This window comes from Abramis brama, assembly GCF_963993115.1.
Source record: "Abramis brama genome assembly, chromosome: 15".
In the NCBI taxonomy this organism is placed as follows: domain Eukaryota; kingdom Metazoa; phylum Chordata; class Actinopteri; order Cypriniformes; family Leuciscidae; genus Abramis; species Abramis brama.
Genome location: NC_139977.1, coordinates 1,032,545 through 1,154,832, shown reverse-complemented (window position 1 = coordinate 1,154,832; position 122,288 = coordinate 1,032,545). Strand labels below are relative to the sequence as shown.

The 122,288-nt window shown below is 41.9% G+C and overlaps 1 protein-coding gene across 3 annotated transcripts; it reads left to right on the top strand.

Moving 5' to 3' along the window:
- Window positions 1-6,206: 6,206 nt before the first annotated feature.
- Window positions 6,207-105,969, top strand: LOC311097864 (NACHT, LRR and PYD domains-containing protein 3-like). 3 transcript variants are annotated; one of them, XM_084137814.1, is made up of 14 exons: window positions 6,207-6,415; window positions 7,332-7,417; window positions 7,703-7,819; window positions 8,032-8,148; window positions 63,265-63,396; window positions 63,780-63,896; window positions 64,919-65,035; window positions 65,461-67,254; window positions 67,655-67,828; window positions 84,111-84,284; window positions 88,767-88,940; window positions 90,373-90,546; window positions 97,112-97,285; window positions 104,390-105,969. In XM_084137814.1, exons 2-14 carry the CDS (start codon window positions 7,368-7,370, stop codon window positions 104,409-104,411), a joined length of 3,336 nt encoding a protein of 1,111 aa, XP_083993940.1. In that variant the 5' UTR covers window positions 6,207-6,415; window positions 7,332-7,367; the 3' UTR covers window positions 104,412-105,969. The 3 variants fall into 3 exon arrangements, with proteins under 3 accessions (XP_083993940.1, XP_083993941.1, XP_083993942.1); XM_084137815.1 differs by lacking the exon at window positions 7,703-7,819 and having other exon boundaries at window positions 6,233-6,415; window positions 104,390-105,963; XM_084137816.1 differs by lacking the exons at window positions 6,207-6,415; window positions 7,332-7,417; window positions 7,703-7,819; window positions 8,032-8,148 and adding an exon at window positions 21,487-21,940 and having other exon boundaries at window positions 104,390-105,963.
- The last annotated feature ends 16,319 nt before the right edge of the window (window positions 105,970-122,288 follow it).

The following is a 122,288-nucleotide window of genomic DNA, read 5'->3' as shown; positions in this document are numbered from 1 at the left end:
CCACACTCATACTTGTATTGTTATTTGACGTTGGTTCACTTATAAAATGCGATTGCCTATCTTCCCTGTATCTCTTCTTCTTTTCTTATTGCTAGATACTTTGCCCAACTTGACGCAGAAGTAAAGTTCAGCCTTTTTTTTTTATTTGTTCTAAATCCAGTGAATGTTTTATAAAACTTAAAATAAGCATAAAAATCTAAATGGCAAAAGTGAAAAGCCTTTGAGATCATGAACAGTGTGTCATACAAATGTGAATTACTGTCAGAAATAATACCCAATGTATTTACAAAAATGTGTTTTAATTTAATGTGGACCTGCTAAATGTTGGGGAGATGCATGTCATGTTTCCAGGTCTTCGTCTCATGACCACCTAATGTGGTTTTGGCAGCTCCTTGAAACATCTCTGCAATTCATGGTGCGAGTGACCAAATCAAGAGCTTCAAACAGTGATTATCTCACATAACCATACATCATTTATTTCACAGATATATTCTATTTTATATTTTGTTGTAGAAATGTAGTTAATGTAAGAATATTTTATAACATATGTCATACATAATTACAGCCAATAGATGAACTGTTCCTGAACTTTTTTGTTCTGCATTCCTGACTCACAATGAATTTGGATGTCCCAAAACAAAATGAATGGGTCCTTGCCAGCAGAGTTCAAGACTACCCAGACACCGCCATAATCCTGGACTGCATATGAGCTCAGGTGTTAAACACCTTCCTCTCCTGTACTCCAGAGCAAGGTGTATTCAAACTACAAGTTCCACTGTACCCTGAAGCGAATGATTGGTGCTGTAATACTGCTAGTGACAAGCAGATCCTTGTAGAGTCAGGAATACTTACTCCGGTTATGACCCATTGACACGCATATAAAGCACGCGTCTATACCCATAACTCCCATCTGTTATGCATTTAGGCTACTGGTTTTATATTGTGAAATATTTATGTAATAATAATACCTTTTTTGAAAGGAATGTAGCTGCATCACTCTCATCTTCACCCTTCAACTCGCACTAAGAGGGCACGTTGCAACACAATCGAAAATCAGAAAGAATAAGTACATATTTACCCATTAGTTTACAGATGTTAGTTCAATTTTGTTTTTATACTTAGTGATAATACAAAGTGTATATGTGCCTGTGTGGCTTTACAAAAAAAATGTTGCTGTTGTTTTTATGCATGCACAACATTTGAATTAGTGATTGATAATGTTAATATAATATATATTAGTTTTTGTTGTTATTATCCATCCATCCATCTTCTTCCGCTTATCCGGGGCCGGGTCACGGGGGCAGCAGTCTAAGCAGGAATGTCCAGACTTCCCTCTCCCTAGACACTTCCTCCAGCTCTTCCGGGGGGACACCGAGGCGTTCCCAGGCCAGCCGGGAGACATAGTCTCTCCAGCGTGTCCTAGGTCTTCCCCGGGGTCTCCTCCCAGTGGGACGCGCCCGGAACACCTTCCCGGGAAGGCATCCAGGAGGCATCCGGAAAAGATGCCCGAGCCACCTTAGCTGACCTCTCTCGATGTGGAGGAGCAGCGGCTCTATTCTGAGCTCCTCCCGAGTGACCGAGCTTCTCATCCTATCTCTAAGGGATCGCCCAGCCACCCTGCGGAGAAAGCTCATTTCGGCTGCCTGTATGGTCATGTCCATAGGTGAGAGTAAGAACGTAGATTGACCGGTAAATCGAGAGCTTCGCCTTACGGCTCAGCTCTTTCTTCACCACGACAGACCGGTACATCGACCGCATTACTGCTGAAAGTGCACCGATCCGTCTGTCAATCTCCCGTTCCATCCTTCCCTCACTCGTGAACAAAACCCCAAGATACTTAAACTTCTCCACTTGAGGCAGGAACTCTCCACCAACCTGAAGTGGGCAAGCCACCCTTTTCCGACTGAGGACCATGGCCTCGGATTTGGAGGTGCTGATTTTCATCCCAGCCGTTTCACACTCGGCTGCAAACCGTCCCAGTGCATGCTGAAGGTCCTAGTTTGATGAGGCCAACACGACAACATCATCCGCAAAGAGCAGAGACGAAATCGCTTTTTCACCAAACCTTACACCCTCCGGCCCCTGGCTGCGCCTAGAAATTCTGTCCATAAAAATTATGAACAGAACCGGCGACAAAGGGCAGCCCTGCCAAAGTCCAACATGCACCTGGAACAAATCTGACTTACTGCCGGCAATGCGAACCAAGCTCCTGCTTCGGTCGTACAGGGACCGGACAGCCCTTAGCAAAGGACCCCGTACTCCATACTCCCGGAGCACCCTCCACAGGCCGCTGCGAGGGACACAGTCGAATGCCTTCTCCAAATCCACAAAGCACATGTGGATTGGTTGGGCAAACTCCCATGAACCCTCCAGCACCCTGTAGAGGGTATAGAGCCGGTCCAGTGTTCCACAGCCTGGACGAAAACCACACTGTCTTCTTAAAAAGAGGGACCACCACCCCAGTCTGCCATCCCAGAGGCACTGTCCCCAACCGCCACGCGATGCTGCAGAGGCGTGTCAGACAAGACAGCCCCACAGCATCCAGAGACTTGAGGTACTCAGGGTGGATCTCATCCACCCCGGTGCCTTGCCACCGAGGAGTTTCTTGACTACCTCGGTGACTTCAGCTTGGGTGATGGACGAGTCCACCTCTGAGCTCTCAGCCTCTGCTTCCTCAATGGAAGACGTGACGACGGGATTGAGGAGATCCTCGAAGTATTCCTTCCACCGTCCAACGACATCCCCAGTTGAGGTCAACAGCTCCCCACCTCTACTGTAAACAGCATTGGTAGGGCACTGCTTCCCCCTCCTGAGGCGCCGGACAGTTTGCCAGAATCTCTTCGAGGCCAGCCGATAGTCCTTCTCCATGGCCTCACCGAACTCCTCCCAGGCCCGAGTTTTTGCCTTCACAACCACCCGGGCTGCAGTTCGCTTGGCCTGCCGGTACCTGTCAGCTGTCTCAGGAGTCCCAAAAGCCAACCAGGCCCGATAGGACTCCTTTTTCAGCTTGAGGGCATCCCCTACTTCCGGTGTCCACCACCGGGTTCGGGGATTGCCGTCTCGACAGGCATCGGAGACCTTAGTCTTTTTTCGGTACCAGAAAATATCTGCTGTATAGGCCCCCTTCGCTCTGAGCTTGAGATAAAGGCTCTATGGCCCCTTTGCTCAACAGTTTCGCTATTTCGGCTCAAAGTAGATGTGCTACTTCCTTTTCCACCGTAGTTTCGACTCGCGCTGCGTAACAGTGGGGGCGTCGAGTGAACTGTAGCGAATAGCCTCTTTTTATAATGTTCAGCACCCATTCTGATACCCCGGGGAGCTTTGCCCATGCACTCGCATGAATAGCTAGAGGATGAATGAGATCTGGACTCTGGCCGTGACATGGTGGTGACCGGAGAGCATCTGTATGCTGTAACATAGACGCCGTGCTTGCAGCGTTCGAGGCGGGGGGCGCGCTGATCACAGTGGGCAGCCTGCCCACGCTCGACTCTCCTATGGTGGTTTGCTGAGAGAGAGCGAGCGGGGCGAACCCTGTAGGGCTTGTCATGTCTGTGAGTGAATGTGGGTGCGGGACAGCGGGCACATTTACTACACTGAAAACACCGTCTGCTTGAGCAGACTGTATGTGCGTTGGTTTCGTTTTTACAGAAACCGTGAGACATGCAGTGTGTAGTGTTTGTGGGCACAGGGTCGTGGGCTCATTCACTACATTTAATGCACAATCGACATGAGTCGATTTTATGTGTGTGAGCCCTGTGTGGCGGGCTGTGCTTGTGTGTAGGAATGAGCACTGGGCTGTGGGCATTTTTACTACACTCATCGGCCGTGGCCGGAATACCAGAAAATACACTCTTTATGAGATTTATCTGTGTCGCCATAAAAACGGCGTTTGTGTGCAGGCAAACGGGCTGTGGTACAGTTTTGTTTTCTGCTAAATAAACTGGAACAGTTGCATTTTCTGGAACTGAACGAGCGAGAAGTTTTGGTGGAAGTCTGGCCGCAGCGGGACTTGAACACCGTCGTTTTCCTAGGCGGGCTAGGAAGACTTTGAGGCCTCTGGCTTTATCTCGATCTTAGGCCGGGGCCCACGCGGAAGGGGGCGGCGGCCAGCAGAGCGAGAGCGCGATCTGGGGTCCCGGGCCTGTTGACTCTGCGAAGAGGCGGTGGTGGGCTGCGGCTGCAGCTGGGAGCTTCGAGCAGACGGCTGTCTAGAGCGGCCTGCTGCGGAACTGGAGCGCTTAGGCAGAAAATGTTTCATGGCCTATGACGTTTTCTGCACCTCAGCAAATCTATCCGCAAAATCCTTGACGGATGATCCAAAGAGGCCGGCAGAGGAGATGGGGGCGTCGAGGAATGCAGTGTGCTCCGAGTCCGACATCTCGGATAATGTAAGCCACAAGTGTCTCTCAGCTACAGTGAGAGAGGCCATCCTCCGCCCTATGGCCTGTGCAGTGGACTTAGTAGCGCGAAGAGCAAGATCCGTAGTGCTCCTCAGGTCCGGCACGCTGATAGCTACGGTCCTTCCAGTTTACGGAGAAGGTTGGCCTGGAAGATCTGCAGGATGGCCATAGAGTGTAACGCAGATACAGCCTGTCCAGCGGCGGTGTAAGCGCGACCGTGCATAGCTGAAGTCGTGCGGCAGGCTTTTGATGGTAGCGCTGTCTTAGCACGTGGTACAGCAGAGGGCGGGCTAAGATGGGCCGCTACAGCTTCTTCAGTCCTCACTGCCCGACACCAGGAGAGAGCAGCTGTCATCCTCCACACACACGGCTTCTTCGTCGTCATTCATGACGGAAGCGGCGGCAGACGCGGCCGCTGTCCGGCAGTAAGAGATACTCGGGCGAAGCAGGCGGCGAAGCTGGCGGGCGAACCGGCGAGCTTTTGCGGGTTGGAGGAGGTTCCGGGACCCGCTGAGCACGGCGTTTTTTTAACGCCGCGGCACCGCAGCGGGCGGAGGTACAGACTTAGCGAAAGATGCCAGGTGAGTCCTCAGAGTCACCATGGGCATCAGCTCGCAGTGAGGGCAGCCGCCGTCAGCAAGCGCGAAAGCTGCGTGATCCTCACCCAGGCAGGAAACGCAAATGACATGGCAGTCCCCGTCATCGAGTGAGGCTCGACACGAGCCACAGGTGGTACGAGACATCTTAAAAAAGACGCTCGGCTCTTTTAGGCAGAGAGTGTGAGTCGCAGCGGCGAACACACACTAGCAGAGAAAAGGATATGGATGCCGGATAGCGTAGCAGGAACGGCGACTGAAGGCGGCAAGTTGTCGGCCAGCGGCTTCAGGTGCAAAGGCTCGTCCCGCAGAAGGCTTTCTCAGATGGAAAACCAGATTCTCCAGCCTGTCAAGCTATAATTATAGGCCCAAGCCACGCCCGTTTCGCCCCTCATTGGCCCGCCGAAATTGGATTTCTATGAGGCCTTCATTGGATTTGAGGGCAGCCAATGGGCACGCAAGCCATCTCGCCTATGTCTGTATGCTGCCGCAACGCGTTTTACATTATTACAAAATTAAGGATAATTTTTGGCTTCAATATCTCGCGGAAAAGAGTTTTTCCCCTAGCGTAAGCTATTACGCAGTACTAGAGACCTCTCGTAAGAGAACTGCGCCGTATCACAAAATTCAAACAAATATCTAGCTGCTCTCTCTCTCTCTGTAGCTATTTCTCTCTGTCTCACAGTTGAAGTAACTATGGCAACAGATAATGAAATGCAATGCGGAGAGAAATGGGTGAAAAGCTTAATTTTTTTACATTTTCATAACAGTTTATTATGATTTAATTGGTTTGTTTGTTTTGACTGAAGGTAATAGGCATTCAGGTCATGTAACATTTGGATACAGCAAATTACATTTTAAAGAGGTGCACCTTTAAATGGTTGTTTGTGAATGTTTTTGACAAGTGCTTTTAATTTTTTTCCAATGTGCTGCTGTGTTTATAACAGATACTAGTGATGAACAAAACAACATATAATGATAATAATATTCCCATGAGTTATCATCTTCAAGCATAAATCCATCTTCATAAATTAAAAATTCTCTGGGATGTAAAGACTGTCCCTGTTCTGCTTAGTTTGGGTGACTATTTTTCTATCCAACACATATCTAACATGAGTTTCTATTACCATCATTTTCAGATATTTTCACATGTCTCCACAAAAAGTTCAGCGTGGAATTATTGCTGATGGAAGGAAATGAAAGTGAAAGTAGATGTTCAGTGTTACATGCGCCATTTTACGAAGATTTGGATCGGAAAAAAGGCATCTAATGCTAATGTAGCAATGTTTAATAATATTGTTTTTCGTTGTTTATGTATGAAATTAAATGCTCTTAAAAAAACATGAACGTTTTGAGAAGCTGAGTCGAGTTGCATTTCGATCAAGTGCTCAAGATTGGCGCATGAAAGTTCTAGTTAACGTAAGTAACCACATATGAACTTAAAGATGATCTAAATCTTATTATTGTGTCTTAACTGTTGTTGGACATAGAGGCCCTATTTGTTATGTAGGCTTAATTTTCGTTATCTACACATAAGGGAACACTACTCTAAATGTGTAACGTTCTAGAAACCAAACGCTTTTCGATTTTCCGTTTGTAGTGTTTTGATATAATATAATCAAAAGTTAATGTCGATTACAAAGAGTGCTGTTGTTACAACCTACATATAATTAGTAAACCATTTTTATTTTTAACAGCAAACAAGTTGGAATAAATATTGAACACATATTTGTGCATGTGAGTCACTTTTACAGATGTACTAAATGTTGGCATATACAATGACCACAGTGTGTTTGTGGGTCCAGTCGAAGCATTTATTTACAATCATCCCCATCAGCTCAGCTATAATACTTATATATATTTTTAATACTTGTGTGAATGTTCTATATCAAACTGCACAAGAGAACCTGTTGATTCCGATGATACCAGGTTATCATTTGATTCCAAATCAAATTATAAAACTTAAAGTGTAGATTAACTGTTAATTCTTTTTTTTGTCTAGTATATACTTATATATTTTATACTAATACATGTCATTATTTTATGTAATCTATTTTCACAGTGTTGCAGAAACATTATCACATTATCACATTTTAACAGCATTACTGCTGTTGTTACTGTAGTTTAAAGTAGTACTTTAAGTAATGTGTTTACAAATGACATAATGGGGAAAAGGGAGAGAAATATGGTGAATGTGAAACTTCTGTGTTTGCGTCAACTTCTCAAAGACACACAGGACTTCTGTGTCATAAATCTGCTCCTCTGTCCTCATATATTACATATGAAGGTGAAATACTTTGTCAGTGTGTCTGAATCAGTGTTTCTGACTCTTCAGGCTTACCTGTGACGCTCCATGAAGACTGAATGAATCATGGAGGACAGAGAAACATTCAGAGATGGAGATGTTTCTCCAGCACTCAGGTGCTTCACAATCTTCATATGACCTTAATGTAATGGATAATACAGTGCATGTCACATAACAGGGTGTTCTGCATGTTTGCCATGATTGGGAAGGTGTTCTGAGAGCTAGTCTGGTGCCGTGAATGGAATACAGAGATGACTGGATTTATCCTTGTGCAATGTCTTCACTCTTCAACTTTTGTGAAGCTTCTCTTGGATAGACTTAGATAGATTCCCTATATGAGGTTTATCTACATGTAAAATAAGCTAAATTAAAATTAATTTCTGTCTCCTATTCTGATAAAGTCAATTCCATTTGGAGAAATCAAACTCACTGGAGTCCAGCTGTGTGTCCATGAAGAGTGACCAGTCTATGGGAATACCACCAGAATTTAAGGGAGAACACACACCAACTGATCTGAGGTACAACATTTCTGTCTTGATGAATAGATTTATAGATGATGCTATTATTATATAAGTTGTCGTATCATATATGTAATTTTTGTTTATTCTGTTGTCTCTATTATGTGAAAATACAAAACATAATTTTGGATGTATGGAAAACATTATCATGGTACAATGTAAAATCGTCATGTTAACTACATTAATTCTTCTTATCACTATTGTTTTTAAAGTCAATCACACAGTCAGAGATCAAACTCACCGGAGTCTAGCTGTGTGTCCATGAAGAGTGACTGGTCTATGGACAAACCACCAGTATTTAAGGGAGAACACACATCAACTGATCTGAGGTACAGCATTTCTGTCTAGATACAGTGCATCCGGAAAGTATTCACAGCGCTTCACCTTTATCACATTTTGTTACAGCCTTATTGCGAAATGGATTAAATGTATTATTTTCCTCAAAATTCTACAAACAATACCCCATAATGACAACGTGAAAGAAGATTGTTTGAAATCTTTCACATGTACAAAAAAAAAAAAAAAAAAAATCACATGTACATAAGTATTCACAGCCTTTGCCATGACACAGTTTCCACTGATCATCCTTGAGATGTTTCTACAACTGGATTGGACTCCACCTGTGGTAAATTCAGTTGATTGGACATGTTTGGAAAGGCACACACCTGTCTATATAAGGTCCCACAGTTAACAGTGCATGTCAGAGGCAGATAGACAGTCGTTAATTAACATCTATAGGGCATGCCTGAGGTCATCAATAGATTATGGTTGTGTAGTTTATGGAGCAGCGGCAAAAACAATATTGGAAAAAAATAATAGATTACAGTATATATTACGTGTATGAATCGGAGCTGTTGAGACAACCCCCATTAATGCAATACTCATAGAAGCAGGAGAGATACCACTGGAGTTAAGAAGAGAGAAATTAGCGTTGGCGTATTGGATCAGATTAAAAGGAAGTGGGAAAGAAAACCCAACAAAAGAAACAATACAGGAATGTTGGGAGTATTCCAAGTTTCATGTGCTTGGGTTTGGATGGACAAGGGAAAAAAGAGTGAGGGAATATGAAATGGAAGCCTTAGATTTCACCACGGCCAATCCAGTTAGTAATGTTTCACCATGGCTTTTTCCAGAAGTAAAGGCCGATATTAATATCCTGGAAAAGAAAAGAGAATGGAGAACGGAGGAAGTGGGAGTTAAAACAAGCATTTACATGAGAAACAGTTATTATAATTATTTAAAGATTTACACAGACGGATTGTTACTACTGGCTCTCAAATAGTAACAAAAGAGCAGGAGAGAGTTCGACAAACAAATGTCTAAAGATTTATTATTTAACACAAAAGTTTACATAACTGAGATTCAACTTAAAGCAACAATTGAAACACAAAGCAAAGCCGCTCTCTCCCGCCCGCCACGCCATAACCAAGCCCTCTTTATGCCGTCAGGCTGGGACACGCCTCGCGCACCGGCACATCCCATCAATTAAGCACTGGACCAGACCTAGAATAGCAACAAGACACGGAAATACAGAACAGGAGAAATACATACATTGCTGGATGTAACACCCCCCACCATAAAAAACGGGTCTTGGAGGCTATGCTACACCACAACCATAATGTAAATAACACTATAGAAATCTTGGTACACCAACAGTAAAAAATTTGTGCAAAAAATGTGCAAAACATTCAAAAATATTTACAAAACACACCATACTACAGAAAAAAAACTTTAACCCCTTTTTCCACACGCATCTCCCAACTGTCACAACTTCTGTAATCCGGGCCCTGGAAAACATAAAAGACAGAAAGAAAGACACAGGGTAATAAACAGCAAAACATCAACCAGAGGGAGCACGAGACAAAGCATCTGCAATCAGGGGCATAAATTTCATCTGAATGTTGGGGGGGACAATTAACATAACTTTCCTCAAGAGCAATTTTTGAAGGGGACACCAATAATACAGGCAAAATTGTACTTTCTATGGATATGTAGTACACAGAGGAAAGCCTTACTACTATTATTAGTGTAGCTAGCATGGAGATTGTCCGTGCCATTATCCTTCTTCTCAAAGTTTCTCTCTGGTTCATTGAAAAAGCTGACTAAATTGACCAAAATATTCTTCATTGCTGTGCGAAATTGACAAAAAATTATCTCTATATTTTCAGGGATTTTATCGATAACAATAATTAGACAATATTTTGCTGAGTGTGTTATTGTGCTGGTAACTTGGTATGTTTAGGACTGCCGTGGACAGCCGACTCCTACAGTTTTTGATATTCTTCATATTCTGTGTGGCGGTCAGTTCACAGCAGTGACAGAAATCATTTTTCCAATAAGTTTCAATAGATTTTTACCTTCATTAGCATTTTTCCCTTTATAAATGTATTTTTAAACCTAATTATATGCATGCATCATCTTTTGTGTCAATTTCATACATTTAATTAAATTTAATTATAATAATAAGACACAATACGGCTGTTACCAATTAAATTAAATAAGTATCAACAAATTTTTTGCAATGGAGAGGAAACACAGAAGCTGCATTTGAAATGGCATTTAGATACTTTTACACAGACATAATGTTTTGTTTAAAACATAAAACGTTGATTATTGATATATAAAATGATTTAAAACATGAAAAGATAATTTAAATGTGAAATTAAAACCGCCAGTAGGTGGCAGCAATTCATTGTTAATGCGTTCAAAAAGCTGATTCATAAGTCAGTAAGGAAACACCTTGTGTGTTTCTCAGAGATGCAAATACAGTGCTGGCTTAGTTTTCAACTATTTTCGTTGGCGAAATAGAGTTAAAACAGGCAATATGGTGTCTAAAAGAAAACTTTTCATTTATCAATTTATTAAATCACATTTATTATCATGTTAATATCTGGAGAAAAACTGCACTATTTGTGTGATATTATATTAGATTAACTTTATTAAATGATATAAACTGACTAAATCACACAGTGAAAGCGTGAAAATCTAAATGCGCACCTGCACTTAACAGTTAATCTACAATTCCGCCTATGTCTGCAATCACATTATCTTTGCCTTTAATGTGGCGTATATCCAAATGGTATGGTTAAAGAGCCCAATGCATTATGCACTGATTTGGATTTTAAAGGGAGTGCAAGAAAGTTAACGGGTTATGGTCACAGAAGACTACCAAAGAAATGGCACCAGCTACATAGACATCAAAATGATGAAGCGCCCAAATTAATGCCAACGCTTCTTTCTCAATAACAGAATAATTTGCCTGATAAGAAGCAAACTTTCGAGAGAAGAAAGAAACTGGACGATCAACACCCTGTTCATCTTCCTGGAGCAAAACAGCTCCAGCTCCTACCTGACTAGCATCAACTTGCAGCTTGAATGGCTGGTTCAACTGCGGCGCTGCAAGGACAGGAGAGGAGGTTAAAAGAGCTTTAATAGTCTCAAAGCAAGTCTGGCAATCAGGTGTCCAGCTATACTTGACACCGGACTTCAATAGGTCAGTTAACGGAGCAACAACTGAAGAGGAATTTGGGCAGAAACAACGATAAAAACCCACCATACCTAAGAACCTCATCAACTCCTTTTTATTTGTGACGAATACTGATCTATGGCCAAAGTCTTAGCCCGTATAGGACACACTTGTCCTTGGCCTACCACCTTTCCCAGGTAGGTCACCGTCGCCCTCGCAAACTCACACTTTGCGAGATTGATAGTTAAATGAGCCTGGGCAAGGCGCTGAAACAGAGCTCTAATAGAGTCCAAGTGTCCACCCCAAGTATCACTAAAGACCACCACATCGTCTAAATACACTGCACAACCGTCTAGACCAGCGACCACGGTGTTCATCAGTCGCTGGAACATGGCAGGAGAGTTTCGTAACCCAAAACTCATTACTTTATAGGAGAACAACCCCTGTGAAGTGATAAAAGTGGACACCTCTCTGGCACGGTCAGTCAAAGGCACTTGCCAGTAGCCCTTGAGAAGATCGAATTTGCTAACAAATGTCGCGGCACCAACCTGGTCTACACAGTCCTCTATACGAGGCAACGGAAAACTATCTGATTTTGTGACAGCATTAAGTTTCCGATAGTCAGTGCAAAACCTAAAGGTACCATCTGGCTTATTAACCAGAAGGCATGGTGATGCCCAGGCTGATGCAGAAGGTTCAGCCAGACCATTGTCGAGAAGGTACTCCACTTCTGTATCAATGTGCTTCCGCTTCTCTTGAGAAACACGATAAAACTGCTGCCTGATTGGGGAAGCATGACCAACATCTATATCATGTTCTAAGAGATGCGTCTGAGTCGGAGTATCTGAGAAAAGAGTGGAAAAGTCATTAATTAAATTAATTAACTCAGCACACTTGTCCACAGACAAGTGTTGCAGCAACTGTGGAAGTTGCTTCAATGTCTCAGAATTGTGCAAATGCGCATGCAAAACCCCATCATCAGGAGCTCTGATCTCCTCTTGCTCCTGCGCTGCCACCGGAGCAACAAGAGAAAAAACAGGAGACAGACTAGCGTCACTCAGAGCTACAGGCTGTACAGCAGTTTTACACTCGAATGCATCTGAACTTTCGTGATATGGATTAAGCATGTTAAGGTGACACAACTGGGTACTTTTCCTCCTGTCCGGAGTGGCAATTACATAATTTACATCTGAAACCTTCCTGACAACAGTGTATGGGCCAGAAAACTTCGCCTGCAAAGGAGATGACAAAACTGGCAGAAGAGCCAGCACTTTATCACCCACTGCCAAAACACGACGCTGAGTTCGCTTATCATACCGCTCCTTTATTTTAGACTGAGTGTTTGTTAACTTTTCACGGGCCAACCTCCCCGCCTCATAAAGACGTCTCCTAAAACCATTTACATAATCACACAAGGCTTTTGGTGACTCCTTGAGGTCCAAACCATCCTTTAGGACAGCCAAAGGTCCACGTACAGAGTGGCCAAAAACTAAATCATTAGGGCTAAACCCTGTACTTTCTTGAACCACCTCCCTAGAGGCAAGCAACAGCCATGGCAAACCTTCCTCCCAGTCACGTCCCAACTCCATACAATAAGCACGGAGAAGGGACTTCAGTGTCTGGTGGAAACGTTCAAAAACAACTTGGCTCTGAGGGTGGTAAGCAGAGGATTTGTTGTGTTTAATGTGAAGCTGTTGTAAAACCTGAGCAAAGACACGAGACATAAAATTGTAGCCTTGGTCAGTCTGGACAAACTTTGGTATGCCAAATATAGAAAAAAACTGAGAAAGAGCCCTTACAATGGACCTAGTAGTAATAGAGCATAGCAGGTAGGCAGCAGGATAACGGGTTACCTGACACATTATGGTCAGCAAATACCTAGACCCACCTTTAGCACCAACTAATGGCCCTACACAGTCCAACTGTAAATATTCAAAAGGACCAGCCACAACAGGTATTGGATGCAAAGGTGCAGGCTTTATAACCTGATTGGGCTTTCCAGTCATCTGGCATATGCGGCAGGTTTTAATATAGGCCGCAACATCTTTCTTTAATTTAGGCCAATAGAAATTATGCATAATTCGATCATATGTCTTTCTCACCCCCAAATGCCCCAACATGTCGTGAGCAGTCTTCAGCACCAGCTGTCAAATGATGGTAGGCACAACAACCTGAAACCATGGTTCCCCCAGTGAAATGTTAGTTGAGGGTGTCCATTTTCTCACTAGCAAACCATCTAGAACAGAATAACCATGAGCCACACTCTCAAAACAGTCAGCAGGAACAGCTCGCTCAAACAACGAAGACAGAGATTGATCTGCATGCTGTTCCTTAACTAGGTCTTCTTGAGAAAGAGTCAAGGGAAAATCTGGTAAAGCAAACCTAGTCTTTTCTGCAGCAGCCTTAACTTCCAGGGCCTCCTTCCCAGCACGACTAGCAGCGGGAGTTTTAGCACAAGCAGCAAACACCTGAGGTAACTCTTTAAAACAGTCATCAGATTCATTCCTCAACTGAGGAGAATCAGTCACCACAGGAATAGGATTACTCTGCCAAACACGCCCGCCAGCCAGATTATTCCCTAATATAACAGACACCCCATCAACAGGGAGGGCAGGGTGTACTCCCAATTTAACCTCCCCCTCTACGAACTCAGAGTAGAGCACAACCTTATGTAAAGGGACTTCTAAAGTATTAAGATCAATACCTCTCACCAAAAGAGATCTCCCAGACCTTGAGGAAGAAGAAAACAGCAAAATAGACTCCAAAATAAAGGACTCTGATGCTCCTGTATCACGCAAGATTTTTACAGGAAACTTCTCCTCATTGCCAATTAGTTAAACAAATCCATCTGAAATAAATGGAAAGTAATTAGGCTTCAGTTTGTTAAGAAGTACAACATCTGAATTAACAGGCGACACAGCCAAAGCAGCAGGTTTCACAAACGAAAAACGAGCTTTGTTCTTTGACTTCAGCACTGGACAGTTCCCTTTCCAATGACCTTTCCCTTGGCAATAACGGCAAACTTGTTCTGCATCAGATGTAACACCTGACCGGTCTTGACTAACTGGTAGAGAATTAACGTTTGGAGCTTTATTACGAAAAGAAAACACGTCTCTTTGTCCATTTGCTGAATGCAGACGTTTGCCAAAATGAGCTTTATGCGTTAGTTCGTATTCATCAAGTCTGTCATGTTTAGGGTTGGGAACCGAAAACCGGTTCTTATCCAGAACCGGTAGTGTTTTTTGAAAAATACCGGAACCGTGCGAAATTCCTAAGTTTCGGTTCCAAAAACGGTTCTGGGCCGATGTGTGGGCGAAGTACTGGGAGCTTATCTTCAGCGACGTCTCACACTCACCTCATGAATATTAAAATAGTAATGAAAGCACTCGCGCTACTCATATACGTTTTGAGAGAGCGAGAGAGAGAGACGATCTCGATTCAAACACTCACGCGATCTTATTCCTAAATGACAAAAACTTCACACTGGAACATTCAAATCTGTTTGCGCTGTCGCTGAGAGAGCAGTTGTCAATATGAAACAGCTTTACTTTCACAATCTTTTCAACAACACAGTATCGGTATTTCGGTGTTACAAATATTCAAATGATCACAGAAGTACTGAAATAAAAGTTTATAGTTTATAAACACTGATATCTACGGTAGCAACTGAGTAAATCACCTTTTGAAAGTCGCTTCAAATAGCGAAAATACGCTTCAGAATTTAAATGTATATAATGAGCGAGTACATCATGAATGCCTTTTTTCAAACCGTGTTTTTGTCTTATCCTGAATCACTACAGCAAGCCTGTAATAAGCGTTTATACTCGGACTACTTTACACCGGCACCGCTGCGGAGTAGCACAGTGCCTGAGTGACTCACCCGCGTCATAGAAATAAACAGAGAAGTAGCTCCGGCTACAATGTTCTTCCGCAAAACGTTCTGTTTATTTAACTGCTAGAGCGCTGATTCATCCAGTAATGAAGTGAAGTCTTTATGAATCAATCATTCAAATCGAAATATTATGTTTCACCTGTCTAGATCTTACATGTGTGTTCAATCATATTCTACCCCTTCTGAGAGGGTATTCTCCACTGCTGGAGATACAATAAGGCTTAAGCTATAGGAGAGGTCCCAAATTATCCTAGAGAATGCAGAAATATTTATTTTCCTTCAGAAAAATTAATTATTTTTGCAAAAATTGCTAAATAATATGTTGAATTTGTTGACATTACCAGTCTGTTAAACTCATTTGACAAGTATAAGAAATAAACACAAAAAGGATTTTTGCCTTACTACTATTTTTTTCATATGGCTTGCCTATTAATAACATCGACGTCTGTGATGCCACTTTCTCTGATCATTTGCCTGTCCTATTTGAGATATGTACTTCTCGTGACTCTAAAGTGACTGCTCCAAAACGTCGTTGCCGGATGATAAATCCCTCAACTTCTCATTTATTTTCGGAGGCTTTTAATTTAATTGAGTTGGACTATTGGATGCCATCATGTGGGCTAACTACTGAAGAATTAACTTCATCGTTCTTTTCAACTTGCAATAGCATTTTGGACATTGTTGCCCCTTTCAGGACGATTCGAGATAAATGTAGAGTTCAACCGTGGCTGAACACTACAACTAGAGCTATAAGGCTGGAATGCAGAAGGGCTGAACGCCGCTGGAAGAAGGATAAGTTGCAGATCTCACTTGATATACTACGCTATAATTTGTCTAAATATCAAAAGTGTGTGAGACTGGAGAAATCAAAGTACTTATCGAATATAATTAGTAGTAACTCTCTTAAGCCAGCTGTACTGTTTAGTACCATTAATGTGGTTTTGAACACTCCCCAAGCTGCTTGTTTAGAACATTCTGCCGAACTGTGTGAACAATTTAAAAAAAAATTATTGACAAGATTGATGCTGTTAGATCGAATATATCATCTTCTCTGATTTTCCAACCTATTAATTTTGAGCGTTCTACTGTCTTAAATCAGTTCGAGCCGGTGTCCCTTGTCTCATTGAGGAAGACTTTTGTCAAAATGAAATTTTCTGCATGTCACACTGACATTGTTCCTCCACGACTCTTAAAGGATGCATTTGATGCCATTAGCTCTTCGGTTCTTGCTATTATTAACAGTAGCCTGGCTACGGGAGTTGTACCCAAATCTTTTAAACATGCAGTGGTGGAACCGGTTATTAAGAAAAGTAATCTGGATCCATCAGTCTTTGCTAATTTTAGACCTATCTCTAGACTTTCGTTCTTGTCTAAATTACTCGAAAAGGTTGTATTTGAACAGTTGAATGTATTTTTATGTTTAAATGGTATCCACAAAGTGTTTCAGTCTGGTTTTAAGTCTTTGCATAGTACAGAAACTGCATTGTTGAGGGTTTCAAATGATTTGTTACTCACCACTGACTCAGGGAATTGTGCGATTTTATTATTATTGGACCTTTCAGCTGCATTCGATACCTTAGACCATAGGACTTTAATTTCATGTTTAGAAGAATGTGTTGGTGTTGAGGGTATTGCGTTGGCATGGTTTAAGTCGTATTTGTCCGAAATAACTTTTGCTGTTCGCCTCGGAAAATTTGTCTCCTCTACGGCTTCTCTCACGTCTGGGGTCCCCCAGGGCTCCATTTTGGGGCCTATGTTGTTTAGGAAATTTGGAATTTCGTTTCATGTCTATGCAGATGATACCCAAATTGATCTGCCTTTGAAAAGAGAAGACTCTTGCACCTTACTCCAGTGTCTCGAGGAAATTAAAGCTTGGATGGCACAGAACTTTTTGTTTTAATGAAAACAAAACAGAGGTTATGCTTTTTACTTCCGGTGGTACTTATGAATCAAAAAATGTTGATCTTGGTGAGTTGAATCCACTAGTGAAACCTTACGTCAAAAATCTAGGTTTCACTATGGATTGTGATTTTAAATTGGATAAACAGATTAACTTGGTAGTTAAATCGAGCTTTTTCCAGTTGAGACAACTCACCAAGGTGAAATCATTTTTGTCTTCTAGAGACTTTGAAAGACTTCTTCACATTTTTATTTCATCGCGTCTAGATTATTGTAATGGCCTCTATATAGGCATTAGTCAGGCCTCTCTCTCTAGACTGCAGAGGGTTCAGAATGCTGCAGCTCTCTTGTTGACTGGGACACGAAAGCGCGAACATATTACACCTGTTCTTTCCTCTCTTCACTGGTTGCCAATCTATTTTAGAATTAATTTCAAAATTATGATGTTTGTTTTTAAATCGCTTCATGGCCTTGCTCCCAAGTATATGTCAGAATTGATTAGGCAATACGCTCCGTCAAGAGCGCTTAGGTCTGCTGACCATTTGCTGTTGGTTGTCCCTCGGGTGAAACTAAAAAGCAGAGGTGAAAGAGCATTTGCAGTAGCAGGACCGAAGCTCTGGAATAGTTTGCCCCTGCACATCAGACAGGCTCAAACCCTGCCTATTTTTAAATCGAATCTCAAAACTCACTACTACAGTTTGGCATTTCATGCTATGTAAGAGTATTGTTTTTTTGTTTTTTTGTTTTTTTTTATTCTTTTTTTTAAGTCATGTTGGTTGATTGCATTATTGATAAAGGATATGTGTGTACAGCACTTTGTTAAACACTTGTTGTTTTTAAAAAGTGCTTTATAAATAAACTTTGAAACTTTGATTAAGCACTGGACCTGACCTAGAATAGCAACAAGACACGGAAATACAGAACAGGAGAAATACATACATTGCTGGATGTAATACGGATCCAAGAACAAACAGGAATGTGAGGGAGTTGGAGTTCATATCCCAGAATTTAAAATAAATCTCTCCAAAAGACTACCTGACCGGTTATCTGTATATACAGCAGAAATAGTGGCAGTCATTATTGCATTACAGTGGGTTGAAGAGGTCAGACCTGATAGGGTGGTACTATGCACAGACTCTTTAGCTATCATAAAAAGCATACAGTCAATGACATCGGTCAGAGAAGAGCTACTAATAGAACTTTATCACAGTTTGATAAGATTACATTGGGGTGGCATGTGAGCACATGAGGGGGTTAAAGGGAACGAGATTGCAGACAAACTGGCTAAAGAGGCATTGCTAAAGGTAATAACAGTTACAATTCCACTAGGGACAGGCGAAGGAAAAGCGGTGGTTAAGAAGAAAGGACTTGAAATATGGCAGAAATGGTGGGAGGAAGACAGGAAAGGAAGGAGATATTATAAAATACAAAAATTAGTCAGTATAAAGAGTTACATGGAAAGGTCCAGGAGAGAGGAAATTGTAATGGCTAGACTCAGGGTGGATCACAGAGGGCTGAATGGCACACTGTTTTTAATGGGGAAAAGGAATAGTGAGAACTGTGAAAACTGTGGGGTTAAAGAAAATGTTGAACATTAAATATTGTACTGCACATTGAATGAGGTGGAAAGATGGGTGTTTAAAGATAAGGTTCAGGAGGCAGGGAGGGAGTGGAATCTGGTAGGGATACTGGGATCAGAAGGAGAGTGAGAGGAGATAAGAATCACCAGGAAGATTTACGCAGACACAGACTATTTAAATTTTTAAAAGACACAGGGTTGTGGAGTAGAATTTAAATAATTGTTAAAAGACATGATGATACACACTCCAGTACAGTAGGTGGTGGTATGCAACTAAAAGTTGTTTGCAATCCGCCATTAAATAAGAGAAGAAGAAGTGCATGTCAGAGCACAAACCAAGCCATGAAGTCCAAGGAGTTGTCTGTAGACCTCTGAGACTGGACTGGACTGGATTGTATTGAGACACAGATCTGAGGAAGGGTACAGAAAAGTTTCTGTAGCATTGAAGGTCCCAATGAGCACAGTGGCCTCAGTGGCCTCCATCTTCTGTAAATGGAAGAAGTTTGGAACCACCAGAACTCTTCCTAGAGCAATCCGCCCGGCCAAACTGAGTGATCGAGGGAGAAGGGCCTTAGTCAGGGAGGAGACCAAGAACCCGATGGTCACTCTGGCAGAGCTGCAGCGTTTCTCTGTGGAGAGAGGAGGACTTTTCAGAAGAACAACCATCTCTGCAGATCTCCACCAATAAGACAGAAGCCACCCCTCATTAACCCTCTGAGGTCTGAGCTGTTTTCTGGGCCCTGGAGGTGTTCTGACATGCTCTGACATTTCTGGTTATTTCTGTTACTTGTGACATTTTCATGGCTAAAGTCTAATTACACTGTATTCAGCACAAACTCTGCTACGATAATATATCAGCAGCATGTATGTAAAAGTTTGTAGTTTTGAGATAATGACATTTATGCATGGTTTGTGAAAATACAAAAAAAAATTCTCACTGAAATAAGGCCATGAAACCCATACTGATTATTTCTTCACAAGACTTTTGAAAATTGTATCACGTAGCCTAGAATATTTGCTCTAAAACTATGTGAAAATCACCCTGACTGCTCATTCAGATAAGACAATATATTGATTTAAAAAATTTACGACGTGTTTTGTGTGAAAAAGCTTTATGCGGAGGTCATTAATATGTATTGTTTTCACACCTGAGAAAGACAAAGACCCTCCCCTAACGGCCCTATTAGGAGCTATCAGGCCCTGTCATTCTGAGCAACCTTGCACAATACTGTAAATGAGGAGATTTAAAAAAGAATGGCTTTTAAATTGTTTGGATTTATTTACAACACAACATAGTCCAAAGATACACACAACAAATGCCAAAAAGCACTTATTGAAAACAGTGATCCAAAGACAGAGACCTTTGTGCCATTCCTAAAAACATTGTACATACCTTTCATTTCCAAGGTGTTTGATTTTCACTTTACCATGTTCATGTTCACTAAAGTCCTCAGTGGCATCTGGGCCCTGAAAAAAAAAAGTGAACATACTGATATCAAGAGAAAGGCCTGCACGATTTTGGGAATAAATTTTAGATTTTTCTGGTTAAAATTGCTTTTTAAAATTCACAGAATACACACACACACACACACACACACACACACACACAAATGTTTCCAACAATATATAATATAATGAACACCAGGTTTGTTGTGCCTTGTAGGCATAAGCTATGCACAGTGCTGGATAAAATAAAAATAACCTTATAGCAGTATAAATCTTCCAAAAGATTTCAATAACAACTAAGCTAGAGAAAAATATATTGATTATCATGTTACTTCAAATGTTTCCATTCGTTATGATGATATGAAATGAGATAATAGTAAAAACATGAAGCCGTTTGCTTTTCAAACGCGATCGCACTGCAAAAAATTATACATTCAAACGCGATCGCGCTGCAAAATATGATACATTCAAATGCGATCGCGCTGCAAAATATGATACATTCAAACGCGATCGCGCTCAAATATAAAACATTATGGTTACCATATACATATCTACGTTTGAGCAGATATCCACAAACACAGTAACAGTAGACACGGGTCTAAATATTATAATATTCACCATATATCTAGCAACAGTTCAACTGCAATGTGAAATTTATGCAACAATAGCAAACTAATATGTAAGAATTTCTTACCTTACATCTTTCTTGTCTTCAAATCCCGTTCTTCTTCTTCTGATGTAAATCCAATGTAAGTTTAGGCGCGTCTAAAAGCAGAGACTTGTAAAGTGTTTTGGTGTTTTGTTTTTGAGGTAGCCTAATGAGCGCGATCGCGTTCCATGTGGAGATTTGCATGTGAATATCTTTTGCGCGAGTGGGTGTGGTAAGTTAAAAAAATAATGAGCAAGTGTTTGAGAAGCTGGACATCTTGTTGGTTTTATACAAATTACTTAAACAGAGAATATTTGTTTTCAGTTTGAATCCGATCATTTAAAAGTACACACTTAAATGTTTATAAAGGTATATGGCTCATAAATGTGTGACAAGTATTCGCTGAGTTTTGTTTCAGTTTATAGACGTGCTCAAGAAAAAAAGTTCACAGCGACGGAGAGGCAGAACGCACACCCTGTTTATTTTCTTTATTTTACAAAAGCACAATATTTTGATTTGATTGTAAGTGGACACATACAAAAGTAGAAATATCACAGATTCTTTTTTTTATATTTCTTTTTTCTGTATGACCATAAATGAAGGAGTAATTTAAGTTTATAGTGCTACAATGTGGAGAAAATCCAGCAAAACGCGCCCGCGCGTTTGTCGACCTCAGAGTGTTAAAGGCACATGACAGCCCGCCTGGTGTTTGCCTAAAGGCACCTGAAGGACTCTCAGGCCATGAGAAACAAAGATTGAACTCTTTGGCCAGAATGGCAAGCGTCATGTCTGGAGGAAACCAGGCTCATCACCTGGCCAGTACCATCCCTACAGTGAAGCAGCATTAGCTTTGGGGGTGTTATTCAGCGGCAGGGACTGGGAGACTCGTCAGGGTCGAGGGAAAGATGAATGTACAGAGACGTCCTTGATGAGAGCTTTGGACCTCAGACTGGGACGACGGTTCATCTTCCAACAGGGCAACGACCCGAAGCACACAGCCAAGATAACATAGGAGTGGCTCCGGGACAACTCTGTGAATGTCCTTGAGTGGCTCACCAGAGCCCAGACTCGAACCCGATTGAACATCTCTGGAGAGATCTGAACATGGATGTGCATCAACGCTCCCCATCCAACCTGATGGAGCTTGAGAGGTTCTGCAAAGAAGAATGGGAGAAACTGCCCAAAAACAGGTGTGCCAAGCTTATAGCATCATATTAAAAAAGACTTGAGGCTGTAATTGGTGCCAAAGGTGCTTCAACAAGGTATTGAGCAAAGGCTGTGAATACCAATGTACATGTGATTTTTTATTTTTTTTATTTTTTTTTATTTAAACAAACTTCTTTCACATTGTCATTATGGAGTATTGTTGTTCCGTTTTATTCCCACGGAAAGGGCAACCCAGTGTACAAAGAGGATATTACTCGGTATTCCACATTTGTTTGTTTATTTATTTTTTGGTTCACAAAAGATAACCAGGTAATAAACCTGAAATAACAAGAAATGCAACGTTTCAATTTCCATGTGCATACTACAACCAGTCCCAGTTCTTTACCTTAACAGCCCAATAACAATAAGCAACAACTAGATTAAAAAGTTCGTCGAGACAAACTTTAAGTTGGCTTGAGAAAGTTTGTACCGGAAAGTTTGAAGTTTAAAGTAGTTTGAAGATTAAAGTAGTTTGAAGTTTAATTTAGTTTAAAGTTTAAAGAAGTTTGAAGTTTAATTTAGTTTAAAGTTTAAAGAAGTTTAAAGTTTAAAGTAGTTTGAAGTTTATAGTTTAAAGTTTAAATTAGTTTGAAGTTTAAATTAGTTTAAATTAGTTTAAATTAGTTTAAAGTAGTTTAAAGTTAAAAAGTTGTTGGGGGTTTTCTAGTGGGTTGCTAACGTGTTCTGGGTGGTTGCTATGGTGTTGCTAGGGTGTTCTGGGTGGTTGCTATGGTGTTGCTAGGTGGTTGCTAGGGTATTCTGGTTGGTTGCTAGGTGGTTGCTAGGCGGTTGCTAGGGTGTTCTGGGTGGTTGCTATGGTGTTGCTAGGTGGTTGCTAGGGTGTTCTGGGTGGTTGCTATGATGTTGCTAGGCGGTTGCTAGGGTGTTCTGGGTGGTTGCTATGGTGTTGCTAGGCGGTTGCTAGGGTGTTCTGGGTGGTTGCTATGCTGTTGCTAGGTGGTTGCTAGGGTATTCTAGGGTGGTTGCTATGCGGTTGCTAGGGTGTTCTGGGTGGTTGCTAGGGTGTTGCTAGGTGGTTGCTAGGGTGTTCTGGGTGGTTGCTATGATGTTGCTAGGCGGTTGCTAGGGTGTTTTGATGGTTGCTATGGTGTTGCAAGGCGGTTGCTAGGGTGTTCTGGGTGGTTGCTATGATGTTGCTAGACGGTTGCTAGGGTGTTTTGGTGGTTGCTATGGTGTTGCTAGGCGGTTGCTAGGGTATTCTGGGTGGTTGCTAGGGTGTTGCTAGGGTATTCTAGGTGGTTGCTAGGATGTTTTGGTGGTTGCTAGGGTGTTGCTAGGCGGTTGCTAGGGTGTTTTGGTGGTTGCTATGGTGTTGCTAGGTGGTTGCTAGGGTGTTCTGGGTGGTTGCTATGATGTTGCTAGGCGGTTGCTAGGGTGTTCTGGGTGGTTGCTATGGTGTTGCTAGGCGGTTGCTAGGGTGTTCTGGGTGGTTGCTATGCTGTTGCTAGGTGGTTGCTAGGGTATTCTAGGGTGGTTGCTATGCGGTTGCTAGGGTGTTCTGGGTGGTTGCTAGGGTGTTGCTAGGTGGTTGCTAGGGTGTTCTGGGTGGTTGCTATGATGTTGCTAGGCGGTTGCTAGGGTGTTTTGATGGTTGCTATGGTGTTGCTAGGGTGTTCTGGGTGGTTGCTATGATGTTGCTAGACGGTTGCTAGGGTGTTTTGGTGGTTGCTATGGTGTTGCTAGGCGGTTGCTAGGGTATTCTGGGTGGTTGTTAGGGTGTTGCTAGGGTATTCTAGGTGGTTGCTAGGATGTTTTGGTGGTTGCCAGGGTGTTGCTAGGCGGTTGCTAGGGTGTTTTGGTGGTTGCTATGGTGTTGCTAGGTGGTTGCTAGGGTGTTCTGGGTGGTTGCTATGATGTTGCTAGGTGGTTGCTAGGGTGTTTTGGTGGTTGCTATGGTGTTGCTAGGATATTCTGGGTGGTTGCTAGGGTGTTGCTAGGTGGTTGCTAGGGTGTTATGGGTGGTTGCTATGGTTTTACTAGGTGGTTGGTAGTTGTCAGATGGTTACTATGGAGTTTTTATAGTTCTTAGCATGATCTTGGCATGATTTAGCACTTAACTAATCGCTATTAGCATGTAGCTATTCACTGCTAGCATATGTAGCATGTTGGAAGTGCTGTTTGCTAGCATGAGTCAAAAGAGCCAAACCTCATCTCTATACGATGTTCTGATACAGAGATATAGGTCTTGCAAAACGGTTGCTAGGGTACTCAGGTTTGGTTGCTATGGAGTTGCTTGGGAGCTGGAAGCTTTAAACTTAAGAAGTTTAAAGTGGTTTGAAGTTTAAAGTAGTTTACGAGTTTTTGAGTTTTGAGTTTATAAGTTTAAATGAGTTTAGAGTGTGTGTGTGTGTGTGTGTGTGTGTGTGTGTGTGTGTGTGTGTGTGTGTTCACACACACACACACACACTCAGAGTTTATGAGTTTAGAGTTTATAAGTGTATAAATTGATGAGTTTATAAGTGTAAGAGTTTTTGAGTTTAGAGTTTATAAGTTTTAAATGAGTTTAGAGTTTATAAGTTTTAATGAGTTTAGAGTTTATAAGTTTTAATGAGTTTAAGAGTTCAGAGTTTATTAATTTATGAGTTTAAGAGTTCATAAGTCTATGAATTCATGAGTTTATAAGTTAATTAGTTTATAAGTGTATGAGTTTAGAGTTCATTAGTTTAAATGAGTCTCATTGGCTAATATAGTATATAGAATGGCAGTTTGGTTTAGTCTTCAAGGTATTTTGATTTGAATTTTCGTCGGTTGGTGAGTTTGAATCTGGATTTGAATTTTTTAGAACTCCCCAATGTAAGTCAATGGGAGTTTTTCCGAGTTTTGATCGTCATTTTTAGGAAAACCGTAAGTCCGATCAGTCTGAAAAGATATAGCAACTCGAGTCAGATTAGTTTGAGTGTCTGAGCCGAGTTTGGAGTATGTAGAGTTAAAGCTCTAGGAGGAGATCCATTTAGTTTTTTAGTCTCAGAAGAATAATAATAACTAGATTAAAAAGTTCGTCGAGACAAACTTTAAGTTGGCTTGAGAAAGTTTGTACCGGAAAGTTTGAAGTTTAAAGTAGTTTGAAGATTAAAGTAGTTTGAAGTTTAATTTAGTTTAAAGTTTAAAGAAGTTTGAAGTTTAATTTAGTTTAAAGTTTAAAGTAGTTTGAAGTTTATAGTTTAAAGTTTAAATTAGTTTGAAGTTTAAATTAGTTTAAATTAGTTTAAAGTTTAAAGTAGTTTAAAGTTAAAAAGTTGTTGGGGGTTTTCTAGTGGGTTGCTAAGGTGTTCTGGGTGGTTGCTAGGCAGTTGCTAGGGTGTTCTGGGTGGTTGCTATGGTGTTGCTAGGTGGTTGCTAGGGTATTCTGGTTGGTTGCTAGGCGGTTGCTAGGGTGTTCTGGGTGGTTGCTATGGTGTTGCTAGGTGGTTGCTAGGGTGTTCTGGGTGGTTGCTATGATGTTGCTAGGCGGTTGCTAGGGTGTTCTGGGTGGTTGCTATGCTGTTGCTAGGTGGTTGCTAGGGTATTCTGGGTGGTTGCTATGCGGTTGCTAGGGTGTTCTGGGTGGTTGCTAGGGTGTTGCTAGGTGGTTGCTAGGGTGTTCTGGGTGGTTGCTATGATGTTGCTAGGCGGTTGCTAGGGTGTTTTGATGGTTGCTATGGTGTTGCTAGGCGGTTGCTAGGGTGTTCTGGGTGGTTGCTATGATGTTGCTAGACGGTTGCTAGGGTGTTTTGGTGGTTGCTATGGTGTTGCTAGGCGGTTGCTAGGGTATTCTGGGTGGTTGCTAGGCTGTTGCTAGGGTATTCTAGGTGGTTGCTAGGATGTTTTGGTGGTTGCTAGGGTGTTGCTAGGCGGTTGCTAGGGTGTTTTGGTGGTTGCTATGGTGTTGCTAGGCGGTTGCTAGGGTGTTCTGGGTGGTTGCTATGATGTTGCTAGGTGGTTGCTAGGGTGTTTTGGTGGTTGCTATGGTGTTGCTAGGATATTCTGGGTGGTTGCTAGGGTGTTGCTAGGTGGTTGCTAGGGTGTTATGGGTGGTTGCTATGGTTTTACTAGGTGGTTGGTAGTTGTCACAGATGGTTACTATGGAGTTTTTATAGTTCTTAGCATGATCTTGGCATGATTTAGCACTTAACTAATCGCTATTAGCATGTAGCTATTCACTGCTAGCATGTGTAGCATGTTGGAAGTGCTGTTTGCTAGCATGAGTCAAAAGAGCCAAACCTCATCTCTATACGATGTTCTGATACAGAGATATAGGTCTTGCAAAACGGTTGCTAGGGTACTCAGGTTTGGTTGCTATGGAGTTGCTTGGGAGCTGGAAGCTTTAAACTTAAGAAGTTTAAAGTGGTTTGAAGTTTAAAGTAGTTTACGAGTTTTTGAGTTTTGAGTTTATAAGTTTAAATGAGTTTAGAGTGTGTGTGTGTGTGTGTGTGTGTGTGTGTGTGTTCACACACACACACACACACACACTCAGAGTTTATGAGTTTAGAGTTTATAAGTGTATAAATTGATGAGTTTATAAGTGTAAGAGTTTTTGAGTTTAGAGTTTATAAGTTTTAAATGAGTTTAGAGTTTATAAGTTTTAATGAGTTTAGAGTTTATAAGTTTAAATGAGTTTAAGAGTTCAGAGTTTATTAATTTATGAGTTTAAGAGTTCATAAGTCTATGAATTCATGAGTTTATAAGTTAATTAGTTTATAAGTGTATGAGTTTAGAGTTCATTAGTTTAAATGAGTCTCATTGGCTAATATAGTATATAGAACGGCAGTTTGGTTTAGTCTTCAAGGTATTTTGATTTGAATTTTCGTCGGTTGGTGAGTTTGAATCTGGATTTGAATTTTTTAGAACTCCCCAATGTAAGTCAATGGGAGTTTTTCCGAGTTTTGATCGTCATTTTTAGGAAAACCGTAAGTCCGATCAGTCTGAAAAGATATAGCAACTCGAGTCAGATTAGTTTGAGTGTCTGAGCCGAGTTTGGAGTATGTAGAGTTAAAGCTCTAGGAGGAGATCCATTTAGTTTTTTAGTCTCAGAAGAATAATAATAACTAGATGCGAAAGTTCGTCGAGACAAACTTTAAGTTGGCTTGAGAAAGTTTGGACCAGAAAGTTTTTTGCTAGGCGGTTGCTAGGGTATTCTGAGTGGTTGCTAGGCGGTTGCTAGGATATTTCTGGTGGTTGCTAGGGTCTTTTGGGTGGTTGCTAGGCGGTTGCTAGGGTATTTTGGGTGGTTGCTAGGGTGTTCTGGGTGGTTGCTAGGCGGTTGCTAGGGTGTTCTGGGTGGTTACTAGGGTGTTCTGGGTGGTTGCTAGGCGGTTGCTAGGATATTTTGGGTGGTTGCTATGGTCTTTTAGGTGGTTGCTAGGGTATTCTGGGTGGTTGCTAGGCGGTTGCTAGGGTATTTTGGGTGGTTGCTAGGGTCTTTTGGGTAGTTGCTAGGCGGTTTCTAAGATATTTTCGGTGGTTGCTAGGGTCTTTTGGGTGGTTGCTAGGGTGTTCTGGGTGATTGCTATGCGGTTGCTAGGGTGTTCTGGGTGGTTAATAGGGTGTTCTGGGTGGTTGCTAGGCGGTTGCTAGGATATTTTGGGTGGTTGCTAGGGTCTTTTGGGTGGTTGCTAGGCGGTTGCTAGGGTATTTTGGGTGGTTGCTAGGGTGTTCTGGGTGGTTGCTATGGTGTTCTAAGGTATTTTGGGTGGTTGATAGGGTGTTCTGAGTGGTTGCTATGGTGTTGCTAGGGTGTTCTAAGGTATTTTGGGTGGTTGCTAGGGTGTTCTGGGTGGTTGTTAGGCAGTTGCTAGGGTGTTCTGAGTGGTTGCTATGGTGTTGCTAGGCGGTTGCTAAGGTATTCTGGGTGGTTGCTAGGCGGTTGCTAGGGTGTTCTGGGTGGTTGCTATGGTGTTGTTAGGCGGTTGCTAGGGTGTTCTGGGTGGTTGCTATGGTGTTGCTAGGTGGTTGCTAGGGTGTTCTGGGTGGTTGCTAGGCGGTTGCTAGGGTGTTCTGGGTGGTTGCTATGGTGTTGCTAGGCAGTTGTTAGGGTGTTCTGGGTTGTTGCTAGGCAGTTGCTAGGATATTTCTGGTGGTTGCTAGGGTCTTTTGGGTGGTTGCTAGGCGGTTGCTAGGGTATTTTGGGTGGTTGCTAGGGTGTTCTGGGTGGTTGCTAGGCGGTTGCTAGGGTGTTCTGGGTGGTTACTAGGGTGTTCTGGGTGGTTGCTAGGCGGTTGCTAGGATATTTTGGGTGGTTGCTAGGGTCTTTTAGGTGGTTGATAGGCGGTTGCTAGGGTATTTTAGGTGGTTGCTAGGGTATTTTAGGTGGTTGCTAGGGTATTCTGGGTGGTTGCTAGGCGGTTGCTAGGGTATTTTGGGTGGTTGCTAGGGTCTTTTGGGTAGTTGCTAGGCGGTTTCTAAGATATTTTCGGTGGTTGCTAGGGTGTTCTGGGTGGTTGCTAGGCGGTTGCTAGGGTATTTTGGGTGGTTGCTAGGGTGTTCTGGGTGGTTGCTAGGTGGTTGCTAGGGTGTTCTGGGTGGTTGCTAGGCAGTTGCTAGGATATTTTCGGTGGTTGCTAGGGTGTTCTGGGTGGTTGCTAGGCGGTTGCTAGGGTATTTTGGGTGGTTGCTAGGGTGTTCTGGGTGGTTGCTAGGTGGTTGCTAGGGTGTTCTGGGTGGTTACTAGGGTGTTCTGGGTGGTTGCTAGGCGGTTGCTAGGATATTTTGGATGGTTGCTAGGGTATTTTGGGTGGTTGCTAGGCGGTTGCTAGGGTATTTTGGGTGGTTGCTAGGGTGTTCTGGGTGGTTGCTATGGTGTTCTAAGGTATTTTGGGTGGTTGATAGGGTGTTCTGAGTGGTTGCTATGGTGTTGCTAGGGTGTTCTAAGGTATTTTGGGTGGTTGCTAGGGTGTTCTGGGTGGTTGTTAGGCAGTTGCTAGGGTGTTCTGAGTGGTTGCTATGGTGTTGCTAGGTGGTTGCTAGGGTATTCTGGGTGGTTGCTATGGTGTTGCTAGGCGGTTGGTAGTTGTCAAAGATGGTTTATATGGAGTTAATAACGAGTGCCTTCAGTACGGCACTCGGCCTGCGGCCTCGTGCCTATGGCCGAATAGGCACAAGCATGGAGCGATATCGCAAGGCCATGAGTAAAATTGCTTTAAAAAATAAAAAAATAATAAAAAAATGTTTTTTTTTGGTTTAGGGTGGTTGCTAGGGAGCTCTTAGTGGTTGCTAGGGTGCTGAAACTGGTTGCTAGGCTGTGGCTATGAAGATTTTAGGCCATTACTTATTGGTTGCTTGATAATATAAATCCTCTGAGGGAGAGAGAGAGGGAGAGACGCAGGGCTGTCAGGCCCTTTGGAGTCTGTGTGTGTGAAAACGGCAGTTTGGATTCAAATGTTTTTAGAACTCCCCAATGTAAGTCAATGGGAGTTTTTCCGAGTTTTGATCGTCATTTTTAGGAAAACCGTAAGTCCGATCAGTCTGAAAAGATATAGCAACGCGAGTCAGATCAGTTTGAGTGTCTGAGCCGAGTTTGGAGTATGTAGAGTTAAAGCTCTAGGAGGAGTTTCATATAGAAATTTTAGTCTCGGAATAATAATAATAACTAGATGCGAAAGTTCGTCGAGACAAACTTTAAGTTGGCTTGAGAAAGTTTGGACCAGAAAGTTTTTTGCTAAGCGGTTGCTAGGGTATTCTGAGTGGTTGCTAGGCGGTTGCTAGGATATTTCTGGTGGTTGCTAGGGTCTTTTGGGTGGTTGCTAGGCGGTTGCTAGGGTGTTTTGGGTGGTTGCTAAGGTGTTCTGGGTGGTTGCTAGGCGGTTGCTAGGGTGTTCTGGGTGGTTACTAGGGTGTTCTGGGTGGTTGCTAGGCGGTTGCTAGGATATTTTGGGTGGTTGCTAGGCGGTTGCTAGGGTATTTTGGGTGGTTGCTAGGGTGTTCTGGGTGGTTGCTAGGCGGTTGCTAGGGTGTTCTGGGTGGTTACTAGGGTGTTCTGGGTGGTTGCTAGGCGGTTGCTAGGATATTTTGGGTGGTTGCTAGGGTCTTTTGGGTGGTTGATAGGCGGTTGCTAGGGTATTTTAGGTGGTTGCTAGGGTATTTTAGGTGGTTGATAGGGTATTCTGGGTGGTTGCTAGGCGGTTGCTAGGGCATTTTGGGTGGTTGCTAGGGTCTTTTGGGTAGTTGCTAGGCGGTTTCTAAGATATTTTCGGTGGTTGCTAGGGTCTTTTGGGTGGTTGCTAGGCGGTTGCTAGGGTATTTTGGGTGGTTGCTAGGGTGTTCTGGGTGGTTGCTAGGGTGTTCTGGGTGGTTGCTAGGCGGTTGTAGGGTGTTCTGGGTGGTTGCTAGGCGGTTGCTAGGATATTTTGGGTGGTTGCTAGGGTGTTCTGGGTGGTTGTTAGGCAGTTGCTAGGGTGTTCTGAGTGGTTGCTATGGTGTTGCTAGGCGGTTGCTAAGGTATTCTGGGTGGTTGCTAGGCGGTTGCTAGGGTGTTCTGGGTGGTTGCTATGGTGTTGCTAGGCGGTTGCTAAGGTATTCTGGGTGGTTGCTAGGCGGTTGCTAGGGTGTTCTGGGTGGTTGCTATGGTGTTGCTAGGCGGTTGCTAGGGTGTTCTGGGTTGTTGCTAGGCAGTTGCTAGGTGTTCTGGGTGGTTGCTAGGCAGTTGCTAGGGTGTTCTGGCTGTTTGCTAGGTGTTCTGGGTGGTTGCTAGGCAGTTGCTAGGTGTTCTGGGGGGTTGCTAGGCAGTTGCTAGGGTGTTCTGGGTGGTTGCTAGGGTATATTTGGTGGTTACTAGAGCATTTCTAGATGTTGCTAGGGTGTTCAAGATGGTTGCTAAGGTATTTTTGGTAGTTGCTATGGTGTTACTAGGTGGTTGGTAGTTGTCAAAGATGGTTACTATGGAGTTTTTATAGAGTTCTTAAAATCTTTAATAACGAGTGCCTTCAGTACGGTACTATGGCCGAATAGGCACAAGCATGGAGCAATATCGCAAGGCCACGAGTGTAATATTGCGTTAAAAAATACAAAAAAATGTAAAAAAAATTTTTTTTTGGTTTAGGGTGGTTGCTAGGGAGCTCTTAGTGGTTGCTAGGGTGCTGAAACTGGTTGCTATGGTGTGGCTATGAAGATTTTAGGCCATTACTTATTGGTTGCTTGATAATATAAATCCTCTGAGGGAGAGAGAGAGGGAGAGACGCAGGGCTGTCAGGCCCTTTGGAGTCTGTGTGTGTGAAAACGGCAGTTTGGATTCAAATGTTTTTAGAACTCCCCAATGTAAGTCAATGGGAGTTTTTCCGAGTTTTGATCGTCATTTTTAGGAAAACCGTAAGTCCGATCAGTCTGAAAAGATATAGCAACGCGAGTCAGATCAGTTTGAGTGTCTGAGCCGAGTTTGGAGTATGTAGAGTTAAAGCTCTAGGAGGAGTTTCATATAGAAATTTTAGTCTCGGAATAATAATAATAATAATAATAAGTTTAAATAGGATTTCAATATGTTGGCTTTCTCAAGCCAACTTAATAATAATAACTAGATGCGAAAGTTCGTCGAGACAAACTTTAAGTTGGCTTGAGAAAGTTTGGACCAGAAAGTTTTTTGCTAGGCGGTTGCTAGGGTATTCTGAGTGGTTGCTAGGCGGTTGCTAGGATATTTCTGGTGGTTGCTAGGGTCTTTTGGGTGGTTGCTAGGCGGTTGCTAGGGTGTTTTGGGTGGTTGCTAGGGTGTTCTGGGTGGTTGCTAGGCGGTTGCTAGGGTGTTCTGGGTGGTTACTAGGGTGTTCTGGGTGGTTGCTAGGCGGTTGCTAGGATATTTTGGGTGGTTGCTAGGGTCTTTTGGGTGGTTTATAGGCGGTTGCTAGGGTATTTTAGGTGGTTGCTAGGGTATTTTAGGTGGTTGCTAGGGTATTCTGGGTGGTTGCTAGGCGGTTGCTAGGGTATTTTGGGTGGTTGCTAGGGTCTTTTGGGTAGTTGCTAGGCGGTTTCTAAGATATTTTCGGTGGTTGCTAGGGTCTTTTGGGTGGTTGCTAGGCGGTTGCTAGGGTATTTTGGGTGGTTGCTAGGGTGTTCTGGGTGGTTGCTAGGCGGTTGCTAGGGTGTTCTGGGTGGTTACTAGGGTGTTCTGGGTGGTTGCTAGGCGGTTGCTAGGATATTTTGGGTGGTTGCTAGGGTCTTTTGGGTGGTTGATATGCGGTTGCTAGGGTATTTTAGGTGGTTGCTAGGGTATTTTAGGTGGTTGATAGGGTATTCTGGGTGGTTGCTAGGCGGTTGCTAGGGCATTTTGGGTGGTTGCTAGGGTCTTTTGGGTAGTTGCTAGGCGGTTTCTAAGATATTTTCGGTGGTTGCTAGGGTCTTTTGGGTGGTTGCTAGGCGGTTGCTAGGGTATTTTGGGTGGTTGCTAGGGTGTTCTGGGTGGTTGCTAGGCGGTTGTAGGGTGTTCTGGGTGGTTACTAGGGTGTTCTGGGTGGTTGCTAGGCGGTTGCTAGGATATTTTGGGTGGTTGCTAGGGTCTTTTGGGTGGTTGATAGGCGGTTGCTAGGGTATTTTAGGTGGTTGCTAGGGTATTTTAGGTGGTTGATAGGGTATTCTGGGTGGTTGCTAGGCGGTTGCTAGGGTGTTCTGGGTGGTTGCTATGGTGTTGCTAGGCGGTTGCTAGGGTATTTTGGGTGGTTGTTAGGCGGTTGCTAGGGTGTTCTGGGTGGTTGCTATGGTGTTGCTAGGCGGTTGCTAAGGTATTCTGGGTGGTTGCTAGGCGGTTGCTAGGGTGTTCTGGGTGGTTGCTATGGTGTTGCTAGGCGGTTGCTAGGGTGTTCTGGGTTGTTGCTAGGCAGTTGCTAGGTGTTCTGGGTGGTTGCTAGGCAGTTGCTAGGGTGTTCTGGCTGTTTGCTAGGTGTTCTGGGTGGTTGCTAGGCAGTTGCTAGGTGTTCTGGGGGGTTGCTAGGCAGTTGCTAGGGTGTTCTGGGTGGTTGCTAGGGTATATTTGGTGGTTACTAGAGCATTTCTAGATGTTGCTAGGGTGTTCAAGATGGTTGCTAAGGTATTTTTGGTAGTTGCTATGGTGTTACTAGGTGGTTGGTAGTTGTCAAAGATGGTTACTATGGAGTTTTTATAGAGTTCTTAAAATCTTTAATAACGAGTGCCTTCAGTACGGCACTCGGCCTGCGGCCTCGTGCCTATGGCCGAATAGGCACAAGCATGGAGCAATATCGCAAGGCCACGAGTGTAATATTGCGTTAAAAAATACAAAAAAATGTAAAAAAAAAATTTTTTTGGTTTAGGGTGGTTGCTAGGGAGCTCTTAGTGGTTGCTAGGGTGCTGAAACTGGTTGCTATGGTGTGGCTATGAAGATTTTAGGCCATTACTTATTGGTTGCTTGATAATATAAATCCTCTGAGGGAGAGAGAGAGGGAGAGACGCAGGGCTGTCAGGCCCTTTGGAGTCTGTGTGTGTGAAAACGGCAGTTTGGATTCAAATGTTTTTAGAACTCCCCAATGTAAGTCAATGGGAGTTTTTCCGAGTTTTGATCGTCATTTTTAGGAAAACCGTAAGTCCGATCAGTCTGAAAAGATATAGCAACTAACTTCAGATCAGTTTGAGTGTCTGAGCCGAGTTTGGAGTATGTAGAGTTAAAGCTCTAGGACGAGTTTGAGTCAACAGTTTTTAACAGAAGAATAATAATAATAACTAGATGCGAAAGTTCGTCGAGACAAACTTTAAGTTGGCTTGAGAAAGTTTGGACCAGAAAGTTTTTTGCTAGGCGGTTGCTAGGGTATTCTGAGTGGTTGCTAGGCGGTTGCTAGGATATTTCTGGTGGTTGCTAGGGTCTTTTGGGTGGTTGCTAGGCGGTTGCTAGGGTGTTCTGGGTGGTTGCTAGGCGGTTGCTAGGGTGTTCTGGGTGGTTACTAGGGTGTTCTGGGTGGTTGCTAGGCGGTTGCTAGGATATTTTGGGTGGTTGCTAGGGTCTTTTGGGTGGTTTATAGGCGGTTGCTAGGGTATTTTAGGTGGTTGCTAGGGTATTTTAGGTGGTTGCTAGGGTATTCTGGGTGGTTGCTAGGCGGTTGCTAGGGTATTTTGGGTGGTTGCTAGGGTCTTTTGGGTAGTTGCTAGGCGGTTTCTAAGATATTTTCGGTGGTTGCTAGGGTCTTTTGGGTGGTTGCTAGGCGGTTGCTAGGGTATTTTGGGTGGTTGCTAGGGTGTTCTGGGTGGTTGCTAGGCGGTTGCTAGGGTGTTCTGGGTGGTTACTAGGGTGTTCTGGGTGGTTGCTAGGCGGTTGCTAGGATATTTTGGGTGGTTGCTAGGGTCTTTTGGGTGGTTGATAGGCGGTTGCTAGGGTATTTTAGGTGGTTGCTAGGGTATTTTAGGTGGTTGATAGGGTATTCTGGGTGGTTGCTAGGCGGTTGCTAGGGCATTTTGGGTGGTTGCTAGGGTCTTTTGGGTAGTTGCTAGGCGGTTTCTAAGATATTTTCGGTGGTTGCTAGGGTCTTTTGGGTGGTTGCTAGGCGGTTGCTAGGGTATTTTGGGTGGTTGCTAGGGTGTTCTGGGTGGTTGCTAGGCGGTTGTAGGGTGTTCTGGGTGGTTGCTAGGCGGTTGCTAGGATATTTTGGGTGGTTGCTAGGGTGTTCTGGGTGGTTGTTAGGCAGTTGCTAGGGTGTTCTGAGTGGTTGCTATGGTGTTGCTAGGCGGTTGCTAAGGTATTCTGGGTGGTTGCTAGGCGGTTGCTAGGGTGTTCTGGGTGGTTGCTATGGTGTTGCTAGGCGGTTGCTAGGGTATTTTGGGTGGTTGCTAGGCGGTTGCTAGGGTGTTCTGGGTGGTTGCTATGGTGTTGCTAGGCGGTTGCTAAGGTATTCTGGGTGGTTGCTAGGCGGTTGCTAGGGTGTTCTGGGTGGTTGCTATGGTGTTGCTAGGCGGTTGCTAGGGTGTTCTGGGTTGTTGCTAGGCAGTTGCTAGGTGTTCTGGGTGGTTGCTAGGCAGTTGCTAGGGTGTTCTGGCTGTTTGCTAGGTGTTCTGGGTGGTTGCTAGGCAGTTGCTAGGTGTTCTGGGGGGTTGCTAGGCAGTTGCTAGGGTGTTCTGGGTGGTTGCTAGGGTATATTTGGTGGTTACTAGAGCATTTCTAGATGTTGCTAGGGTGTTCAAGATGGTTGCTAAGGTATTTTTGGTAGTTGCTATGGTGTTACTAGGTGGTTGGTAGTTGTCAAAGATGGTTTATATGGAGTTAATAACGAGTGCCTTCAGTATAGCACTCGGCCGAATAGGCACAAGCATGGAGCAATATCGCAAGGCCACGAGTGTAATATTGCGTTAAAAAATACAAAAAAATGTAAAAACAATTTTTTTTTGGTTTAGGGTGGTTGCTAGGGAGCTCTTAGTGGTTGCTAGGGTGCTGAAACTGGTTGCTATGGTGTGGCTATGAAGATTTTAGGCCATTACTTATTGGTTGCTTGATAATATAAATCCTCTGAGGGAGAGAGAGAGGGAGAGACGCAGGGCTGTCAGGCCCTTTGGAGTCTGTGTGTGTGAAAACGGCAGTTTGGATTCAAATATTTTTAGAACTCCCCAATGTAAGTCAATGGGAGTTTTTCCGAGTTTTGATCGTCATTTTTAGGAAAACCGTAAGTCCGATCAGTCTGAAAAGATATAGCAACGCGAGTCAGATCAGTTTGAGTGTCTGAGCCGAGTTTGGAGTATGTAGAGTTAAAGCTCTAGGAGGAGTTTCATATAGAAATTTTAGTCTCGGAATAATAATAATAACTAGATGCGAAAGTTCGTCGAGACAAACTTTAAGTTGGCTTGAGAAAGTTTGGACCGGAAAGTTTTTTGCTAGGCGGTTGTTATGATGTTATGGGTGGTCGCTATGGTGTTGCTAGGCGGTTGCTAAGGTATTCTGGGTGGTTGCTAGGCGGTTGCTAGGGTGTTTTGGGTGGTTGCTAGGGTGTTTTGGGTGGTTGCTAGGGTCTTTTGTGTGGTTGCTAGGCGGTTGCTAGGTGGTTGCTAGGGTGTTCTGGGTGGTTGCTAGGATATTTTAGGTGGTTGCTAGGGTCTTTTGGGTGGTTGCTAGGCGGTTGCTAGGGTCTTTTGGGTGGTTGCTAGGCGGTTGCTAGGGTGTTTTGGGTGGTTGCTAGGATATTTTGGGTGGTTGCTAGAGTCTTTTGGGTGGTTGCTAGGCGGTTGCTAGGGTGTTATGGGTGGTTGCTATGGTGTTGCTAGGCGGTTGCTAAGGTATTTTGGGTGGTTGCTAGGGTGTTCTGGGTGGTTGCTAGGCAGTTGCAAGGGTGTTATGGGTGGTTGCTATGGTGTTGCTAGGCGTTGCTAAGGTATTCTGGGTGGTTGCTAGGTGGTGGCTAGGGTGTTCTGGGTGGTTGCTAGGCTGTTTTGGGTGGTTGCTAGGGTCTTTTGGGTGGTTGCTAGGCGGTTGCTAGGGTGTTTTGGGTGGTTGCTAGGATATTTTGGGTGGTTGCTAGGCGGTTGCTAGGGTCTTTTGGATGTTGCTAGGGTCTTTTGGGTGGTTGCTAGGCGGTTGCTAGGGTATTTTGGGTGGTTGCTAGGGTCTTTTGGGTGGTTGCTAGGGTGTTCTGGGTGGTTGCTAGGCGGTTGCTAGGGTCTTTTGGGTGGTTGCTAGGCGGTTGCTAGGGTGTTCTGGGTTGTTGCTAGGCTGTTTTGGGTGGTTGCTAGGATATTCTGGGTGGTTGCTAGGCGGTTGCTAGGATATTTCTGGTGGTTGCTAGGGTCTTTTGGGTGGTTGCTAGGCGGTTGCTAGGATATTTTGGGTGGTTGCTAGGGTCTTTTGGGTGGTTGCTAGGCGGTTGCTAGGGTCTTTTGGGTGGTTGCTAGGCGGTTGCTAGGGTGTTTTGGGTGGTTGCTAGGGTATTTTGGGTGGTTGCTACGGTGTTCTGGGTGGTTGCTAGGGTCTTTTGGGTGGTTGCTAGGCGGTTGCTAGGGTGTTCTGGGGGGTTGCTATGGTATTCAGGGCGGTTGATATGGTGTTACTAGGTGGTTGGTAGTTGTCACAGATGGTTACTATGGAGTTTTTATAGAGTTCTTAGCATGATCTTGGCATGATTTAACACTTAACTAATCGCTATTAGCATGTAGCTATTCACTGCTAGCATATGTAGCATGTTGGAAGTGCTGTTTGCTAGCACGAGTCAAAAGAGCCAAACCTCATCTCTATACGATGTTCTGATACAGAGATATAGGTCTTACAAAACGGTTGCTAGGGTACTCGAGTTTGGTTGCTATGGAGTTGCTTGGGAGCTGGAAGATTTAAACTTAAGAAGTTTATAGTGGTTTTAAGTTTACAGTAGTTTACAGTAGTTTGAAGTTTGAGAGATAGATAAATAAGTTAGACACACACACACACACACAAACAAACACACAAACACACAGACACACACACACACACACACACCCACTAACTCGCTCACACACTCACTCATAAACTCAGTGTGTGTGTCTGAGTTTAGAGTTTATAAGTGTATAAATTGATGAGTTAATAAGTGTATGAGTTCTTGAGTTTTGAGTTTATAAGTTTAAATCAGTTTAGAGTTTATAAGTTTAAATGAGATTAAGAGTTCAGAGTTTATTAATTTATGAGTTTAAGAGTTCATAAGTTTATGAATTCATGAGTTTATAAGTTAATTAGTTTATAAGTGTTTATAGTTTATAGTTTATTAGTTTAAATGAGTCTCATTGGCTAATATAGTATATAGAACGGCAGTTTGGTTTAGTCTTCAAGGTATTTTGATTTGAATTTTCGTCGGTTTGAATTTTTTAGAACTCCCAATGTAAGTCAATGGGAGTTTTTGAATGAGTTTTTTCGAGTTTTGATCGTCATTTTTAGGAAAACCGTAAGTCCGATCAGTCTGAAAAGATATAGCAACTCGAGTCAGATCAGTTTGAGTGTCTGAGCCGAGTTTGGAGTATGTAGAGTTAAAGCTCTAGGAGGAGTTTGATATAGATTTTTTTAGGGTCAGAAGAATAATAATAATAATAAGTTTAAATAGGATTTCAATATGTTGGCTCTCTCAAGCCAACTTAACTAGATGCGAAAGTTCGTCGAGACAAACTTTAAGTTGGCTTGAGAAAGTTTGGACCATAAAGTTTGAAAAAGTTTAAAGTAGTTTAAAGTTTAATTTAGTTTAAAGTGTAAATTAGTTGAAAGTTTAAAATAGTTTGAAGTTTAATTTAGTTTAAAGTTTAAATTAGTTGAAAGTTTAAAATAGTTTGAAGTTTAATTTAGTTTAAAGTTTAAAATAGTTGAAAGTTTAAAGTAGTTTGAAGTTTAATTTAGTTTAAAGTTTAAATTAGTTGAAAGTTTAAAATAGTTTGAAGTTTAATTTAGTTTAGTTTAGGGTGTTCTGGGTGCTTGCTATGGTGTTGCTAGGCGGTTGCTAGGGTATTCTGGGTGGTTGCTAGGGTGTTGCTAAGCGGTTGCTAGGGTATTTTGGGTGGTTGCTAGGGTGTTGCTAGGCGGTTGCTAAGGTATTTTGGGTGGTTGCTAGGGTGTTCTGGGTGGTTGCTAGGCGGTTGCTATGGTATTTTGGGTGGTTGCTAGGGTGTTGCTAGGGTGTTCTGGGTGGTTGCTATGGTGTTGCTAGACGGTTGCTAAGGTATTTTGGGTGGTTGCTAGGCGGTTGCTAGGGTGTTATGGGTGGTTGCTAGGGTATTCTGGTTGGTTGCTAGGGTGTTCTGGGTGGTTGCTAGGCGGTTGCTATGGTGTTTTGGGTGGTTGCTAGGGTGTTGTTAGGCGGTTGCTAAGGTATTTTGGGTGGTTGCTAGGCGGTTACTAGGGTGTTCTGGGTGGTTGCTAGGGTGTTCTGGGTGGTTGCTAGGCGGTTGCTAGGGTGTTTTAGTGGTTTCTATGGTGTTGCTAGGCGGTTGCTAGGGTGTTCTGGGTGGTTGCTATGGTGTTGCTAGGCAGTTGCTAAGGTATTCTGGGTGGTTGCTAGGCAGTTGCTAGGGTGTTCTGAGTGGTTGCTATGCTGTTGCTAAGGTGTTCTGGGTGGTTGCTAGGCGGTTGCTAGGGTGTTCTGGGTGGTTGCTATGGTGTTGCTAGGCGGTTGCTAGGGTATTCTGGGTGGTTGCTAGGCGGTTGCTAGGGTGTTCTGGGTGGTTGCTATGGTGTTGCTAGGCGGTTGCTAGGGTGTTCTGGGTGGTTGCTATGATGTTGCTAGGCGGTTGCTAAGGTATTCTGGGCGGTTGCTAGGCAGTTGCTAGGGTGTTCTGGGCGGTTGCTATGGTGTTGCTAGGTGGTTGGTAGTTGTCACAGATGGTTACTATGGAGTTTTTATAGAGTCCTTAGCATGATCTTGGTATGATTTAGCACTTAACTAATTGATATTAGCATGTAGCTATTCACTGCTAGCATGTGTAGCATGTTGGAAGTGAAAGCATGTAGCATGTGAAAGTGGTTTGAAGTTTAAAGTAGTTTACGAGTTTTGAGTTTACAAGTTTAAATGAGTTTAGAGTTTAAGTTTAAATGAGTTTAGTGTGTGTGTGTGTGTGTGTGTGTGTGTGTGTGTGTTCACACACACACACACACACTCAGAGTTTATGAGTTTAGAGTTTATAAGTGTATAAATTGATGAGTTTATAAGTGTAAGAGTTTTTGAGTTTAGAGTTTATAAGTTTTAAATGAGTTTAGAGTTTATAAGTTTAAATGAGTTTAGAGTTTATAAGTTTAAATGAGTTTAAGAGTTCAGAGTTTATTAATTTATGAGTTTAAGAGTTCATAAGTCTATGAATTCATGAGTTTATAAGTTAATTAGTTTATAAGTGTATGAGTTTAGAGTTCATTAGTTTAAATGAGTCTCATTGGCTAATATAGTATATAGAACGGCAGTTTGGTTTAGTCTTCAAGGTATTTTGATTTGAATTTTCGTCGGTTGGTGAGTTTGAATCTAAATTTGAATTTTTTAGAACTCCCCAATGCAAGTCAATGGGAGTTTTTCCGAGTTTTGATCGTCATTTTTAGGAAAACCGTAAGTCCGATCAGTCTGAAAAGATATAGCACACTCGGTCAGATCAGTTTGAGTGTCTGAGCCGAGTTTGGAGTATGTAGAGTTAAAGCTCTAGGACGAGTTTGAGTCAACAGTTTTTAACAGAAGAATAATAATAATAATAAGTTTAAATAGGATTTCAATATGTTGGCTCTCTCAAGCCAACTTAACTAGATGCGAAAGTTCGTCGAGACAAACTTTAAGTTGGCTTGAGAAAGTTTGGACCAGAAAGTTTTTTGCTAGGCGGTTGCTAGGGTATTCTGAGTGGTTGCTAGGCGGTTGCTAGGATATTTCTGGTGGTTGCTAGGGTCTTTTGGGTGGTTGCTAGGGTGTTCTGGGTGGTTGCTAGGCAGTTGCTAGGGCGTTTTGGGTGGTTGCTAAGATATTTTGGGTGGTTGCTAGGGTCTTTTGGGTGGTTGCTAGGGTCTTTTGGGTGGTTGCTAGGCGGTTGCTAGGGTATTTTGGGTGGTTGCTAGGGTGTTCTGGGTGGTTGCTAGGCTGTTTTGGGTGGTTGCTAGGGTGGTCTGGGTGATTGCTAGGCGGTTGCTAGGCGGTTGCTAGGGTATTTTGGGTGGTTGCTAGAGTGTTCTGGGTGGTTGTTAGGCAGTTGCTACGGTGTTCTGAGTGGTTGCTATGGTGTTGCTAGGGTGTCCTAAGGTATTTTGGGTGGTTTCTAGGGTGTTCTGGGTGGTTGCTATGGTGTTGCTAGGGTGTTCTAAGGTATTTTGGGTGGTTGCTAGGGTGTTCTGGGTGGTTGCTATGGTGTAGCTAGGGTGTTCTAAGGTATTTTGGGTGGTTGCTAGGGTGTTCTGAGTGGTTGCTATGGTGTTGCTAGGGTGTTCTAAGGTATTTTGGGTGGTTGCTAGGGTGTTCTGAGTGGTTGCTATGGTGTTGCTAGGGTGTTCTAAGGTATTTTGGGTGGTTGCTAGGGTGTTCTGAGTGGTTGCTATGGTGTTGCTATGGTGTTCTAAGGTATTTTGGGTGGTTGCTAGGGGGTTCTGGGTGGTTGCTATGGTGTTGCTAGGGTGTTCTAAGGTATTTTGGGTGGTTGCTAGGGTGTTCTGGGTGGTTGTTAGGCAGTTGCTAGGGTGTTCTGAGTGGTTGCTATGGTGTTGCTAGGGTGTTCTAAGGTATTTTGGGTGGTTGCTAGGGTGTTCTGGGTGGTTGCTAGGCGGTTGCTAGGGTGTTCTGGGTGGTTGCTATGGTATTGAGGGCGGTTGATATGGTGTTACTAGGTGGTTGGTAGTTGTCACAGATGGTTACTATGGAGTTTTTATAGAGTCCTTAGCATGATCTTGGTATGATTTAGCACTTAACTAATTGATATTAGCATGTAGCTATTCACTGCTAGCATGTGTAGCATGTTGGAAGTGCTGTTTGCTAGCATGAGTCAAAAGAGCCAAACCTCATCTCTATACGATGTTCTGATACAGAGATATAGGTCTTGCAAAACGGTTGCTAGGGTACTCAAGTTTGGTTGCTATGGAGTTGCTTGGGAGCTTGAAGCTTTAAACTTAAAACGTTTAAAGTGGTTTGAAGTTTAAAGTAGTTTACGAGTTTTGAGTTTACAAGTTTAAATGAGTTTAGAGTTTAAGTTTAAATGAGTTTAGTGTGTGTGTGTGTGTGTGTGTTCACACACACACACACACACTCAGAGTTTATGAGTTTAGAGTTTTTAAGTGTATAAATTGATGAGTTTATAAGTGTTAGAGTTTTTGAGTTTAGAGTTTATAAGTTTTAAATGAGTTTAGAGTTTATAAGTTTTAATGAGTTTAGAGTTTATAAGTTTAAATGAGTTTAAGAGTTCAGAGTTTATTAATTTATGAGTTTAAGAGTTCATAAGTCTATGAATTCATGAGTTTATAAGTTAATTAGTTTATAAGTGTATGAGTTTAGAGTTCATTAGTTTAAATGAGTCTCATTGGCTAATATAGTATATAGAACGGCAGTTTGGTTTAGTCTTCAAGGTATTTTGATTTGAATTTTCGTCGGTTGGTGAGTTTGAATCTGGATTTGAATTTTTTAGAACTCCCCAATGTAAGTCAATGGGAGTTTTTCCGAGTTTTGATCGTCATTTTTAGGAAAACCGTAAGTCCGATCAGTCTGAAAAGATATAGCACACTAAGTCAGAACAGTTTGAGTGTCTGAGCCAAGTTTGGAGTATGTAGAGTTAAAGCTCTAGGAGGAGTTTGAGTCAGATTTTTTTCCGCTCAGAAGAATAATAATAATAATAAGTTTAAGTACAATATCAGTATGTTGGCTCTCTCAAGCCAACTTAATAAGTTTAAATAGGATTTCAATATGTTGGCTCTCTCAAGCCAACTTAACTAGATTAAAAAGTTCGTCGAGACAAACTTTAAGTTGGCTTGAGAAAGCTGGACCAGAAAGTTTGAAGAAGTTTAAAGCAGTTTGGAGTTTAAAGTAGTTTGAAGTTTAAATTAGTTTAAAGTTCAAATTAGTTAGAAGTTTAAAATAGTTTAAAGTCTAAATTAGTTTGAAGCTTAAATTAGTTTAAAGTTTAAATTAGTCTAAAGTTTAAATTAGTTTAAAGTTTAAATTAGTTTCAAGTTTAAAGTAGTTTAAATTTTAAATTACTTTAAAGTTTAAATTAGTTTGAAGTTTAAATTAGTTTGAAGTTTAAATTAGTTTAAAGTTTAAATTAGTCTAACGTTTAAATTAGTTTAAAGTTTAAATCAGTTTGAAGTTTAAAGTAGTTTACAGTTAAAAAGTTGTTGGGGGTTTTCTAGTGGGTTGCTAGGGTGTTTTGGGTGGTTGTTATGGTGTTGCTAGGTGGTTGCTAGGGTATTCTTGGTGGTTGCTAGGCGGTTGCTAGGGTGTTCTGGGTGGTTGCTAGGTGGTTGCTAGGGTGTTCTGGGTGGTTGCTATGGTGTTGCTAGGCAGTTGCTAGGGTATTCTGGGTGGTTGCTAGGCGGTTGCTTGGGTGTTCTTGGTGGTTGCTAGGCGGTTGCTAGGGTGTTCTGGGTGGTTGCTATGGTGTTGCTAGGCGGTTGCTAAGGTATTCTGGGTGGTTGCTAGGGTGTTCTGGGTTGTTGCTATGGTGTTGCTAGGCAGTTGCTAGGGTATTCTGGGTGGTTGCTAGGGTGTTCTGGGTGGTTGTTATGGTGTTGCTAGGCGGTTACTAAGGTATTCTGGGCGGTTGCTATGGTGTTACTAGGTGGTTGGTAGTTGTTACAGATGGTTACTATGGAGTTTTTATAGAGTTCTTAGCATGATCTTGGCATGATTTAGCACTTAACTAATTGCTATTAGCATGTAGCTATTCACTGCTAGCATGTGTAGCATGTTGGAAGTGCTGTTTGCTAGCATGAGTCAAAAGAGCCAAACCTCATCTCTATACGAAGTTCTGATGCAGAGATATAGGTCTTGTAAAACGGTTGCTAGGGTACTCAAGTTTGGTTGCTATGGAGTTGCTTGGGAGCTGGGAGCTTTAAACTTAAGAAGTTTAAAGTGGTTTGAAGTTTAAAGTAGTTTACTAGTTTTTGAGTTTTGCGTTTATAAGTTTAAATGCAAGTTGTTTAAATGAGTTTAGAGTGTGTGTGTGTGTGTGTTTACACACACACACACACTCAGAGTTTATGAGTTTAGAGTTTATAAGTGTACAAGTTTTTGAGTTTAGTTTATAAGTTTAAATGAGTTTTGAGTTTATAAGTTTAAATTAGTTTACAGTTTATAAGTTTAAATGAGTTTACAGTTTATAAGTTTAAATGAGTTAAAGCTTAAGTTTGAAGTTTAAAGTAGTTTAAAGTTTATATTAGTTTGAAGTTTAATTTAGTTTGAAGTTTAAAGTAGTTTAAAGTTTAAAATAGTTTGAAGTAGATAGATAGATGAGTTTATTAGTTTAATTGAGTCTCAATGGCTTATATTGTATATAGAACGGCAGTTTGAATAAGTCTTCAAGGTGTTTAGATTTAAATTTTTGTCGGTTGGTCAGTTTGAATCTAGATTTGAATTTTTTAGAACTCCCCAATGCAAGTCAATGGGAGTTTTTCCGAGTTTTGATCGGCATTTTTAGGAAAACTGTAAGTCCGATCAGTCTGAAAAGATAAAGCAACTCGAGTCAGAATAGTCTGAAGGTCTGAGCCGAGTTTGGAGTATGTAGAGTTAAAGCTCTAGGAGGAGATAGGGGATAAATTTTTAGTAAGAAGAATAATAATAATAACTAGATGCGAAAGTTCGTCGAGACAAACTTTAAGTTGGCTTGAGAAAGTTTGGACCAGAAAGTTTTTTGCTAGGCGGTTGCTAGGGTATTCTGAGTGGTTGCTAGGCGGTTGCTAGGATATTTCTGGTGGTTGCTAGGGTCTTTTGGGTGGTTGCTAGGCGGTTGCTAGGGTGTTTTGGGTGGTTGCTAGGGTGTTCTGGGTGGTTGCTAGGCGGTTGCTAGGGTGTTATGGGTGGTTACTAGGGTGTTCTGGGTGGTTGCTAGGCGGTTGCTAGGATATTTTGGGTGGTTGCTAGGGTCTTTTGGGTGGTTTATAGGCGGTTGCTAGGGTATTTTAGGTGGTTGCTAGGGTATTTTAGGTGGTTGCTAGGGTATTCTGGGTGGTTGCTAGGCGGTTGCTAGGGTATTTTGGGTGGTTGATAGGGTATTCTGGGTGGTTGCTAGGCGGTTGCTAGGGCATTTTGGGTGGTTGCTAGGGTCTTTTGGGTAGTTGCTAGGCGGTTTCTAAGATATTTTCGGTGGTTGCTAGGGTCTTTTGGGTGGTTGCTAGGCGGTTGCTAGGGTATTTTGGGTGGTTGCTAGGGTGTTCTGGGTGGTTGCTAGGCGGTTGTAGGGTGTTCTGGGTGGTTGCTAGGCGGTTGCTAGGATATTTTGGGTGGTTGCTAGGGTGTTCTGGGTGGTTGTTAGGCAGTTGCTAGGGTGTTCTGAGTGGTTGCTATGGTGTTGCTAGGCGGTTGCTAAGGTATTCTGGGTGGTTGCTAGGCGGTTGCTAGGGTGTTCTGGGTGGTTGCTATGGTGTTGCTAGGCGGTTGCTAGGGTATTTTGGGTGGTTGCTAGGCGGTTGCTAGGGTGTTCTGGGTGGTTGCTATGGTGTTGCTAGGCGGTTGCTAAGGTATTCTGGGTGGTTGCTAGGCGGTTGCTAGGGTGTTCTGGGTGGTTGCTATGGTGTTGCTAGGCGGTTGCTAGGGTATTCTGGGTTGTTGCTAGGCAGTTGCTAGGTGTTCTGGGTGGTTGCTAGGCAGTTGCTAGGGTGTTCTGGCTGTTTGCTAGGTGTTCTGGGTGGTTGCTAGGCAGTTGCTAGGTGTTCTGGGGGGTTGCTAGGCAGTTGCTAGGGTGTTCTGGGTGGTTGCTAGGGTATATTTGGTGGTTACTAGAGCATTTCTAGATGTTGCTAGGGTGTTCAAGATGGTTGCTAAGGTATTTTTGGTAGTTGCTATGGTGTTACTAGGTGGTTGGTAGTTGTCAAAGATGGTTACTATGGAGTTTTTATAGAGTTCTTAAAATCTTTAATAACGAGTGCCTTCAGTACGGCACTCGGCCTGCGGCCTCGTGCCTATTGCCGAATAGGCACAAGAATGGAGCAATATCGCAAGGCCACGAGTGTAATATTGCGTTAAAAAATACAAAAAAATGTAAAAAAAAATTTTTTTTGGTTTAGGGTGGTTGCTAGGGAGCTCTTAGTGGTTGCTAGGGTGCTGAAACTGGTTGCTATGGTGTGGCTATGAAGATTTTAGGCCATTACTTATTGGTTGCTTGATAATATAAATCCTCTGAGGGAGAGAGAGAGGGAGAGACGCAGGGCTGTCAGGCCCTTTGGAGTCTGTGTGTGTGAAAACGGCAGTTTGGATTCAAATGTTTTTAGAACTCCCCAATGTAAGTCAATGGGAGTTTTTCCGAGTTTTGATCGTCATTTTTAGGAAAACCGTAAGTCCGATCAGTCTGAAAAGATATAGCAACGCGAGTCAGATCAGTTTGAGTGTCTGAGCCGAGTTTGGAGTATGTAGAGTTAAAGCTCTAGGAGGAGTTTCATATAGAAATTTTAGTCTCGGAATAATAATAATAACTAGATGCGAAAGTTCGTCGAGACAAACTTTAAGTTGGCTTGAGAAAAGTTTGGAGCAGAACGTTTTTTGCTAGGCAGTTGCTAGGATGTTATGGGTGGTTGCTATGGTGTTGCTATGGTATTTTGGGCGGTTGCTAGGGTGTTCTGGGTGGTTGCTAGGGTATTTTGGGTGGTTGCTAGGGTATTCTGGGTGGTTGCTAGGCGGTTGCTAGGGTTTTCTGGGTGGTTGCTAGGCTGTTTTGGGTGGTTGCTAGGGTATTCTGGGTGGTTGCTAGGCGGTTGCTAGGATATTTCTGATGGTTGCTAGGGTCTTTTGGGTGGTTGCTAGGCGGTTGCTAGGATATTTTAGGTGGTTGCTAGGGACTTTTGGGTGGTTGCTAGGTGGTTGCTAGGGTCTTTTGGGTGGTTGCTAGGTGGTTGCTAGGATGTTTTGGGTGGTTGCTAGGGTCTTTTGGGTGGTTGCTAGGCGGTTGCTAGGGTGGTTTGGGTGGTTGCTAGGATATTTTGGGTGGTTGCTAGGGTCTTTTGGGTGGTTGCTAGGCGGTTGCTAGGGTGTTTTGGGTGGTTGCTAGGGTCTTTTGGGTGGTTGCTAGGGTATTTTGGGTGGTTGCTAGGGTGTTCTCGGTGGTTGCTAGGGTCTTTTGGGTGGTTGCTAGGCGTTGCTAGGGTGTTTTGGGTGGTTGCTAGGGTCTTTTGGGTGGTTGCTAGGGTGTTCTGGGTGGTTGCTAGGGTGTTCTGGGTGGTTGCTAGGGTCTTTTGGGTAGTTGCTAGGCAGTTGCTAGGATATTTTGGGTAGTTGCTAGGGTCTTTTGGATGGTTGCTAGGCAGTTGCTAGGATATTTCGGTGGTTGCTAGGGTCTTTTGGGTGGTTGCTAGGCGGTTGCTAGGGTATTTTGGGTGGTTGCTAGGGTCTTTTGGGTGGTTGCTAGGCGGTTGCTAGGGTCTTTTGGGTGGTTGCTAGGGTGGTTGCTAGGTGGTTGCTAGGGTGTTATGGGTGGTTGCTAGGCTGTTCTGGGTGGTTGCTAGGCGGTTGCTAAGGTATTCAGGGCGGTTGATATGGTGTTACTAGGTGGCTGGTAGTTGTCACAGATGGTTACTATGGAGTTTTTATAGAGTTCTTAGCATGATCTTGGCATGATTTAACACTTAACTAATCACTACTAGCATGTAGCTATTCACTGCTAGCATGTGTAGTATGTTGGAAGTGCTGTTTGCTAGCATGAGTCAAAAGAGCCAAACCTCATCTCTATACGATGTTCTGATACAGAGATATAGGTCTTACAAAACGGTTGCTAGGGTACTCGAGTTTGGTTGCTATGGAGTTGCTTGGGAGCTGGAAGATTTAAACTTAAGAAGTTTATAGTGGTTTGAAGTTTACAGTAGTTTACAGTAGTTTGAAGTTTGACAGATAGATAAATAAGTTAGATAGACACACACACACACACACACACACACACACTCTAACTCGCTCACACACTCACTCATAAACTCAGTGTGTGTGTCTGAGTTTAGAGTTTATAAGTGTATAAATTGATGAGTTTATAAGTGTATGAGTTCTTGAGTTTTGAGTTTATAAGTTTAAATCAGTTTAGAGTTTATAAGTTTAAATGAGATTAAGAGTTCAGAGTTTATTAATTTTATGAGTTTGAGTTCATAAGTTTATGAATTCATGAGTTTATAAGTTAATTAGTTTATAAGTGTTTATAGTTTAGAGTTTTTTAGTTTAAATTAGTCTCAATGGCTCATATAGTATATAGAACGGCAGTTTGGTTTAGTCTTCAAGGTGTTTAGATTTAAATTTTTGTCGGTTTGAATTTTTTAGAACTCCCCAATGTAAGTCAATGGAGTTTTTGAATGAGTTTTTTCGAGTTTTGATCGTCATTTTTAGGAAAACCGTAAGTCCGATCAGTCTGAAAAGATATAGCATACCGAGTCAGATCAGTCTGAGTGTCCGAGCCGAGTTTGGAGTATGTAGAGTTAAAGCTCTAGGAGGAGTTTGATATAGATTTTTTTAGGGTCAGAAGAATAATAATAATAAGTTTAAATAGGATTTCAATATGTTGGCTTTCTCAAGCCAACTTAACTAGAATGTACATTTCCTGAAGAAAATGTGAAGTGGTGCTTGCAGTGGCAAAACTCGCCACTCGGTTGCTAGGGTGTTATACATGATTGCATACGAGCCAACAACCATGTCTGTACGATGTTCTGGTGCTGAGATATGGCTTATTCATGTTGTTCTGGGTGGTTGCTATGGTGTTGCTAGGCGGTTGCTAGGGTATTCTGGGTGGTTGCTAGGCGGTTGCTAGGGTATTCTGGGTGGTTGCTAGGCGGTTGCTAGGGTGTTCTGGGTGGTTGCTATGGTGTTGCTAGGCGGTTGCTAGGGTATTCTGGGTGGTTGCTATGATGTTGCTAGGCGGTTGCTAGGGTATTATGGGTGGTTGCTAGGCGGTTGCTAGGGTATTCTTGGTGGTTGCTAGGCAGTTGCTAGGGTGTTCTGGGTGGTTGCTATGGTGTTGCTAGGCGGGTGCTAGGGTATTCTGGGTGGTTGCTACGGCGTTGCTAGGCAGTTGCTAGGGTGTTCTGGGTGGTTGCTATGGTGTTGCTAGGCGGTTGCTAGGGTATTCTGGGTGGTTGCTAGGGCGTTGCTAGGCAGTTGCTAGGGTATTCTGGGTGGTTGCTAGGCGGTTGCTAGGGTATTATTGGTGGTTGCTAGGGCGTTGCTAGGCAGTTGCTAGGGTGTTCTGGGTGGTTGCTATGGTGTTGCTAGGCGGTTGCTAGGGTATTCTGGGTTGTTGCTAGGGCGTTGCTAGGCAGTTGCTAGGGTGTTCTGGGTGGTTGTTATGGTGTTGCTAGGCGGTTGCTAGGGTATTCTGGGTGTTTGCTAGGGCGTTGCTAGGCAGTTGCTAGGGTATTCTGGGTGGTTGCTATGGTGTTGCTAGGCGGTTGCTAGGGTATTCTGGGTGGTTGCTATGGTGTTGCTAGGTGGTTGCTAGGGTGTTCTGGGTGGTTGCTAGGCAGTTGCTAGGGTATTCTTGGTGGTTGCTAGGCAGTTGCTAGGGTGTTCTGGGTGGTTGCTAGGTCGTTGCTAGGCAGTTGCTAGGGTGTTCTGGGTGGTTGCTATGGTGTTGCTAGGCAGTTGCTATGGTATTCTGGGTGGATGCTAGGGCGTTGCTAGGGTGTTCTGGGTGGTTGCTAGGGCGTTGCTAGGGTGTTCTGGGTGGTTACTAGGCAGTTGATAGGTGTTCTGGGTGGTTGCTAGGCAGTTGCTAGGATGTTCTGGGTGGTTGCTAGAGTTTTTTGGTGGTTACTAGAGCATTTCTAGACGTTGCTAGGGTGTTCAGGGTGGTTGCTAAGGTATTTTTGTTAGTTGCTATGGTGTTACTAGGTGGTTGGTAGTTGTCAAATATGGTTACTATGGAGTTTTTATAGAGTTGTTAAAATCTTGAATAACGAGTGCCTTCAGTACGGCACTCGGCCTGCGGCCTCGTGCCTATGGCCGAATAGGCACAAGCATGGAGCGATATCGCAAGGCCACGAGAGTAAAATTGCTTTAAAAAATAAAAAAAATGTAAAAAAATGTTTTTTTTTGGTTTAGGGTGGTTGCTAGGGAGCTCTTAGTGGTTGCTAGGGTGCTGAAACTGGTTGCTAGGGTGTGGCTATGAAGATTTTAGGCCATTACTTATTGTCTGCTTGATAATATAAATCCTCTGAGGGAGAGAGAGAGGGAGAGACGCAGGGCTGTCAGGCCCTTTGGAGTCTGTGTGTGTGAAAACGTCGGTTGGGATTCAAATATTTTTAGAACTCCCAATGTAAAGTCAATGGGACTTTTTTGGCCGCTTTTTCGTCCGCTGTGCGAACATCGTACACCCGATCGCTTAGAAAAGTCATAGCACACCTCTCCTCAATGAGCCGCTCGATTTGACGCCTCACTCAGGGGTCTGTGACAAACGGTGCGGGGCGAGTTTCGCGCCAAACTTTTGTCCAGAATAATAAAAAGAAGTAGAATAATAACTAGAATGTACATTTCCTGAAGAAAATGTGAGTGGTGCTTGCAGTGGCAAAACTCGCCACTCGGTTGCTAGAGTGTTATACATGATTGCATATGAGCCTACAACCATGTCTGTCCGATGTTCTGGTGCTGAGATATGGCTTATTCATGTTGTTCAGGTGGTTGCTAGGGTGTTCTGTGTGGTTGCTAGGGCTTTGCTAGGTGGTTGCTAGGGTGTTCTGGGTGGTTGCTATGGTGTTCTGGGTGGTTGCTATGGTGTTGCTAGGCGGTTGCTAGGGTATTCTGGGTGGTTGCTAGGCGGTTGCTAGGGTATTCTGGGTGGTTGCTAGACAGTTGCTAGGGTGTTCTGGGTGGTTGCTATGAAGTTGCTAGGCGGTTGCTAGGGTATTCTGGGTGGTTGCTATGGTGTTGCTAGGCGGTTGCTAGGGTATTCTGGGTGGTTGCTAGGCGGTTGCTAGGGTATTATTGGTGGTTGCTAGGGCGTTGCTAGGCAGTTGCTAGGGTGTTCTGGGTGGTTGCTATGGTGTTGCTAGGTGGTTGCTAGGATATTCTGGGTGGTTGCTAGGGCGTTGCTAGGCAGTTGCTAGGGTATTCTGGGTGGTTGCTATGATGTTGCTAGGCGGTTGCTAGGGTATTCTGGATGGTTGCTAGGGCGTTGCTAGGCAGTTGCTAGGGTGTTCTGGGTGGTTGCTATGGTGTTGCTAGGCGGTTGCTAGGGTATTCTGGGTGGTTGCTAGGGTGTTGCTATGCAGTTGCTAGGGTATTCTGGGTGGTTGCTATGATGTTGCTAGGCGGTTGCTAGGGTATTCTGGATGGTTGCTAGGGTGTTGCTAGGGTGTTCTGGGTGGTTGTTATGGTGTTGCTAGGCGGTTGCTAGGGTATTCTGGGTGGTTGCTATGGTGTTGCTAGGCGGTTGCTAGGGTATTCTGGGTGGTTGCTAGGGTATTATTGGTGGTTGCTAGGGCGTTGCTAGGCAGTTGCTAGGGTGTTCTGGGTGGTTGCTAGGGCGTTGCTAGGCAGTTGCTAGGGTATTCTGGATGGTTGCTAGGGCGTTGCTAGGCGGTTACTAGGGTATTCTTGGTGGTTGCTAGGGCGTTGCTAGGTGGTTGCTAGGGTGTTCTGGGTGGTTGCTATGGTGTTGCTAGGCAGTTGCTATGGTATTCTGGGTGGATGCTAGGGCATTGCTAGGCAGTTGCTAGGGTGTTCTGGGTGGCTGCTAGGTGTTCTGGGTGGTTGCTAGGCAGTTGCTAGGTGTTCTAGGTGGTTGCTAGGCAGTTGCTAGGGTGTTCTGGGTGCTTGCTAGAGTTTTTTGTGGTTACTAGAGCATTTCTAGACGTTGCTAGGGTGTTCAGGGTGGTTGCTAAGGTGTTTTTGTTAGTTGCTATGGTGTTACTAGGTGGTTGGTAGTTGTCAAATATGGTTACTATGGAGTTTTTATAGAGTTCTTAAAATCTTTAATAACAAGTGACTTCTGTACGGCACTCGGCCTGCGGCCCCGTGCCTATGGCCGAATAGGCACCAGCATGGAGCGATATCGCAAGGCCACGAGAGTAAAATTGCTTTAAAAAATAAAAAAAAATTAAAAAATGTTTTTTTTTTTGTTTAGGGTGGTTGCTATGGAGCTCTTAGTGGTTGCTAGGGTGCTGAAACTGGTTGCTAGGGTGTGGCTATGAAGATTTTAGGCCATTACTTATTGGCTGCTTGATAATATAAATCCTCTGAGGGAGAGAGAGAGGGAGAGATGCAGGGGTGTCAGGCCCTTTGGAGTGGTGTGTGTGTGAAAACGTCGGTTGGGATTCAAATATTTTTAGAACTCCCAATGTAAAGTCAATGGGACTTTTTTGGCCGCTTTTTCGTCCGCTGTGCGAACATCGTACACCTGATCGCTTAGAAAAGTCATAGCACACCTCTCCTCAATGAGCCGGTCGATTTGACACCTCACTCAGGGGTCTGTGACAAATGGTGCGGGGCGAGTTACGCGCCAAACTTTTGTCCAGAATAATAAAAAGAATAATAATAAGTATGAGCAATAACAATAGTGATGCTTTCAAAAAAGCACCACTAATAACTAGAATGTACATTTCCTGAAGAAAATGTGAAGTGGTGCTTGCAGTGGCAAAATTCGCCACTGGGCAGATGCTAACACAATTTTCATGTTGTGATACCATGATATACCACATTTTAGCATTATTTACCACGATTTACCATGTTTCTAAGATGATGTACTACGATTTACCACATTCCAGCATGATTTACTATGATTAACATGTTGTTAGAATGATGCTAGCAGGATTAGAATGTTGTTAGCATGATTAGCATGTTAGTTGGATGATGCTAGCATGATAAGCATGTTGCTAACATGCTTTTAACAAGATGCTAGCATGATTAGCATGTTTTTAGCATGCTTTTAACAAGATGCTAGCATGATTAGCATGTTGCTAGCATGCTTTTAACAAGATGCTAGCATGATTAGCATTTTGCTAGCATGTTTTTAGCTAGATGCTAACACGATTAGCATGTTGTTAGCATTATGCTAGCTTGATTAGCATGTTGCTAGCATGATGCTAGCTTGATTAGCATTTTGCTAGCATGTTTTTAACTAGATGCTAACACGATTAGCATGTTGTTAGCATTATGCTAGCTTGATTAGCATGTTGCTAGCATGATGCTAGCTTGATTAGCATTTTGCTAGCATAATGCTAGCATGATGCTAGCATTATGCTAGCTTGATTAGCATGTTGTTAGCATGATGCTAGCTTTATTAGCATGTTGGTAGCACAATGCTAGCATGATTAGCATGTTGCTAACATGATGCTAGCTTGATTAGCATGATGCTAGCTTGATTAGCATGTTGCTAGCATGATTCTAGCATGATTAGCATGTTGCTAGCATGATGCTAGCTTGATTAGCATGTTGCCAGCATGTTTTTAGCAAGATGCTGTTGCCAGGTGGTTGCTAGGGTGTTCTGGGTGGTTGCTATGGTGTTGCTAGGCAGTTGCTAAGGTGTTCCGGGTGGTTGCTAGGCAGTTGCTAGGGTATTCTTGGTGTTTGCTAGGGCGTTGCTAGGTGGTTGCTAGGGTGTTCTGGGTGGTTGCTATGGTGTTGCTAGGCAGTTGCTATGGTATTCTGGGTGGATGCTAGGGCATTGCTAGGCAATTGCTAGGGTGTTCTGGGTGGTTGCTATGGTGTTGCTAGGCAGTTGCTAAGGTGTTCTGGGTGGTTGCTAGGCAGTTGCTAGGGTATTCTTGGTGGTTGCTAGGGCGTTGCTAGGTGGTTGCTAGGGTGTTCTGGGTGGTTGCTGTGGTGTTGCTAGGCAGTTGCTGTGGTATTCTAGGTGGATGCTAGGGCATTGCTAGGCAGTTGCTAGGGTGTTCTGGGTGGTTGCTAGGCAGTTGCTAGGTGTTCTAGGTGGTTGTTAGGCAGTTGCTAGGGTGTTCTGGGTGCTTGCTAGAGTTTTTGTGGTTACTAGAGCATTTCTAGACGTTGCTAGGGTGTTCAGGGTGGTTGCTAAGGTGTTTTTGTTAGTTGCTATGGTGTTACTAGGTGGTTGGTAGTTGTCAAATATGGTTACTATGGAGTTTTTATAGAGTTCTTAAAATCTTTAATAACGAGTGCCTTCTGTACGGCACTCGGCCTACGGCCTCGTGCCTATGGCCGAATAGGCACCAGCATGGAGCGATATCGCAAGGCCACGAGAGTAAAACTGCTTTAAAAAATAAAAAAAAATAAAAAAATGTTTTTTTTTTTGTTTAGGGTGGTTGCTATGGAGCTCTTAGTGGTTGCTAGCGTGCTGAAACTGGTTGCTAGGGTGTGGCTATGAAGATTTTAGGCCATTACTTATTGGTTGCTTGATAATATAAATCCTCTGAGGGAGAGAGAGAGGGAGAGACGCAGGGGTGTCAGGCCCTTTGGAGTCTGTGTGTGTGAAAACGTCGGTTGGGATTCAAATATTTTTAGAACTCCCAATGTAAAGTCAATGGGACTTTTTTGGCCGCTTTTTCGTCCGCTGTGCGAACATCGTACACCCGATCGCTTAGAAAAGTCATAGCACACCTCTCCTCAATGAGCCGGTCGATTTGACACCTCACTCAGGGGTCTGTGACAAACGGTGCGGGGCGAGTTACGCGCCAAACTTTTGTCCAGAATAATAAAAAGAATAATAATAAGTATGAGCAATAACAATAGTGATGCTTTCAAAAAAGCACCACTAATAAGTATGAGCAATAACAATAGTGATGCTTTTAAAAAAGCACCACTAATAATAATAATAATAATAAGTTTAAATAGGATTTCAATATGTTGGCTCTCTCAAGCCAACTTAATAATAATAAGTTTAAATAGGATTTCAATATGTTGGCTCTCTCAAGCCAACTTAATAAGTTTAAGTACAATATCAGTAAGTTGGCTCTCTCAAGCCAACTTAATAAGTTTAAGTACAATATCAGTAAGTTGGCTCTCTCAAGCCAACTTAATAAATAACATTAATCAAAATACAAATATAAATAATATTAATATACTATAATAATAATAATAATAATAGTTTCATAATTTAAATGTACACAATTCACACTTCAAACATTATGCATCATACTCAAGTCCCACCACAACTCTATGCAAAATGCATGCAATCGTTTCTATAAGCAGCAAACTACAGCTCCCAAAATGCCCCGCGGCATACCAGGAAGTCCGTGATTCCTACTTCATTAAACATTATAAAACTAAATAAAGTAAATACAAATGTACACGTATAGTATAGTAATGTTATGAATCTAAATGTTAATCCCACGGCTTCGCCACCTCGTCAATTTATAACTCATACAGCGCATAGCGTGATCTCTATCAGTAAACTAAACTGCTTTGATCTACCGGAGAATAGCGGAAATAGCGTTATCTTTAACGTGCAACGGACATAAACACAGTACAACAACATAGCATGGCGACAGCAGATAACATAAAGCATACATCATTAAAGTAGACAAGAAAACATTTGAATTTATGAGAGCTTACCAAGTGGCTGCACACCGGGTTGAAAGTTATTACAAACTGAATGAATCTCACGCTTCCTTTTCACGTAGTAAATACCGGTCACATGTGCTCACAGCACACTCCTCTCTTAAAGAGGCACTACACTATTGAGCTGCTAAAGTGTAACTTGCAACATTGGTAGCTCTAGTTTAAAGTAAATTTAAACATTAAACATTTAATTAAACATGTAAATAACAAAACTTCACAAATGACAAAACTTCACAGAAAACACAACACCTCCCACTTAAGTTCCTGATCTTATAATCCAGGGAACTTACCAAAATCACTCAAATGACCCCTCTTAATGACACCCTCTTTATTTTTCCCTTTCCACAAATCATACGTTTATACGCATATATATATATATATATATTTTTTTTTTTTTTTTTTTTTTTTAAACCACAGCTTTGCACAATGTCTATATATAAGTGTCTGATGAAGGCACGACCAATGGAAGAGCAGCAGCTTAGTCCAATGTCCAAATCAATCACATCCCTATGGCAGGTGTGTGGTGTACTGCCCGGGTATGCGAGGTATGGGATGTGCATGCTCTAACTTCTTCATGTATGTGCAAAGTGATGGGCATGGTGGCAGCGCTAGGCTTGCACCAACCAGCCAACAAGGGTTAGGGCGGTGACAAGGTGAAAGGGGTTTGGACAGTAAATGAGATGGGTTTGGGCCAGGGGGATAGGGCAGTGTGCAAAATGAGAGGGGTTCAGGAAGAGGCGGGTGTCAAGGTGGCTGGGGTGGATGAGTTTCATCCACCGGGAGAAGGACCACCAGTCTTCTCACGTCTCTTCTAATAACTGTCATGGGCAGTGAAGAACTCCTCTTCTTTCGGCCATCCACCAAGGAAACAGGAAGGCCAGTACATGTTACAATGTCAGCATCCCTGACAATTCCTTTACTGTCAGGATAAACTGTCAAAATCCGGCCCAGACGAAACTGACCTCTCAAAGCATTTGGGTCAGCAATCCAGACAAGGTCGCCGACTTTGACGTTCCTCTCTGTCCGGTGCCACTTATGTCGAATGAACAGATTTGGACCAGCTAGTTCCCTCCACTTTGCCCAGAACCGGTCAACTCCGATTTGAATAGCCCTTAGACGACGCCAGGGATGGGTCTCTAGGTCAAGCCCGCTGGTGTCTCCTCCAAGCGATGCTCGACCCAGTATGAGGGAGTTGGGTGTTAAGTACTCGACCGAATCCTCCTGTTCTTGAGCTCTGGCATCGATTGGGCGTTCGTTTGTCAGGTTGGCTGCCTGATAGAACAGAGTTTGGAGCTCCCCCCATGTGAGAGATCCTGTAGCTCCTCCAAGGCTCATGAGCGCCCTCTTCAAAAGCTTCACAGCAGCCTCCGCAGCTCCATTCCTGTGGGGTGCATCTGCTGGGTGAAAATTCCATTTCCACTCAGTCCCGTTCTTAGCGGCTACATCTTCTATGGACGCAGCCTGCAGGCAAGCCAGATGTTTATGCAGCTCACACAGAGCCAACTTAGCACCAACAAAGTTGGTGCCTCTGTCAGACCATAGTTTCCTTGGATGCCCCCTCAGAACAACAAAGCGGGAGTATGCTTGAAGGAAGCTTTCTGCCGACTGGTCATCGGTGAGGTCCGCATGGACGGCTCTCGAGGACATACAACAGAAAACAATGCCCCAGACCTTCTTGCTTGTCCTTCTTTTAACAGCGTCCTTCACCTCAAAGGGACCAAAAAGGTTGAGGGTTGTATACTCGAATGGGCTTGCTCTTTTGGTACGCTCTTGAGGGAGATCACTCATTACTTGCTGGCACATCTTGGCTCTTTGCTTTCTGCAGGTGACACAGTTGTTCACCACCTTCTTAACGATTCTTCGTCCCTGTATGATCCAGGCTTTCCCTCTTGTCCGTAGAAGGGTAGAGGCAACACCTTCATGGTTTTCTTCATGTGCCTCCCTGGCCAGTAGGGTTGCGAGCCACGACTGGCATGGGATTAGCGGTACAGCCACTCTATCCTCATTCCAGCATTGGATTCTCCCTCCGCAGAACAAAAGTCCTGTCTTTTCCTCTTTCTGAACAACCAGGCGATCCAGGGTTGTGTCCCGGAATTCGACACCATCTTGAGCTGCAAGAGCTAGATCTTTGAAAGCTGTTGCTCTTTCTTCCACAGACAGGTATGGTCTTGCCTCCCACTTTGACCGAACTGGGGCCTGGCTGTTGCCCAGCCAGATTTCTACTGCTTGTCTCATCCAGGCGATGGTCCCGCATAACCGTGCCAGTGAACTGAACCTTTGAGGGTCCACTAAGCGCACAAGCGCAACACTGGTTGGGCCTGACCATTTCCTGGGCTGGGCTCCTACTGTGACCAGTGCCGAGAACGCCTTCCTCCGAAGTCCCCCTATCTCTTCAACAACAGAGGGATTGATCTCTCTGGCAGTTTTCACAGGCCAATCTGATTCAGGCAACTTCAAAAATTCTGGGCCTTCCTGCCAGACTGATCCTTCAGCAAGCTCCTCAGGGGATGCCCCCCTTGTGATGAGGTCAGCGACATTCTGTCTTCCTTCAACCCACCTCCAGCTATCTACTGATCCAGCCTTTTGGATTTCTCCAATCCGGTTTGCAAAAAATGTCTGATAGCCATAGCTATCCTTTTGGATAGCTCCCAGGATTGTCTGACTATCGACAAAATGGATCCACTGATCAATCTTGATGTAACAGTGCTTCTCGAAGTATGTCTTCAGGCGGGATGCAAAGACAGCCCCGCACAGCTCTGCTTTAATGACATCACCTTTCTGGTCTAGAGGGGTGAGCTTGGCCTTAGACTCAACCAGCTTCACTACGACTCCATCTTCTGTCTGCCACCGTAGGTAAAGAACGGCTCCGTAGGAAGCTTCACTACCATCAGAAAACGTAATCCCCATCGGGTGACCTATGGCTCCAAGGGGTGTGAGACTTCTGTCAAATCTGAGTTGGCCAAGCTTCACATATTGCTCAAAGAGTTTTATTGCAGCCTCTCGAAGACGTGGTGAAAGAGGATCGTCCCAGGTATCCTTGGAGGAATGGTCTTTTCCTGCTTCCTGAAAGGACTCTCTTATAAGCATCGCTCCTCGTTGCTTGGCAGGTGAGGCCAGGCCAATGGGGTCATAGAACCCTGCGATCTGACTCAGCAGCATGCGTCGGGTGAGAGGGTCGGGAGTGCTGCCTCTGATCTCATCCTCTCGTAGATCCAGACCTGTCCTCATCTTTCCTCGCCTCCTTGAGAAGTTCACCGACGTCAGCACACGGAGTTTGTCAGATTCGGGTTCATATCCCATTCCCAATGCCTTATTCTCCTCGTCCCGCATCTGGTTGGGGAGTATCAGGGTCTTGGGTTCTGTTGACCTGACGTTGATGGGGTCAGTGGGTTTTCCACTCCTCCCACTTTGGCCTGTCAGGATCCAGGGCTTGAGAGAGAAGCCACCTGCTTTTAGGATCTCTTCTACTCCTTCGGTCATCCTGATCAGAGTTTGGAGATCATCATGCGATGTCAAGATGTCATCCACATAGCAATCCTCTGTCAGGATCCGGCGCTCTTCAACTATAGATGTAAACTGAGGCAGGTTTGCCGTCTCTCTCATGGCAACCTGAGCGATGCATCCGGCAGGCTTGTCGCCGATGTTGACCCTGACGACGGCAAACACACCGATTTCATCTTCGGGGTTATCCCTCCAAAGGAATCGATGGAGGTGGACCTCCTCGTCTTTCAGCCACACTGAATTATACATTTTTTTAACATCGCCAAGGGCAGCATACAATCTCGTTCTGAATCTCAGCAAAACACCTCGGATTGGGTTGAGGACATCAGGGCCTTTGTGCAGGAGGTTGTTTAGGCTCAACCCTTTAAACTCCTGGCTACTGTTCCAGACTATCCTCACTGGCGTTGAGCTAGAATGAGGATTTGGGGCAACCAAATGGCTGATGTACCAGATTGGGCCGTTCCAGCCCTTGATCTTTTCCTTCGTGAACTCGATGGCTGCTCCTCTTGATACCATCTCGCGGATCTGCTCTCCATATGCCGCTTTCCACACAGGGTCTCTAGCCAGCCGAGCCTCGGTGTTCAGGAAGGTTGCTTCCACTGCTCGGCGGTTATCTGGCAGAATCGCTGGGCTTACTTTCCATGGGTAGGCCGCATCCCAGTGTGGGGCGTCGCTGTGTTTGTCCGCTAGCACATAAAAGAGGCAGTCCTTTATCTTTTCTAAGTCCCTTTCTTCTCCAAGGGTCATCTCTTTGCCTCCCGGAGGACACTTGCTGCACTTGCAGCTCCCGCATTTCGGGTCACACGCTGCTCCAATACTATCCCACTTGAACCAATCAAACACCTCCTTATTCGTAGCAATGGTGCTGCTGAGGGTCACTTCTTCCATCCTCATTGGGTTCTCACTCAGGTCTTTGGTGTCTACAACAACCTCCTTATACACCCTTGAGGATGTTCTCATAGACCTTGCAAAGTGAGTTTCAGACTGATGCAGCGTTAGGTCGACTACCTCGAAGAGGTCAGGGTGAGTACCACCAACAGTTTTGCCCAATGGGCCGTCCCAGAGGACTAGATCTCCCTCCAACTTGAACGGCTGTGGAACTAGACGACCTTCCCTGTGGCTGATCAAAAGATCGATGTTCTCAGGGCGGACCAGCTCTTCAATAGCGACGTCAGGAAAGATCTTTTGCAGTTGTTGCGGAGTGACAAGCTGACTTATCTCCGCAATACTCTCCAGACCGTAGCAGAGCAGTTTGTGTTCCATTACCGTCCCCTTGGTGGTCTTCACTCTTAGTCGCAGGGAGTACCTCTTGGTTGTGACTGTTGTTCTCATCCCTCCTATTCCATGGACAATTAACTTGATGCACTCACCAATCAGTCCAAGGCGCTGGGCAGCGTTGTTTGTTATGTAGTTGGTGTCAGAGGCAAGATCAATAAGAGTGCCTATCATCTGGCCTGAGTTAGTTGTCACTTCCAGTAACATCATTATAACTGGGTACTCTTTCAGTCCACCTCCAGCAGTGCAGACCGTGGTTGAGGCTTTGTTGGAAAATGCCTTCCTAAATTCTGCTCTTAATTCCGGAGTGACTTTCGCCAGGAGCTCTTCTTGCTTGCTGGTCAGTCCGAGGCCTTTTCTCTCCACCCTTTTGGTACCTTGCACCTCTCTGCCAGCGTCTTTCTCTTGAGCGATGGACTTGGAGCAGAGCAGATAGTGGTGAGGCTCTTCTTTGCGGCAGTCCATTTTACTGCAGAGGAACTTCGGGTTGCAACGGCCATCCTTTAGGTGGAGGCACAGACAACGATTGCAAATCCCATGGGTATTTAGATGGGTCTTTCTCCTCTGGAGATCCATCTCCCTAAAGGCTTTGCAAGCAAATAGCCTGCCAGCGTGAGTCTCATCAGCACAGGCAGTGCACGAGCCCAAGCGTAGCTTCGACTGAGTCTCTCTACGGCCTGAGGTAGCTTTGGAGAATGCTTTCTTGACTCCTCTTTCTGGTTTGTCTGCCAGGCCTTTCACTGAGGAGCTTCCCTCTTTAGGGCTTACCTCCAGCTGATCCAGCTCCTCCAGGATTGCCTCCTGCTTCTTCAGGAAGCGCAGTAAGCAGTCAAAATGATTATGTGGAGCAAAACCATTCACAGCCTCAGTCTTGTGTGCAATCCATTTCTCCTTCAGAGAGCTTGGTAGCTTGCTTTCAAGGGACTGCGCTACCCAACGGTTCTTTATAACATCTTCTTCTCCCAGGATCACAAGGTTACTAAGGGCCCGCTCCACTGCTTGGATCAGCTCAATTGCTTTCCTAGGGTTGTCACCCTTTACGGGGGGTAGGCCCTGAACCTCCTCAGATATCTTCAGGACGATTTTCGCCTTGTTCCCAAAACGGTTGTCGAGGCGCCTGAACATTTCATCCGCCCACGCACAGCTGGACAGAACCAAGTCTTTCTTAACCCTGTCGCTGAGACTTGCCAGGAGGTGGAACCTTGTAACACCAGCCGTTCTCTGTGGGTTTCCCAGCTGTTCCAGCTCTTCCCACTCAGCCTTCCACCGATAGTAGTCGGTCATGTCTCCCGAGAACGTGGGCAGGCGTGTTCTTTCAAGACTGATCTGTGGTCTGAAGCCGTATGCTCCGGGATGCAGGCCAGAGATGCTTTGTGGTGGTGCATATGGAAACGCAGCTGCTCCAGTACTGGATACAGGTGTTACACTGGGGATTTGAGGCTGCGTGCCAGCTCTAGTGGGCCCCTCTTCGGACTCGCTATGCTCTTCGTTAGCACCTGCTTCTTCAACCTCTTCTCCTCCGTCGACCTCTTCTGTCCGCTTCAACTTTTGCCAGCTCCGCACCCAGTCATGCAGTTTGTTGACCAGCTTGTATAGCTGCTGCTTATACACTGTTGTCTTGGCTCCAGGGACAAGACCTTCCCATTCAAGCACCTTCTGCTCAAGCATTTTGATTCTCTCCACCAGGCCCTCTCTCAGGACTTGAAAGTCTTCATCTGCCAACTCCTTCAGATCAGTGTTCTCCACTTCAGCACATTTCTCCTCTGCACCATCGGCGTACAATTTAAGGTCAACATAGGCGAATTTGGACCATAACGTCTCTTTAGCGAGCCGGAGCGTTTCTGTATAGGTGGCAAGGCACGTCGCCATTTTCTCCTCTACATGAGCCGCTTCTTTTTCTGCTTTTTCTTCCTCACTTTCCACTTCTCCTAGAGCATCAACATATTCGAGTCCAGTGTCGTGCAGCTTTCCAAAGTCCACACCAAGTGCTCTGATCTCGTCGATGAGCACCTTTTTTTCTAGGAGGTCTACAGTGAGGAACAGCTTTTTGGCTCTCTTGCTGAAAGAGCTCTGTGCTGTTGAGCGCTTTCCTTTTAGGGACACTAATTCTGCCAAATCCATCTTCCTTTCTCTGCACTGACCAAGGCGCTATTGACAGAGGGGTCTATTTGGCCTATTCCTCTTCCCTTGGTGCTCCTTCACTGGTCAATGCTGATATGGCAGTGGCAGACTTGGCTTAACGCTCTTGGGCCGTTGGTTTATTACTGTTCCGTTTTATTCCCACGGAAAGGGCAACCCAGTGTACAAAGAGGATATTACTCGGTATTCCACATTTGTTTGTTTATTTATTTTTTGGTTCACAAAAGATAACCAGGTAATAAACCTGAAATAACAAGAAATGCAACGTTTCAATTTCCATGTGCATACTACAACCAGTCCCAGTTCTTTACCTTAACAGCCCAATAACAATAAGCAACAATAAATAACATTAATCAAAATACAAATATAAATAATATTAATATACTATAATAATAATAATAATAATAGTTTCATAATTTAAATGTACACAATTCACACTTCAAACATTATGCATCATACTCAAGTCCCACCACAACTCTATGCAAAATGCATGCAATCGTTTCTATAAGCAGCAAACTACAGCTCCCAAAATGCCCCGCGGCATACCAGGAAGTCCGTGATTCCTACTTCATTAAACATTATAAAACTAAATAAAGTAAATACAAATGAACACGTATAGTATAGTAATGTTATGAATCTAAATGTTAATCCCACGGCTTCGCCACCTCGTCAATTTATAACTCATACAGCGCATAGCGTGATCTCTATCAGTAAACTAAACTGCTTTGATCTACCGGAGAATAGCGGAAATAGCGTTATCTTTAACGTGCAACGGACATAAACACAGTACAACAACATAGCATGGCGACAGCAGATAACATAAAGCATACATCATTAAAGTAGACAAGAAAACATTTGAATTTATGAGAGCTTACCAAGTGGCTGCACACCGGGTTGAAAGTTATTACAAACTGAATGAATCTCGCTTCCTTTTCACGTAGTAAATACCGGTCACATGTGCTCACAGCACACTCCTCTCTTAAAGAGGCACTACACTATTGAGCTGCTAAAGTGTAACTTGCAACATTGGTAGCTCTAGTTTAAAGTAAATTTAAACATTAAACATTTAATTAAACATGTAAATAACAAAACTTCACAAATGACAAAACTTCACAGAAAACACAACAATTGTTTTTAGAATTTTGAGGAAAATAATGAATTTAATCCATTTTGGAATAAGGCTGTAACATAACAAAATGTGACAAAAGTGAAGAGCTGTGAATACTTTCGGGATGGTCACATAAACGGGTGTTCTGCATGTTTGCCATGATTGGGAAGGTGTTCTGAGAGCTAGACTGGTGCTTGGATAGATTCACTATATGAGGTTTATCTACATGTAAAATAAGCTAAATTAAAATGAGTTTCTGTCTCCTATTCTGATAAAGTCAATTCCATTTGGAGAGATCAATCTCACCGGAGTCCAGCTGTGTGTCCATGAAGAGTGACCAGTCTATGGGAAAACCACCAGAATTTAAAGGAGAACTCTCACCAACTGCAGCAGCCACGAGTAACAGCAGGTAAGGCTAGCGGTTAAAGTTATCTATGCATAATTTGATTTGACAACAGTTACGAGACCGATTACTCGATCCAATCACGTTGATGGATAAAAATAAAATTTTAAAACAAGCATGTAACGAGTAACGACCACAAACAGAAGGAAAATAGCGGAGTAAAAGTACCGATACATCACTTTAAATGTAGGCTACTCAAGTAAAAGTAAAATTACACAATTTTTAAACTGCTCAAAAAAGTACAATTTCTGAAAAAAAAACTACTTAATTACAGTAACGTGACTATTAGTAATTTGTTACTTCTCACACCACTGTGGATATTATCGTGGTGCAATGTAAAATTGTCATGTTAACTACATTAATTATTCTTATCACTATTTCTTTTAAAGTCAATCACACAGTCAGAGATTAAACTCACCGGAGTCCAGCTGTGTGTCCATGAAGAGTGACTGGTCTATGGACAAACCACCAGTATTTAAGGGAGAACACACACCAACTGATCTGAGGTACAACCTTTTGGATGGATAGATAACTGCCATGGTGCAATGTAAAATTGTCAAGTTAAAGGGATAGTTCATACAAAAATGAAAATTACCCATGATTTACTCTCCCTCAAGTCATCCTAGGACCTAGGTGTATATGACATTCTTCTTTCAGACGAATACAATCAGAGTTATATTAAAAAATGTCATAGCTTTTCCAAGCTTTATAATGGCAGTGAATTGAGGATGAGATTTTGAAGCCCCAAAAAAGCGCATCCATCCATCATTAAAAGTAAATCCATATGGATCCAGGGGTTGATAAAGGCGTTCTGAAGTGAAGCGATGCGTTTTTGTGAGAAAAAGATCTGTATTTAAAACTTTATCAACTAAAATAAGTAGCTTCCGACAGCCGGCTGTACACATTGATTTACGGTGAAAGAGTAACACTTGACCTGACGCATGATGCATTACGAACGCGGAAGCGCTGAGGATCAAGCAAAACAAAACACCAGTCATAAATTAAGTTTAAACGATCATTTTTAAAGAGAAATGTGGGAGGAGCTTGAGTTTGTTGCCCAGCCATTTTTGTTTGAACCGTGAGAGGCGTCAAAGCTTACGATACTCCTACATCCTTCGTCATACATCACGTCAAGTGTTACCCTTTTGACGTAAGTCGACTTGCGAAAGCTTGTTATTGTAGTTGATAAAGTTATAAATATGGTTATTTTTCTTACACAAACGCACCGCTTCGCTTCAGAAGGACTTTATTAACCCCATGGTAACCCTTATGGATTTACTTTTATGATGATGGATGCACTTTTTTGGGCTTCAAAATCTCATCCTCCATTCACTGCCATTATAAAGCTTGGAAGTTGAGGGTGAGTAAATCATGGGGTAATTTTCATTTTTTGGTAAACTATCACTTTAACTATAATTCTTCTTGTCACTATTTCTTTTAAAGTCAATTACACAGATCAAACTCACCAGATATTTTCATATTCTCCATATTTTAATATCTCTATTCTATTGTCTCTCTTCTATTATAGTGAATTACATGTGAAGAGATCAAACTCACCGGAGTCCAGCTGTGTGTCCATGAAGAGTGATCAGTCTATGGACACATCAGTAACATTTAAGGAAAAACACACATCAACTGGTCTGAGGTACAATATTTTAGTCTGGACAGATAATAATAATCATGAAAAATCTGTTTAACCACATCCTTTATTTGAAAAATAAAACTGCAATATTTCAATCAAAAAGATCTTCGTCAGAGTATTTTTATCAAAATGTTGCTGTTTTCTTTGTGCAAATATTTAGTATTGATCCTGCACCAGTTGTAGGGAATTTGGATGTGTCTTCCTCTTTTTTTAGACAGACATTTAGAAATGCCATTTCATTTCATCCCTCAAACCCTGAGTATTTGTTTACATCCATGCTTTGGACCACTTATACCAACTCACTGTAGTCACACTAGCCAAATTAATAAATTACTTTTAAAATAATACAGTGTTTATTATTATTATTTATTTTACTATCACTTTCACATCTTTAATTCATGTTGTAATCTATTATTTTAATCTTTCAGTCATGACTCTCAACTGGTGCAAAGCAGATTCAGATCAAATCTGCTGAAGAAGTTTGAGTGTCTGTATGAAGGAACAGCAAAGCAGGGAAACCCAACACTCCTGAATGAGATCTACACAGAGCTCTACATCACAGAGAGTGAAAGTGGAGAGATCAATAATGAGCATGAGGTGAGACAGATTGAGATACAAGCCAGGAGAGCAGAAACAGAGGGCACACCGATCAAATGCAATGACATCTTTAGACCTTTAACTGGACAAGACAAACCCATCAGAACTGTGCTGACAAAGGGAGTCGCTGGCATTGGAAAAACAGTCTCTGTGCAGAAGTTCATTGTGGACTGGGCTGAAGGGACAGAGAATCAGGACATCCAGCTCATATTTCCACTTGCTTTCAGAGAGCTCAACTTGATGAAGGACAAAACACTCAGTCTTTCAGATCTTCTTCGTCTCTTTTTCCCTGAAACAAAAGGAATGGAAATATCCAGTGAAGAATATAAAGTGTTGTTCATCTTTGATGGTCTGGATGAGTGTCGTCTGTCTCTGAACTTTAAGAGCGAAGTGAAACTGTGTAATATATCTGAATCAGCCTCAGTGGACGAGCTGCTGACGAACCTCATTGAGGGGAATCTGCTTCCCTCTGCTCTCATCTGGATCACCTCCAGACCAGCAGCAGCGGATCTCGTCCCCTCTGAGTGTGTCCATCGAGTGACAGAGGTACGAGGCTTCAGTAACACACAGAAGGAGGAATACTTCAGGAAGAGAATCAGTGATCAGAGTCTGGCCAATACAATCATCACACACCTGAAGTCCTCAAGGAGCCTCCACATCATGTGCCACATCCCAGTGTTCTGCTGGATCTCAGCCGCTGTTCTAGAGAAGATGTTGAGTGAAGCAGAGAGAGGAGAGATTCCCAAGACTCTCACTCAAATGTACACACACTTCCTGATCATTCAGACCAACATCAGACATGAGAAGGACTATGAGAAGAGAGTGAAAGATGAAGACATGATTCTCAAACTGGGGAAACTGGCTTTCCAGCAGCTTGTGAAAGGCAACCTGATCTTCTATGAGGAAGACCTGAGCGAGTGTGGCATTGATGTGACAGAAGCATCAGTGTACTCAGGATTGTGCACTCAGATCTTCAGAGAGGAGTTGGGCTTGTATCAGGGGAAAGTCTTCTGCTTTGTTCATCTGAGCATCCAGGAACATCTAGCAGCTCTATATGCTCACATTTACTTTACAAACAAGAACATACATGTGTTTGAACAAACCAAACAAAGTCTGTTGTCTAAGGATTTAAACCAGAAGAAATATCCTTCATTATCTGAGCTGCATCAGAGAGCTGTGGATGAGGCTTTACAGAGTAAGAATGGACATCTGGACCTTTTCCTGCGTTTCCTTCTGGGTCTCTCATTGGAGTCCAATCAGACTCTCTTACGAAAACTACTGACACAGACTGGAAGCTGCTCCTACAACAAAGAGGAAACAGTTCAGTACATCAATCAGAAGATCAGGAAGAATCGCTCTCCAGAGAGATTCATCAATCTGTTCCACTGTCTGAATGAACTGGGTGAGGATTCACTGATGCAGGAGATCCAATGTTATGTGACATCTGGAGAAATAAGAGAAACCACACTCTCCTCTTCAGAGTGGTCAGCTCTGGTTTATGTGTTGCTGACATCAGAGAAGAAGATGGATGATTTTGATCTAAATCAGTTTATTGGAGCAGGAAAAAGAGCAGATAAAGTTCTTGAGAAGCTGCTGCCTGTGGTTAAAGAATCCAGAATAGCTCAGTAAGTCACTCTGACAACAATCACTACACTGATAAAACATGATCACATTTATGATTTTAGCAGGTGCTTTCAAACTAAAGCAGCAAAAGTGGTTCATTTTCTGGTACATGTGAGACACACTTACTAAAGCAGCTGAGTGTGTGTGTGTGTGTGTGTGTGTGTGTGTGTGTGTGTGTGAGAGCTGATGATTGTAGAGGTCAGTGTGTGAGACGTGATGAAGGATTGAATGTGACGGGGATCAAAACTGACAGCAAACAGCAATAGTGTATATATATTGATGTTGTTTGTTCTCTAATGATGTTTATGTGAATGTTTTACTGCCTTTAGAAATCACATTTTACACTTTTTATTCTATGTTTGCAGCTGGTATCAGTTCACCATGTATCTTTAATCTCTACAGGTTGAGTTATTGTGGTGTTACAGATGAAGGTTGTGTTACTCTGGCTTCAGTTCTGAGATCAAACCCCTCACACCTGAGAAAAATGAATCTGTCATTAAATAAACTAGGAGACAGAGGAGTGAAGCTACTCTCTAATGGACTGAAGGATCCTCACTGTAAACTGGAGAAACTGTGGTAAGGGGCTGGGGGCGGGGCTTTAACATTTCAAAGCCACGATGTACAGAAAATCACACAAAGATATAGAAGAAAATGTATAAAAACATTTTGGATCAATAAAACTAAAAAATAACATAAATAACTCCAGAAAGGCCACATACAGGATTTGCATTTCACATACAAATCAAACTAAATCGGCTAAATGACCTGTGCGAGCAGGCTCTATGCACAACATCGATAAACCGAAAAAACAATTAATTTACTAAATTAAATTAGAACAGAATATAGCCTACCTTTCTAATAAAAAAAAAAAAATACAAAACGAAATAAATCAGAATCAAGTCACAGATGAGCAATTGTGTGCAAAATGCCTAAAGTGTAGGGGAACATATATTCAAAACACAATACACAAATAGATTAGATAACCCTGACAGATCAATAAATAAAATAAAAATAAAGAAATTATTAAAATAACGATAGTAGCCAGAATTTTCAACTTTGTCTTTTTAACTGCAGAAACAACAATAAATGCTAAATTGGAGTGGCAGTCTTTTTAGCTAAAAATGTTCACACTCACAGCATCCAAAAATCTAATTAGAACCGTCTGAAAAGTTTTGAAATCACTTGTACCCTACCTGATCGAGAGAACAAATCCAATCTTTCACTCTGTCTGTGTCCGTTGGAGTCTTTTCAAATTGTTCGCGCGGATAAAATAGCCTACAATTCTAACGTGAAACTTGTTTACGTTGGCCGGCAGAAGTGCGATCATGGTTTTCCTGATGCTATCCAGCCTTGGAGAATATCCTTTCTGACGGTGTACATCCACACTTTATATTTTCTTATACCAGCAGACATTGTTATTTTAAATATTTAAATCCTTGCAGCCAAGACGCTCCTCTGTCGGTTACGGATTGAAAGTGAAACTTAAATCTGTCACGCGGGGTGTTTGGATTTATTCACGCACGTTAAAAAATATTTATTAAAAGCTTATTTCTTTGCACATTTTTATATACAGCATTATCATAATAGGCTGAATATTAACGTATTGACAGAAAACCGATAGTTCTATGTGAAATCAGACATTGAGCGCCCTCATATAGCCAAAGTGGCATGATCATAACACCTCTGCGAAGATTCGACCGTGAGATCGATAGTCGAATCAGGCTCCTCCAATCGAAGCATCGAATCTTCGACTATTTGGGGTCACCCCTAGATTGTTTCCAAAGTTTTTGAGTTTTTATTACTAATACTTATATGTAATGGATAAACCATGTCTAGCTGTGCATTCAGGGCGATACAAGACCCTTCTGTTTCAGTCCTGATCACCCTGTCAGGTTTATTTTGTGATGAGAACCGTTGGAATGTATATTATCCTGCTAATTATACATTTATTTCCCACATAAGTAAATAATTGGATACAAAATATTGATTTGACTTTAACTATTATATTATCTGGAAACTCAATGCTTCCGCAAAGTAAAAATGTTCCTAGCAAGCAGATTTGAACCAAGACGAACGAACAAGCTCAAACAAGAAGACCATTTAAGGGATAATATACAGTCATGACACTTATTACACGGCTTTTCACTAAATGAATAATTTTGAGGACATTAAATATTTATTTGAGTTGAAACTGTTTCAAAATCTTCCATGTGTATTATAATCCATTACAGCAGAAGTGTTCAATCCTGCTCCTGGAGGGCGATGTCCTGCAGAGTTTAGCTCCAACCAGGGCTGCGATACACTTCACTTTTAGGCACACACTCGTGAACTTCCCTAAGCACTTTCCCTCGGGGGAATCCCTGCCGCCAGTGTGTAATAAATTTAAAACGCATTTGCTGCACAGAGCAGACCTAGGCAAGGCAGCGCGAGCGCCTATTTGTCGCTCCGGGACAAGCACCTCAGGGGGACGAGCCATCTGCCTCGCAGATACAAAGTGCCTGAAGAAGCCGGTCGCCTCTCGCCGCCTTCAGCCACCGTTCCTGCTGCGCTATCCAGCGCCTATATCCTTTTTCAAAGCTTGTGTGTGTTCACCGCCGCGACACACACTTATCCTTCTAAAAGAGCACGAGGCGTTGTTGCAAATGCCTCGTTCCAAGTGTGGCTCGTGCAGAGCCCAGCTCATCGACGGGGACCGCCACATCCTGTGCGCTTCCTGCCTGGGCATTAACCACGCTCAACTCACGCTCTGCCAGGGCGGCTGCCCTGAGTGCGAAATGATGACTATGTCGACCCTGCGGGCTCGACTGGCATCACTTAACATGGACTCCTCCCCTCCGCTTCTCTCGTCTGGGCCGCGCCGTAAAAAGCACCGCTTGCAGAGACCCCCGGAGGATGTTTCTCCCCGCAAAGACACGCCGGCTGTATCCCCCCGTGCTTCGCTGGTTGAGTCTCCCTCCTCGCTCACGGATGGCCAACACCCCGCACCGGCCACCTTTGTGCTGTATGAGTTCGAGGGAGACGACGCTGAGGAAGACAGCTGCTCTATCCTCGCCTCGGGTAGTGAAGAGTGGTCGGGCTCCATTCCGGACCCCGCCCCTTCCATACAAGAGTCCAGTAGATTACGGGCTAGCGTTGACACTGAGCTTCTCCGCCTCCTAACAAAGGTCGCGGAGGACCTCTGCCTCGATTGGTCGCTGGCCAAAGAGCCTGCGCCTAACAGGCTTGACGGATGCTTCCTCCCTGGACGCCACTCAATGCCTCGCTCGAGGCCCGCTCATTTTCTGTCTGAGCTGCACGAGGAGCTGTCTAAGTGTTGGAAGGCGCCATATTCTGCAAGGTTGCGTACCCCTGTCTCCTCGACGCTCTCGTCTGTCGACGGCACGAGAGACAAAGGCTACCTCTCTATTCCTCTGGTCGAGGAAGCGGTAGCCACTCATCTCTGCCTGCCCTCCGCGGGTTGGCGGTCCAAACCTGCCCTGCCTTCCAAAGCCTGCCGGACTACATCGGCTCTCATCGGCCGCGCTTACGCCGCCGCCGGTCAGGCCGCTTCGGCACTTCACTCTATGGCCATGCTGCAAATCTTCCAGGCAAACCTCCTCCGGTCATTGGAGACGGGCCCGGATCCGACTAACTTCACGGATTTGAGAAGCGCCACAGACTTAGAGCTGCGAGCCACTAAGTCCGCTGCACAGGCCATTGGGACGTTGATGGCTTCTCTCGCCGTCACCGAGAGACACTTGTGGCTCACGCTTTCGGACATGAAAGACGCCGATAAAGCCACTTTCCTTGACGCGCTGGTTTCACCCGCGGGTCTCTTCGGCCCTTCTGTCAAAGGATTTGCTGAGCGATACACAGAGGTGCAGAAGACATCGCAGGCCATGCGACACTTCATCCCCAGGCACTCGAGTTCCGCTGCAGGCCGCTTCAAAAAGCAGCCTTCCAGCCAGAACACAGCGCCACCGCCTCCGCCGCCAGCTTCACAGCGCCATCAGCCCAGAGACTCTTGTTAGCGCTCGCGCTCCTCAAGCCGCTGCAGGCCTCCTCCTCCCCCCCTCCACCCCTACAAATAAGCACGGCCAATTCAGTAACACTCACTCATTCACGGCCCATATCAATGAAACCGGCTCAAGCCACAGGTGTTTCAAATATAAGGGAAGTGCCCACTACTCAGTGCCCACTCCTTCCCATAAACACTGTCCGCTCGGTGAAACACACTCACTTAGGGCTCCCCTCAGCAAACACCAGCTGTGTTTTAAGTGTAAGAAGCGCGCCCGCTGTTCAGTGCTCGCGCTTACTAAGAAACACTGCACGCCCGGTGTTACACACCAAAAGGGCTTCGTACAATAAGACACTCGCCGCTCCTCGCAGCCAGAGTGTCCGGTGCGAATCAGCTGTCCACCGTCAACAGCAAACCGCCTCGCATGAGTGCTGTAAGCACAGTGTCGATGTGTCAACCCAATCATGCTGGATCTCTGGCACACATCGACCAGAGCCCAGAAATCATTTTGCCACTAGCCCTAAGTGCAGAAGCATGGGGAAATATCCCGGGTGTGTCAGAATGGGTGTTGAACATTGTAAAGCAAGGCTATTCGCTGCAGTTCGCTCGCAGACCTCCGCGTTTTCGAGCCAAGGTCGAAACCAAAGTGAAAGACTAAGTAGCCCACTTACTTTCTAGAAACTGTCCCGGTGACTCAGAGCGAGTCGGGCTTTTACAGCCGGTACTTCTTAGTACCCAAAAAGGATGGCGGTCTCAGACCCATCCTAGATCTCAGACGTTAGAACAAAGCTCTTTTGAAAAGATCATTCAAAATGCTCACGACCAGAAAAATCCTTGCGCAAATTCGCCCGAGGGACTGGTTTATTTCAGTGGATCTGAGAGATGCTTATTTTCAGATCCAAATAGCACCCCGTCACAGGCCTTTCTTGAGATTCGCCTTCGACAGCCAGGCTTATCAATACACCATCCTGCCGTTCGGCCTGTCTTTAGCACCTCGTACATTCACAAAGTGCATGGACGCGGCGCTCGCTCCCCTGAGACAACGGGGTATGCGAGTGCTGAATTATTTGGACGACTGGCTAATTCTAGCGCAGTCAGAGGCGGAATTGATAACGCACAGGGCCTTACTACTCAGCCACCTAGAGAATCTAGGTCTCAAAGTCAACTGGACCAAGAGTTCGCTGTCTCCCAGCCAGAGAATCTCTTTTCTGGGAACAGAGTTAGACTCAGTGTCTATGACAGTGCGGCTTACGTCGCAGCGCGCCCTGAGTATTCAGCGTCTAGCAGCGTCTTTCAAAACGGGCAGCCTCACACCTCTCAAAAGTTTTCAAAGGATGCTGGGCCTTATGGCTTCAGCCTTAGCGATGCTTCGGCTGGGCTTGCTTCGCATGCGCCCGTTTCAGTACTGGCTGAAGATGCGCGTCACGCTTGGACCACTGGCCGCGCACGCCTCAAGGTGTCCTACATAAACCGCCAGGGCGGTCTCAGATCACGGAACCTACACTCGTTGGCGGAACGCCTCCTCGTGTGGTCTTAGCACAACCTGCGCTCGCTGAGAGCAGCGCACGTGCCAGGGCAGGCTGAACCCCCCTCGACCCCCCTTGGTTCCCGTATGGGACCTTTCCACAGTCCTGGAGGCCATGAAAGGTGACCCCTTCGAACCATTGCAGTCAGTTGATCTGCGTTATCTCTCATTTAAAAACGTTTTTCTGGTGGCTCTCGCCTCTCCGTGAGTGCCACGTGCCTCGAGTTTGGGCCTAATGACTCCAAAGTCATCCTCAAACCGAGACATGGTTATGTCCCCAAAGTGCTCTCCACCCCTTTCAGAGCACAAGTGATTTCCCTGTCACCCCTCCCGAGATCTAACAGCGAGAATGATGCAAATCTTCTCTGCCCGGTCAGGGCTCTGAGAATTTACGTGGACCGTTCGGCTGGTTTCAGACAGTCAGAACAGCTTTTCGTTTCCTTCGGTGGCCGCACCAAAGGGTTAGCCACCTCAAAACAGAGCCTATCCAAGTGGATAGTCGACGCTATTGCGCTGGCTTACACGTCCAAGGGCCTTCGCTGCCCATTTGGCGTTAAAGCTCACTCCACCAGAGGCATGGCCTCTTCATGGGCCTGGTCCAGCGGGATATCACTTCATGATATTTGTACGGTGGCAGGCTGGGCCTCTCCGTCTACATTTATAAGGTTTTATAACCTAGAAGTTCCTGCATTACAGGCTAAACTGTTATCAGTCTAAACAGATGTGCAGTAGCCCTGCTCGATTATATCTGGCAGGTGTGCGTGTTATGCGTACAGAGCGGACTGTGCTCAGTCCAACTGTCTGTTCACAGTTCAGGCCGACTTCCTGACTGTTATATTGCATCAAGTCTAGTTGGATTTGATATAACCCCGGGCACCTGCCCTTGGGACTATGTTGTGGACAACACTTAGCACGCACAGCGTTTTACATTGGGTTCCCGTAGCGTAAGCTAGCTTACGCAACACGAGAGTACTCTCGTAAGAGACCGTCTCGGTTACTAACGTAACCTCAGTTCTCTCTAGATGAGGGAACGAGTGTTGCGTAACCCTGCCGTGCTTGTGCTACGTTCTGTTTTCGCTTCAGTGTGTAAAACCAAAGAACATCCTATCGGGACTGGGCTTATATAGACATAAGCCACGCCCATTCTGGCGGGATGTGATACACGCGCCCTCATTGGCGCTTACGTCACAAGCAGTCCCTCGATAGGCTGCAGCAGTTGCCGCAGAGCGACCAATAGGCGCGCGAGCCGCCTCGCCTAGGTCTGCTCTGTGCAGCAAATGCGTTTGAAATTAATACAAAATTAAGGATAATTTTTGGCTTCAGTATTCTCGAGAAAAGGGATTTTCCCTTAGCGTAAGATAGCTTACTCAACACTCGTTCCCTCATCTACAGAGAACCGAGGTTACTTTAGTAACCGAGACATTTATATGGACAGACCCTTGACCCCTCGATTTTGAGTATGTAGACAACATGATAGCTTTTATTTTACCTCCACCCCAAACAACTAATATTAATTATCTTTAAAATATTTAATACTGCCTAAGCACACCTATATACATATATAATGCTACATCAAACAAATTTGTAAGAGAATATTTTAATAATAAATCAACTCCATAGCTGAATCCAAGTGATCAAGGGCTTAGGACATTCCTATTTAATGTAATCCTCAGATTTCCTTCTTAACCCTCTGAGGTCTGAGCTGTTTTCTGGGCCCTGGAGGTGTTCTGACATGCTCTGACATTTCTGGTTATTTCTGTTACTTGTGACATTTTCATGGCTAAAGTCTAATTACACTGTATTCAGCACAAACTCTGCTACGATAATATATCAGCAGCATGTATGTAAAAGTTTGTAGTTTTGAGATAATGACATTTATGAGTGGTTTGTGAAAATACAAAAAAAAAAAATTCTCACTGAAATAAGTCCATGAAACCCATACTGATTATTTCTTCACAAGACTTTTGAAAATTGTATCACGTAGCCTAGAATATTTGCTCTAAAACTATGTGAAAATCACCCTGACTGCTCATTCAGATAAGACAATATATTGATTTACAATTTTTACGACGTGTTTTGTGTGAAAAAGCTTTATGCGGAGGTCATTAATATGTATTGTTTTCACACCTGAGAAAGACAAAGACCCTCCCCTAACGGCCCTATTAGGAGCTATCAGGCCCTGTCATTCTGGGCAACCTTGCACAATACTGTAAATGAGGAGATTTAAAAAAGAATGGCTTTTAAATTGTTTGGATTTATTTACAACACAACATAGTCCAAAGATACACACAACAAATGCCAAAAAAGCACTTATTGAAAACAATGATCCAAAGACAGAGACCTTTGTGCCATTCCTAAAAACATTGTACATACCTTTCATTTCCAAGGTGTTTGATTTTCACTTTACCATGTTCATGTTCACTGAAGTCCTCAGTGGCATCTGGGCCCTGAAAATAAAAAAGTGAACATACTGATATCAAGAGAAAGGCCTGCACGATTTTGGGAATAAATTTTAGATTTTTCTGGTTAAAATTGCTTTTTAAAATTCACAGAATACACACACACACACACACACACACACACACACACACACACACACACACTGTAACTGCACTGGGTACGTACATTAACAAATAGCTCAAATGATCTATAGGGAATTTTAATAATTAATCATGAATATGATTAATATATTGCATATTACGGTTACATTAAATTATCGAAGCTGAAACTAGATCGATTGCATATGAATAATCAATTACAACGAATTGTAATTCCTCATTCATATATCAATAGTCCTATCTCAGATCGATTTATTTGAGATAACCCTTAATGGAAATTAATGTAATTATCGAACAGTGTTTGTCCAGCAACCAGCCGTAAGATTAACTTAACTTCTCAATAATGTTATCACTTCTTATAATTCAAAGAAAGCTGTTTTCTGGCCATTGAAGCAACTCTCCTGTCCTTATAAAATTTAGGTTACTGAAATCGTAACAAGATAAAGCATGTAGCTTGGATCAACAAATCATTGACTTGAAAATGAGCATTGAGACAATCAGGAATATATGGAATTTAATAATTGAACTAATGAATACATAACTACGATTCACACAGAGTAAATATGTATGTATATACAGAACACGTAAACAAATACAAGACTAAACGAATAACAGATGAGAGAGGGAGAGGATGAAATCGGACAATGAGAGAGATGAGAGAAAGTGAAACTAACATGTGCGATCAAAGAAAGATCACAGTTAGGCAAAATCACAGACCAGATGTAACCTTTTGAGAGACAACAAGGAATCAAATCACCTTAAAAGTTCAATAAACTTATCTTGCAAAATGGTTCTCTTTGTTGTTGAAGAACGCAGAGTCGTGCGTGCGTCAAGAGCAGCGTGCGTGTGTTTCTGCAGGGCTTGCGCTCTCGTCTAGTCTTTTCAAAAGAGTCTTTTTCTTTGAGTTGAAGTTGCTTGCTGCGTTTGCTTCGCTGAGTCCGAAGACGAAAATAAAGAAAAGACTTACAGAAAAAGAATTGAGAAACGGAGGAAAGCTCCCGAAGGAGCCATGGATCTTCTCGCCGACGAAGAGGGTTCGTAAAAGTGCTTCCTCGTGTGTCCCTAAGGAAGAGGAGCGCGGTCATTTCAAAAGAGTCTTTTTCTTTGAGCTGACGTTGCCGGCTACGTTCAGGAGAGTCCGAAGACGAAAATAAAGAAAAGACTTAAAGAGAAATAAAAGAGAAAACGGAGAATGCTCCCTAAAAGGGAGCCATGGATGGATCTTGAAAACCTCTCACGGAAAAAGTGCTCTCCGAAGATTTTCTGAGTTGGTCTTTTATGTAAAGGATGGGTTGACGCCTGCTCTGCGTACGCGGACCAATCATCTTAGAGCATCTCGGGCGGGAAGATTTTTCCTTTGTCCTGTTTAGACACGCCCACTTGAATGAGTCATGATGAGATGGGCTTTGAGCTGTTCGGCTCCCGAAATATGAAAAAGTGTAAAATAATGCATATTACTTCATTCTGTTATCGGAATTCGACTCCGTTAGATTGAGAGAATTTCAACGATATCACACACGTCATATGAAGATTTTAAGAATATCAAGTTACATAAGATATGCATATTTACAAACATTTTAAAGTTCGTTACATGGCTAGAAATAAGATTTACCCAAAATGTGTTGTACCCTAGGCTACAAATGGAGATGAAGCTTAAGGAACTAAACACGATACACACCTGATTTGTCTAACCTTATTACCAAAGTTTACCAGAATACACAAACTACACCACGTAAAAGAAAAATTATGAGATGGGAATTTACATCCATGTTTACATTTCTTTAGTGGTTATACATATAGAAAATGTAGGATTTAAGTAGGAGTAAAGATTAACACTTTAATTCTGCTCCACTCCTAAAACCTCAGTTGCTTGACATTCCATTAGGCAATAAAACCAAGTGTGGGGGGGTTTGTTGTTAGTTTGACATGTTCAATGACAGCCGATTAATGACCGCTGCGACAGTCATTTTTACATTTACATTTTTTACAATTTTACCTCAGACGAAATTCTGGCAGTGTCAGAAGATTTGCCTCTCAGTCCTGCAGTGATTCTCCAACAACGACCGTCAAATTATCTTTTCGTTTATCGTACAGTGTGACATCAATGACAACTGAGATCTTACAGTCTGACATAAATGACAACTGAGATCTTACAGTCTGACATCAATGACAACTGAGATCTTACAGTGTGACATCAATGATAACTGAGATCTTACAGTCTGACATTAATTCATGACATACATTCTGACATGACTTATATCAGAGCTGCCAACTCTCACGCATTCACTCTGAGACTCACGTAATTGACACTTTTCACACGCTCTCACGACACATACATTTTCTGGAGAACAATTATGTCACATAACATTTACCTCAGGAAAGCCATTTAATGACCATAATATAGGCTATAGCACATTAGTTGGCTAGAAAAAAAGAGCTATTGAGAGTATTTTGCTAAATATGTGTACTATATTACATATTTATTATATTTTTACTTATGTCATTAAATAAAGTTGTTATTATAATAAAAAACGCATTATATTTAATTCAGGTTAATTTAACCTTAAAGGACAAGTTCGGTATTTTACACTTAAAGCCCTGTTTACAGATCGTTTCTGATGAAATAGAACTGTTAAGATTAAAATTTGGACAAATGCTGCTGTCCCGAGAATTTTAGGTTTCTTTCGCGTTCCCCAAAACCTCCAGAATGGGTGTATAGGTGCACTCGAACAATCCTTCCTAATACGCATTAAACTTTCGTTTACAAAGACGTGAAACTCACCGAGTGGTCAGGGGTGTTCACTGATATGTTCACACAAAAATCGCTGCAAAATATGCTTTCCAACAGGTGTTTTACCATTCGTTGTAAACAGTGCTTGAAGTGGGGGGAAAAAGGTGCCGGTACTCTCTTGCCTTACCTCACCGCCTTCACCCAGGGCCAGATTAACAATTTCCTGTGCCCTGGACAACCAGACTCAAGCCCCCCCGTAGTTAGGGGGGTTCGGGGGCATGCTCCCCCGAGAAAATTTGTATTTCTCTGATCTACATATGTGCAATTTAGGACTTTTGAAGGCCAAAAAATTATAAGAAATAGGTTATCTTTAAAACCTTGTCATTAGATTATTTGTCAATACCTGCTCTCTCCTCATCTTCATATTTCTTTTTCTCTCAGTCTTCTTATCCTGGACTATTTCTTCCCCTCCTAAAGCTGAACTTAGTCTTTTAATTTTCGTCTGTGTCAATGACGAAAGTAAACATAGGCTCAACAGATATTTATACGTTTTATGAATCATTTTCTTAGACAAGTTAATTCACTCAAGGCTACCAGGAAAGCTGTAGCCTAAGTCAGTATTGCCATTAGGAACCTTCTGCAAGCTTTGGAATTTGAAAACGTCTGTTTTTAAATGTTAAAAGTAATTTTAAATAATACAAATTATATATAATGTCATATTCTGTGTTAATTTTGACCACGAACCACGCGCTGTCACTTTAATTCAGCGCGTGCAGCACAGCGAAAATAGACTCGGTGTGGAAACGATCGTTGGACTGCTGTATATGCACCGCTCCTGGAACGCATTGCCGGACCGCATCCGCGTGCAGTGTGAAAGCTCTAACCTGTTAATATGGGTGCGAAAAAAAAAAAAGCACCGCATACGCACTGCAAACGGAGTATATATGTGAAATGGGCGTGACACTGACGCTTTTTTTGTCAGTGGTAGAGTACCGGCTACATGCGAGAAGTAGCGGTACGCAAGAAAACGTGCAGGTACGCTTTGGAGTAAAATGCAGAAGTGCCGGTACTGCGTACCGGTGAGTACCGCCCCACTTCGAGCACTGGTTGTAAAACTGTGGACCTATTTTTCCAAACGTCTCACACCCGTACATTCTTCCGCTGAGAGCTTGAATAATAGACACTCCAGCCCAGTTGGTGGCGATAATGCACCTTTGCCAATTGCAAGCAAACCACTGGCATTTCATTGAATACACAGAAGAAGCAGAAGAAGAAGCGGCGGAGTAATACCGTACCTCACACAGCTCTTTCAATACAAGTCAATGGAGTTGGACAAAAACTACGATAAAACCTGTTGGAAAGCATATTTTGCAGCGATTTTTGTGTGAGCATATCAGTGAACAACCCTGACCACTCGGTGAGTTTCACGTCTTTGTAAACGAAAGTTTAATGCGTATTAGGAAGGAGTGTTCGAGTGCACCTATACACCCATTCTGGAGGTTTTGGGGAACGCGGAAGAAACCTAAAATTCTCGGGACAGCAGCATCTGTCCAAATTTTAATCTTAACAGTTCTATTTCATCAGAAACGATCTGTAAACAGGGCTTTAAGTGTAAAATACCGAACTTGTCCTTTAAATAATACTACCAGCTGACAGGGCTCTCTGTAAGTTTACAGCATTAGGTGAGTTTTTTTTTTTCTTGAGAAAAATTAACGCCTATCTTGTGAACCTAATATTTATCCAAATGAGTCAATATTAAATCAAATCACAAGAAATTAATGAAATTGAAATTGTGAAATTTGTGTCAAGCAATAATAAAAAATTGTGCCTAACACTGGTGTTATTGCAGTTTAAGGTCTTTAATTACAGGTAAATTACTATTTGACTCAAATTTAGGTTGAAATGGCAATTCATTATTGTTCTTTGTTCTAATACTATGAAATATGCTGTACCATGCCTGCTAATATTTCATATGGTATTTTATCTGTTGCCCCTATATAACTGCATAAATATGTAACAGCATAAAGAGAAAATCTAGAATCTTGCTTAATGTGTCTCATGCTCCATCTAACCCGGATAGTATATGCTTATACTTAACCCTGGACACAGATTTACAGTTTAAATTAAACTCCATTCCGTGTTTTAGCTACAGCCTTGACTTCCACGTTGCTGCTTCCTCAAATCCATTCCACTTAGCTCATTCAGAGTCCAGGTAGATCCAGTTCAGTTTAATCACCGTTCTATATTAATGCACTGTTTTCATTGAAGCACACACACACACACACACACACACACACACACACACACACACACACACACATACGTCACTCACACACAGAGAGAGAGAGAGGAGATTGCGCTGCTCACACAGTAACATTCAGGAGCACAGAAACTTATCAACGCTGTCCTGCAACTTTAAGTAATAAAATAGCTTTGCTACTGAATTGCTACATTATATTTCTCAGCAACGAAGGGGTTACATCGCTATTCTGAAGTAATTCAACTCACAGATTCATTGTTAATAGAGAGAAGCTGAAGAGACACAGGTACAAATCTCTCTCTCTCTCTCTCTCTCTCTCTCTCTCTCTCTAATTAATTCAAATAAATACTATAATTTGTTCATTCAAATAAAAGTAATCTTATACACTACTTTATCTCTGTGTCTGATTCAAAGCGGGCAGAATACTTGATCTAACGAGCAGTAACTGACGAAAATAACCGTCAATTTTTTCCTTCTGGTCAAATATTGTGCTGCAAACATCAATAACAGCTTTAAACAGGTCAAAACACATGTGAAAAAGAAGCACAGACAAGCGATATCATATGTAATATGCACATGTAAAATAACACGATCACCAACATTAATCAGCATATAAATCAAACTGCCTAAAGTTACTGAATGAAATGTCGACCCAGGATGAGCTTCAGGACTGTAAAGCTTTGAGGTGTTGATGGACTCGATCTACTCCATCAGTGTTTTGATCATTGTTCTGAATCACATCTGGATGTAGTCTTCGACAAAAGCTTGATTTTCTCAAGTTTATGCTCAAAGCGTTGCTTTTTTATGAAAATTGCCAACATTCAAGTGTTGATAAAAAAGAATGCATGAAGCTAGAATAGAATATTGTGGGGGAAAGAGTTAATATAGTTATATTAATATAGATAATATAATATAATATAAAGAGTTTATATAGTTAATATAACTACCTGTGCATTAAACAGTCTGAACACACACCTTCCAGCCAATCAGAATCGAGTATTCACACAGACCATGGCCTAATCCTAACCACTGACTCTGCCGTAGATTAAGTCTCTGTTTCTGATTGTGAAGTTCCTGCTTATCTGAGCTGTAGATCCTGAACTGAGACTGAAGAGTGTCATTAAATCAAACATGAATAAATACAGGGATTAAAGTTCTCTGTCGCTACGATGGATCTCCGTTATTTGCAGGGTTCCCGCCTGTCCTTAATGTCTTAAATTCACTTTTCATAATTTTAAGATCGTAAATAGGCGTACATTTCTCAAATAGTATAATAAATGTCTTAATTTTAGTGTGAATAGGTCTTAAATTAAGGAAAGACGAGGTGTATTCACCCTGCTGAGGGGGATGTGATAAAGCCTGGAGTGGAGCAAAAGCACGTTCCTCTCTCCACTCTAAGTGTTCTATTATTACTCCGCTCTGGGTCCACTCCAGGTTTTACATTCCCGCTTATGGAAAGACTGCTCCGTGTTCACTCCATTTTCAAAGTTATTCTAAGTTTATTTTTTTATATCACGAACGTCTGAACACGACATTTATAATACTATATGTAACGGTTAGGAAAGTATTTACACGTTTAATAAATAGAATTGCACAAAAATGTCCAAATGTAGTGAACCTGCCTATAGTGAGAAATGCACTTTTTTTTTTACATAAGATTACATAAGAGAGTAGTCTGTTTCTTTTAGTTTTGAATTGTTTTGTCTAAAATTTCAAGCTTTCTATGTATATATTTCTCATGTCTGTAAAGTAGCCTATACGCTGAGTTTCGGTTCATTTATGAGACGCGCTCCAGTTCACGAGCAATGCAAGTGATCGCGCCGGCACTTCCATGTCCTGTTTATTGTCTGCTATATTTGTTAAATATTCTCATTTATTAAATCTAGGCAATTGGTTGATGAAACATCGATTAAAATTAAGATACAATTTATATAAAAAAAAATTGCTTTAAAGAAAGGCTTTAAACAAAAGAAAACTTTATGAAGTGGTCAAAATCATGTCTGACCCACTCCATATGTTTCCCGATATATTGCGCATCTAATGATCCTATCTTACTCATGCTGTTACTTCATGCATATGAAAGTAAATGCGTTTTCTTTAATAGCTACAACACGTATAGTAGGCCTACATTACAGAGAAATTTTATGTTGGAGCAGAATTTGAGCAAACGTGTTTTACCAGTAAGTATGTGGGGGAGGGGTGCGTTTTTCTAATAATAATTTAATAATTCCCAGCGATCATCGAATATATATATTTTTTTAAATGCCCATTCCTACCATAAATGCACTTTTTGTTCCGATCCTGGTGCTTTTAGTTTCCCTATTCTGTTCAGTGTTAACAGGTTGAGTTAGAACTGAATATATTATTATTATTATTATTATTATTATTATAATTATTATAATGTCCAAGGCATAATGGCTAGGTTAAAAACAAATATTATATTACACCTTCACGTAAATCATTCCCAGCTAACATATGAAGTAAGTTGCATAATTTATTGGCACTTTTTGGTAATTTCATGACTAAATGACATCAACTACAATGTTGCATCATGCTTGTAGTTTCTTTTGTGCTTATAATGAAGTGACATAAAGCGCGTGCTGCCACATTTGCGTGTGTAATTGAAGAGGGCCCGAAGTGTCACAATAAATGGGAAAAACGAGTTCAAAAAGACATATAAAATGTGGATCTGGCAACACGGAGGCTGCACCCGCGCCCTCACTCACAACACACTCTCAAGCCCCATTCACTGCGCTAGCTTCTCACAGCGACAGAGTGCACCTGTATTTATTTACTTTTTAAAACTGCATTTATATACTCTATTCATGAGTTTTATTTGTTTACAAACAGGAAAAATGTCCACATCCACAATACAAAATGTTGTCTTTATTGTTTTATTGTTCTTTATTGTTTATTTTATTGTTTTGAGTTACTAGAATATGCAATGGAACAGATTGTTGTCATGTATTTAATATATTGAATCATTAATTTATTCATCTTTCCATTCATTCATTGATTTTTGCTTCTAAGATTAAAGTGTTGGTCGGTTGTTAAACATTTTTGTGACAGCGCTTTCCCTCACTCTCACCAGCAGAGGTCCTCGTCAAGCTCTGATTTGAAAAACTTCGAGTAATGAACCTTTTTCTAATACAATTGTGTTGAAAGCTTTGCTGGTTCAGAATGCTTCACTTCGCCATCACTAATATGTTTGTCACGTTTAGGTTGTAGGAAGCATAGGAAGATGAAGATCATGTTCAAAAAAGGATTTAAAAATTCCATACAAGCAAACAATTCAAAAGGCAAGCAAGCAAACACAACTTAATATTAATGTGACCAAACCAATCAGAAACACAGCAACTTAAATAGTAAGGCAAACAAGGGTAATTATTGACAGAGCTGAACAGAATCATATCTAATCATATCAGTAACCATAGTAACTCATGAGTGGCGGGAAACCAGAACAAAGGAAACATGTAACTGAAGATAAACAAATTAAAAGTCCATTAAAATGAATTTAACAGAAAATAACTGTGACAATTTTCCCCAAACCGTGCCATTTAAAAAAATAGTATGGTGGCAAGCGGATCAAATATAAACATCTCTAGATGTGTGCAAGTCAGAGGACAGTTGCGGTACAGTGTTGGAGAAATTATGAAGACTTCATGCTTTAGACTGGACCTGTCAATCATGTCATGGATTAAGTGTCTGTTTCTGATTGTGAAGTTCCTGATTATCTGAGCTGTAGATCCTGAACTGAGAGAATGAAGAGTGTCATTGTTCTCTACAGGTTGTGGGAATGTGGTGTTACAGGTGAAGGTTGTGCTGATCTGGCTTCAGCGTTGAGATCAAACCCCTCACACCTGAGAGATCTGAATCTGTCTAAAAATAAACTAGGAAACAGAGGAGTGAAGCTGCTCTCTGGTGGACTGAAGGATCTGGACTGTAAACTGGAGATACTGTGGTAAGATTGTATAAATGTGTCAACATTTGGGGTGTAGCGGTACACAAACATGACGGTTCGGTGCGTACCTCGGTATTGAAGTCATGGTTTGGTACAGCAGTGGCGAGTAAAATAAACACAATATTGCTTTATCTTTTTTTATTAAACTGTTTAAAAAAAAAAGTGTATATATATTTAAATAAATACTATTATAATGAATTTTCTTAAGGATAAAAAAATCTATCTCAGCTAATGTTGTAAACTATATTAGGAGCTAGGGACGGGAATCACAGGGTACCTCACGATACGATACATGATACATGGCTCACGACGATAACAATAATATCACGATACAGCAATTCTGCAATATTCGATATATTGCTAGACAATAATGATACATCACGATATCTGTCAAACTATGAAAACAAAATGCCTGTGTAAAGGCTAAGTGCAGGTTTTCTCTCTTTATTAAAGTCCAAACTGTTAGAAAACAGTACTAAATGTTTTTCAGTCTGTAAATTAAATTCAACATTTTAAGTAAATTATATAGACGAATCCACTTATAGACGCATGCTCTGAAACGCTCCCGTGTGTATCTGTGTAAGCGCTCGGTGAAGAGCGTCAAAGATGTCTTTGTACAACAAGTTATGTAACCGACTAGTCAAAGTAAAAACCCTCTAAAGACTTGTGTATATATGATCCATTAGAGCACTTAATCTATGAATCATACTGTCAAATCCCATAATAATATAATAAATGCTGCTAAACGCCGCACACTTGGCGAATAAAGCTGATTCTGAAGCACAGTTATTTTTTCTATGTTGAAGTGCATTTGCTTGCTCCGGCTATCACACTTACTACTTGAAATGGCACAGCTTACATAAAACTTGTCCCTTTTATTTCTACTCCCACGCCTCATTTGTCTTTGAGCGATCATTTCTGTGCTCTCCGTGACTGAGACGAAGAAAACAAATCTGAGGTCAAATAACAAGATTAGGCCCTACCTCTTAATGTATTATCTTTCCAAGTTTTTTATTTTAATGTGATATTTAAAATACTTTTAAATATAAATATTTTTAAACTTCAACGCCTTGTGCCTTCAACTGCCCATACATAGACAAAACACAATGTAAATGTCCAGGCCTAGTCTTCTCTCGTCTTCCACTGTCGTCACTCCTCCTCTTATCCTTCACAGCTCCTGGGACTCCAGACGGTGCAGCGCTCAGTGACGTTCATTAAAGGGATTGTTCACCCAAAAATTACAATTAAATGAAAATTAAAAGTGAACTATCTCTTTAACATTTGCTCCACCGGCCTCACTCCGTTTCCATGGCTCGCGCCCTGCTCTTCACAGGAACATTAAATCTTCTTTATTTTTTCTGTGTAATCTATTGTTTTCAATGTTGACTAGTAGCAGCTGTAGAGTTTAGTCGACTAGTCTTGCACATCCCTATTAAAAATCTTAATAATCTTAGGCTAGTTAACTTATGTTCACGTTTCCCTCATTCATGTGTTAGCGCTACCTCAAGGAGCCATGAAGTAGCGACGCTGGGAACAGGGAAATCTATTTAGAGTGCCTTATTTTATTAATTTAAATATCGATATTTGGCGGCAGCGTATCGATTATCTTATCGCACGGAGAAGGACAACGATATATCGCCCGACCAATATTTTGTCCCACCCCTATAATGAGCCCTTCATTACACATTACTTTTTACAATAATGACCCCCAGGCATGTGGAGGGGCATTAAGTGTATCACAGGATATAAAGGAAAGGATGCAGAATGTCCTCTGGACCCATCCCTTCCTGATGCTCTAAATGCCTTCTATGCTCGTTTTGACTTATCCAACTCCTCCAAAAGTACCAGGTTCACACCACCTCCAGGTGAGCTATCTTTCAATGTGTCTGCTGAGGAAGTGACGCTGCGGCAGATTAACCCACGCAAGGCAGCAGGTCCAGATAGCATCCCTGGCCGGGTTCTTAAAGACTGTGCTCAGGAGCTTACAGGGGAGCTAACAGATATTTTTAATCTATCACTTTCCCTAGATACTGTGCCTGTTTGTCTTAAGACGTCCACTATTGTACCAGTGCCTAAAAAATCAGTAGTGGAAAGTATGAATGACTATCGTCCCGTGGCCCTCACTCCACTGATCATGAAATGCTTTGAGCGACTGGTTCTGGCTCACATGAAGGACACTGTTAACATCAAGGTGGACCCCCACCAGTATGCTTATAGAAGGAACCGGTCTGTGTCTGACGCAGTGTCAACTGTCATCCACTCTGCTCTCACCCACCGAGAGAACAGGGATTACTATGTCAGGCTGCTCTTCCTGGACTTTTCATACCATCATTCCACAGACATTAATAAACAAACTGCTGCTGCTGGGACTCCCTTTGTAATTGGGTCCTGGACTTCTTGACAAACAGGCCACAGTCGGTTAAGATCCACGGCACCTCATCTTCCACCCTTATACTCAACACTGGCTCCCCACAAGGATGTGTCTTGAGCCCTTTGCTGTATACGCTCCTCACATATGATTGCTCTGTAACACGTCTGAGCAATCACATAGTGAAGTTTGCAGATGACACGGCTGTGATTGGACTGATATCTAATAATGACGAGTCAGCATATAGTCAGGAGGTGGAGGAACTCGTGGTCTGGTGCAGATAAAACAATCTCTGCATCAATGTGGGAAATACTAAGGAGATGGTTGTGGATTTTAGGAGGATAGATCATACTCTACCTCCTCCCATCTTCATTGATGGAGTAATTGTGGAGATGGTGACCAATTTTAAATATCTGGGCTTGTACATCTCCAACGACCTCACATGGGCCACAAATACAGCCAGCATTATTAAGAAGGCCCACCAACGCTTGTACTTTTTGAGGAGGTTGAAGCAGGCCGGCCTCAACCCTGCTATCCTGACCTTTTTTTACCGGTGTGTGGTGGAGAGCGCATTGACATCCTCCATCACCGTCTGGTATGGAAACTGCTCTGCAGCTGACAGGAAGGCGCTGCAGCGAGTAGTTAAGTCTGCTAAGAAAATAACAACAAATGACAGCCTTCCTTCCCTAGATGACATCTATGTCAGCAGGTGCAGAAGCAGGGCATCAGATATTATGAAGGACTCCACTCACCCGGCGCATAAACTGTTTACCACCCTCCCCACTGGCAGAAGGCTGCGCAGCCTTAAATCAAGAACTACAAGGCTAACGTGCAGCTTCTTTCCAGAGGCTGTGAGGCTTATGAACTCCTTGGTTTAGAGCTCCTCCTGCCCTCTGCTCGCTCGCTGCTGCTACTGCATAAGGCACTTTAATGATGTCATATGGTTAAATTATGGCTCTGATTGTTTATTATGGTTAAGACTATTTTTAATGTTTTATATAGGTCTACGTTTTATATGTTTTATATAGGGTCTGTCTTAGAATTGTAAATATTTATTTATTTTGTATTACGCTGCTGGACCTGGGAAACGAATTTCGTTCCTTCATGTTTAACATGTTTGAATGACAATAAAGTGAAACTGAACTGAACTGAACTATAATATTACATTTTACAATTAACAACAGAGCCCAATTATTAAATTCATTTGCTATTTATTTTTCAATTTAATAATCAACGCTCAAATAAAAAAATAAAAACGTGTAAATTGCACATAAGGCAGGTTCTGCATTACCTTCTAAATCTAATTATAAAGTTAATTTTCTACTCCAATTCATTTTTGAAATATAATCACTTGACCATTTTTTTTAAACATACATTATAAAATCAAGACATTACTAACAGGTTAAGTAAATATAATGAATTGGCTAATATAGTGCATATTCGAAATGCTTCTTTCTAGAGTTAATCTCTCTAGCGAACTAACCTGCTGTCGACACTAAATGCATGAGGCAAATGTAATGCTACGTGAGATCTTATTCTTTTATTGATATCGTTACACAGTCGAAACATAGGATTATAGATTTGAACATATTGAGTGAAATCTCTTCTTCTTCTTCTGAGCTTTTTACTGTTAGCAAACAGCGTTGCATTGCCGCGCGCCCCCTTCTGGATTGGAGTGTGGATTGTCTGTGACTGAATGTGTCGGCTGCATGCACTGAACCGTGACTTCCGTACTGTACGATTCAGGATGAATACATATACTGTTACACTCCCTCCCAATGTGAATATTGAAAATTACAAAACAGTAAAACAAAATTAACACAAAAGCCTAAAAGACTGACAATGTGTGCTGTAAGAAAACTTCATTAAATTCTTTCAAAAGTGACATAACTGTACTTATTATTATGATGAAAACATGAGTTAAATGATTATGACATTTTTTTCTGATATTGAAATGAACCCCCCGAAGCAGCATGTAGAAGCAGGTCTGAACCTTAGACTGGACCTGTCAATCATGTCATGGATTAAGTCTCTGTTTCTGATTGTGAAGTTCCTGATTATCTGAGCTGTAGATCCTGAACTGAGAGACTGAAGAGTGTCATTGTTCTCTACAGGTTGATGGATTGTGGTGTTACAGGTGAAGGTTGTGCTGATCTGGCTTCAGCTCTGAGATCAAACCCCTCACACCTGAGAAAACTGGATCTGTCATTGAATAAACTAGGAGACTCAGGAGTGAAGCTGCTCTCTGGTCTGAAGGAGGATCCACGTTATAAACTGAAGACGCTTCGGTGAGTAGTGATGACTAAACATTTGAAATTTAATTGTAAATTAATATAGTTTCTTCTTCTGAGGTTACATTCTTGGTAATATTTATAACCAACTGTACACATGTTTAATAAGAGTTGCATATATTAATAAGTTGCATAATTTATTGGCACTTTTTGGTAATTTCATGACTCACTAATTGACATCAACTACAATGTTGCATCATGCTTGTAGTTTCTTTTGTGCTTATAATGAAGTGACATAAAGCGCGCACTGCCACATTTGCGTGTGTAATTGAAGAGGGCATGAAGTGTCACAATAAATGGGAAAAACGAGTCCAAAAAGACATATAAAATGTGTATCTGGCAACACGGAGGCTGCACCCGCGCCCTCACTCACAACACACTCTCAGGCCCCATTCACTGCGCTAGCTTCTCACAGCGACAGAGTGCACCTGTATTTATTTACTTAAAACTGCATTTGTATACTCTATTCATGAGTTTTATTTGTTTACAAACAGGAAAAATGTCCACATCCACAATACAAAATGTTGTCTTTATTGTTTTATTGTTCTTTATTGTTTATTTTATTGTTTTGAGTTACTAGAATATGCAATTGAACAGATTGTTGTCATTTATTTAATATATTGAATCATTCATTTATTCATCTTTCCATTCATTCATTGATTTTTGCTTCTAAGATTAAAGCATTGGTCGGTTGTTAAACATTTTTGTGACAGCGCTTTCCCTCACTCTCACCAGCAGAGGTCCTCGTCAAGCTCTGATTTGAAAAGCTTCGAGTAATGAACCTTTTTCTAATACAATTGTGTTGAAAGCTTTGCTGGTTCAGAATGCTTCACTTCGCCATCACTAATATGTTTGTCACGTTTAGGTTGTAGGAAGCATAGGAAGATGAAGATCATGTTCAAAAAAGGCTTTAAAAATTCCATACAAGCAAACAATCCAAAAGGCAAGCGAGCAAACACAACTTAAAATTAATGTGACCAAACCAGTGAAAAACACAGCAACTTAAATAGTAAGGCAAACAAGGGAAATTATTGACAGAGCTGAACAGAATGACTAATCATATCAGTAACCATAGTAACTCATGAGTGGCGGGAAACCAGAACAAAGGAAACATGTAACTGAAGATAAACAAATTAAAAGTCCATTAAAATGAATTTAACATAACATAACTGTGACAATTTTCCCCAAACCGTGCCATTTAAAAAAAATAGTACGGTGGCAAGCGGATCAAATATAAACATCTCTAGATGTGTGCAAGTCAGAGGACAGTTGCGGTACAGTGTTGGAGAAATTATAAAGACTTCATGCTTTAGACTGGACCTGTCAATCATGTCATGGATTAAGTCTCTGTTTCTGATTGTGAAGTTCCTGATTATCTGAGCTGTAGATCCTGAACTGAGAGAATGAAGAGTGTCATTGTTCTCTACAGGTTGGGGGATTGTGGTGTTACAGATGAAGGTTGTGCTATTCTGGCTTCAGCGTTGAGATCAAACCCCTCACACCTGAGAGAACTGAGTCTGTCTAGAAATAAACTAGGAAACAGAGGAGTGAAGCTGCTCTCTGATGGACTGAAGGATCCCCACTGTAAACTGGAGATACTGTGGTAAGATTGTATAAATGTGTGAACATTGGGGGTGTAACGGTACACAAACATGACGGTTCGGTGCGTACCTCGGTATTGAAGTCACGGTTCGGTACAGCAGGGGGGAGTAAAATAAACACAATATTGCTTTATCTTTTTTTATTAAACTGTTTAAAGGGATACTCTACTTTTTTTGGAAATAGGCTCATTTTACAACTCTCCCAGAGTTAAACAGTTGAGTTTTATCAGTTTTGAATCCATTCAGCCGATCTCCGGGTCTGGCAGTATCACTTTTAGCATAGCTTAGCATAGATCATTGAATCGGACGAGACCATTAGCATCTCTCTCAAAAAAATGACCAAAGAGTTTCGATATTTTTCCTATTTAAAACTTGACTCTTCTGTAGTTACATCGTGTAACTAATAATCAAGAAACTTTGCTGCCGTACCATGAGTGCAGCAGGCGTAATGATATGACGCAGCGCCTGAAAATAGTCCCCAGCTGGACTCATTGGTTACCGAGCTGGGGACTATTTTCAGGTGCTGTGTCATATCATTACGCCTGCTGCACTCATGGTACGGCAGCAAAGTTTCTTGATTATTACGCAGGAATGAGAGTATAGTTCCTAGCCATATCAGCCTAGAAAATCTCAACTTTACATTTTCCGTCGGTCTTAGTACACGATGTAACTACAGAAGAGTCAAGTTTTAAATAGGAAAAATATTGAAACTCTTTGGTCATTTTTTTGAGAGAGATGCTAATGGTCTCGTCCGATTCAATGATCTATGCTAAGCTATGCTAAAAGTGTTACCGCCAGACCCGGAGATCGGCTGAATGGATTCGAAAACGGTAAAACTCAACTGTTTAACTCTGGGGGAGTTGTAAAATGAGCCTATTTCCAAGAAAAGTGGAGTATCCCTTTAAAAAAAATGTCTATATATGTTTAAATAAATACTATTATAATGAATTTTCTTAAGGATAAAAAAATCTATCTCAGCTAATGTTGTAAACTATATTAGGAGCTAGGGGTGGGAATCACAGGGTACCTCACGATACGATACATGATACATGGCTCACGATAACGATAATATCACGATACAGCAATTCTGCGATAATCGATATATTGCTAGACAATAATGATACATCACGATATCTGTCTAACTATGAAAACAAAATGCCTGTGTAAAGGTTAAATGCAGGTTTTCTCTCTTTATTAAAGTTAAAACTGTTAGAAAACAGCACTAAATGTTTTTCAGTCTGTAAATTAAATTCAACATTTTAAGTAAATTATATAGACGAATCCACTTATAGACGCTTGCTCTGAAATGCTCCCGTGTGTATCTGTGTAAGCGCTCGTTGAAGAGCGTCAAAGATGTCTATGTACAACAAGTTTTGTAACCGACTAGTCTAAAAGTAAAAACCCTCTAAAGACTTGTGTATATATGATCCATTAGAGCACTTAATCTATGAATCATACTGTCAAATCCCATAATAATATAATAAATGCTGCTAAACGCCGCACACTTGGCGAATAAAGCTGATTCTGAAGCACAGTTATTTTTTCTATGTTGAAGTGCATTTGCTTGCTCCGGCTATCACACTTACTACTTGAAATGGCACAGCTTACATAAAACTTGTCCCTTTTATTTCTACTCCCGCGCCTCGTTTGTCTTTGAGCGATAATTTTTGTGCTCTCCGTGACTGAGACGAAGAAAACACATCTGAGGTCAAATAACAAGATTAGGCCCTACCTCTTAACCCTCTGGGGTCTGGGCTGTTTTTGGGGCCCTTGAGAAGTTCTGACATGCCCTGACATTTGTGCTTTTTTCAGTTGCTTATAAACATATTAATGGCAAAGGTGTAAATTCACTCTATAAAGCACAAACAGAGCTACAATAATATGTGAGCCACGTGTATGTACATGTTTTCATTTTTGAGAGAATAATGTTTATGCATGGATATTGAAAAAACTAAAAACTAACATTTCTGAAATAAGGCCACAAAACACATAGTAAATATGTGTCAATAAGACTTTTGACTAATGGATGTCCTCGCCTAGAATTTTTTCTTCAAAATTATGTGAAAATAGTCTTGCTTTATCGTTCACATAAAACCATACATTGATTTAAATTGATGTAAAACAGGTTTTGCTTGGAAAGCCAATATGCGAGGGGGGCGTGAACGAGGAGTGGTTTACACCTGAGAAATACAATGTCCCACCCACTCTGCATAATGATGAGCCATTCACTCAGGTGTGAAACTGACTGAGCCACAATGCAAGGACAAAAGATATATTTAGAAGAAGACTTATATTGACCATTTAAGATTTTGCTTACATCTATCTTGTAAATATGTTTAGCTATTTTATTAAAAAGGTTACAATTACAACAATAATTACAATTTCAACAATATTTCAAGTGTACTCTTTCTTTGTAAAAAAAAAAATGATTATAGGCCTACATTTTATCTATGTATTCATTAGTTTGAATTTAGTAGGGCTGTTTTCGACTAAGGATTTTCATAGTCGAATCTGATTCGTTAGATTTTGCCGTAGTCGACTGATAGTCGAACCTTTTTTTTTTTTTTTTTTTTTTTAGATAGCAGCTAGATTTTTTCCATTTCAAACAAAAGAGCTAAAAAAACTAAAAGAAAAACATGGTATGTAACAAATACCTTTTATTCATTTAAAGCCAGATGAACAAAACATATCACACATATATCATAACATTTCATAAACATGAGGAGCAATATGAGAGAGAAATTTGGTGATCGTTGTTTAGGTACATTAAACCACGTAAAGCTTTTTCACGCCCATGAGAACCATGTGGAGTCAACTCACAGCCGCTCCGCTGCCCTGCTGAAAATGTGAAGCAGAAACGCTATGTCAGATAACGTCCATAATAATTGGACTCTGGGTTCGATTTTTTGACCATTTTCAGTGGTTATGAGGAGCAATATGAGAGGGAAATTTGGTGATCGTTGTTTAGGTACATTAAACCACGTAAAGCTTTTTCACGCCCATGAGAACCGTGTGGAGTCAACTCACAGTCGCTCCGCTGCCCTGCTGAAAATGTGAAGCAGAAACGCTTAATATCAGATAACGTCCATAATAATTGGACTCTGGGTTCGATTTTTTGACCATTTTCAGTGGATATGAGGAGCAATATGAGAGGGAAATTTGGTAATCATTGTTTAGGTACATTAAACCACGTAAAGCTTTTTTCACGTTAGAACTTATAAAGCCCATGAGAACCGTGTGGAGTCAACCCACAGCCGCTCCGCAGCCCTGCTGAAAATGTGAAGCAGATTTTTGAATACATTTTTATTTATTTACATTAGTAAGCTACAGGACATCGTCTTTCAAAACATGAACTGCGCGAAAGCGAAAAAAAAAAAAAAATTTGAACCCAGCCCTTCTGAAAATGCGAATGCGTCTCTGTCCCCAGCACATTTCAAACCAAACTGACGCCCATGTATTCGACTATGAGGTTCATAGTCGAATCAGACCTCTCCGAATCGAATCGTCGAATCCTCGACTATTAGAAGTCAGCCCTAGAATTTAGTCAACATTGGAACAGCTAACATCTTAGTTGATGACTTATTTTTGACAAAAATAGTAATTTATATATAGAAATTGCTAAACAAAAGCTTATTTGACGTGGCAGTATATTCTACAGTAAAAACTGTACCCAAATCTAGTCAACAAGATGTTGTCTTTCATATTTCGCCTGACTGTAACGTTGTTTTCATGAAATATTAGGGCATATTGTTAATTTGCAGTTTAATACGTTGCTTATACAAATAGCCTACATTTTATTTCAACATATTTCAGTCAATTTTTACTCATCTCAGTATAGCAATACAGTTTGCTAAAACATCATCATTCATTCACACACGCGATTTAAATTTAACTTCTGGCAAAGATGAAGTTGACGATAGGCTATTGACTCGTGATCTTCGCAGTAGGCTAGTGAACGAAATCCAGGAAATTTGTTAATGAAAAAATTATTAAAATTAAGATACAATTGATACAAAACGAAATTTGTTTTAAAGAAAGGATTTGTACTTTCTGTTTTGAGGTCTCTGTGAAAGTTTGAAAGTCTTGTAGTGCTTTTTTTAGAGCACTCGCGTCCATAATGGAGAACTGTCACGTAATATTGTTTTTTGCCAGCTGTGGTAAACAGCGCGCATCTATGCCGTTCATTCATTCATAAACAGAAACCCGAGAAGGAAAAACTTACTAGTATTCCTCAGCTCGTATTCCTCGTATTCCTCATTATTCCTCACAGCGCTGCGAGAAGGTGTAAACAAGTAATGTTCTGAATAAACTTGTGTTTTGGTTTTCTCGAGCTGATGGGGGCGTTCACAGGATTGCGCGGATTACCTCAGCCATTTGCATTTGAATAGCGTGCGCTCTCCGTGGGTGGAGTCACATTACATTTGAATTAGCTCTAATGAGGTCGACTGGAATCGCTCTCTTTTAATACAGATTTCACAAGATGAGAATATTTGTTTTTTATATAAATTACCTCATTTAAAAGAAGAGAATTCAAGCTTCATGCCTGTGTGTCTGTATGCCTGTTTGACTGAGTATTCACTGAGTTATTGCTCATTTTCGGACGCGTTTCAGAATGGACTTTACTGGCAGAGAGAAGGCAGAACCCGCTTCGTGTTTATTTTTCTTTATTTGGCAAAAAGCACAACACTTTGTTTTTATTGTGAGTATACACAAAAATAATACACATTTAACAGAATCGATTGATGTATGAAACTTGTTTTGTAAAATCAAAGTCAAAAGAGTATTTGGGGTCTCAATTCAACTCATAAGGAAAAAAGCGAGCAGATCACGCCGGCGTGATTGTCGACCTCTGAGGGTTAATGTATTATCTTTCCAAGTTTTTTATTTTAATGTGATATTTAAAATACTTTTAAATATAAATATTTTTAAACTTCAACGCCTTGTGCCTTCAACTGCCCATACATAGACAAAACACAATGTAAATGTCCAGGCCTGGTTTTCTCTTGTCTTCCACTGTCGTCACTCCTCCTCTTATCCTTCACAGCTCCTGGGACTCCAGACGGTGCAGCGCTCAGTGACGTTCATTAAAGGGATTGTTCACCCAAAAATTACAATTAAATGAAAATTAAAAGTGAACTATCTCTTTAACATTTGCTCCACTGGCCTCACTCCGTTTCCATGGCTCGCGCCCTGCTCTTCACAGGAACATTAAATCTTCTTTATTTTTTCTGTGTAATCTATTGTTTTCAATGTTGACTAGTAGCAGCTGTAGAGTTTAGTCGACTAGTCTTGCACATCCCTATTAAAAATCTTAATAATCTTAGGCTAGTTAACTTATGTTCACGTTTCCCTCATTCATGTGTTAGCGCTACCTCAAGGAGCCATGAAGTAGCGACGCTGGGAACAGGGAAATCTATTTAGAGCGCCTTATTTTATTATTTATTTTATTTTATTTATTTAAATATAGATATTTGGCGCCAGCGTATCGATTATCATATCGCACGGAGAAGGACAACGATATATCGCCCGACCAATATTTTGTCCCACCCCTATAATGAGCCCTTCATTACACATTACTATAATATTACATTTTACAATTAACAACAGAGCCCAAATTATTAAATTCATTTGCTATTTATTTTTAAATGTAATAATCAACGCTCAAATAAAAAATAAAAAACGTGTAAATTGCACATAAGGCAGGTTCTGCATTACCATCTAAATCTAATTATATAGTTAATTTTCTACTCCAATTAATTTTTGAAATATAATCACTTTACCAATTTATTTACACATACATAAAAAAAACATTACTAACAGGTTAAGTAAATATAATGAATTGGCTAATATTCATTAGTGCATATACGAAATGCTTCTCTCTAGAGTTCATTTCTCTAGCGAACTAACCTGCTGTCGACACTAAATGCATGAGGTAAATGTAATGTTACGTGAGATCTTATTTATCAAGATGTTTTATTGATATCATTACACAGTCGAAACACAGGATTATAGATTTGAACATATTGAGTGAAATCTCTTCTTCTTCTTCTGAGCTTTTTACTGTTAGCAAACAGCATTGCATTGCCACGCGCCCCCTTCTGGATTGGAGTGTGGATCGTCTGTGACTGAATGTGTCGACTGCATGCACTGAACCGTGACGTCCGTACCGTATGATTCAGGATGAATACATATACCGTTACACTCCTATCAACATCCTCTATATTCCTCCCATTGTGAATATTGAAAATTACAACAAACATAAAACAAAATTAACACAAAAGCCTAAAAGACTGACAATGTGTGCTGAAAGAAAACTTCATTAAATTCTTACAAAAGTGACATAATTGTACTTATTATTATGATGAAAACATGAGTTAAATGATTATGACATTTTTTCTGATATTGAAATTAACCCCCTGAAGCAGCATGTAGAAGCAGGTCTGAACCTTAGACTGGACCTGTCAATCATGTCATGGATTAAGTCTATGTTTCTGATTGTGAAGTTCCTGATTATCTGAGCTGTAGATCCTGAACTGAGAGACTGAAGAGTGTCATTGTTCTCTACAGGTTGATGGATTGTGGTGTTACAGATGAAGGTTGTGCTGATCTGGCTTCAGCTCTGAGATCAAACCCCTCACACCTGAGAAAACTGTATCTGTCATTGAATAAACTAGGAGACAGAGGAGTGAAGCTGCTCTCTGATCTGAAGGAGGATCCACATTGTAAACTGGAGACGCTTCGGTGAGTAGTGATGACTAAACATGTTTGAATTTTAATTGTAAATTAATATAGTTTCTTCTTCTGAGGTTACTTTCACGTTTAATAAGAGTTTGATTCCATTTATAGTTCGAATAAAGTATATTAACGTTTCTTTTTATGTCAAACAATACAATGCATCACTTGTATCATTAGCTGCGATTGTAAGGGGTGGTTTATTCCTTTTGTAATCCGATCGAGAGGACATGTAAACACTCGATCAGATTGAGAACCGAAACTGGAGAGTACTGCACATATGCAATTCCGTAAAAATAGCGCAATGACGTAGAAATAGCGTAATGATGTATGACGCACGGATCAAGCTGTTCTTCCTGTTGAATAAAGTGTCATAAATGAGTGTCCTGTCATTCTGAGATTCTCTTAGCACTTATCGTCTGTGAAGTGGAGCAGGACAGTCCTCGTTTCAGACTCTCATCCACAGAACACACAGTTTTGGGCACGGGAAGGGGCTTTACTGCTGGATAAATACAAGCAGGGTGGCTCAACAGTTCATGTGCTCGTCAACGCATAATTAGGACCTGAAATAGATAAATATCAAGTCTGCGTTTTAAAACAAAGAAAAGGAGGATGGTTAGTATGCAACAACGGCGGGAAACTCTGTATACGTGCAGTGTGCGCATGTCAAAAGATTAAATCTGATCAGAAGCTTGTGACATATAAACACACACATCAACCCGATCACTTTTTTAGCGTTCATGTAAACACCATTGACTACGTTTACATGAACTCTCATAATGTGATTGTAATGAGATTTAGTCGTGTAAACACAATACTTCAATCAAATTGATTCGATTAAGCTCATAATTGAAGTAACCATAATCTTAGTAAAATATGTGCCGTGTTGATGTACACACATGTAAACACCTTAAGGGATAGTTCACCCAAAAATGAAAATTAACCCTCTGGGGTCTGGGCTGTTTTTGGGGCCCTTGAGATGTTCTGACATGCCCTGACATTTGTGCTTTTTTCAGTTGCTTATAAACATATTAATGGCAAAGGTGTAAATTCACTCTATAAAGCACAAACAGGGCTACCATAATATGTGAGCCACGTGTATGTACATGTTTTCATTTTTGAGAGAATAATGTTTATGCATGGTTATTGAAAAAAACTAAAAACTAAAATTTCTGAAATAAGGCCACAAAACACAAAATCTGAAATAAGGTCAATAAGACTTTTGACTAATGGATGTCCTCGCCTAGAGTTTTTTCTTTAAAATTATGTGAAAATAGTCTTGCTTTATCGTTCACATAAAACCATACATTGATTTAAATTGATGTAAAACAGGTTTTGCTTGGAAAGCCAATATGCGAGGGGGGCGTGAACGAGGAGTGGTTTACACCTTGTACATGTCCCACCCACTCTGCATAATTAGCCATTCATTCAGGTGTGAAACTGACTGAGCCACAATGCAAGGACAAAAGATATATTTAGAAGAAGACTTATATTGACCATTTAAGATTTTGCTTACATCTATCTTGTAAATATGTTATGCTATTTTATTAAAAAGGTTACAATTACAACAATAATTACAATTTCAACAATATTTCAAGTGTACTCTTTCTTTGTAAAAAAAAATGATTATAGACCTACATTTTATCTATGTATTCATTAGTTTGAATATAGTCAACATTGGAACAGCTAACATCTTAGTTGATGACTTTATTTTTGACAAAAATAGTATTTTATATATAGAAATTGCTAAACAAAAGCTTATTTGACGTGGCAGTATATTCTACAGTAAAAACTGTACCCAAATCTAGTCAACAAGATGTTGTCTTTCATATTTCGCCTGACTGTAACGTTGTTTTCATGAAATATTAGGGCATATTGTTAATTTGCAGTTTAATACGTTGCTTATACAAATAGCCTACATTTTATTTCAACATATTTCAGTCGATTTTTACTCATCTCAGTATAGCAATACAGTTTGCTAAAACATCATCATTCATTCACACACACACGCGATTTAAATTTAAACTGTCTTTGCCAGCTGTGGTAAACAGCGCGCATCTCTGCCGTTTATTCATTCATAAACAGAAACCCACGTGAAGAAATTCACGTGAGAAGGAAAAAACTTACTAGTATTCCTCAGCTCGCTCCTCGATATACCCGCACTTCTGAGGGACATTTTCCATTATTATTATTCCTCACAGCGCTGCAAGACGGTGTAAACAAGTAATGATCTAAATAAACTTGTGTTTTGGTTTTCTCGAGCTGATATGTGGGCGTTCACAGGATTGCGCTTGGATTGCCTCAGCCATTTGCGTTTGAATAGCGTGCGCTCTCCGTGGGTGGAGTCACATTACATTTGAATGAGCTGTAATTAGGTCGACTGGAATCGCTCTCTTTTAATACAGATTTCACAAGATGAGAATATTTGTTTTTTATATAAATTACTTCATTTAAAAGAAGAGAATTCAAGCTTCATGCCTGTGTGTCTGTATGCCTGTTTGACTGAGTATTCGCTTAGTTATTGTTCATTTTCGGACGCGTTTCAGAATGGACTACACTGACGGAGAGTAGGCAGAACTCGCCTCGTGTTTATTTTTCTTTATTTGGCAAAAAGCACAACACTTTGTTTTTATTTTGAGTATACACAAAAATAATACACATTTAACAGAATCGATTGATGTATGAAACTTGTTTTGTAAAATCAAAGTCAAAAGAGTATTTGGGGTCTCAATTCAACTCATAAGGAAAAAAGCGAGCAGATCACGCCGGCGTGATTGCCGACCTCTGAGGGTTAAGTCATCATTTACTGACCCTTGTGTTGTTCTAATGCCATTTACCCTTATTTCTTTTCCAGACCACAAAAGCAGAAATTTAAAGAAAAGTCCCGCTTGCACTTGTACATATAACATTTCTTTAACCCTCATGTGGTGTTCATGTCATTTTTGACTGGAGAAGATTTTCTTTTTCCTGAAAAACTAGTTAATGTTATCGCATTGAACTGAAACTTAGTGACTTTGTTCACAGAGACTATAACAACTTGTCCAAATTTTTTTTTTTTTTTTTTTTTACTTTTTTGTGTTGTTTTTTTCACCTTGTTACACCTATGGTGTTCGCGGTCAAAAATGACAGGCCTACACAAAATAGCTTATAAATCCCTCGTTATGCTATATTATCCCCAAAAATTGGATTCAATCTTTTTATCAACTTGTTTTCTTTCAATTAGGACTGGTTTTGTATTCAATTTTCAAACAGTTTAATTGTAGGAGTCATTTATCCGAGCTTATGCACCTCAGTTTTTGAGTGAAAAAAGCATTATTTGTTAATAATTTTGGCAATATTGAGAAAAATATGAAAATAAATTGCACTGTTGATCACACTAGTCTACTTTAATGTTTAACCAGGACATTTCTTTTGAAATGCTTTTATTTTGTACAAAATGACACAGAGTCACACTTGTGGTGTTCCCGGTCAAAAATGACGAGCCTACACAAAATAGCTTATAAATCACTTGTTATGTTAATTATCACCCAATATTGGATTCAATCTTTTTGTCAACTTGTTCTCTTTCAATTAGAACTGGTTTTATATTTCTATTTGCATCTGATTAATCGTAGGCCTCATTTATTTGAGAGTAGGCATCTAATTTTTTTAGTAAAAAAAACATTATTTTTGAATAATTTTGGAAATTTTAAATAAAATCTGAAGAAAATTGGCACTGTTGATCACACTAGTCTACTTTAATTTTTCACCAGGAATTTTGTTTTGAAAAACTTTTATTTTGTACAATATGGCACAGAGTTACACTTGTGGTGTTCCACTGGGCCATTGAGGGCCATTGTGGGCCATTGTTTCAATGGGCCATTGAAAGTGAATGGGAGAGACCAATGCATCCAATGAATGGAACAACACAAAATATGTATCATTTTAAAGCTTAGAATCTCAGCTTTTTAATGCATCTAATCACTTTCAACTCCTAACGACTGCTGAGTTATCACTCTAAAACTGAGTGTACCCCCTGCAAGCGCCACCTAGCTGCGAAATAAATAATCATAATATTTTTCAAAACTATTACCTTGATCAACTTAAAATAGGTGTCATTTGAAAGCTTAGAGTCTGAAATTTACAATGAATGTAGCCAATTTGATAAACTCCTAAGTAGTGCCGAGTTATTTGCTGATAATTAGAAGAAAAAAAAATCATAATTTATAAACTACTTTTTTGTATTACATTCAGCAATATGTCAAATACATCATACAGCTCAGATAGTCCTGTGTCATATGTCATTTGAAAGGTCTCAATGAGTAGAATACAACAAGCATAATTGTTTCAGGCTTTTTACTAAACTTGAGCTAGGTTTTTCTAAAAGAAGCCCTTCAAGAGACCCATGTGTAAACCATGTATGGATTCTGAATTTTAGACACATTTCCGCTCGTAACTTCATGAAACATGCTCCGATTGTGGAAAATGATACATCATTATTTACAGCAGATGCTTACAATTAAAATGAGTCCATACTCAACATAATCCATCACTCAGAACTAAAGATATTCCTCATGGAGTTCTAACACAAAAAAATACCACAGACGCACAGACTCACGTAGCCAATCAAGGTAGCTTAGACTTGGCCTTTTCACTCGTATCTTCATGAAACATACATCGATCATGAAAAATGGCACATCGTTATTTACAGCAGGAGCTCACGATTAAAAAGAGCCCAAACTCAATATATTCCATCAATCAGATCTAAAGATATTCCTCATGGCGTTCTAACACAGAAAATACCACAGACGCATCTAGCCAAGTATATACTCATGAAGCACTCACGTTTGGTTTTCGCTCATAACTTCACGAAGCATGCACAGATCGTGGAAAACTGTACATCATTATTTCAGCAGACTATCATGATTAAAAACAGCCCAAACTCAGCATAATCCATCACTCAGATCTAAAGATATTCCTAATGGAGTTGTAACACACAAACCCCAACAGGCGCACACAGAGCCTTGAATATAGATGTAGCCTAGCACTTATGTCGCGTTTTAACTCATAACTCAATGAAGCATGCATAAATTGTGGAAAATGGCACATCATTATTTACATGAGATTGTTAAGATTAAAAAGAGCCCAAACTCACCATAATCCATCACTCAGATCTAAAGATATTCCTCATGGACTTCTAACACATGTCTCTCCCATTCACTTTCAATGGCCAACTGAAACAATGGCCCTCAATGGCCCAGTGGAACACCACAAGAGTAACTCTGTGCCATTTTGTACAAAATACAAGTTTTTCAAAACAAAATTCCTTGTGAAACATTAAAGTAGACTAGTGTGATCAACAGTGCCAAATTTCTTCAGATTTTATTTAATTTTTCCAAAATTATTCAAAAATGTTTTGTTTTTTACTCAAAAAATTAGATGCCTACTATCAAATAAATGAGGCCTATGAATAATCAGATGCAAATATAAATATAAAACCAGTCCTAATTGAAAGAGAACAAGTGGACAAAAAGATTGAATCCAAGATTGGGTGAAAATATGGTATAATGAGTGATTTATAAGCTATTTTTTATAGGCCGGTCATTTTTGACCGGGAACACCACAAGTGTGACTATGTGCCATATTTTTTACAAAACAAAAGTTTCAAAACAAAATTCCTGGTGAAATATTAGAGTAGACTATTGTGATCAACAGTAGCCATTTTTTTCATATTTTTTTTTTCATATTTCCAAATTTACTCATAAATTATTTGTTTTTTACTCAAAAAATGAGATGCCTACTCTCAGATAAATGAGGCCCATGATTAATCAGATGCAAACAGAAATATAAAACCAGTCCTAATTGAAAGAGAACAAGTTGACAAAAAGATTGAATCCAAGATTGGGTGAAAATATGGTATAATGAGTGATTTATAAGCTATTTTTTATTGGCCGGTCATTTTTGACCGGGAACACCACAAGTGTGACTATGTGCCATATTTTTTACAAAACAAAAGTTTCAAAACAAAATTCCTGGTGAAACATTAGAGTAGACTATTGTGATCAACAATACCAATTTTCTTCAGATTTTATTTAATATTTCCAAAATTATTCAAAAATGTAAAAAAAAAATACTCAAAAAATGAAATGCCTACTCTCAAATAAATGAGGCCTATGATTATTCAGATGCAAATCAAAATATAAAACCAGTCCTAATTGAAAGAGAACATGTTGACAAAAAGATTGAATCCAAGATTGGGTGAAAATATGGTATAATGAGTGATTTATAAGCTTTTTTTCATGGGCCTGTCATTTTTGACCGGGAACACCACAGGTGTTATAGGGTTTTGAACACCACATGAGGGTTAAAATACTTTATATTTTATACTTTTTTCATTTTTTGGATGATTTTCCCTTTAAACTATTCCGCTCTGACCAAAGTGCACATGTGCTGGTACGTACACGGATATGACGTGTGTTGTTCACACAACTCCATGAATGAAGTCTGACATTATTCTGAAGTTTTCCCTCGGCTCTGAATCGCTGAACTCGCTGCCACCAGTGTCTGCTGCTTATCTTCATCCAGAGACAGTGTGAAGAACACAATGGCAGTGTAGGAAACCCCGTCTGAAGCGGCATTGCTATCACAGTTTGATGTTCATCACAGCGCAGAATAACCATCCAATACGTCCATAGAAATTTGTTTAGCGTTTGACTTAAGTAGATTAAAACAGTCCTACTCTATGTGAGTTCATCATTTGTGCTGTGCATTGGGGTATGAGAATAATGGTGGTCAAAATAACCACACTTCTTATAACGGATAATCAGAATGATGAAAATTGCATTAATTTGAATATCATTTGCAATAGAAGATAATGTTAAATATTTATTACTACTTTCGTTGTCATTAATAAAACTGACCCAATGACAGAAAGAGGACAGTCATACAGGATTATGGATAAGGGTCAAGGGTCATCATTCGTGATTTGGATGCAAAATCAAAATCTGAATGGTTAAAAGATATTTAAAAAATTGAATATCACAAGGTTATTTTATTATCTCTGACTAATAGTGCAAATAGTTTGTTTCAGTTGTTCTACAGTGGATAATTTGACTGTCTGTGTTTTACTGACAGGTTTTATGATGAAAGATTCTGACCTTCTCTGGATCAGCTGATGGAGAATAAAGAGCCGCTTCAGACACATCACATTCAACAGAATCAACACACACAAACCCATAGTGATCATCACACACACATGTGTTTATGTAACTTTCCAGAATGATCCAATCCTTCATCCAGAGTCAAACATGGAAAACATTTGTTTCTTCTTCAGAACTGACATTTATACTGATGCCCCATTTTACATGATAATATTGTAACGTTCTGCCCTCTCGGTTGAATTACATTAACTAATATTGGAGTCAGATTAACCTGTGAGAGTTTGTGAAGTGTTTTAAAAGATGAGACAACAACAGATATAACCGGAATAAAAGTGTATTAAACAATATTCACAAGGAAATTAAAACGACACAATAAATACAAGAAAACTAAGTCTGTTGAAAGCGTGGAGTCCGTTGCACCATACCATAAAAGAGTCCAAAGAATCCTGGTGTACTGCTTGTCCCAAAGTGAATGTGAGTAATGTCCACCGGTGTATATATAAAGTCCACAGAAGTGATAATCTAAAGTGCTGGAAAGGCAAGTCCACTGAAGTAACTCCACAGTCCAGTTTGCTGGTGATCACCTGGGGCCTCATTTATAAAACTTTGCGTAGGATTTGCATCAGAAGTGGCGTACGGATGAAACATAGGATGTGCGTACGCACAGAAATATTCGGATTTATAAAACCGTGCGCACGCACATCCTACGCAGTTTTCCCTTAATAAATCACAATCAATTCTAAATGTAGCACAGCTTTTGCGGCTTCATGTCACGCCCATAGTTGCCCATAAATAGACCGTGAAACGCCCACAAGTTAATATTCATAGATTGCGAAATCATGGCAAACACAGAGGAAAACCAAGAAACGTAACTTCACTCACGCGCAAGCGTGAAGCGCATGATCAGCCATTGTGCGTCATTACGCATTGTGATGGCATCATGGCATTTTATTACCATCCATTTGATTGCATCTGACAAGCTACAGATGTGTTATGAGGATGAATTGCATAACATGCTAATATTATTGCAGAACATATTTATATCTTTTTGCAAATATGTGTTAATTTGCATTTCTGTTGTAATCTTCATTTGATTTTGTTTGTTTTACACTGCAGATCGATCAAACGGGTGTTCCTGTGGGCTGTTAATTGTAAGACTTGCTTTGTGAAGTCTTCATGTTATTTATGAGAGGCAGTATTGTCATTTCTTTTACACAACGATCTACAGTTTCACACACTTTCACGTGTTTCTTCCATCTGCCGACGGTGTCGCCATTTCTCATTTCACCCGTTTTTGTGCGTACGCCTGGGTCAGAGCTTGCGTGAAGGACCGCACATTTTCCCGTCAAGTTTGCTTTTTATAAATACCAATTATTGCGTAGAGAGCGGCGTACGCCTTCTTTTGTGCGTACGCAACGTTTATAAATGAGGCCCCTGGTCGTCTAGTGAGCAGCCAACAACCTCAATTGTTTGGCATGCTGCCTGCTTTATACGGTCTTGTTCCTACTCACATGACAGGCAAACCAATAATAATTTAAAGACATACACACATACAAAAGATAAGAGGAATAAAATGTATTAAAATGACTAAGGGACTGTTCGGTATTTATGGAAAGGACCACCGGAGGAAAATAGGGGAGGGTCATGTCTTTTTATTATTTGTTGAGGGGAGGGTCATCCAACTTTTTTTAGTCTAGGGGGAGGGTCACACAACTTTTATATTCATGAAAACAGCAACATTTCAAAGTGGCTTGTTTGCTGCATATCTTTTACATGTAGCTCCATGTTGCTCTCGCGGTATCAGCCCCCCATCAGATGGGTCTGACCCAACAAAAATTCAGGTTGGCGCTGTTTGACAGTGCGCGCGCACTTCAGTACTCGCTCAGAAAAAGTGCATCATGTCAGAACAGAACGCCAATGAAATGTTTACCCGGCAAAGCTTTAAAGCACGAGCAAATAATGAACTTTTATGATTGCGAATAAGTGCAAGTGTCCTGTGAGTGTAACTCTACCGCAGCATTAACATGTGTGATGTGAATGTAGGCCTACATCGAGTTTTACAGTATTGGAACTGAGGCGCCAGAACTGCAGCTGATAGAATGTGCGCTGTAGCGCAATACTACCATATTTTGTTTCCACAATAATGTTTAATTGCCACCATAACAGTGGAGTGTGATGTGTAAGATGTATGGCTACCACATCTTTAAATTACTATTAGTATTATTTAAGTTAACATAATAAAATACATAGACCTACACCAAAAAACTAGTTGAGGATAAATTCGTTAAAATTGGGCAATTCCAGCGTTATGGACGTGACATTTGCAGTCAAAACTTGAAATATAAATTCTCAGAAAATGCATTTAATACCAATATATTGAAACGTCTGTTAATATATCCATACTCCCTTAATAAAGGAGTCAAGACATTAGAAAAAAATGAGTCTACACATGCGTTTTATATTTAATATGAGGGAAACACACATGTGACGTGACACAAAAAATCTTTAACTTTTAGGTGGCAAAATATTTTTTACTAATTCTATGAATTACACTGCACAAACCAAAAGAATAGCCTACCCACCGGATGAAGAACGGCCGGCCTCCACAGAACATAAAATATTCGTTTTATTTTATTTTTCGTGTTCGCATTTATGTAAAAAAACAAACAAAAAACAATGTTACGGGTGTGACAGTTCTACCGTTACGGACACGACTGCTCTGAAAGCGACTTTAAAAAAAATCACAGAGACCTCAAACAGAAAGCACAAAGCCTGTCTTTAAAGTGAATTTCGTTTTTTATTAATTGTATCTTAATTTTAATCAATGTTTCATCAACCAATTGCCTAGATTTAAGTAAATATAGTAGAAAATAGATAATCATGACACGGAGGCGCCGGCGAGTGAACTGGACTCTTGTCTCATAAATGAACCGAAACTCAGCGTAAGGTATTCTACTTGCCTCACAGACCTGAGAAATATATAGAAAGCTTGAAATGTCTACTTTTAAACAGAACAATTCAAAACTAAGGCTGCTCTCTTATGTAATCCATATGAAATGTGCATTTCTCTCTGGCGCGTTCTGCGAAGATCACGACGCATCGTCAACTTCATCTTTGCAGGCGACACAGAAAACACTTGTTCCCTTTCGTTGTCACTCCGAGTTACGTCGGATGACGACGAATGGGGTTTCGCTTAGAAATCCTATCATCTTCGCGTATTAAAACACGAGCCAATGGCAAAGAAATGCCATGGGTCTGCGGAATTTGCATAGCGTAACTCCGCCCCACCCTGGGGGTATATAAGGAAGTCGCGAGCAACATGCAGATATGTTTTCGCTTCGGAGCCAAGTTCAGTACTTCACTCCACAAGCCTTTTGAGTGTCATCTCAAATCTCTTCGAGACGAGCGGCTCTTCAGTGTGTTGGTGTGACGGCGCTTTCCAGCGAGATCGCATTTCCTGCTGCTGATTTGTGCAGTAATCTGCCGACAGTGAGTGTGTTTCTCCCTGGGCGCTTCAGCACTCTGCTGAGCTTTTCCACTCTCTAAAAGAGCTGCACGCGGCACGTCTTTTTCAAGACGGTTCGCCCGTGTATTTTCTGGATGTGTGTGCGTGTGTCATCTGCCTAACGGTCGCGAGCGCTGTTTTGCGTGTTGGGCTTAATCACGCTCGGCAGCGCTCGTTGATGAGTCATGTTTTCATTGCGGGAACATGACCATCGCGATGTTTATAGATCAAGACTCAATGATCTCCATGTGAGTAGAGTCCCCTCTGCCACACCCCAATTTATCTCTTCCTCGAGAAGGGATACTTTGGCTGGTGGCCAGGGTGATCTGAGGGTTTGGTGTGGCACAACAACCGACGAGTCAATTCCTCGGGCCACACCCCCCTCCACATCGCAGACCATGCACTCACAGCATCACAAGGCGGGCTTGATTCCTCTGGAAATGGAAGTTTCGACTGCGTTGCCTCCCACGGGAGTGCCATCGTTGCCGGAACCGATCCAGAGCTGTCAGCCATGCTTTCCCGGGCAGCTGAAAGCATCGGCTGGAGTGGCCCCGCCCTCCCCCCGAGCGCTGTAAGCTTCTCCCGGACGTGCATCAGGACGCCTGCGCTGCGCGAGACTCCACGTGACTTTCGTGGCCCGCGGGTGTCCTCCGCCTTCGCTGCTTTCGATCGCACGGCGATCATGGTCTGCATGTTCCCTGTCACTATCGTGGCACGGTCATGCAGTGCTGTGTGTCGCCTGCGCCTTCGATGCAGTGCTGTCCCGGGAGTTCTGTCGAACCGGCCGCAGTGGAACGCTAGTCCTTCCCTGGCCACCCCTGGCAGAACACGGAAATTCTAACCACGCCCCTATGCTGGGACGCTATGCCTCCCATGCCTGGCCTGGTTTGTTCCGCCACGCACACTGCCGACCTCGCTCAGGCGACATCAGCACCTGCGTGATCCTGGGTCAGGTGATGTCCACTAGTGTGGTCCAGACATGGGCTTAGCCAGGTTGATGTGGGGGTGTCTGAGAGTTCATTTTCTAAGCTCCCCCATGTCCCGGGCTGGGCTCCTTGGCGGTGTGGCTTCGACCACCTGAAGTAGACTCGGGTCCTGCACCGATGGTCATCCATCCGTGTGGTCTCCTTAGTCTGCTTCCCGCCAAGGCCCCCTCCATGCGGTTGCTCCCCTCGGGTCTTCACCGGCCCTGAGCAGGAGCAAGTCGCAGGAGGGCGGCGCTGCCCGTCTCCGCCCCTTAGACTGCCACGCCAGCCTAAGCAGCACTCTTGAGACGGGCAGCCTAGTCGGCGGTGTGGTTGAGGATTGCGCCCAACAGTCTTCGATCACTCTATAAGCAGGCACAGGACCTTCTGCACCGACGGTCATCTGTCCGTGCGGTCTCCTTAGCCTGCTTCCCGCCGACACCGCCCCTCTGCGTTCCTCCCCTCGAGCCTTCACTGGCCCACAGCAGAGGAGGTCGCAGGAGGGTGGCACCGCCTGTCTCCGCCCCTTAGCCGGCTAAACGCCATGCTAAGCAGCACTTCTGAGACGGGCAGCTTGGGGTTAGGGCTCAGTTCTTCTCAGGAGCTGGTAGCAGGGCCACTCCTTTCCCCGGTGGAGGGCCGGGGGGAAATTCTTGTTTCAAGAACAGATGTCCCTTCCTCCAAGCCCCAAGAGGCTCTGGATGACAGCACGCGCCGCCCACGGGCCACGCTCCTCTCATCCCCCTCTGTCGCCAGACTGAGAGCAGACCCCTGCCAGAGCACGCCCCTGTGGGACGCTGGTCCTCCCCTGGCCTCCTCTGGCAGGACGCGGCTAATGACCGGGCCCCCGCACCGGGCCGCTATGCCACCCACGCCTGGGCCGGTCATTCCGCCTCGCTGCACCCCCGACGGTACGTCTGTGGTTCGTATGACCCCGCTGGTGCACTTTCTGGAAGCCTGGCTAGAGCTTCCCAGACTGTCCCGCTGGGTCGCGAGAACCATCAGGCTCGGCTACGCGATTCAGTTCGCGCGATCTCCTCCCCGCTACAGCGGAGTCCGCTTCACTATGGTCGGTGGCAATGCCCCGGTCATGAGAGCGGAGGTCGCCACCCTACTGGCGAAGGGTGCGATCGAGGTTGTCCCTCCAGCCGAAATGAGGTCCGGCTTCTACAGCTCTTACTTCATTGTTCCGAAGAAATCGGGTGGGTTACGACCGATCTTGGACCTGCGCGTCCTGAACCGCTCCCTTCACAGGCTGCCGTTCAAGATGCTCACGGCCAAACGCATTTTCGAGTGTGTGCGGCCACAAGATTGGTTTGCAGCGATCGACCTGAAGGACGCCTACTTCCATGTCTCCATTTTACCTCGACACAGACCGTTTCTACGGTTTGCTTTCGAGGGGCAGGCATTCCAGTACGCGGTTCTCCCTTTCGGGCTAGCCCTGTCTCCTCGCGTCTTCACGAAGGTCGTCGAGGCAGCCCTTGTTCCCCTCCGGGAACACGGGGTTCGCATCCTGAACTATCTCGACGACTGGCTAATCCTAGCTCACTCTCGAGACCAGGTTTGCGAACACAGGGATCTGGTGCTCCAACACTTAGCCTGTCTGGGCCTTCGGGTCAACTGGGAAAAGAGCAAACTTTGCCCCGTGCAGAGGATCTCTTTTCTCGGTATGGAGATCGACTCGGTCGCCATGTGCGCGCAGCTTACGAGCGAGCACGCGCAGTCACTGCTGACTTGTCTTCGCCAATTCGAGGGCAAGAGTGCGGTTCCACTGAAATTATTTCAGAGGCTCCTGGGGCATATGGCATCCGCAGCCGCAGTAACGCCGCTCGGATTGCTTCATATGAGACCGCTTCAGCTTTGGCTTCGCGATCGAGTCCCGAGGTGGGCATGGCAACACGGCAAGCTCCGGGTCCCAGTGACTCCGACCTGCCGTCAGACCTTCACCCCGTGGTCGAACCTCAGCTTTCTACGGGCCGGAGTGCCCCTGGAACGAGTTTCCCGGCATGTTGTTGTCTCAACAGATGCCTCCACCACGGGCTGGGGCGCCATGTGCAATGGACATGCTGCCGCGGGCTCCTGGACAGGACCCCAGCGCCTATGGCATGTCAATTGCCTCGAGTTGCTGGCTGTACGTCTCGCCCTGCACCGCTTCCATGCGCTGCTCCGGGGTCAAGCACGTATTAGTCCGATCAGACAATACCGCGACAGTAGCGTACATCAACCATCAAGGTGGTCGGCGCTCCAGCCGTATGTCACAACTCGCCCGCCACCTCCTCATATGGAGTCAGAAGCATCTGCGGTCGCTTCGAGCCACCTCCGCAAGTATGCGTTTCCCCCAGTGAGCCTTCTTGCGCGGACCCTGCGCAAGATCAGGGAGGACGAGGAGCAGGTCATATTGGTTGCCCCATACTGGCCCAACCACACCTGGTTCTCGGAACTCATACTCCTTGCGACAGCACCTCCCTGGCCAATTCCTCTGAGGAAGGACCTCCTTTCTCAGGGACGGGGCACCCTTTGGCACCCTCGTCCCGGTCTTTGGAACCTCCACGTGTGGCTCCTGGACGGGACGAGGCAGGTTTGAGTACCCTACCACCAGCGGTGGTGGCTACCATCACTTCCGCTAGAGCATCGTCCACGAGACATGTCTATGCGTTGAAGTGGAACCTCTTCGTCAACTGGTGTTCTTCTAAACATCAAGAACCCACAAAATGCCCCATCAGTGTCGTGCTTTCCTTCCTGCTAGAAGGGTTGGAGCGAAGGCTGCCTCCCTCCACCCTGAAAATGTATGTTGCCGCCATTGCCGCACATCACGACGCAGTTGTTGGTAAGTCCTTGGGAAAGCATGACCTGATCGTCAGGTTCCTGAGGGGAGCCAGGAGATTAAATCCTCCTCGTCCTCCCCTCGTACCCTCTTGGGACCTCTCAGCCAGTTTCTTCTCATGTACTCGCTTCAACTAGCCGGTGCTAGATTCTGCTCAGGTGTCTTCGCTTGCTCGCCATTCCTCTCCACGGACGGGATACGTGCGATATTCCTCAGGTGAGCCTCATAAGCCCTGAGTCTCCTCCAGCACTGACGACGTCAACGCCAGAGTTATGCCACTGGCAGCTTTCGCGCTTGGCTAGGTGTCTCCATGTGCATGGTTCCCTTCGGGCGACCCCCACATGTGTATTCCACTGTAAGCCTCTTGAGCATGTGTCTTTCCCTTGGCAAGCCACCTTGCCACCCCTGGGGTTGAAATATCCTGCGGCTGGACACCCCAGTGTTACTCCGTATGCAGCCCTTCGGGGTCATATGTGTTTTCCAAGTCCCCCCCTTCGGGTTGGGCATGATTGCATATTTCCACTGGATATGCTTCCCAGTGTACCTTGGTATTCCTGTGTTAAGTAGGACTCCTTCGTCCGTGCTAGTCTCACGACAGGGAGTTCAGACTTACGCAGGGCACTGGAAGACAGTCGAGAGGTGGCGTGATTATACGGGAACCCCATTCGTCGTCATCCGACGTAACTCGGAGTGACAACGAAAGGGAACGTCTCGGTTACGTATGTAACCCTCGTTCCCTGAGTAGGGATCGGAGACGTTACGTCTCCCTGCCACTTCCGCTGTACCGCTGGAACGCCTGAGTTCAGTCTCGGCTCCTCAGCGAAGACATATCTGCATGTTGCTCGCGACTTCCTTATATACCCCCAGGGTGGGGCGGAGTTACGCTATGCAAATTCCGCAGACCCATGGCATTTCTTTGCCATTGGCTCGTGTTTTAATACTCGAAGATGATAGGATCCCATTCGTCGTCATCCGACGTAACGTCTCCGTTCCCTACTCAGGGAACGAGGGTTACATACGTAACCGAGACGTTTATTACTAAACAATTAAAATGTCTCCTTACTATATTTGACATATTCATAATCATTACTTTTGCTGGTTCTTTGTGACAGCTTTTAGATGCTTTATTGGCAGCGCCACCCACATGTTGAACGCGTCACACCGCATCAGCACCGAAAACATGATTTTTTTCTAATCAAAAATTGTGATACGAACCGAATCGTAGGTTTGGTCTATCGTTACAGCCCTAGTAAGATGAGAAAGCAAGAGTTTATGGTTGTAAAAAAAAAAAAAAGGCTATCTGAACATCTTTGCCAAGCGCAAACCAGTACAGAAGTAGGCTAATCAATAAATTAATGGGGAGGGTCATGCCTTTTTTCACAATAATTTCGGAGGGTCACAGAAAAATTTATTGCTGGCGAAGGGAGGGTCATGTATTTTTTGACTACAGATCTCAAAACTCCTCCGGTGGCCCCTTAAATAAAAAACGAACAGTCCCTAAGACAACATGTAAACCTCTTAAAACTCTAATATACATAAAATCAAAATAATATATAGAGTGGTTAAAACATGTGTCATGTGTGACAGTGTCACAATATTTCTAGTTGTTTGTGAAATATAAAAAAAAATATATATAAATGCTTTACATTGGGTTAAAGCTACAATATGTAGTTTTTCGCCTCTAGAGGTTGCCTATTCAGAGCTTGATAATGGCGAGATTGAGCGTGGAATCATGGGAGTTGTTGTCTTCATCTCACAGCCGGTGGAAAAGAATCCGATGGGACTCGGGCAGAAATCATGTTCATGGATGAGATTATTAATGTTACTGTAGTATGAAGCAGAGCCGGGCCGAGCGCTGTGGAGCGGAACGAGCGATTGCTAATGAGAGATGTAGCAACAATGACATCTGCTTTTCGCATTAAGTGATCATATGATAGCAAGACACATCGTCTTGTGTCCTACTGGTTAATAATTGCCCCACGAGGACCAATTTGCCAGCGCCAGTTTGGCTGGCCTCGTGACATTCCACACACACACACGCACACAAAAGCCCTTTGAGTGCAACTTCATATAGAAAGATGGCTCTTGAATGTATACCTTCCGATATGTATGTGTGATTAACTTTACCTTATAATAGAAGTGTGGTTTGCTAGAGTATAGGTTTGAATCCTAAATGTTCATTAAAAGGAATTTCTCAAATAGAATCATGGTTTTGTAACCCTACCTCAGTTTATGGACTTTACGACCCAGGGAAACAGACATTCCACCGAGTCACGTCCCAAACGCACCACACACACACACAGATTTCCCATTGATTTACCCACATAGGACATTACCAAAATGTTGATATATTTCTGAGGTGCCTTTTGTTATGACCATGTCATATTGGGGTGTCTACGATTTTGTCATGTGGTAATCAAAACTTTAAATGTGTGTAATTCTGCATATCTCCTGTAACTTCACATTTCTACAACCTTCATGTGATGTGTTTGATGTCTATAGAATTCTCTCAATATAACAGAGCCAAATTCCAATAGCAGAATGCAGTAATATACATTGTTCACACATTTCATATTTCTGGAACTGAAAGACTTAAGTCAATCGTCACTGTAACTCGAGCCAGGAGACCATTCCAAACGAACAAAGGGATCTTCCCGCTAGGAAAATCTCGACCGCTGATTCGACCTAAACGAAGAAGGGGGCGGTACATGGGACACTGATAAAAGTCCAAACCTTCAGTTTCCACTCTCTCTCCTCTTCTCCTCGCCTCTCTGATCCCGGCTCTGATTCCTGCTCTCATCTCCTGCTGCCGCCCCAGCGCAGCGCTTCTCCCAGGAACATCTGAAGAAGGCCCTGGCCTTCTCTATTCGAATGAACGCATGTTCGAGTCATAGATTTCCCTCTGCAACCAAGATTTCCGGCCTCTCCCATCCCGGGAGATGAACTTTCTCGGTAACATTACAGTCAGTAAGCCTTTTAAACTTCCGCAGCACTGGAAGATGCAGCAGAAACAGGACACCACCCTCGCTTCCTGCCTCAGCCTCAAACGAACAGAGAACGAACGTGCAAGTAACTTTAAACTCTCTCTCAAAGCTGTTTCCAGGTGTCTCGCGAACCTAGGTTTCTGTATGTAATAATTACTAGCTTTTTTTCTTCTCTTCTTTATTTCTTTCTTTCTTTCTTTCATTTCATGTTATTCTGATCACGTATTTTCTTGTTTGGTTAAATGTGTGTTTGTTGTATTGTTTGTATTTTTACGTACGTTTGTATTTGTAGCTCATATAATCTTTAGTTTTACATGTATTAAAATCCATATATCCTTTTAACTGTCTCTGTATTTGAAAGCCCACTTTTATAAAGTCAATGAAACGAAAGATCTTGCTACAAGCTCGATATATATAGACTACATTGAGTAGTTTTAATTAATAAACTCAGAAAGTTTGATGTTCGTGGCCAGAAGATAAAACTTTCTTGGAGTTTGTAAAGAGATACCCCTTCTTAACTGTGATAATCTCACCTTTATTCGCTGGACGAATAACGATCAGACCAGTTACAGAACAAGGTAATCTCTATAATTGATAAAATAAATGTACATGCGACTTATGAATTATGACCATGAGTCATAATTATTAATATTTCCAAAATTCCCTATATTCTTGAGCTAATTCAAATTAACCCAGAGTCTTATTTGTTACAGAGATGAGCGCGAGACACGACTCAGCTGAACTTTTATTATGTCGCCGCTTCTGCTTCTTCCGGTCAAGAGTATGTGGAGTAACACAGCGCTGTTTTATCATTTACATTTGTCTGTTGATTTTTTTTATAACATTACTCTGTGCGTTCGCTCGGCGGCTGCTATGAGACACTTGTTGGACACTGTAACGTGTAACGCTTTCCTTCTCACAAAAGGGCAGATAGCATTCCTGAATGTTTGTAGTCAGGTTTAAGTAAAGACTCACGTAAAACCTAACTGATATTCCACAGTGATGATTTATTATCAGCGTAGTCGATCACACACACACATGGGCATTTTGCAAAACACACTACTAACACCTGCGTTACTGAATAGAAATAAAAGCAGGATAAGAGCAACAGAAATACAAAACGAGCCTGCACACATACATGCGATGTTCACAGCTCGCGCTCCTCATACCGACTGCCCACTCTGAGTGAGGGAGTAACAGAGTGCGTTCCACCTTAAAGGCGCAGTACCTAATTCTACTTGTTACAGATTCAGTCAAATAAAGGCTGACCCCCACCGTACACAACCAGGGAGCATTACTGTTTCACTTAACAACCACACATACATGCCACAGTTGAAATTTACCACAATGTAATAGAAATTTAATGAGATAAACCATGTTTTCTGCCAAAATAAAAGCTCGATGCAGTTTCCGTCAAAATAAAAGATCATGTGCTTATCTCTTTCAAGTATAGAAATTAGTACAAAACTAATTATGAAGGTTTCCTTTAACGCATATTCACTTTGTCAATAACAAAACAGCACAAAAGGTGGATGGAAACTTGCTGACTCACATTTCAAAATAAAACCTAAACAGTATCAAAATAAAGCTTTGTTATAAGACCATTTTTAACAGAAAATTTATTTGATCTTAGAAATAAAATTAAACATGCGTTAAAGTCTAAAATGTGCTATGTCAATATATCCATGCCTTTTAACCCATTTAATCCCAAATTTTTCCCAGAGATGACATGTATGAGTTTGTGTGGTATTTGTAAGTATATTAAACCTCTGGGGCCGGCGCGTTTTGCTGGATTTTCTTCACATTGTAGCACAATAAACTTAAATTACTCCGTCATTTATGGTCATACAGAAAAAAGAAATATGAAAAAGGAATCTGTGAGATGTCTACTTTTATATGTGTCCACTTACAATCAAATCAAAACATTGTGCTTTTGTAAAATAAAGAAAATAAACAGGGTGTGCTTTCTGCCTCTCCGTTGCGGTGAACTTTTTTTTTCTTGAGCATGTCTATAAACTGAAACAAAACTCATTGAATACTTGTCACACATTTATGAGCCATATATCTTTATAAACATTTAAGTGTGTACTTTTAAATGATCGGATTCAAACTGAAAACAAATATTTTCTGTTTAAGTAATTTGTAAAACCAACAAGATGTCCAGCTTCTCAAACCCTTGCTCATTATTTTTAATTCGACCACGCCCACGCGCGCAAAAGAGATTGACGTGCAAATCTCCACATGGAATGCGAACGCGCTCGTTACCTCAAAAACAAAGCAACAAAAAACTTCACAAGTCTCTGCTTTTCGTCGAGTTTGGAAGACACGCTGTGAGCTTACATTGGATTTACCTCAGAGAAGAAGAATGCGATTTGAAGACAAGAAAGATGTAAGGTAAGAAATTCTTAATTATATTAGATGAATATTATTGTTGCATAAACTTCACATTGCAGTTGAACTGTTGCTAGATATATGGTGAATATTATAATATTTAGACCCGTGTTTACTGTTAAATACTGTTTGTGGATATCTGCTCAAACGTAGATATGTATAATATAGTAACCATAATGTTTTATATTGTGGTGCGCGCTGTGCGTTTGAATGTAACATATTTTGCAGCACGCTCAGCGTTTGAATGTGCGTTTGAATGTTTCATATTTTGGAGCGTGCTCTGCGTTTGAATTTATCATATTTTGGAGCGCGCTCTGCGTTTGAACGTTTCATATTTTGGAACGCGCTCTGCGTTTGAATGTTTCATATTTTGGAGCACGCTCTGCGTTTGAATGAAACATATTTTGGAGCGCACTCTGCGTTTGAATGTAACATATTTTGGAGCGCACTGTAAGGACATTAACTCAAAGGGGAAATATTAATAATAATCCATAATTACCAATTATGATTAATTATTAATATTTGGGTCAGTTAATTAGATTAACTTTGAGGTAAGCTAATTAATATTACAATCAATTAATCAGTTCAATCAATTAAACTCTTTGATTATTCATTTATTCTAAGAAAAGTGTATCTTTCATTGTCACTGAAAAATAATTATTCCTTAGCATGTACAGAAATTAGAGCATACTGTAACAAAATCAAAATCGTAAAAGGGACTTTGTATGCAAACAGAGGATCAGAAATCAAATTCATAATTGTGCACAAGTTTTATTAACTAAATCACAAACATAATTAACACTAAACAAACATAAATACATTCATACATCCATCCATACATGCATAGGTAAAGGGGTGAGTGATGTGAAACCGGAAACAGGAAATAGAACTATGGAGCAAGATCTATTTTAGTATAAAAAGAACCATCAGCTTATTTCAGAGCACCTCATTAAATGTATACCTTGCATGGTCAATTCTTGAAGTGGTTGAAGATTGAATTCGTCGCTGGGTCCTTGAGTGTCAAATGTCACTTTATGAGTTGCAATCGTTTCTTCTCCATTGGATGAAGGAGATTGTATTGTCGCTGTTCTCATGGCTGGAATGCAGATTGTGGCCTGCACGCTCTGGGCCGGCAGGACACGAAGAGCACATGGTGAGAGTTGCGAGGGACTTCGTCCGTGTTGAATGACGTCACTGAACTTCTGAAGTTGTCCTTGATGCTGGAGTGAGCACATGTCCTGGATGCTTCGAAGCCTCCTGCCCTGGGCCTGTTGAGGCCATGCTGGAACACACGGCATCCTTAAGGCAAGAGTTGTCCGTTTCCTTCTTGGTTGGATTTAAGAAAGGCAGTCTGACTCGGCCTGCAGAGGCCTGCAGGATTCACTTGGAGCTGCAGTTTAGGTCCGAGGACAAGAGCTAAGAGGGCCGGATCTTGGGGTCAGTGACTTTTAAAGCATGAAGATGGCACACCCATTTGGAGGTCTAAGATCCAATAAGAAGTGTCTTCCTTTGGAGGGAAAATGTCTTTTTTTATGACCTTGTTCAAGCATGCACATTTGCAATGGGTACTTTCATTGGGTGTTTAAGAGAAGAATCTTCAAGATTCTTATAATTCTAATGCGTCACAAAGTTAGCAAAATGTAATGTAAATTAACAAATTGGGGACGCAGATTGGAGTTTATAGAGACCAAATACGCCACACATCTGATTTTGGTAAACCATAGTATGCAACAAAGTCTGAAAATCATGAGGTGGGAGAATTAGATGCATGTCTACACATTTCTCAAGAGGTTATACGTAGAATACATAGGTTTATCTCTCCTTCTCAGCGAGAATTAAGTGAGAGTCCCGTTTTGGTTGTATAATCAAATATATATCAAAGTATATACATAATAGTACCCAAGCTAGTAAATCATTCACAAAATGTTCTGGAATGTATGTTAATTTCATGTTGGTCAGTTCATTGTTAAATGAATGCAGGAGAGTTCGTTTTGCAGATTGTTTCTGTCTTTCCATGGTCTCTCTCTTGCATTTGGCCTGCATTCTTTAACACCCATAAAACCTTATCTGATTGTTGTCCGGGTAACGGAGACCGTCTTGTTGGAGGATGGGACGCAGATCCCAGAGAAGTTTGAAAGTTTTTATGGTACATGTACCAAATAAGTGTGTCTGATCTGGTCTCAGTTGTTACAGCACTCTGCGTTTGAATGTATAATATTTTGTAGCGCGCTGTGCTGAATTTTTCATATTATATCATCATAATGATTGGAAACATTTGAAGTAACATATGATAATCAATATATTTTTTTCTAGTAGTTGTTACTGAAGTGATCCGTCTGAAAGATTTATGGGCTGCTATAGGTTATTATTATTATTTTATGTAGCACTGCGTGTAGCCTATGCCTACAAGGCACAACAAACCTTGTGTTCATTATATATTGTTGGAAACATTTGTGTGTGTATTCTGTGAATTTTAAAAAGCAATTTTAACCAGAAAAAAAAGAAAAAGAAAAAACATTTTAACCATTCAGCCCTATAGTTTCTCTTGACATCAGCATGGTCAGGTTTTTTTTTTATTTTATTTTTTTTATACAGGGACCAGATCAGATCAGTCAGGTCTGCTGACTTCAACATTCACATGTACATGAACATGGTAAAGTGAAAATCAAACACCTTGGAAATGAAAGGTATGTACAATGTTTTTATGAATGGCACAAAGGTCTCTGTCTTTGGATCATTGTTTTCAATAATGTGCTTTTTTTGTCATTTGTTGTGTATCTTTGGATTATGTTGTGTTGTAAATAAATCCAAACAATCAAAAAGCCATTCTTTTTTTAATCTCCTCATTCTTTGTGCAAGGTTGCTCAGAATGACAGGGCCTGATAGCTCCTAATAGGGCAATTAGGGGAGTGTCTTTGTCTTTCTCAGGTGTGAAAATCCATACATATTAATGATGTGTTTACGCCTCTTCGCATAAAGCTTTCTTACACAAAACACGTCTTACAAATTTCAAATCAATATATTGTCTTATCTGAATGAGCAGTCAGGGTGATTTTCACATAGTTTTGGAGCAAATATTCTAGGCTACGTGATACAATTTTCAAAAGTCTTGTGAAGAAATAATCAGTATGGGTTTCATGGCCTTATTTCAGTGACATTTTTTTTTTGTATTTTCACAAACCATGCATAAATGTCATTATCTCAAAACTACAAACTTTTACATACATGCTGCTGATATATTATTGTAGTAGAGTTTGTTCTAAATACAGTGTAATCAGACTTTAGCCATGAAAATGTCACAAGTAACAGAAATAAGCACAAATGTCAGAGCATGTCAGAACACCTCCAGGGCCAGAAAACACCTCAGACCCCAGAGGGTTAAACAATCAATGTCAATAATGAAAAAAAATATTTGACAAGTCCATGAAAAAATGAGTTTTATCTCTGGTCACAATTGTTAACAGTGGTAGAACACAGGGACTCTAAGTGTATGGTGTATATAAATAAAAAAAGTCTTTAAAAAAAGACTGGATTCGATTGTTGAAGTGTTTTATTCAATTAACAAAGAGGTAAACATTGTCTGGCTCAGTTTCAAAAATGACAAAATAGCAATCCTATGCAGCAGCATGGCACAAATATTTTAATAAAATTATGATATATGTATATGAAATTATGGGTAACACTTTATAATAACGTTCAGTTGTAAGTCATTTATAAGTGGTTAGTTAATGATGAACTTTATAGAAACATTACATTTACAGAACATTCATAAATTAGTAGCAAGTGATATACTAACATTTTATGTATGTTTTGTAAATTCCGTTACAAGTCATTTACATGTGATTAGTTAATGATTAACTAATTATTTACGAAACATGACTATGCGTTCATAAATGATTAATAAGTGATATGTTAATTATTGGATGTATGTTTTGTAGATTTAGTTATAAGTAATTTACAATTGATTAGTTAATGATTAACTAGTCATATACAAAACATGAATATGCGTTTCATAAATGTTTAATAAATGTTTGTTTTTTTGTATATATGTAGCAATTAGAGGGTGCAAAAAGTGTTGTAAATGCCTTGAATACACATACAGATCATTTGTAGGTATATGTAACACATTTACAAGTGATGAATAGTTTACACTTTAGATTAGGGGATGCAGAAAGGGTTGTAAATGATTTACAACACTTTCTGCATCCCCTAATCTAAAGTGTAAACTATTCATCACTTGTAAATGTGTTACATATACATTCGTAGATAACATTCGCAGACCTTATGCCTTTTTGATTCTTGAAGTGGTAATCTACAAATGAAGTGTAAGACATTTACAAGTGATGAATAGTTTACACTTTAGATTAGGGGATGCAGAAAGTGTTGTAAATCATTTACAACACTTTCTGCATCCCCTAATCTAAAGTGTAAACTATTCATCACTTGTAAATGATTTATTCATGCGTTTACACATCTATAACAGGTGTTGAACACTGTAGTGTGTACTGCAGTGTAAGTGCTGACTGGTGAGGGTATAGACAGCTGTCTTCTCTGAAACACAGTGCACCTGATGTGAGCAAAACATGCAAAAAAAAATGTAACATCATTTATGAAACATTTATGAAACACATAGTCATGTTTAGTAAATGATTAGTTAATCATTAACTAATCAATTGTAAATGACTTATAACTGAATCTACAAAACATATAATGAACATATCACTAATTAATCATTTATGAATGATTAGTCATGTAACTAATCAATTGTAAATGACTTGTAACACAATTTACAAAACATACATAAAATGTTAGTATGTCACTTGCTACTCGTTTATGAATGTTTTGTAAATGATTAGTTCATCATTAACTAATCACTTATTAATGACTTACAACTGAACGTTATTATAAAGTGTTACCCAAAATACTTACAATTACAAAATGAAAAAAACTTACAGAAATAAAATAATAAATTAAAACAAATAAATAAACAAATTAAAATAAATAAACAAATGATTAAATATAAGCCTATGGTAGGAAACATGTAACAATGCCAAGGAACATATAACAATTCATTAATAACAAGAAATCATCACAAACATTATCAATCAACAGTTACAACTGTGTGCTGGTGTGGAACTCATGTAACTCATAGATTAGATATCACCTTCCTAAAGACATTACAGTGGAATTATAAAAAATACAAA

Bases quoted from the DNA above. Each gene is read 5' to 3' on its own strand.
- LOC311097864 (XM_084137814.1), top strand. From the start codon at position 7,368: ATGGAGGACAGAGAAACATTCAGAGATGGAGATGTTTCTCCAGCACTC. The intron at 63,397-63,779 runs GTAAGGCTAGCG...TTTCTTTTAAAG, and splicing joins GCAGCCACGAGTAACAGCAG to TCAATCACACAGTCAGAGAT. The intron at 67,829-84,110 runs GTAAGGGGCTGG...TGTTCTCTACAG, and splicing joins TGTAAACTGGAGAAACTGTG to GTTGTGGGAATGTGGTGTTA.